This window comes from Falco cherrug, chromosome 16 (genome assembly GCF_023634085.1).
Source record: "Falco cherrug isolate bFalChe1 chromosome 16, bFalChe1.pri, whole genome shotgun sequence".
Lineage (NCBI taxonomy): Eukaryota > Metazoa > Chordata > Aves > Falconiformes > Falconidae > Falco > Falco cherrug.
Genome location: NC_073712.1, coordinates 10,467,285 through 10,590,485, shown reverse-complemented (window position 1 = coordinate 10,590,485; position 123,201 = coordinate 10,467,285). Strand labels below are relative to the sequence as shown.

General features: G+C 52.9%; 1 protein-coding gene and 1 pseudogene across 1 annotated transcript; both read left to right on the top strand.

Annotated features, from left to right (window-relative positions):
• Positions 1 to 2,169: 2,169 nt before the first annotated feature.
• LOC129737490 (hydrocephalus-inducing protein homolog) lies at positions 2,170 to 84,339 on the top strand. Its single transcript, XM_055728284.1, has 40 exons — positions 2,170 to 2,312; positions 3,942 to 4,061; positions 7,425 to 7,559; positions 14,230 to 14,429; positions 19,887 to 20,011; positions 22,600 to 22,801; positions 26,010 to 26,193; positions 30,835 to 30,934; positions 32,463 to 32,581; positions 34,633 to 34,856; positions 35,115 to 35,182; positions 37,151 to 37,386; positions 38,167 to 38,267; positions 39,515 to 39,650; positions 40,133 to 40,297; positions 43,599 to 43,751; positions 51,994 to 52,232; positions 54,595 to 54,850; positions 55,955 to 56,098; positions 57,850 to 57,993; positions 58,821 to 59,134; positions 64,956 to 65,148; positions 67,094 to 67,198; positions 67,866 to 68,075; positions 68,948 to 69,085; positions 70,764 to 70,941; positions 71,462 to 71,592; positions 72,311 to 72,444; positions 73,449 to 73,585; positions 74,425 to 74,552; positions 74,638 to 74,826; positions 75,228 to 75,377; positions 76,458 to 76,697; positions 76,973 to 77,141; positions 78,291 to 78,461; positions 79,086 to 79,259; positions 80,409 to 80,617; positions 81,038 to 81,190; positions 81,507 to 81,690; positions 84,095 to 84,339. The coding sequence occupies exons 1-40, from the start codon at positions 2,214 to 2,216 to the stop codon at positions 84,223 to 84,225; spliced, it is 6,588 nt and encodes a 2,195-aa protein (XP_055584259.1). The 5' UTR covers positions 2,170 to 2,213; the 3' UTR covers positions 84,226 to 84,339.
• LOC129737515 (hydrocephalus-inducing protein homolog) lies at positions 84,251 to 100,404 on the top strand (annotated as a pseudogene).
• The last annotated feature ends 22,797 nt before the right edge of the window (positions 100,405 to 123,201 follow it).

Sequence of the window (123,201 nt, the reverse complement as noted above, 5' to 3'; positions counted from 1 at the left end):
TGGAGAAGAGCTGCCGTGAGGATAGCCTTAAGTGGCCCTGCTTTCACTAACGTTGCGTTTATATTTGAGCTAATTGCTCATGCAGCTTGAATGGTTTCATGCTTTTCTTTCTGCTGTTACAGCTTCGAACGCCTGTAGGGAGCCTTGAGTTTGGGTGTTAATAAGTGAAAAAAGGGGCCCTCGTTCTCCATGGAGAAAGGCTCTTGGTCACTGTGGCAATTTCATGCCTGGAAGGAGTCCTGTTTGCTGGATCATTTTTGCAAGTTAACCAAATTAGCTTTGAGAAACCATAGTTGATAATCAGAGTACTGAGCTCTGTGCTCCATTAGTTAAAACCATCACCAACCTCCTTGCACAAAGGGTGGGCATTCGGTTTGCAAAGTAGGAGAGCGGTCTGATTTTGATGCTCGGGGCAGCAGCGATCCCCGGCTTTAAGGTTGTTCCTAATACTCTGAGCACTTAGTAGGGTCAGGCGCAGAGTCGCATCGGGTCAGCTGCTTTTGCAAAATGAAGCAGTGAAGTGACATTTCTCTTTTGTTCCCACCGAAAAACTTTTGAAGAGTAATAAAGGACAGTTTGGGTATTAATCGAGATTTGGATAAAAATTCCAGTAAATAGTTCCAAAATAGATGGAAGTTGGAGGGAGAAGGTGAGAAATGCCAGCAGGCTCTGATGTGTGCGTGTGGCTTGTGAAAGGCTGTTTTGGCTCAGGGAATGTTTGTTGTGGGGTTTTACTTCTATCAATCTTCACTCTTCTGCTTCAACATGGTCTAATTATGAGACAGGGTGGGGAGGCCGCAGTTATGAAGGATGCCACAACCCGGAGACACAGCTGTCTCCTTTGGGTCTGCCATGAAGGGCATTCTGGATTTTCAAAGTCCTGTTGTTGTTCCTTGCAGGTCAACTGAGGCATGGCCACTGGAAAGCCCTGCTGGTTCACGGGGTCCTCCAGGATGGCTGGTGGATTCCCGAGCCAAGTGGTAGTGCCTCGTAATCCGAAGCTAGTCAGAGAGACGGAGAAGCCTGCAGCTGTAAGTACCTGCTGCGGCCAGGTAGGAGCTGTGTAAGGCTGGAAACTGCCCCCACGTCCTTCCTCTACCTGCCCCTCCTGTTGTCTGGCCGCACTGTGAAGCTGGACACCACCTCCCCGTCTCTCTGCTGCCGTGCTTCTGTCGGAGGTGGCGATCATGGTGCAGTAGGGGATGGACTGTGTGCTGCTTCAGGGCAAGCCCAGAGTCTGTCTGGATGTGCCACCGGAGCCAATTTAAATGGACGTACCGGGCATTGCACCGGAATAGCTGAAGCATGAGCGTGTGCTTCGTTCTGTCCCCTTTGTGTGGGCAGCAATGTTTTGTCACGTCGGGATGCTTGCCAGCGCTGCTCTGACCATACCTGCCCTCCAGGCAGCTGGGCGCGTGGTGGGCTGCTCAAACTCTGCCTGAAGGTTTCGAGAGGTATGGCTGGTCCCAGATGGAACAGGTTCCAAAACAGTTGTTCTGTCCCGTATCCCCTGTGGAGCACAGACCCAGCGCTGCAGACAGCAGCAGAGTCAGGGCAGTTCCTCCTCCCCATCCTCAGATGTCCTTTGCTGACCAGAGCTCACCTGACTGAAGGCGACCTGGCGCTGAGGCTCTGTCGAGGAGATCTCTCTGCATACTTCTGTGGAGAGGTCTCGGAGGCCAGAACAGAGAAAACAAGTGCTAATTCAAAAGAGATAACTAAAACCTGGAGCCATTCCTCTCCACCTCAGTTTTGGCACAACACTGCTTCTCTGCTTTCCTCTGACTCACCCAGCAGTGACGTCTCCACACGTGTGGTGGTTGTAAGCGTTGTGCAAGGATGGAGTTAGGGGGTTGCTGGTAACTCCTCCCGACCTTCTTCAAAGGTCACTGGCTCAATCCAGCAAATCTGAAGAGGAAACAAATGCCTGAAGAGCCAAATCCCCCAACATGTCACATCAAATCACAAAGGAGAAGCTACTGGGACAGAGCCACTTGGTTGGAGCGTGTGTATTCCGCTCTCTATCATTAATTTACTGATGTTAAATATTTCAGCGGGTAATTATGGGACTTCCAGGACTATCCTAGTGGCTGTGATCACAAATTATTCATCAGTGGCTCTTGCACAAGAAAAGCCTTTCTGAATGAAGGCATTTCTGTAGCTCTTGCTGGTGTTTTGCATTTCAGCTGACTCCCTCTGCCTTCCTGAAGGAGATGACTCTTAGCACCAAGCAGAGGCTGGCCAGCACTCGGGAGATGCGGCGGCCCCAGATTACCCAGCTTCTCGACGTGAGCGAAGCCTCCCGTCATAAGGTAGCCTTTTCTTGCCCTTTTCCTTGCTGTTTGACGTGACATTTGAAGTGGGCCTATGCTTGTGACAGGCTTGCCTCCAGCTTATCTAAATACTTTGGTGGCAGTTTGTCGTTTCAAACTGCTGCTGGTGGTGGTGGCGTTCCTTCTGCTGGGGGAAAGGTGAAATGTTTTCCCCCAGTGAGCTGTTGAAGTCCTGGCCTGCACTAAGCCCATATAAATCACCTCTGCTGAAGTTGGTGGCTTTTGCTGGAGACGAGCTACTGTGGCTAAAGCATGATCCTGGAGAAAGGCTGGGGGGGGACACAAGAATGCAAGCTTGCAATTTCCCACCCTCCTGCTGAAATAGGCAGCCCTTGGTCTGGTGTAGTCTCTGTCAAACGCTTGGGGTCATCGGATGGCCTCAATGGTGGCAGCGTTGGTCTTTGAGGGCTGAGGGCCTACGGTAACTCTTCAAGGTGTAGCTCAAGCAATTGCATGAATGCTTTGGGTTGGAACGACGAGTGGGACCCTTACAGGGTGTTAGATTTTGCAGGCTGCCAGGTACACAGGGGAATGGCGCTGGGCAGAGGGGAGCGGGTGTGCTTTATCTGGATCAGTGTTTGCTTACATGTATGTTGAAAGCTGCTCTTCTTACACATCTGCTTAGTAGAACGCACGTTCCAAGTGGGTAGATGACTGAGGTAGGCTGTTGAGTGGAAAAGTGCCAGCAAGAGACCTGTAACAAATTGGTTGGGGATTGCCTTAGACAGCACGTGAGGTTGGGAACGCCTCGGACGAGCGCACACAGAACTGGCCGTGTGCTGTGGCTGCTGGCTTCAGCACGACCCTGACTCCTGTGCAGAAGCAGGAGACGTGCCTGTGTCTTGTGAGTGCGAAGAGTTCAGCTGGAAGGGGGGAGACAAAGCAGGGAGGGATTTTCTCCAAGTAATGCCTCTGCGCCGTAAGCGTTTGCTGTTTCTGTGTGTCGTCAGGCACGCTTCTGTAGTGGTATTAACTGACGTGGCAATAATGGACTGTAATGAAGCATCCGTTGAAAGCTCATGGGAAAAGGAGATGCCAAGTCCAGCCCTATTCAAGTTGCGCAGTAGTGCTGGGGAAGGAGCTGAACCTTATCACCTCATCTGTTGCTTTCTTAACGGCGGTGTTCCTTTTTGGCCTGTCTTCTCTTCCTCATGGTTTCTAGGCTGTGTATCAAAAAAGAGATTTGAGGATGGGTTGGACTTGGTGACTGTCTCAGGGTAAAGATAATCCCCAAACTGTTTCCCGTGGAGTCTCCTGTAAATGCTTGGCTTTCACTTGCTGCACGAGTGCTTACGGCTCTCGCAGTAAGTGCTCTGGAGCGGTGTGACCGTGTTAGCCCAGGGCTCTGCCGGAGGTAAGCGCTGCCTTGCCTTTTGGAGCAGGAAACCTGGAGAAACGGCCAGCAAAAGAGCTGCTCGCTTGAGCCTGCTCAGTGTGGCCCAGAAACATTTGATCTGCTCAGAGCACAGGTGGGTGAGCTGCCGTTCCCCTGGCGTGAGCTGGGCAGGCGTACTCACCGGGAGACTGTACTTCACTGGGGACCGATGTAGTATTCTCTGATTGATGAATCTTTCTCCCAGCGGCTGAAACTCTGTTTTGCATCTGCAGTTCTCGGCACCTTCCCCGAGACAGCGCTCGTTCCAGCCTTTCCCGTCAGAGGTGGTATTCCAGAGCTACGTCCCCTATGAGGTCTATGAAGTGCCACTGACTCTGAGGAACGAGGACAAGGTAAGTGCTGGGATGTGGAAGTTTAACCCTGTGCTGGAACTGGAGAGCAGTGTCATCCGCGCAGTGCACAGCACAGCCAGTCACCTGCTGCAGCACAGCACATCCGGAGTAAAATGTCTCGCCACCTTTATTTTGCAAGATGGTGGAAATCTTGCCATGCTGAGGTTTCTTGCCCTGGTTTTGGCTGTGTGTTGGTAGTCCCTAACCGAAAGGAGCTTTTCTAGTCAGCATCCTTCCCCCTGAAAGCCCTGGATGGCTGGGAATGTTGAGGGCTGTACAGTTCTTCCCTGCCCTCGTGCTTTCCCTCGAGTGTGCACCGCGTCCTGGTGGCTCCGTGGTTAATCTTGGTTTCCACAGGGCACCTCTGCCTCTGGGTGAGCTGCACAGAGAGCTGAACGGGCTGTCAGAGCGCAGGGGTTGAGTCTTCTCCGCTTTATGCTGGAGTAAGTTATAATTAGTGGTAACAGCGCTTCAGGAAAGGTGGTTTGAAACAGCAGTGGAAACAGACTGATGTAGCAGAAGCAGTGGGAGGCCTTTAGGTGCCGCTTCAGGCTCCTGCTAAGCTTAATTGGGTTCTGCTCAGGTTTTTCTGAGGCAATGTGACGCTCTGCTTCCCCTTTGGAGAGCCACAGCACGTTCAGAGTCAAGTGCCCTCGGAGGTCTCCACCTTTGCTTGAAAAACCTGATCATTTTGAGATTTCCGAAGAAAGCTGCAAATGGAAAAGTTGGAAAATGTCAGCAGTTTTGTTCCACTGTAAAGAGGGAAATTGAGACCTTTTGAATTTCAGTTGGGGAAACATTTGCTGGAATGAGGCATGTGCCAAGAGCAAGCTGGTGGGAAAAGGCAGAGGGAGGAAAGGAGCTGAGCTCAGTGTTCTCTCACTGCGCACTTTCCTACACGCAAGGGTTTCTCTTGATCTGTAGCAGTAAGTGCACTGGCAGCAGAGAAAGGTCAGGAAGAGAGGTGTAATTAAGGATACTCTTTTGTAATGAGGAATAAGAGGTATGTGTGAGGGGAGGGTGGGATGGGAAGATGGAAGTGTGCGCAAGAGCCGGTGAATTCCGCCCAGATTTCCAGATTTACCTGCTGGGGGGGACAAACAGGTGGACAACAAAAAAAAGCTGCCAAGGCAGCGAGTGGAAGGACAGCGGGAGAAGTCCAAGTATTTCCTGAGAGAACAGGTTTTGACAGGGATGTGGGTGAAAAGGGAAGACCCTTTGGCTGGGAAGGATGCGTGTGTGGTCCCTCAGTTATTCCTGGAGAGTACTGCACCATTCCTGGTCTGGCATTTAACTTGGGAACGTGGATAAGGTGTGGCATGGGTGCCTGCACCCAGGGAATGCCACTGGTGTGGTCTACACTGGGGTTTGGGCACCCCTTGCTGTAGGTATCTTCTTCCCAATTAAAATGTGCCTCAGTTTCTCTCTTCCTACTCTCTGCTTCGTTCCCACTGAGTCTTTTGGCTTCAGCTGCTCCATTATCCATGCAGCACCTCAAAATGGTTATCTTTGCCAAGTACCAGCCAACAGGCAAACAGTTGATTTGCTCTGTTCATGCTTCCTCAGGTGGAAAAGAACATCTGCATAACATTTCTGCCCTTCCCAGTAAGGAATAATAAACTTGTCCAGCTGCACCTTGGGGTTTACGTGCCCTGTAAAGGGGGAGGCAGTGTGTGAATGTGGGATTTTTCCAAACCGAACTAGTTTTGAAGCCGGTAAGACCTCAGCCATTGGAGAGCGTGGGTGTAAAAGTAGGATTAGCTCTAAGGAAAATCCTTGGTATGTTCTAAATACAGAAAGGTAGAGATGATAATCCTGAGAGGGTGTTCTATTCTAATTTTGTTGGCTTTTGGCAATGTCCTGGAGAAGAGCAGTGTTGTGCTCTGTCTCAGAGTTTTCGCGCTGGTTTCCCAGATTCTTCTGAATCTTATACTGCATGGCAGCCTGAAGTTGTTTGCCCCCTAAAAATCCAGCTGACAGCAAAATGTATTCCAAATAGAGGCTCTGTAATGGTGCAACTACAGAAGTGCTTCGCTATATACTTACTGCTCTCACCAGTGTTGTACAATTGCTTTTCTGTCTTCAGGCTGTTCCTCAGCACCCTCAGGTGTTCTGGGTGGCTTTTGCTGAAGGTCTTAGCCACACGTGCTCCTCTCCTAAGGGACTTGGTGACCAAACTGCTTGTGTGCGCTGTGAAACTGGCTCCTGGAACCCGCTGCCCCAGGACATTGCTGGGTTCCAAGGGCGTTTGGAGAGTTCAGGACTGCCTGGGCCATGGGTTACCAGGCTCGGGTGGGTGGTGCAGAACAAGCCTCCATTTTTTCCAGGCCTCCTGTGGGGTTGTTGTTTGTCAGTGAAGCTGCCCGTCAATCCAAATCACCTGCTTTAGACTTTGAGATTTGGTGCTCAGGGGTCGAGAAATGCCTGCGTGCTGTCTGTGTGCTGGTGGTGTCCCAGAGGGCAGAACCGTGCAGCAGGGTGCCTGCAGGGACTGCTGGGGGTGGGCAGGGATCCCCAGGGATCTGGCTTGCCTGCGCTGGCAGCTGCCTGGCTACGGTCACAGGCAGCAGGAGCCTCCGGAGAGCAGAGGTTGGCTTTTAAAACTGAGACTCCAGCGGCAGTCAGTGCCGGTCATGTATCTCGAGGCAGAAGATGCCTTTGGAGCCCATAGTTGATAGCCACAGCCTGGGGGGGGTCGCCTGGCTTTCCATCACTTTGCCAAGTTGCTGGCTCTCATCCTCTGCATCAGCCTTTCCTTGTAGCGTATTGTGCTTCTCCCTTGCTTCTTTACAGCTCCCTGTGAATTTTCCTAGCCATCCTCTGTTTGTGGGGTTGTCGCTTTGTCTTCCCATGTTCCTCCTTTTGCTCTTCAGGCTTGCTTTTATTACCAGTGAGGCCACAGTATGTGTGGTCTCCTCCTCTTGCTGGTCTGCATGCATGACTCTAGCCCTGCTCAAACCTAGCATGTTAAAGTGCATTTCTTCCTTCCCCCAGGATTAACACGTACTGTTTGGCTTTCAGACAACACAGTCCCCTTCTAGGGGCATGACTGCCTGGATGTGTATGGGCAGAAGCCGGCAGGTTCTTTGGGCCTGTTGAATACACGGGTGGCTTGATTCAGATATTATATCTCGGTGCTGCTGGTGTCTTCCCTGCTTGGCCCTTCCTTCATTGCCCTGCTGCCTCTGGCCTTGAGCTATTTTGCCCAGGCAGAAGGGATTAATGTTGACTCTTGTGTATTATGTGCACGTACCTCCAGAGCTAAAAGTGCTTTGGAAAGGTGGTTAAGGAAGGCTATTGGCAGGTCTCTTCTGCTCCTGTTTCCACAAGCTGCAAAATCATACTTTCTTACCTTTTCTGCAGGTTCCTCAGCTGCTGAAGGTCACCTTGGAGAGGTCACCTTATTTCAAGTTGATCAGCCACCATGCCGTGTGCCGCAAAGTACCGCCTGGCATGCTTGTGACTTTCCACATCGTTTTCACCCCCAATGAGAACAAGGTGAGACTGGAGGTCCCAAGAGACAGGTGCCTTCAGCGGGAGGCGAACCTGCGGGGCTGGGTTCAGAACAGGGCGTCTGCTGTGGGGTTTGCGGCACTGCTAATATCTGTCCGTTGCTGTATGGTTATGGGTTTGCTCTGATAATTATAAATACAAAAGCCTATTTAAAATTGACCTGTTGTTTGGAGGACGCGAAGTTGAGCCTGATCAGAGTGAGGACCACCACTTTTGAAAACTGGAGTCACTGGGATGCGTATCACGTTGGACACAGCAGTGAGACAGTGGAACGTTCTGTCTGAAGCCGGCACTTTCCTTGCGCACTGGTTATAGCCCGTGCCGTGCTGCAAGGTTTGCTCTAGGCTGTGGTCAGGCAGCCTGCGGCTGGTCACATCCTGGCTGGCAGCACCATGCGATGCCACCGCAGCAGGGACTGACGGGCTGTGCATTCCCTCCCCGTGTTTTCCTGGGCGTTTGCAGGGGAAGGTGCACGTGGGACAGTAGGAAGATGGCCGGGAGGAGTGTTGATGTTTAGCCATCCCACCTCTCTACTCAGTGTTAGGGGCTTAATTATGATAGAAAATACTAGAGGAGTGAATAGATGCAGAGAGCTTTCCTCTTTCCCATCTGGCAACCAGTTCCCTGCCTCACCCAGGGCTGGAGCGAAGGTGATGCTTTTTCATACCCTCTGTGTTCCAGCCTTGCCGCTGTGCTGCCCCTGAGGATACTTGCCTGCCTGTGCTCCAGCTGTGATTCTAGGGGAGAAGATGTGCTCGTGGCGGGGAGCCAGCCTGGCACAGCCGCACTGAGCTCTAGATGTCTTTAATCAGCAGGGGGCCGGTGTGCTGCAGATGACAGAGACATCTGGAGCACACCCAGGCATTGAAGGGGCAGGTAGAATCTGCAGGCAGACACTTACCCCGGAGCCTTTGGGCAGTCACGCTAGTGTGGCTGTGGCTGTGTGCATGTGGCTGTGGCTGCTGTGTCAGCTGGCACCTATTCCCTGCCCCATGTGCCATGCTTTTGCTTGGAGGTTGGAACATCGGTGCTGTGGCTCTGGCAAGCCTGGCACGGTGCCGTGATGTGAAGGGGTGACAGTGTTGTCTGGAGGCTTCTTAATGCAGAAGGGTTTAGCACACGGCATGGAAGGGAGGAAGCATCGCAGGGGCATACAGCCAGGCTGACTCTTTCCAGCAGCACTCTGCTGCCTCTTGGCAGGGTTCTTTGTGTGGCTGTGTGGGCAAGGCGAGGTTAGGGGATAGCTCTGAGCCAGCTGATGCTTCTGCGCCAGGCCAGAGGTGCAGGATCCCTTTGGGCACAGCTGTTCTCTCATCTTCTGTTTGCTGCTTAGATTTAGTTTAATGCCCTGTCCTATCCTCAAACAGCGTGGCTGTAGCAAACTAAAGAGGAAATGCCCTGCGGTCCCTGGCTCCCTGAGCTTGTGAAATGATCTGTTGCTTTGGGGAGGGACTGAGAAATGGTTTTACATCATTCGTATGGAAGGTTAAAATGACCTTGGCCTAGGGCAGTTCTCCATACTGCCCAAGTGACATAAGAGCTCAACCTCACCGAGGTAGGCTTTGCAGAGGACGCTGCTTCCTTTAAAATGTGATTTATTAGTATTCATGAGCATTCATTTTTGGGGTGGAAGTAAATTGGTTCCCATGAAGGGCAAATTGCTGCTCTTCAACTATAGAGAAGCAGCAGAGCAACACATGAACATCACCCCAAATAGAAGTAGGGTGAGACAACCCCCAGGAGCACTCATGTCCAGTACTTTGTCCCTTGTCTTGCCCTTGAACTGGTGAGTGTGTGGCATTAGGGAGCTGTGCCAGCGAGGTCCTCTGCACAGCTTCAGCAACACCCTGGCGGTTTCTGCTGACCTGGGTTTTGTGCTCCTTGCAGGGCATTGGGGGAGGGATGTGGGCTGCTTGGTGAGGAGCACAAGGGGATTGTACAGCAGAACCAGAATGTTGTACAAACGGAATGTTTTGGCTCATACTTGATGGAGCGTGAGTCAGCGGAGTGCCAGAGTGCTGTAGCTGAGCTAGAAATGCATCAGTAGCATGGTCAGGAGGTGCAGAGCACCTTGCAAAGCCCTTAGCCAAGAGGCAGGCTTTGGGAAATGGTTCCGTAAAGCCTCCTGCGCTGGGCTTGCAGTTGCTTGCCTGCAGAGTATCTGTGTGTTAATTGTGGAAGGCTCAGGAGTGCTGCCTTTGAACAACCTCTACATCCCTGATGCTGCACGATCCACAGGGACTGTGGGTAACCCAGTGAACTGGGATGCGGGTCTTCCTGATGGGGAGTTGGTTTGTATAATTCTCTTGCTTTGAATCTGTTCTTCCCTGGGGTAAGTCTGACTTCAGTGAAGTCACTCCTGAATCAAAGGAGTACAGTTGTGGCCAAGCCTTAAGTACTAGGGCCATGTGAGCTGTTGGTGGCTGAAATGCTGTGTGCCACGTAGCCCTTTCTTGGAAAATGAGCAGTTTCCTACTGTCTGGCAGTCATTTGGGAATGTGCCACGTGATTGGACTGTCAGAAAATAAATAAACAGCTGGTGTGCCTGTTGGTTTATTGGCACTTGTGTTATAAATGAACTGCTAATTTTTCTGCTGGGCAACATTTCCAATTTGTTACTCTTGCTGCTTCTGATTTGCACGTTTCTGTTTTATGGCTCCAGTTGTACAGCGTGGGTGTTCTCGTGCCAGCCCCTGTTCCCACATGTTCTTGCGTTATGGTCTGACGGCCTCTGCTGAATTGGAAACCATTGTGGCACTGACTGGCAGATAAACAACAGACAGAAATACTTCCATTTGTGCGTCCTACAGGCTTATTAATAGTTTATTGTGGAGGAAGAAGGAAGTAAGAAGCACATAAAAACATAGCACAGCTTATTCCGTGTTGTCGTCTTGCTCTTTTCACTGTAGCAGTGCACTGTTTTCAGGCAATGCAAGTTCAGTCTGTGAGGTTTGTGAAATTCATTACTGGTGCTCGGTGGAGACTGAATTAATGCACATTGATTACTATGAAATACGACAGGACAGCGAGTTACTGCATTACTGAAATGAAGTCCTTTACAATTCAGCGCAGCCCTGTTAGATGCTTTGTAGCGCCCAGAAGCTATTCCAAGTATACTTTCAAGATGACTCGTGTGGGGAGGAAAGGGGCAGAAGACCAAGGCAAATGGCCCGGTGATAAATGAACCTGGAGCTAAGCGACTCATTTCAGAGTGCTGCGACCCGGCAGCTGAGGGGGGCAGGTGCAGGGGCACCCCCTTCTCCTGCGACTGTATCTTCATCCTCCGGTCCCTCCTCTCTGGTCATGGCCCTTATTTTCCAGCCTTTGATATCAGGGTTTCAGCGGGAGCTTTCCCTGCTTGGCTTGCCGTGTGACCTCATGCTACAAGGATCTTTTCTGTGCAAGTCGTCTGCTGCAAGGAATTCAGTGCAGGATTTAGGATGGGTTATGCAGGAAATCTGACATCCGAGTGTGGTGTTGTGGGCAGCTAAGGTTGATATCACTGTGGCAGTATTACCGTTAGCCCCTGAGTTTGCAGAGAGCCTGAAACAGCATCAGAGATGAGCAGCTGCTTCAGTTCCAGCGGGTGCCAGTTCAGATGCCAGTGGCGATACCTGGAAGGCCAGAGCTTGTAATTTACTGCTTGTCAAAGGGGTGTGAGAGAAGGGGAACCATCGTACAACTGTCTGCCATCCTTGCAATGGAGAGGGGAGTTGTATGAAGGATGTAGTCATGTTTTCATGAAAATCTGTAGCCTGAAGCTGTGTCTAAACACAACAAACTTTAGAGCATAGATGGGATGCAACCCCTCTGTCATCCAGGCACATTTATTTAGAAACGTGGTCTTAAACAGTCTGCTAAGGGTTTGTACTTGCGAAGCAGAACAAGATTTTGAACTGGTCTCAACAGTTGCCCAGGCTGTAAGCAAGTGTGTAGCAGAGTTAGTGTCCAGGTAGCACGAGGCAGTGCTGCAGTGGAGACTGCAACCCGTTCCCCACCCAGGGGGGCAATTCAGCTTTCAAAAGCTTAAGGGACCATGGGTCCACAGCGACACAAACAGCCAGCTTCTGCCTAGCACCCCTCCTGCCTTGGGTTTCGCCCTGTTTGGGCTGACGCTGCATTCAGCCTGGTGCAAGGTCCCGCTTTGGTGGGGTGGTAGAGCGTGGCTGAAGGGTCAGCCTGCTCTGAAGTGCTGAGTCAAGCCTTGCATGGGATGCCATGTTCCACGGTGTCCCTGGAGAAGGGGCTTGGGACATGATGTGCATCTGCATGAATGGTGAGAGGCAGCTTTCTCTCCCAAGGTCGTGGTTGTCTCTGTGAAACCAAATCCTTGCTGCTTTAGCCTTGCCCTCAGGTCCCTGGAGAAAGAATTCCCTTTCCTTGTGCGTTGCTGTGCAGGTTGTCCCGGTGCCCCTCACCAGCAATGGAGCTGGGAAGGTTGCCTGTGCTTGCTTTTGGGGGAGGGGGGGATTTATTTCTTGGGCTCTTAATTACCTTGCTGTCATCCATTTGCTCCTTAGCAATGACAACGACTTGACAATTACTTCCTTTTACTTCCCTCAAATACCTCCAGTTGTTTTAAGTTCCTTTTTTTTTATCTCCCTGCTGATCTGAACTTGCATCCTCCTCTGTCTACCTGGCATCTGGAAGAGAGAGATAAGTAAATATGGCATGCCAAGACTAAGGCAGGTAGCTTTCAATTGGATTTGCCTTTGTTACAGTAATGTGGCCGAAATAACAACAACAGCAAAAGCAAATGGCACTCTCCATTTGCTAATGCAGTTTCTGAGCATCTGAACAGTCTGGGAGGTGAAGTACCCAGGAGGTAATGGGTGCTTTAAAGTCATATGGGCTGCCCGTAGCTTTTATTTTAGAGGGCTTGGGCTGCAAGATTGAGTACAAACTTGCTAATTCAGAAAGACTTGCTGAAGATGAAACCCTTGCCTGGAATATGATGTTAAATCCTGCAGGTTGCTTGCTGCAGTTCTCTTGCTAGTATTTTACCTTCCAAATAGGAAAAGCAAAAGCCCTTGTGCAGTTTGTAGGGTGACTGTTTGAGATGTCTAGAAGAAGAGATCCTTCTTTATTCTTTGTGCCTTGGATGGGGCAGCATCTGTTTTGTCAACCTTAGTGGTGGGTGAGGCGCTGGGTGGTGGGTGAGGCGCTGGGTGTCAGCTGTTGTGTTGGAGCACTGGGTACGTGTCTGTGCCACGGCTGGCTGCCTTAGGGCCCTTCCAGGAGGGGATGGGGATGGGAGCAGGAAATCCCAACCGCGGAGGAATCCGGATCAGTTCTGCTGAAGGGAGTTTGCTGCTGTGTGCGGTTCCTAAATCAAAGTGCTTGCTGCTTCAACAATTACAAGAATATCAAATGAGTTAAAAGCACCGGGGCAAAAATCAGGGCAGCGAGTGACTGATGAGAAGCAGAGCTTTGATCAGCTCATCAACAAGAGCGCTGCTGGGGGTAATGGCTCCTGGCCCTATGGCAGCAGCTTTACCACTGATTTCAGTGGGGGCAAGGTGATAGTTCCAGCGCAGCGACGCCATGCCATACATCTGGAGTCTGATCTGCTCATCCCTACAGTAAAATGCTTTTGGTAATTTGATTTGCCTTCCTGCTGCTAAACGCCAGGCAGCCGGGGCGCGGGGGGGATTGCCTGGCTCTGTTCTGAACGAGCCAGTGGCTGGGACTGCACAGCCGGCTTTGCTCTGGTGGGGTGTCTGAGTGTCCCCCGTGTGCAGCTCCCGATGCCGCCTGCCTGGGGTGGGTGTGCTAACCAGGCACGCCGTCACTTACTCCTCTAGAACAGACTTTACAGAGGGGTTCGATTAAGGCATCAGCCAGAGCTGTCTCTGTGTCCCCTGGGGCTGGGTGAGATGTAAAGGGAAACTGAGTTCAGACACAGCTAACACCCTTTAACTCTAGCACAGAGCTGGTGTAGGCTGCTGAGGGCAGGGGTGGAACTGTTAGTGCTTTGAAGTACTTGTGAAACCTCTTGCAAAAACAGTTTGGGTCTGGAGCTGAGCCGGCTCTGGTGTGGGGAGATGGGTCAGATGGCTTTTGAAGGGTGCGTGTCCCCAGCCTTGGCCCTGTAAGGCTGTGGGAGCGGGTGAGAAATACAGCTGTACCCTACACTCAGCTGGCATCGCAGCAATTACCGTGTCCAGCTTGTGAAGCATTTCCCCAGCGACTGACCGTTGATCACGTATGTGCTGAAGTCCTTTTGAAAACGTACCTGAGCATCCCCTGCCAAGCTTCAACGAGGTCGCCGCGTTGCTGGCTTTGAAGTTAGTGCTGTGGCACAGCTGGGTTCTCAGTGGTGCTTCCAACAGTCTGCGGTGGCGATCGAAGCAGGTTCCATTAGTGCTGTGATCCCTTGTGTGAAGCGACTCTGTTTTGGTGCCTCGGAATCAAAGCATCAGATAATTGTGGTGCTGCCAGCTTGCTGCGAAAGCGGGTGAATCAGTGGGCTTGTTTCTTCTTTGCAAGTTAACAACCCTGTGCAAGTCATGCTGGAATGAAAGGTCATGAAGGTAAAAGGTACTATTATTCCGTTATTGAACGCTACTGCAACAGTCCTAGAAAACAGCAATTTTCCTTCTGCCGTGGGAATGGTGCTAAATGCATTGTGCTGAGATTGTTTCTTTCCCTGCAGGATTATTTCCACGAGCTCATCTGCATCACAGAAAGGGAGAAGTTTGTTGTGCCAATCCGAGCTATAGGTGCCCGAGCTATCCTGGACTTCCCCGACCAGGTGAACTTCTCAGCCTGTCCAGTCAAGTACAGCACCCAGAAAACGCTGCTGGTTCGCAACGTTGGTAACCGGGAGGCCCGCTACTGCATCAGCACGCAGAGGTAGGGAGCTCATCTTTTTTTGTGCAAAACACTGTGGCGTGATAATATAGTTGGGAAACAGCGACAAAAAGGAACCGGAGCACCTGAGCTGCCGTGCTGCTGCCATGGCTGGAGATGGGCAGGGCACGTGGGTTTTGCTGTTGATTATAGTGTTTGAAGCATGGCGCAACCTCTGCTAAAACCCTGCAAGCTGCAGAGTGGAGTTTTATAGTGCAACGGTGTCTTCAGAGCACAGTCGTGCAAGACTGATTCTGTTAGACTGAAGGAGCAATTGTAAGAAGGCAGCTGGACTGCCCTCGGGCTGTGGAAGATCCTGCGGGGCAGACGACAGCTCTAGGAGCTCAGTTCCTGCAGACCAAGGGCAGTGTTAAGAAATGGGCAAGCTCTGAGCTGGTGGAAGAGACATTTAAGAATTTATCAGCAGTTTGTCTAGAGTAGCAAGTGCAATTGGAGATTGCAGATCAAAGCAATTGGTATCGAGACCCTGAGAAAAACAGGGTGTGGTCCAGGACCTGGTTTTCCAGTAGGTTTGATCTGGTCCCTGGGATCCAATATTCTTCAGCAGAATGAGCTTGTAAGTGGAGACGAGCTGGCAGTGGTTTCAAAGCTGCACTACAGCCCCAAAGAGGAATGCCTTACAGCGGGGCCACAGGCCAAAGATGCAGCAAATACCTGGTGCGTGGGTTGGGAGCCTTTTCTAGAGCTTTGTCTCTCTCGGATCTCCTGGAAAGTGCTCTAGCATGCTGTAGTAGCCACCACCAACCTCCTTAATCCTCAGCACCTTCTGAAATGGTTATGTGGCCCTGTTGGCCAAATATACCCATTCCCTGGGAGGCCACAAGCACGTGGTATTTGGGCAGTCTCCTGGTCAAGCGCCCGATGTGTGCTGTGTCGTGGACAGCCTGTACTGTTCCTGTTGGTCTGAGAAGACAGTCACTGTTTTTCCAGTTTGCTGAACTGGAGAAGGTAATGCATTTTGGACACTGCACCTGCAAGGAAACCAGTTCAGCTGGCTGGTAGTTAGCTCCGAGTTGCTTGGTCCCAGAGGTCTTGGTGCAGGAGCTGAGGTCCAGAACGCAGCAAAGACCTGCCATCTGCCTTAGTGCACCTGAGTTGCTTCAGTTTCTTCCCCAGGAAAACAGGGGTCAAGAGAAGGCTCTTTGCTCTTTCTCCTGGGAAACATGAGGGTCCAAGAGGCTCCTACCAAAGCCTGGCAAGGCTATGGAAGCTTCCAGGATGCTATTCAAGCAGGCTGCTGCTTTTCACTGTGGAAATACATAGGCAGGAACTTGTAAATCCCTGTACAGCTTCCCTCTGGGATTTCCAGATCTAGCCGTCACCACCAAAACAGATACCCAGTCGTGTCTGGCATCTCTTGGCAATGTCCTTGCCAACTCTTCTGTTGAGTGATCCAGCGTGTGTTGAATCCTGCTTGATACGGATTTTATGCTGAACTTCAGCAATTAAATTTTTCAGTCCTGATTTGCAACAGAGAGATGTGAAGTGTTGCAAAAGCTTTATTTCATACGACACACAAAAAAGTACAATTCTGAATAACTGGATTGTGTGTGTGCAGAGATCAAAAGCTGGTAAGATTTCCCATGTCAGCTGAAGGCATCAGTCATCTCTTCCATTTCATTACGAATTTTTGAAAGCCAGTTTGAAATTTCAAACTGATGATTTAAATCTTTGAGTATAAGCAGCGTTTTATTCTAATGAAGTCGCCTCCACTTTCATTCAGATTTCTTTTTAAATACTCTGAAGTTCCTGTGTTTCTGCTGTTTTTATTTTTTTTGCTTTAAGTGTTCAGCAAAATGTCATAATGGATTCTTCATTGGGAACTTTCTTAGAGGTTGAGTTCCTCCAATGCCTGTCTGTCTACCATCTGCTTGGATATATGCACAAATGTATAGGAAATATGAGAAATTTGGGGGCTATATGTGAAATGGAATTGGGCTGATGGAGAAGAGAAACTCAGAATAACTTTGGAAGGGACCTCTGGAGATCATCTGACCAAACACGGCGCTCAAAGCAAGACCAGTGTCAAAGTTCAGTCGGGTGTGCACACAACATGAGAAGTAAGATCGGGTAATACCAGCCTTGCTCTGTCCTCCTCCAGGCTGTGCAAAGCCCTTTATCCCAGCATCTCCCTGTATGTCCTGTGCTGCAGCCTCTAAGCTCCCTTTCCGTAGAAAGGCTTTTGTGCCCTCCAGCCTGTACTGCCAGGGATTCTTCCACCCCAAATACAGGTGGCTGCATTTCCCATCCCTCGGCTGCATGCAGTTCTGCTGTGTCCCAGTGAATGGCAGCCCAGCCCTCCAGTATCTGGACCGTAGTGCCCCAAGCTTGTATCCCCCACTCAGAATCCAAGTGTTCCCCCCTCTTGACCAGGTCAGCACATCCCCTTGCAGCCCGAGAGCAGAACCCCCACGTTCTTTCTCCCTGTGCGATGAGGCCATGGTGTGCCAGGAGCGGTTCTTCCAGCCAGTGCTGGGGACTGCACTGTGTGACAGTGGGTTCCCTGCTGCTTGTGCTGTGAGAAGTTGCTCAGGTACCTGCCCCGAGGTCCCAGGTGAGCTCAGTGGCTCCAGCAACCCCAGCAGAAAAGAAGTGGCCTCCCAGCTGGCGTGACAAGTAGGCTGGAGAGTCAGAGCAGTACTAGTGTAAATATAGAAAGTCTCTTCCTGTCATTCTCGTTGTTAAGGCTGGATAACGAGTTTCTTCTCCATGGCATTCAGGGAGATAAATGTCATTCCAGTACGTTTCAGTTGAAAATGGCATCTGGAAACAGATCTCAGCGCAGCACTGCCTTTTCCTGACGTTACAGACCTTGTGCTACGCTGTGCTATGGCGCCAGAGAGGATCCGTCTGAGAAGATACATTAAGGAATGGCCCATCAGGCTCTGAAAGCTCAGGAAATGATGCTACAAGGTGCAGTGCTAGGAGCCCCCTGTAGTACCCATATACGACATCGAGGTGTGGGATTGGAGAGTTACCACAGGATGTACAAGGACAGGACAACAGATGCCAGAACATATCCGTATGAAATTGCTTACTAGTCTGGTGTTGCTCCCTTTCTGCAGGGCAGTAACGGGCAAGATCTCAGCAGGTTCTGGCGGGAAGGTCTCCCTCAGGCTGGTGTGGCTAGAGGAGTTTATACAAGCTGGGGATTGCAAGGCACCGCTGGGAGATCTGGACCTGTGACAGTTTAGATGTTGTACAACAAAGCAAACATACAAATGGACATAGTTAAAAAGGATGTCAGAAAAGAAGCTGTTAAAAAACCTCCAAACCTTATGTTTCCTGTTTTTTCAGGAGCAGTAGTGATTCACTAACAGGGTAGATCTAACAGGACAAGAATTATCCTAAAGAACAGCTCACAATTAATGGAGAGAAGGCCAGAGTTTAGCCTGCCAGCTTCATCTCTTGGCAGTGGCTTTCATGTGGCTATTAGTGTGTCAGGGACGTTTCCTTAGCATCTCTTATCTGTAGGCTGCAGGGAACAGCTTAGTGATGTGGACTGAAATTCAGAGTTCAGGTTAAGCATGGACCTTGCATCCCTCTGGGTCTTGGAGAACCAGGTCTACGTGAGGGGTACCAAGCTCCCGCGACAGCAGTAACAAAGTTGTCCCGTGGGTACAGCGTGGGGTGGGAGGCAGGAGGTGCGGTGTCTGACTTGTGCTCTGTTTCTCAGTCCTGAGAATGAGTCCTGACCTTGGTGGGATCCTCTTCTTCTGATAATTTGAAGATGGGAAGATACCTTCCTTCTCGGGCATCCCCTGAAGTCATCCTCAGGAGTGTTATGCCCATCCCAGCTATCTGAGGGCAGGGGTATGCAGACAAGGGGATGGGATGGGAGGTGGTGCTGAAGTGTGGCCCTTAACCAGCAGCTTTTCTGTTCTGGCCATGTTTCGGGGGGGGGGGAGGAAAAAAAAAAAAAAAGTTGGGGGAATTTTTCTGTGCCTTTCCTCCAGCAGGCAGTGATGCTAGCCAAGCACCAGCAGAGCCCTGCCCAGTATAACCAAGCACAACCCCCAGTGCAGGTGCAGGGCCATGTAGAACAATCCAGTTCTGAGGCTGGCGGCGCCTTGGCTTTCCTCCTCCCTCCCAGGTGTCTCAGGTCCAGCACGTGAACATTGCAGGCCCAGTGCTTCCCCATTAGTCACTGCCAATGTTCTTGCTGTTGTCAGGGGAGCAGGTCAGGCCCCTAATTGCAGCAATATCTCCTTAATGAGCAGGAACTCCAGCAATGTCATCAGCTGTCACTACTTCCATGAATGAAGCTCAGCTCGTGCATGGCTCCAGATTTTCTCATTATTTTTGTGTGCTGCATTCCCTAATCACTGGGAAACTCTCTGGAAGGTGTTTTTGAGGTGACAAATTGACCACCAGCAAAGCACTAAAGCCAGTAACTTTTGCTTTCTAAGTGGGGCTGTACAGGAGCCACAAAGCCCAGCTGCTGTTGTGCAGGAGCATGTTGCACCTGACTTTTCCCTGAGCGTTAAAGAACTGAATTATGTGTCTGTCAGCCGAGAGCTGTTTACCTGGCCACAAATCATAATTGCTCGTGTTAAATCTAAAGTACACCAACACGTTTTCATAATTATTTCCAACACATTGCACAGAATTCCTCCAGCGGGCCAAGCAAAGTTACCAAGCTTGGATTACAACCCGGAGCCCCAGATTGCATTGCTTGTGAATACACCGAAAAGCTCCTGTTAAACTTGCCTCGATACGCTCCTGCTGATGGTGCTTCATTTAGCCAGAGATCTAATTGTTCAGGTTGTAAATGGGTACTCCTTTTGTGTCTTGTTCCCTTGTTATTGTATCACTCTAATGTGCCTTTGCACTCGTAGAGATTTTTCTTTGCTTAGAGCAGCTTTCACTGAAACACTGTTAAAATGTGCCCTTTCTTAGGCAAAACCAGGATGCTTTCAAGGTAAAAAAAAAAAAAAAAAGAGTTGAATTCTGCAAATTAAACTCCAGTTATTCTCTGGTCTTCAAGAAGAAATTCTCTTCTCCCTGTCTGATTTCCAGGCTGCAATCTCACTGCCTTGACATTTGTATCTCTTGAGGTGTATAGGTGGCAGGAAAAGACGGATTCCTGAGGAAGTCTGTGTCAAGCTGTGCATGCAAATAACCCTCACCATCTCCGTGCTCTTCAAAAACCCTCCTCCGATCGTATTGCTAGCAGTCAGACTCTTGAGCCTTGCTGCAGAGAACTGGATGCAGGGTATGGGGGAGACGAGGTCGTTTTATAGCATAGGATGTTCTGAGGGCTGGAGCTCTTCAGGAGTCGAGTTGGTGGCTCAGTTTCTGATACTGTCTGTTCTCTTTTTCTTCTGCTGACTGTGGTTTGTTTGCTTCTTGCTTGCGCAGGTGAGCTGGAGTGAACGAGACAGCCACATAGTCCCCAAATGTCCCACAGTAATCCTGATGTGCCTCTCTGTGTTGCAGCCCTTTCTCTGTCGATCCCTCTGCTGGGACTCTTGGGATTGGTGATGCCGTGCAAGTAACAGTGGACTTCCACCCACAGAAGACTGGTGATTATTCCGGGTCCCTGACAGTACACTACGACACAGGTAAGTGCGGGACACTGCATGGTGCCCACGCTCTGCGTCCTTCAAAGCAGAAGACTGTTAAACTTGCTTTGCAGACTCCTCTAAACCCTTTTCTTTCTAAACCCTTTTCTTTCAAAACCTCTGCATGTTTTGGTGCTTCAAGTGAGCAGGTAAGGGGCAAAGGCTGAGTGTGCCCTTGTTCTGTGTGGCTGCGTGCTGGTCTCTCCCTGGGGGACGCTGGTGTCAGCCGGGAGCGTAAGTGTGTCTGTGTCCCCGGCTCCTCTCCAGGAGAGCAGCAGTAGGGGATGCTCAGCAAAGCGTGTAGAAGCAGGCAGTGCATGTGCTTTCTGCCTCGTGGGCCCTGGAGTTAGCATTTTTCTGTGCTAGAGGCTTTATTCTCATCTTTGTTTAATCACTTCTGATGGTTTTACCTTCCAAGCCTTTGTCCAGTTGCTTTGTGGGTTTGTAGCTATGAGCGTCTGTAGGCTCCCATGGCAGTACGTTCCAAAGGAAGGAATATTCCTTGGGAAAGTGCTGGTACTACACTTCTGTAATTTCTGACTAATACTATTTCAGGCCCTTGGGTTCCTGTTTTACGACAAATGGTGACAAATTTTTCCTCCTTCGGATTTTCCCAGGCCGTTTGTGCTCTTACAAACCTACCTATCTCTTGTGTGATTTCTAGGTTAAGGAATCCTGTTCAGTCTTCATATAGAAGCTGCTCTGTACTTTGGAGAAGGGCAGAAAGAATGATTACATTTCAAAGGCTTCAGCTTGGCTTTGAAGATCAAAACTATACCCATTATTTCGAGACCCACGTGGCCATGGGTTTAGACAGTGAGACCATGATAGTTTTCGTGGAGTTTATTTTGCAGTAGTTAGTTGTCTTGTAGAGCATGAGGTCATGTTTCCATGAACCGGAGTTGTGCATGCTCGAAGCACTGTGCATGTCTCCCAGTTCTTGGGTCCTGCTTCCTCTGCTTGCCAACGTATGCCGAGGATTCAGCGGAGGGGGAAGGCAAGCTTATAAAGCACGCCTGCCTCTGTAACGCTTCTGAACCTCGGTTATTTTTGTACGCTGAGTTGTCTGTTACAGAAAGCAGGCTGTCCAGTCACTGGAGACGTTGCTGTTTCTCGCAACATAACTCGTGTCTGGCCACGAATCCCTCCCACTCCTCCTCGGCTCCCTTAAGAGCAGAGAAGTCGAGGTTATACAGGCACGAAGGCTGAACTCTCCATGTGTGGAGATGAATGAATGGCTGCAGAGATCTGCTTGAAGGGTGAGTCGTTCTCCAACCTCCCTCCAAGAGAGGGGGGGCTCTTTTTGCCGGCACGACTGTGATACTGCCGCATTGTGTCTGGCTTAGGGTTTAAGGAGTCCATCCAGTGGGCAGCCAGCTCTCCCCTTGTGCTTTTGTGTGGCAGCCTTGGAAAGGCAGGTCCATCCCCTGGCTGCCTTGCTGTAACCCGTGCAGCGAGGGGAAGGCTCTGCCTCGGCAGAGGGATGCTCTCCAGGGATGGCCGGGTCGCTGCCCTTCTCAGCTGGGGCTGGCTCTGAGGCTTTAAACACGCTCCACAGAAGTGCCATTTCGATGGAGAATGTCTCGTGTTTGGGGTTTGCTTCTCACCTGGGAGGCCCTCACCTGCAACAGGCAGAGTAGGCTCGGTGCTCAAGTTTGTGCTTAGTTGACTCCTGGGAGTTGCTTGGTAGGAAGAATGAAGGTTTGGAAGCTCTGGCAGTGAGGGACGCTTTGGTGGGGGTCTCTTCTGGAGGGTGAAGTGCTGGCAGGTGCTCCAGCAAGACTCCAGGCGTTAATCGGCTGCTGTGCGCAGCCAGGGACTCTCTCCTCTTCAGCTCGGTCTGAGGCGGAAAGCAAAGGTGTGCTCGCTCTGGTTGTGGGACAGCTTGGGAATACTCGGTGTAGACTTGCACGCTCAGGCATAGGCACCAGCAGGCTCCAGGCAGAAGAAATGGGCTTGCAGGGCTGTGATGGGCAGGTTGGTGTGGGCCGTGCCCCACCGGTCTCATTCTGACATATCTTCACAGACCCACAGCAAGTGAGGGCACTGCTGCTCCAACACGGTGAAGTTCTCATCTGCGTCCCATCCTGCCGTGGGCTGTCACTTTGCCTGTTTCTCTTCACCTCCCTCTTCTGCCTGCATGCCCCAGGCATCTTGTCATGTTGGCAACAAGGGATCAGGAGAGACACAACCCTGGTGGCGTGCTTGCAGGAGACTCTGGGCGAGCCGTGACCGAGGTGGGGCCTCCTCAGAGTCACCTGAATGACTTTGGATGCAGAATTCCCTGTGACCCAGGTGGGATGGCAACCCAAAGGCCACCTGGGCACACTGAAAACGTCTCCCTGTAGATAGTGTTGCCTTGGGGATAAATGTCTACAAGCCCACCCAGAAATAAGGTGCTTAAGGTGGTGCCCAGGACATCCTCATGCTGTACACCTGCAGCTCTTGGGGTGCAATAAATATATTGATCTGTGGAACTGCTCACACAGCTAAAAGCTGTGACACTTCTGTTCCCTGTGGTTTCCTCCGTTCCTTGTACTCCCATCAGCAAGGGCGATGAGCAATGTCTGCCTTTTGCTTCGTTCTAGGTGAAGATACGCACACAAGCCTTCATGGAGCCGCTGAAGATGTCAACATCAGGCTGGACAGAAACTCCTTGGCAGTTGGGAAGACCTACATCACGCTGTCAAATCACAGATGTGTGGTCATCCACAACCGGAGTAAAATCATAGCCCACTTCCAGTGGAAGGCTTTTCTTACTCAAGAGGAGGAGGATCAGGAGAAGCTGAGGTTCGTTGGAAAGATTCCTTTCAGTAAGACACACTGCCCAGGAGTGAAACTACCATACGGCCTCAGAGGGATGTTGGTGCTTTTTTGGATGGTGTAGGAGAAATAAAGCATCCACTGCATCCGGGTCTGTGTCCATGGGCTTCAGGGTAATGGAGCTCGGTGCTTCCCATTCTGGTTCCATCCATGTTCCAGCTGATGTTTTGGGGAGGAAAGGTTGATTGCAATGACTGCATTTCCTCGGAGAGCAAATTCCCGTCTATGGGAGCCCTAAATCAGTGAGGCCAGGTCCCTGGGCTCGCAGGGGGTCTGTGAGGCTGAGGAAAGTGTCGGCACTCCTTACCTGGGACGGCGTTGAGCGGTAGCACCTAACAGCTGCAGGCAGCGTACCTGCTGTGATATTCACTGCAGTTTCTTCCCCTTCCAGCTCTGGTAGGATGGCAACCTTCTTCAGCCTGCTTTTGCAGTAGTGCGCAGGGCAGGGTGCTTTGCTGGCCCCGAACGTTGAGGCCATCCGGCTGTAGGATGCTGAATTGCCTCACGCTGTCCCGGCTTCCAGCACAGCGAGGTATCCCTGCCCCTTCTCCGGGGCTGGGGAGAGTTCGGAGGTGGAGGGTTCTGCGGGGAAGGCAGGGACAGGACTTGGAAGTGCCTTTGGGCGTCAGCACCTGTGTCTTCGTGGTGCTGAGAGGTGGGGCAGGCTCTCCAAAGGGTGTCTCTGAAGCTTTGAAATTCCGTTTGGGGCAGGAAGGAAACGCTTCTAGCCCAGGGGGAGGCACTGGAAGTGACACTTCAAAGCTGGGGTGATGTAGGGGGGTCCTTGTGTGACTTTTCAGACTTGGATGGCTGTAGGTGTATAGGAGTTAGTCTGAACCCAGAGCTGATCAGGAAACTGCCTTCAACTGGAGCACTTTTTAAGGGCTTCTGAGCAAATAAAGTTCAATGTAATTAGGTCAGAAAAGCCTTGAAGGCCAAAACTAGTTTTCCAGTGTTCTCTGTTTTTAATTACACAGTGTGTGACTTTGGTGCAAGCGCAGTGTGCTAAAGGAAAAAATCTCATGACCTTCTCTTGCTACTTCCCTGCACCATTCTTTTCGCATCTCTCCCCAGCTGCCCATCACAGATGGGACCCTGAGCGATCCTCTCTCCCCTCAGAAGCGACCAGCTTTCGCCACAGTTAACGTGTTTCCCCAATTTTTTTGCAGTGACGCTTGATCTCGTGCCAGCCTGTGTTCTTTACTGTGACCAGGGCGCTTTGTTCTTCCTTACTTGCAGTCTTAGGGGTGGTCATGGCTCCGAGGCCACTGTGCTGCTGTCGGAGCAGCTTTTGAGATCTTTTGAGAGCAGAGAGGACTTTGACAATGGGAGGAGGCAGTGCAGCAGCCTGTGCTTGGCTGTCACCCAGAAAGACCTGGCTCTCACAAGGTCTACCCAGGGGTTTGCTCTGTCTCCCTCCTGCAGGACTTTCTGGGATGTAGCGGTGGGATTCTTGTCCGTTGCTGAAGGCTGAGTTGAGGGTTGCTCATGTCAGTGGCTGGAAGCCCTCCTCATGCACAGCGCTGTAGGTCAGCCATGGAGAAACATTTCCCACGACACTCCACTGGGAGCGAGCCAAAGAAAGTATTTTTGGCACCGGTGACAGCATCTGCCCGAGGCTCTGTCTATGTGCCGCTAGGAACGTCCGTGACTGTGTTTCCTTGCTGATTGTATTGGAATTCAGCTGGGTGGTGACTGCTGTCCTGTTTATAGCGTGTTGCCTCGATTTTCTGTGTACGGAGCCTTCCCCTCATCCCCCTCGAGTAGTCACCTGCTGGTTCTTGGTGGCCAGGGGACTGGAGCGTGAAGGGGGCACAGCAACGTGCCAGCTGGGAAGCAAGTGCTCTGCAGCAGTGCTCCCTTCTCACCTCTCGGTTGTGAGCTTTCAATGCTGCAATGATCGCTGCTACAACTACCAAGTAAGGGAGAGGTGACCTGTGTCAAAGCTCTGTGGAGAAGGCCCAAAAGAGGAAAAAGGTGAAGTGGTTCAAGGCTGGATGTAAGGGTTTGGATTCAGAGGTGCTGGTGCTGACTTCTTTATTGGCTAATGCTGATGCCAAAACGGCACAGAGTAACAGCTCAGAGACTAATTTTGTCTTTAAGCAGCAAAGGTATTTATTTCGTGCAACACTGGGGAGCTACCGATTTGCACCGGACAAACTAGCTCTGAAGTTTTCGGTGAAAAGTCGGGTAATTTATACAGTTTTTGTGAGAGGTTACAACATCTTTACATACATATTCATTTGATTTTGACATCTAATCATTCTATTCATAATAGGTGGGATCTAGGTGGAGTAAACCTTTCAACTTTCTTTGTTCAATGATCTTCTGACTCATGGTTTTCCTTTAACATCCTCAGTGGAACCTTTCCTAATTATTCAGAGTACACGCCTTTACCTTTTCTAATCATTCAGAGCACATTCCTCTACTTCAACGTGGTCAGTGGGAGGGAATAGGCCCTGCCATCTCTCTCTTACCTCAACACAAAGAGAGCATCACCCAGAGCACAGTACCAAACACATCCTGACTAATCTTTTTAAGACCTTGCTCTGTTTCAATGCCAGGCAAAGCTCTCAGGGCCTCTGTCTTCATGCACCTAAACCCATTAATTTCACTGAAGTGATGCGATGCCCGAATGCATTAGCTTGCTTTGCAAGTGCTCTGGGATCCTCTGCTGGATGGCAGTGTAGGCAACGGAGCAGCCAGTTTGCTTATCCCTGCCGGTGCAAAAGGGAAGATAAACAAGTGATGCTGGTAACCTGCAGCTGAAGCCCGGCTGCTTCTCCGCTTCCCAGCGAAGCACTGCAGTGGGTGCTCCTTCATCTCCATCCGTCTCCCCCGAGCACCTCTACGGGCAACAAAGCCATCTGAGGGTGTTGGTGGGGTTGTCCATTAGTCGTGGCTGTAGCTTTGAGCCAGGAGGCTCCCCTGAGGGCTGCTAGCTTTCAAACCCCTCTTCTTAGCTTGTGAGTGTGGCGTAAAAGTACCTGCCGTGCCAGTGCAGGAGTGATAACCTGATCTGCTTGGGACCCCGTGGCTTGGGGTCAGCCCCTTGCTGAGCTGCTGCTGCTCTTCCTCCCCCAGTGCATTGCTGCTCCTGCACTTACATGACAGTCTCTGCAAATATGTTGTTTGTTAAATGATCTGCTTGGTTTGTGTCTCCCCATGGCTGCAGGCGCTGTCGCAAGCTGCAGAAGCAGGAGGAGAATGAGAGGAATTCTTTTCTCAAGCAGCGCGCGGTGGACCCCACGCTCCAAGAACGCCTTGCCCTTCTCTCCCGTGCCTTCCAGAACCAGAGGGCAAAGGTGCAGGAAGACTCTATGCTTTTCTCTGATGATATTTTTGCCATTGAGCCAGTGGTAAGTGATAGCTGGGAACCTCCCTTCCTCCTCCTCCTCCTCCTCCTCCTCTTCCTCCTCCCTGAATGAGGTTGCTTGGCAGATCCCCACATCAGTGTCTTGATGTGCCGAGAGGGAAGACATGAGGTTTGTAGTGAGGCTGGGAGAGATTGTTGCAAAAAGCATTTCTAAACTGCGAGCTCCGGGCAGGCGCTGAGAGCCTGCCTAAAGCTGAGCTCTGCTGCAAGGGCTGTAAATTAAGGGCACTTCCTAAGTGTCCTGACAGTGTTCCGAGGTATCGATGATTATATATAAGGGCACTCCTTACACGTAGCGTATGGGGATTAACCATGAGTATTAGTTCACATACTGAAGAATGAAAAGGTCCTCTATGGAAAGGAGGGCAAGTTCAGCCCAAGATTAATTGCGGCAAGACCAATCCCTTCATATAATCTGGACTTAGACCGTGCCTGAATCTCCCTCCCAGCATCGTCTGTGACCTGCACGCAAGGCTGGCGGGTTTAAACAGACTTTTTTGAGTTCTATTGCATGCTTAGAGAAAACTTTTTGCTTTTGTATTTATGCAAACAAAACCTCATGTCCTTCAATTAACTAGAGCCCTGATTCTGAGTATTTGTGTGGTCTGAGATGACGAGTGCCTGCTGTCTGAGCAGTGTAAAATCCCTTCTCATCTTGGAGCAAACCCTAGAACAATCTTAGCCTCTTCTTTCTTGTAAAATAGGTGAAACTATTGTTTTATTATTTATTTTTAAGGAAGGGGATCGTGTTCTCTTCTTGGTTGCTCCTATAGCCCGTACAAGGCTGAGAGCCCCCCATGTCAGCACAGCTGCAGTTTCACACCGCCGCAGCTGAGAGCAGCGTGATGTGACCAAGAGCCTGTGTCGGAGCAGCAGGGCTGTAGCAGGGAGTGGGAGCTGATCAGCTGAACATGAAGAGCATCCTGCAGTGTGTCAGCTGGTTTTGGAGCGTGTCCCAGGGCTCCTGCTGCGGTACAGCCGACTATACCTCCATAACGAGCTTAACCTGCTCTTGGGCTCCTGAAGTGCATTAGGGTGAGGTCCAGCAGCCTGGCTGCCCACTGAGTCCTGGTGCTCCCTGTAGCGCTGTACGGACCCAGAGTGTAGCCTGGCCTCACGCCTTGAGTGGAAACCTTTCCTAAATGGCTGTGTTGATGTTATAGTTTGCTCTAGGACTGAGCGTAAGTGGGCTGCTGCAGGAGCCTCTCCCCTTCTGTCCTGTCCAGCATTATCAATCTTGTGATTCCCATTAATTCCATGATCTATGGAACAATGAGTTTCACATTCAGAGTTTTGCTCGTGTCTGTCTTCCCCCCCGGCATATGGGTGTCTTCACATCAAATGTTAGTATTTTTTCCTCTTTATCAAGTGTAAAATCTAAGAATGCACTGCCGCCGACTTCCACAACCTTCTCCCCGGTGACAGCCCCGTAACTTTTAGCTTGGGCAGGCCCCTTCTGGCAGCGCCGTGTAAATCTGCTGGAGGGGCCCCGCCAGAGCCTGGACCTTGCTGCCTCGGACCTTCTGGCCAAAAGCGGCTGCTGCTCTTCCCACCTATCACCCTGGGAGCACCCTATAGAAAGAATCAAACCCTTGGAAGAAGCGGCTGGAGGTTCCCAGAGGTTAGGAGGCCGCTGGAGGGACGATAGCCTTGGAAAGGCTCTCTGGGCAGGGTGGCTTTGCAGGGTTTGTGCAGCAGCTTTGCTGTGTAAGCGGGCCGGTAGCTGCCAGGTGTTGCTCTCTGTGGAAGCTGCAGCGGGTTATTTCAGCCTGTATGGGGTTAACTTGTGGATGAAAATAATAACAAAAAAGGAGGCAGTGATTTTGGAATTAGCATGTGACCATGAACATTCTGAGCAGCCATCCAAGCCTGTGGGAGACAAGCTGTTGTGTAAGTCTGGCTTTCTGAGCGTGTCTCCGATTTGATTTATCGGAGATGTCGGCTGTATTTCTGTCACAGATGTGCTGGCCTTGGAGTTCATCGAATCCCAAAGTCAGCTAAACTCACTCAGCTGGAAAAGCGCGCTGTTGTTAGCAGATACATATTCACCAGGCCAACGGTTCTTTTTAATTTTCTTCCTTTCCCGCTTAGCTTCGTTTTTGCTTATGAATTGTGTTACACTTGCTTCCATTAACGGGAGATGTATTGCCTCTGTCAGCCTCTGAGTAATAACCAAACTGCCCCGAAGCGTCCACAGGGCCAATATATCTGATGGCGGCACATAAAATAGACCAGTGAGTACCACTGGCTTGTGATCCAGCAGAGACGAGCAGCAAAAGAGTACTTTGTTAGATAGTTGACCTGAAAGACTGATACTGCTGCCTTAGGCTGCCAGAAGCTTGTTTTCTGGCCTCAGTGGAAGGAGAGATTTGGTTTGAAGGCTCAGGATGCGCTCTCCTTCCCCACTTGGTGCCCCTCTAAGATGAAGACCTCAAGCATCGTCACTACTCTCAGCATTTCATTAACGTCCTTCCTCAGCACAGCAGCAGCGATGGTTTGTGTGGCGGGTGGTGCTGGTAAGCCTGGCAAGGCACAGTTTGTCGCGCAGGAGCCGAGTGAGGGCTGTCAGCAGCTCTCTGGGCAGAGGGCCCCAGCAGCTGGAGGATCTAAGGGCACCACTGGGCAGCTCAGCCCACGCAGCGCCCTTTAAGGAGGAGCGCAGAACGCCGGTGAGCCGGGGTGTGTGTTCAGCCGCAGCTGTCAGGCTGGAAGCAAATGCAAGCAGCTGCCTAATGCACGCCCCCCCCCCCCCCGCCCCCCCAGGGACTGCCTGCCCAGGGTGAGACCACTGAATTCAGTCTGTTAAACATACAGCGAGCAGCTGGGTGAGGAGCGCTGGTGAGTTATTAGACTCTAATTAGCCAAGCCAGGGAAATCCGTCATCTGAGTGTTTCTTCTCAGTGGCTCGGCTTAGGCAAGCTCCAGGTGTCGTAGCAGGGCTTATGTTGTTCGGAGCAGCACCCCAAAGGCTTTTATTCCTGTAAATTCAAGATTACTCTCTGGACGCTTTTGAGTCTGTGCAGCATCCCAGCAGGACCCGAGGGATCTGCTATCTCGTACGCTGACTGTGGGTTGCAGGCTGGTGTCCCCAGTTTGCTTCCTCAAGCGAGTGTGTTATCATCTAGTAATGCTTTATCTTCCTCCAGTTGCTTGCTGGGTAGAAACACAAAGTCCGTTTGATCTGGCAAAGTGTTTTCTCTAGGTTTTGAGAAAAATCCAGGTGACTTTATTGTTTCTTCTGTGTTCTTACGCTTGGTTTGTTGGAGTTGGAAACGGTTCTCTCTACCTGTTCTTCCCTCTGAGCAGGCTGTGCATTAGGGAATCATTGTAGCTGCAGCCCAGTAACTCAGCATGTCATAGCTCTTTAATTTTTGTGGGGGCTGGCCTCTGAGCTCTATGTGCTGAGTTGATGGGAAGTATTATAGTTGTTTAATATTTATGCTGTGGCAGTGCTGGAGGCTCCAGTCAGTTCAAGATTCCCCTGGACAAAGCACGGAGAATACCCAGCAGCAAGCAGAATCAAACTTTGTGCATAGAAAAATAACTGTTCTTTTTGTGGTCTTCCCAATTTTTTTCATTGCTTTAAAATATTATTACGGTTGTCAGAGATGCATATATTTATGCCAACAAATGGATGAAGCAGCATTTGTAGTGCTGGGGACTGAGGGGAATATCAGTGGTGCCTTTGTTGAAACCGGTTGCAAGAAGCAAGAGCCTTTAGAAGCCAGGGATGTCTCTGAAAACACATGACGAGGCTCCCTGGGACTGAGCACCAGTGCCAGGACTCTGAGAGAGGGGGAGAGAATGAAGACGCTGAGGAAGCAGCGGTTGCGCACACACTGGTACCATGGGCCGGAGTTAAATCCCGGAGCAAGAGCCTGGCAAGGAAAAGAGCTTGCTGGTTGCAGTAGGTGTGGAGCTGTAAGCAAATGCCATCTCTTCTTGTTTGAGCCTGTGTTCAGGGAAACAGGGATGTACGCACCTTGCAGAGAGAACCGGGCTGCATGTGACTCTCAGCTCCCTTCTCGGGTCATCCATCAGCTGGAAGAGCCTGCGAGCTGGCTCAGTGCTGGCGGCACAGGGCAGGAGGAGCCTGGTCTTCACTGCTCCCCAGGAGGGCTTGTTCTGCTTGGTGCCGAGTGCCCTGACTCACCAGAATCCATTAAAGAGTTACATGCACGTACAGGTTGAGGGTATAAGAGGCAGCACGTTTGTAACGAAGAATGGAAAAATCCCTTTGACTTGCTGACTCTCTTCTGATCTGGGTAAAACATTCCCATGGCCATAGGGAGACAGGGATGCAAGGGAAGGATTGGAGGAAAAGGTGCCTTGTGCTTAGATCAGCTGGTACTTCTGAAGAAATGCTTGATTTGCTGAAGCCAGCCAGTTGGGTTCCTTTATTAGAACCCTAATTAAGAAAAAAAAAAAAAGCCTTTACCAGGTGCTAGTAAAGGTAAGGGACTGACATTTTTTGCAGCTGCTTCCAAAGTCTTACAAACCTGGATAAGTGCTGTTTGCTTCTTGCTCTTCATTGGTGCTCTAAATAAAGGCTTACAGGGCTGTGGTTGAAAACAAGAAATGTAGTGTTTGAGGATAAATGGTTTGTTGTCTGCTTCTGTTTTAGGAGGGAGATGTCTGGCCAAATTCTTCAATTGAAATTAAGGTGATCTTCAAACCCCGAGAAGCCCGAGTCTATCAACAAACAGCCTACTGCGACATCTCAGGTACGGCTCCTTTCTCCTCCTCCTGCCACCCACCGCAAAGGCAGGGCACAAATACTCTTCCAGCCCCCTTGGTCCCCGTGGACTTGCTAGGAAGGGCCGGTGGTCAGCAGGGCAGCGCCGGCACCTTCCTGCTGTCCCTGTGGCTTCCAGCTGGTCTGTGCAGAGCCAGGGCTTAGGATGCCTGGCTCTGACCACTGATGGCTCTAGAGCAGCCAAAGCAGCGAGGGGATAAGCCTTCCTACCAGGCATTTGCTCTGCTGCAAGGTGTTTGTAAAGGCCAGAGAGCTACACCGCAGAAGAGCTTTGGTGGACGAGCACTGAGCCCCTGTAGACCTGCAAGATGAGCCTTGGATCCATGGATGCACTGTCAGGCTCCTGAGGCGGTAGGAGCTGAGTGAAACGTGCCCCCTGCCCCTGGGTCACCTCCCGCTCTCCAGGCGCTGCCAGACCGTAGGTGGCTGAGCCCCGCTGAGCGCAGGGTGTCTGTGAAAGTACCAGGCGTGTGCCGCTCTCCCTGCGTGGGCCCAGTCACCTCGTGGCTCGAAGTCCGTGCTGCATCTGCGTAGTGTTGTACAGGGCTCGCTGCCCTCAGCAGGGTGAGCTCCCTGCCCAGGAAGCACAGTGCGAGCAGTCTGCTAGACAAGCTTTATGCTCCTCCTGGCTGACAGAAGTGCTGTCACGGCTTTTGCTGGGAGCGGTTATCACTGACCCACCGCGTTACGCTGCCTTTGCCCTTACAGAGGTGTGACGGCTTTGCTGTGCTGGCACGGGGCAGGGAATGCTTGCAGCAAGCTCCGTGGTTCAGGTTACCTTGTCCTTCCTCTCCGTCTGTGTGGTGCTGCTTGAGGTGGTTTTCAAGAGCGGGAGGTCCCTGTCAGATTTCCATCCAGGGAAATGATTTTCCCCATCTAAGAGGAAGGAGGTGCGAGGCCAGTGGTCCCCAGCAGCCAGGCTCCCGTTCTGGAGGGTGCTGAGATCACTAACCCAGCTGCTTTGATCCCGTCCTTACTGCTCCAAGCTGACGGATGCAAAGGCCATGAAACAGCTTTTTATTGATACGGTAACTGCGCAGGGTTCAGCAGGCTGCTGGGGTGCGGCTGTCAGCCGGCTGCTGGGCCTTGCTTGGGCTCTTCCTTCTCAGCTCCTGTGCGGTCATCTCTGATGGCAGCGATACAGACAGCAGGTTTTTATCTTTGGTTCTGTTTTGTGAGCTTTGTGCCTTCACTGAACGGATTTCAAAGCTTGTCTAAGTGCATGGGAAGGAATTCCGAAATTGTCTTTTATGCGCAGCATATCTTCTTCAGGGTGCAAAGTGATTGCTAAGATATAAAGCAGCCCGAGGGCTCAGTTAGAAATGAGAAGCCAGCCCCGAAGTATATCTCCTGAGGGAAGAGAGGGGTCCTGTATCTTCTCGCGGAGCACCTAGTGCTGGTGCCACCCAGCCCGGAGTCAGGGACTGCTCCGAGGCTGCCTGGAAAATCCAGGCGAACCGAAGGAATTCTGTACTGACATGGCAATCTCTCCCCAGGCCGTGAGACCAGGCTGCCCCTGCGCATCAAAGGGAGCGGCATAGGGCCCCAGCTGCGCTTCAGCTTTGACCAGCTGGACATCGGGAAGGTTTTTGTTGGATCAGCCCAGAGCTATGAGGTGAGCAGTGGGGTTTTCTGGGGTTGGGGTGGATCCTGATGGCTCCTGGGGCAGCGGTGAGCTTTGTGGGCCTGCGGGATTTCTGGCAATGCCGGCAGTTGTGAGCACGGAATATTTGACGTGAGTGAAATGTGGGAGTTTTTGCAGAATCTGGATAGTTTTGATGGGGTCTGAAGGGTGTGTCTGTTGTTCCCAAAGCCCCGATCCCTGCTTTTTGGCAACCTCCCTTTGAGACCAGCTGGGAGGCTTCATGCAGAAAAACCAGCCCTTGACACATGAAAGCACCACCGGGTCAAAAAGGTCAGGATCCAGAGGCTTTTGTTTCAGCCCTAGAATCACTGCACCCTGGTACCCTGGCGGTTAAAAAGCAGCTGGAACAAACGTGTTGTGTTCCAACTCGAGTCCGTTGCAAACACCTTTCAGTGAAGCGCATCCTCCTGGCTCCTGGCGCCGGAGGGAAGCCGGCCAGCCTCCCCGCGCAGAGCTGCCCGCGCAGGCACCGGGAGCGCTTTCCCTGCTGACCAGCCTCCTGCCACCCTTCAGACCTGGTGCACCTCTGGCTCTGTGAACAGAGCAGAGCAGTTCTGGAAATGAAGCAGAGGAGCTTTCTACATGTTTCCCTCCCCCCACCCATGATGGCAAGTTTTCTGTCAAAAAAAACAAACCACCAAAACCCACACAAAGAAAAAAAACCAACCCAAAAAAAACAAAACCCCCCCAAAAAACAAACCCCCAAAACCCCAAAAATCTAACCCCCCCAAAAAAATATAGCAACTGAAAGAGGTAGAAAATGAGGCAATACGTCGTGCCAGATGCTTTCAAAAGCTTGACTGTGGCAGGGAAGGACATGTTAAGGGGTTTTCTTACCAAAATCTTGTGCGCTCTATGCATTTTTAATGCTGATACTTTATGGAGTCTATTTATATAAATTATTTTTTTTCATTACTTGAGAAAATGTGAATAAGTAGATGATACTGTAGGTGCTGTATTGAGCAGCCAGACTGGAGGTGAACCTCAGCGCAGGATCCCTAAGTGCAATTTGTAACTAAGGTGTAAAACACATGAGTAGTTTTCCAGTTACCAGTGCAGAGTTGGAATAGGTGAATGTTTTCAACAGCAGCTGCAAAACTGGAAAATAAGGGCTGTATGTCTGCTTCTGTCTCAGTTTTTCTGACAGGTTTTGCGGGGACAGAAATTAGGGAAAAAACCTCCAGAGCAGGTAGTTGGGAGCGCAGAAATGGCAGGATGTCACCTGCAGCCATCGGAAACTGTAGAGCTTTGCTTTTGGGTAGGTCTGGTGACCAACAGCGTGCTGGTACTCACAGGCAGGTGTGGGCGCTCCTTGCTGAACGTGAAGAGAGCTGAATCTCACCAAGCGCCGCAGGATTGCGTCGCTTGTTGGAACAGTAAATAATGGTAAATTGGCAGATGATGGCTGTGAATATTTGTGAAAGAGAAATTCTTTAGACTAGGAGGAGCTGCTATGCACCTCACTCTCGCCCTTTCTTGACGTGTCTGGTTGAGCAAAGACAGAGAGACTCTCGGATGAAAGAAAAGAATAAAATGAGCCTCACTGACGTACCCTAGCAGAGTCGGGGAGTGCTGCTGAAGCTGGTTATAGGGCTGTCCCGAGGTATTTTCCACATCAGATGAGCTTGTTGGCGGCAATGGGAGCTGAATGTGTTTGCCCTTGGCGGGACTGGGCTCGTCTGGAGCAGAAGCAGTTAGGTGGCGATGCGCTAGTAATGCTGTGACCGCCCTTTGCTGCTCTTTGGGGCAGGTCTGCATCGCCTTGGTGATGCAAGTCCAAGCGGACTGCTCTGTGTCAGTGGAATAAGCCCAGGGTGACTCAGTTTCTGTGAAGTTATCGCTGTTCTGCATGCAAAAGCCCAAAGGCAGAACCTGTCCCGTTGTGTGTTCTTTAGCTTCAGCCAAGCAGCAACACGTGGCATCTTCTGCCTTTTATAGATGTCTAATTAGAGAAGAAATCAGCCTTCTGTAAGGAAGGAAGATTCCTCATGTATTTCCATTTTGATTTCTTGCTGCTGCAGGCGATCCTGTTTAACAAAGGAGTCATCGATGCCCCCTTCAGCTTGGTCCCTCCAGGGACGGCTCTGGGCTCCTGCTTCTCCTTCCACCCCCAGGAGGGCATCATTTCACCAGATGGCCTCCAAGTCCTCCGGATCTCCTTCAGTTCCACCATCCTGGGGCCATTCACAGAAGAATTCCGGTTCAGTGTGGGTGGGTCCCCTGAGCCTGTGACCTTGACTGTCAGGTGAGGAGGGTTCTAGGAGCCTGGTGGGCACATCTGTAGCCATCTCTGGGTAATCATCTCCCACCTACCTCATTTGGTGATGGAGCAGAGAAAAAAGGGTGTCGTCTAATGTCTTAGTCGAGCACGAGGGTGACGGGTTGGTTTGAAACCCACTGTGGTGCTGAGACCAGCTTTTCCCTGTCCCGGTGGTAACAAAAGCTGAATGCTTTGCAGTTCTTTTTAACCAAGCCAGTTCCTCCTCTGCCTTTGTCCTTACAGGGGCTGTGTCATTGGACCAACTCTCCATTTCAATGTACCTTCCCTCCACTTCGGTGATGTCTCCTTTGGTGAGTGTGCCCTGGGCTTGGACCGCAGGTCGGGAGGTCTGTGCCTTACTGAAATGAAGCACTTGAAGAGCGTCTGTCGCTTGTGTTCCTCCACAGCAGCCTTCAGGGTGTTAAAAGCAGGGCTGCCGCTTGCTCAGGTGGTGTTTTACTGTCGTGAGAGCAAATAGGGCCAAAGGAATAGCAAGCCAGTATTTTTCTGGTGCCCTCAGAGCCTGCTCAGCCCCAGCCTCCCATACCTTGGCGACAGAATGATGGTGAAAGCCTTTGTCCCAGAAGGGCCCAGGGGTTGGGGCTGCAGGAGAAGGGCGTTGGAGCCACACGCTAGCCTGTGGCTGCTCAGGGCGAACGCTCCTGCTGCAAGGCGAGGACACCACTTACCCACTTGACCTTTAGTGTGAGATGTTGATTTGTGCCGTGAGGGCTCCTGGTTATCTAAGCCCAGGCAGTAGCTCTGTGTTGGGCACTGATGTCCCCAGAGATGTGGGCTCCTTCTCCTTCCCCAGCTGAAGCGCTGACGGAGCGGGTGGCTGAGCCCCAGTGTCTCCATTGAAATGCAGATTCTGATTCTCCATCTCGAGTCTCACAAAAGGCTTTTTACTGAGATGATCTAAAGTTTAAATGTGAAATCAATTGTGGATTGATTGAAGGGCCATTACCATTCTGCACCCTGGATGCCTCTGTGTTTTCATGATGTTTGTGGGCTTTTTAAAGTAAACTCATTACCTTCCCCGAGCCGCTTCCCCCTCTCCCTGCATCACCGCTCTGCCACTGCTGTGTTTCCTTTTGAATAAATAAACCCACAAGAAACGCACCAGGCAGGAATACGGTTGTGTAATAGGAGATTCATCCTACTTAATCTGATTTCGTTAACAAGGCCTTTTCAGCTGAAGGCAGCTATTGTATTTTTGCTTCTTGTAACTGTGCTGCTGACTGTTGTCTGCCTCTGGCGACTTCGGTCCCATTTGGGGCTGTGCAGTCTGTGTGTGTCCTTTCTGTGCCCCCCCCACCCCCCGGCTGGAGTAATTGCTGGCGGTGGGCAATGCTCACTGCTGATGGGCACGGAGAAACATCTGCTGTGCCTGCAGGTGGTTTTCCTCCCTGTCTGTATGCAAATAGCGCTTGGTAAGCAGGGCATGGGAGGTGTCTCCTTCTGGCAGAGCTGGTGTCCGCTCCAGAGCAAGCTGCGGGCTGGTGTCCTGCCTCTGCAGCACATCCCCTGCCACCCAGTGTGGTTGTATCACTGGTTTTCCATTAGGGAAAGCAAGTGTCAGAGCTAAAGTGATGTCAGGTGTTGCGGGCAGTAATCAAAGGCAGCGAGGATGTGATGTCCCCATTTGTTAGGTAAGGCGAGACACGTTCCTGCTCGTTTCTAAGGAAGCGTCAGGTTTCCTGCAGTGGGGTGGGCTGAGTTGTCCTGTGCTCAGTCGTCCTGTGCTCAGTCTGGTTGCCCCGAAACAGGAGCTGCCTTAGGGATCCTGCCTAGGGAAGCTGCATCAGAGTGCTGTGCATCATGTTGTAGTGCCCAGTTTCGTCCTTCCTTGTTATTGAAGAGAAGCTACAGCAAGGAAAATCTGCTACTTTCATATATTGAAAACCAGGGGAATGTTCATGGAGTTAATGGGGAATTTTACAGGCTGAATTTTCAGGATAAATGGTCTGTCTGGATGCACGCTCGTCAGTGAGAAAGAGTTGGGGCTGGTTTGGGGGCAGGTGAGAGGGCTCCTCACAGTTAGAGGGAGACTTCTGCTCTTCAGCACCAACACCGCTGCCCATTGCCAAGGAAGCAAGCTTGGCCGTCGAGAGAAAAGGCAACTTCAGTCACAACTCGCTCCTCCCTGAGCTTCTCAGTTACCTGCCGTGCACATTGACAAGAGCTCAACTCCAAGCAGGGTTTTATCCTAACAGGAGAGTCGCAGCAGGAATCGCAGCGTAACTGGGGACTTAACTGGATTTGTCTCACCTTTCCAGGCTTTCCTCACACCCTGTCGTGTCGCCTCACTAACACCTCCTTGGTGCCTGTGACTTTCAACCTTCGCATTCCTGGCGATGGCTCAGGACAGCGCAGCATCACCAGTTTTACTCAGATTTCAGACAACGCTTGCCTGTCCTGGAGGAAGGGAGCCCAACATCACGTCGAGCCAATGGAATTTACCATAATGCCTTGCAAAGGCACCATCCGCTCCCAAGGAGCCCTGGATATCCAGGTATGGGATGAGCCCGGCTATACGTGCTTCAACAGGTGGAGCTGCAGCGCTGCTGGCTTTGGGCATAACCGAGTAAGAGATGGGCTTTTGTTAGCTGGGGGACTCTGGGATGGAGCAGCGTTTTGTTTCCAGAGTCGTAAGCCAAGGATCACGTATCGTGTGGTCAAGCACAGAAGCCGTGCGTGTGTTTCTGAGCTGCTTAGAGCGATTTGTTTGATTTGAAGGGGGCCGAGGAAGGGTGAGGACGGAAGGTGGCTGTTGAAAAGAGAGATGCCATTGCCTAAAGCAGTTTGCTTTTCTTCCCGGTCTTATTTTTCCTCTCCTGTTGAGCAGGATGAGTTGCATTCACTGCAGCGGGGGCTGAGAAAGCTCCAGCAGCCATGAACAAACTGCACAGCTTTTGCTGGGCCACGTTTTGCCCTCAGCTTCCCAGTGTAAAGCTGAACTCGTTCTGGGAAAGTCAACAGATCTCCCCTGGGTTCCCGCTATTGTAGTTGAGATGAAAAATTGGTCCCTTAATACAGTGGTGAGTAGACCATGAGTTGTGCTTTGATTTAGCTTACACGTGCCCTGGTGTGCAAGGTGTATTTCACAGGTGGGGTTTGTCAGCAGAGTTTTGTTACTGGGAAAGGCAGTGGTCCACACGTGGAGCAGCAGCAGAAGCAAGGCAAAACACTCCCTTTCCTTAGCGTGGAAGGAGAAGGGCAGGACACCACACGTGCGTGGCTGATGGCTTCTGGGAGTGCTGAAGTATTTGACGCCGCTCTTCTCCTCTACCAGGTCACCCTGTGTTCCAACACGGTGAGGCAATACGAGCTGGCGCTGGTGCTGGACGTGGATGGTGTTGGCCAGGAGGTGTTGGCGCTGCCTCTCACAGCCAGGTACCGGCGCTTTCCTTGCAGCTGGCCACCTTTCCCCGCGTAGCCAGGCCCAGCACGCTGCCTGGCGTGTGGTGTGCTGGCTGCCGCCCCAAAGGAGAAATGGTGCTTCATGAGCTGGTTCTGCCCAGCTCGCTGTGAGCACAGCCGTGCTTTGCCAGCGGCCCTGTTGAGAAGCACCTGTGCTCCGTGCTCAGGGCCATGCCTTTCTTGTTCTGTTTTGAAGGCAACAGTGCTTATATTCCTTGTTGGCCCGTCGTCTGGGACTTGAGGAGTAACGAATCTGCAAAGGGCTGCCCCTGCTTCTCCCTGCAAGCGGTGGGCTTGTGTTGGGTTGGCCCAAAATGCAGCATTTGTTTGGAAGGCGGCGAGCAGCCTGCTGAAAGCTGGGGTCTGGCTCAGTTAATGAAGGCGTGTGCAAATGGGAAAGGGGCTTACGGCAGGACTGGTGGGGGGAAACTAAAGGGGAAACTCGTCCTTGGTGTGGCAGGTGAGCTCAGCTCTCTCTGGTTCTCTTGAGCATGAACGTTCCCAGACTTAAGCCAAAAGCTGCTCTTGCTGCAGCCACGCTCAATGGCGTTGCGCCGCAGCGGGTGCCAGTTTAATGACGAGAGGGACACAGTTCGCTGGTGCTGTTCCCTCTCCCAGGCAGTCAGCCAGGCGGTGCCTGGGCTGCAATTTTGTAAAACGAGTGGGAATGGGAAGAGTCAGTGTGTGGGCTGGTGTGTGGAGGACCCAGGCAGCTGCAGGAGCTGGGAGAGGCTGGTCACCCACTGCGAGAGGCAGGCGGTGCCGGTGCCCTCCATCGCGGGGGCAAGCGGCTGAGGTTTCAGGCAGGGCGAGAGCGGTACGGGAGAGGAGGGAGTTGCTTTTACTGAGATGCTGGAGTCTTGTTTTTCTTGAGCTTTGGGGAGCGCTGGTCCTCAGCGGGAAGGCTCCCGCAGAGCTCGTGCCTTGCTGGGACTGTGGGAGGGTCCTTGCCGGCCTCCTGGGGCAAAGGAGGGGCAAAGCTTGATGAGAGAGCACTGGGGCAGGGCACTGGGCAGCCTCTGCCACGGGAGTCTGGGGCTGCCCCTCCTTTACAAGAGTCTGTTGATAAAAAAGAAGTTAGAGGTGATCGATTGCCGTAGAGGTAGGAAACGTCTATCTGGCAGAGACAAATGCCTTGTGTCTATTTCATGCTGTTTGGGGAGTGAACAACTTCTACATTCTCTGTGTCTCTAATTCCTTTTGGTCATCTCTTCACCCAGATGTGTGGTTCCTCCGCTGCACGTGCTCAGCCCTGTTCTGAGATTCGGACGGTGCTTTCTGAAATTCCCTTACGAGCGGACACTGACCCTTGTGAATGACAGTGATCTTCCAGGCTGCTATGGAGTCCTTCCTCAGGTTTGGCATTGCGTTCGCCTCCTGCCCTCCAACGTCGTTATCGAGGGGTTTATTAGGAAAAAAGGGGGTTTGGGGAAGACCTTGCTGTTTAGTGTTCAAACCTAAAGTTTTGCAGAGAACGGGAAGCTACCTGAATATGAACTTCAGGAGCAGTTTGAACTCTTTAGGAAGCAGTTTTGGTTCTAGTCTTTGGGGTGCTTTCATGCAGGAGAACTTTGAGGGTTGTGAAAAGCAGCTGCAAGGAGACCGCCGGCACCGGAGTGGGTGTTTGTGGGTGCAGCAGCTTTTGGACCCTGTGAGGATGCTACTTAGCCCCATATAAATCTTGCACCTTGTGTTGCGCCTTTCTGCTTTCTCCTAGGGATTTTTAAAAATGCGGGTGAATTTCCATTGTAGTAGATGTTAAGGAGCTTGAAGTTTCCTCAGATTCTGAGGTTCTGTCAAATTCTGACAATTGTCGTCTTTGATTCTGTCCTTTATAGGAGCACAAGGAGGATGCTGCTGTGTGGTACTCCAGCCCTGTGCCGTGTGGGATTATCCAGCCTCACAGCTCGGTGGAGATCCCGTTTACGCTGGAAGCCCAGGCGATGGGAAGGCAGGACACTATTGCTAGTGTCTCAGTGTTTGGGAATGAAAGATCCCCGCTGGTGAGTGCTAGGCGAGATGCGTGCCTTTGTGTGACTCATCTTGGTGGGGCATAAAGTGTGCTGGGGTTCTGCCAGGGAAAAGGAGAAGGTCATAATATGTGGCTGGTGTGGACAAGGAAAGAAGGGGTTCGTGGCATAAGTAACAGCTAATGCCTAGAGAAGGGTGGTGTCCTCGTAGGCGTCTGAGATGGTGTTTAATTATGGGCGTGTGAAGCGGGATAACAAGCCCAGCCTGAAACCCAGAACAATTCCTGGGTCTCTCGCTCTCCTGCATCATTAGATGAGCAGCAACTGCTGCTTCATTAGAACTTTTGTTCAGGAGCACACAGGGACATTGCTGCATGCCGCTAAAGCAAGGGCGGTGTAGGAGGCCGTGCTGAAATGATGATTTCTGTAAAGCTGGATTTAAGCTTTCGTGAAAGTCAGGTCCATCCCGCCTGAGAAATACCCATCATATCTCTTTGCCAAAAGCCCCATCCAAAGATGCATGAGACTCCACGCTGCTTGCATCTGGAGCACAGACTGGTTTGGTTTTTTTTTTTCCCTACCAAGCTTGGAAAGGGGTGAGGCGAAGCATTCCTGGACTAAAGCCTCCTACAAGGCATTGGCATTCAGGCATGTACAGCAGCAACAACAAAGTGTAGGCAAGAGAATGTTGTATGTGGTGTCCTGGCTTCCACTGGCTGAAACAGAGAACAAATTTAGTTAATAATTTAATTTTAGAACCTTTTTAATTTAAAAGGAGATTAACTTTTGAAGCAGCTGTTTTAAAATGTCTTGTCCTCTCTCTGAGCACAGAAGGGGATATCAGAGGATTCCTGAGAACCTGAAGCTTTCTGTAACGGAAAGGAAGGCTGACATTTTGAAAGCAAATGCAGGGCTATAAACTTTTTATAAAATGAATTGAAACGATGATGCCAAATCCCCTGGATGCCACTGATCATCTCAACCCCGGCTGCTGGGGATGTGCATGTAAACCAGTCAACAGCAAGGCCAGGCAATGCAGGCTTTGCAGGGAAGTCTCACGTTTGACAAAACAGTTGCTCGCAGATAGAAGGCATGCTTCCCTGGAAGAGGAGGGTTTCTCCCCACTGGAATAGCCAGTTGTTTAAATGTCACCTGGTTTTTGAGCTGCAGGTCCCTTGAAAAGCTTTTACCCTTGGGCTAACAATTTATAAATTGAAAGTTGACCTTACCTTAATCTTTTCTATTTGGCCGTGAAGGTGTCGATGTTTTGCCCAAAGGGCGAGCATTTCAGCTGGAGAATCGTAGCTGTCCCTAAAGAAAGGACTAGATGCATTGCGTTTTCTATAGGTCTGTCTTCTGGTTGCAGTGCAGTTCCAGTAGTTCCCTGGTAGCTGACGCACCCAAAGCTTTCTGGGCTGGCAGAAGAGCTGGCTGTCTTGTTACGTGTCCTGCGCTGGTGGCAGATCCTACCCGTACGGCTGCAAGTCTGACCTTGGGAATCGCTGCAGCGTGTTCCAATAGAACTTCAAAGCTCGTTCTTGCCTTCGGCTGGGGTGCCCAGTGTCGATGCCTGGTCTTTACCACCATTTCAGGCGGAACGTGGTACAGATCTTTCATCCAGGTTGTGCAGAGTCCCTCCACAGCTCTGTTGTCGGGTATTTTGTTTGCAGGTGACCGCGTGCCAGCTTCAGTCTGGTGTGTGTCATCTGCATGAAGGAGCTGGTAAATCCCAGCCCTGGCGTTACTGGTGGCAAGGCAGCCTCGTGTGCCGCGGGCAGGGGGTTTGGCAGCTGACCGCTGTCAGAATAAGCGGGCACTCGAGCACAGCTGTCCACCAGGGTCAGATGCTCTTCGTTCCTAAGTGATCAAATGTGACATGACCTACCTGTTGACAAAGCCAGAGGTGCTGGGGGGTGGGGTGGGGTGGGGCGGTGGCTGGTGGCTGTTTCTGTAGCTGTGGCAATATTGCTGATGGCAGAGCTGCCATCTCTTCTTGCTGCCTTTCCCTGTGCCATGTTGCCTGTAACGCTGTTGCATGGCATTTTTCTTGTCCCTTTTAAGAACCCTGTAGACGAAGGGGTTGGGGTTTTTGAAGCCCTCTCCTTGGTGGTGAGGATGCGTCGTGTTAGTACACAGGCTGACAGAAGCCAGCTTGCCTGGGCATCCTCCAGATGTTGTTCTGCTCATTCCCAAAGAGCTCTGCCCTGCCTTTGCTGCTGCTGTCCTGCTGTCACCAGGAAGCTGAGCTGGCTGGCGAGGCGCAGCTCTTCCCTGCAGCTCCTCCTTCCTGGGAGCTTTGGGCAGCATCGCCCAGACATGCATCGTCGTGCGTGGCTTCAGTTCCTTATTTTTGAGGCCCCAGCCTTGGTAGGTGATTTTTTTTGGTGCTTAGTTGCATGCATCAGTGGCCTGTCAAGGGATGAGCATTTCTGGATGCTGCTGCTTCTGGCTGAGTTGGGCTGGTGATTCTGACAGCTGTCAATGCCACTTCCTTGAGCCAGACATCATTTAAGGTTGTACACGGTGGAGGCTGGTTTCTTTTTCGGTTAAATCGTACTCTGTGCCCTCCAGTGAATCATACAGCATCTGGTCAGCATTGGGAGTTTTATGCATTCAGATCCTGTTGAAGTGTTGAGGTGTTTGGAACCAGTAAAATCCACAGCAAGACTGGACAAATTCTCCTTGTTTTTAATGATGTGGGAAGGTGGTTTAGCAAAGGGATCCGTGTTCCTCCTCCAGTAGTCTGTGCCAGTTCTGCAAGGAGAAAGCTTTTTGGGTCTGACTGTCAAGAGAAAAAACACCGCTTGAACGATGTAATGAATAATTAATGCCTGTTATTCATGTCATACCGGCAATGCACCTAGGCACACATCAGATGTGTGCAGTAACTTGCACGATCTCTGCTCTGAAGAGCCTGCTTCGCTTCTGGCTTGTGCTGGTTTTCAGAGGTGCATTTTTGGGAATGTCAGAGAAGTAACTGTCCAAGTGTCACTGTGCAGCAGCAGCGGTCAGGGAGGTTTGGGGCTCGGCTGAGCAGCAGAAGGAGCGGGAGCAGGCACAAGGCAGAGAAAGGAGAGCTAACTGTGGACGAGGTCTGGAAAGGAGAGCGTGGGACCCAGGGTTTCTCTGTCCCCTGAGAACGGGAGCTTGTGGCTTTCAGATGGGATCGCTCCCGAGCCTGCACTTGCCCCAGGCCTTCTGTTTCAGCCTTGCAACACTGAAAACTTCCAACAGCCGTACTTATCGCCCCGTCGAGGAGGAACCTTAGAGCTGTCTCATATTTTTTAACTTCCCCTGCTTTTCTTTTTTCTTTCCTACCTGCTTCCTGGAGCAGAATGTGTCTTTAGTGAGCGTTGGAGAAGGACCGGTTGTCTATGTGCATCCGAGGGAGATAAATTTCGGCAGTATTCAAGTTCTACAAGATGCGTCCAAAAGTCTCCACCTCTCCAATCAGGCTGTCATCCCTGCATCCTTCTGTGTAGAGATGGTAAGTATCTGTGGGGCTGTTTCCCAATGAAAACTGACTGGTCTGTAGCAGCCTGTGGCTTGATTTTTACATGCACCATTTCCATATTGCTGTCTCGGAGAGAAAGCAAGGCATTCCGTCCCAACGCAGCGAGAGAAGCCTGGCTCTGGGGGCAGTTTTAGCTGGGGCACCCCTCAGTAAAGTAGACAGCTTGCATAGACGCTTGTGCAGAAAGGAGTCTGGATCATCTTTACAAGTTTTCCCTTTGTTTTCTGGAGGGTATTTAACGGAGAGTCGTGTCTTTGGAACTCTGAGATCAAGAGGCCCCTGTGGCCCTTTGCTCCTGGAAGGGCATGGATTTCCCGACACTTTCCCCATTAGGTCTGCGTTTGCTTTGTGTCAGACTGCTGTTTGTGACAGTCTGGGGTGTGAAGTTTGTCCTCAGCCTGCTTGTGGTGAGGTGAGTTTCACACCTGCTGGGGGCCCAACCAGCTGTGGTGTTGCACAAACATGTAACGGTAAGGGTTGTGTAGCTACAGGGTCTGTGGGCTCCGTCGCGTTGCAGAGCATCTCCGGGGGCCAGCCGCAGGGAAAGGCCGTTGAACTGATGGAGGCCGCAGCTGACAAGCTGCGTGGCAGGTGGCAGGAGGCGGTTGGGTTGCTGCCCTTGCGGGGGGGGCAGGGCTGGTGCAGCCAGGGAGGGCTCTGTGCGGAGGCTGGGTGGGATGTGCCGCTCACTGGAGGTGGGATCTGTGAGGGGCTTAAAAACAGGGTTGGGGGGAGGTTTGTTCTGCTCCATGCTAGGTGGGCTGGATTTGTGGAGCTGGTTCACCCAGGCCTGGCTCTGTGGGCTTGGTTGGGTCTGCGGGTAAAGCATCAGGCAGCGTGCGAGAGGCCAGGCTCAGCCTCCTGGGCCAAGGAGGAGGGGGACGAATTTCCTCCTTGCTGCTTTTCCAGCTGTTTGGGGGACAAAGGTAACCTCCAAGTGGGGGAGGGATTCCCAGGGCAGCTTTCTCTGAATCCACCATGAAAACCCACTTTCCATCTGTGGCGAGAGCAAGCCACCAGGGATGGCTGGTACTGGTGTTGAAATGATGGGTTTGCATGCCTGTCGCAGGCAGTGACCCGCAGAGCTGTTCGGGTCCTGCTGCCCCGGTGCAATGCCTCCCTCCTCCCCGGGCAGCTCGCGGTGTAGCCGGGGGGCTTGCAGGGTACATCTGCCCCTCCGTTGCCTCAGGGCCCTAACCCATGGGACTGGGCAATAAAGCCTGTCGTGCTTCACCGCCATCTCTGCCAGTCCTGGGGCTGATCAGTCACTAGAGCAGTAACACGAGGCGGCTCAGGGACGGTTTCTTTGCCTGCAATAAAGACGGGCTCTGCTTGAGCAGTGGCTTGGACCAGATGATCTCCAGAGGTCTCGCCAGCCCCAGCCGCTCTGTGACTCTGTGTGTGTGATGATCCCCCCTGCTGACTCCGCGGGGCCGAGTTCCCCCATGGTGAGCATCTCTGCTTTTCAGGGCAGCTGCTGCTCTCATGGAGACGTGCCAGGAGGCAGGTCCTGGGAACCTGCTCCATCAGCCGCTTCACCAAGGGCTCTTCAGACAGACTCCGGGCACGGTGCTGCTGAGGCTGCCTGATGGGAGCAGCGCGGGCGTGGGCGAGATGTGCCCGAGCTGCGCCCTGGCCCTCAGCAGCTGCCTGCTCTGCTGCTCTTTTGCTGCCCCAGTTGAAGTTTTGCCCTTGGCTGCCTTACGCTGCCTGGCAGCTCCTTGACGGGAAGCAGAGGGGACTGAATAATTGTGGAGATAAAGCCTGGGATGCAGTCGGGCGTCAGGGTGACGCGCACGTGTCCACCTGAGAGCGGAGCAGGCTGGGCTGTGCCTTAGCCCAGCTGATGGGTGACACGGGCATCCTTCATTCCCCCGTGTCCCTGAACCCAAGCCTTGTGTCCTGTAAAGCGCCAAAGCCACTGCTTTGATTCCTGCTTGGAGGTTGCTGCAGGGGGGTGAGCCGTGATTTCCCTGTCTCCCATTTGTTGGCCAATCTGCAAACGGTGGCTGTGAGGCTCAGAGATCATGGTCTCCACTTGAAAGAGCGAGTTATTGACTGAAATTTTCACAGGAGCGTTGCATCGGGAATGTTATGCGCACTGACCGGCAGCTTGACGAACTGAATGAGGTTAATTTGAGGGGCAGCAACAGGGCAAACGAAAGGCTGGTGTCTTGTTTGAAACAGAAAAGGAAGATGCTGTAATGCAGATGGCCGTGCTGCCACCCCGATGGTACTCTTAACCGTCGAGTGAAAATTGCTCTTCCTGTTAAGGCAAGCTTGCTGCTCGCTTTGGGGGAGACAAGATCATTACCTGAGCAAGCCAGGATGATTTGTGGTGAACTTCACTTTGGGACAGTGACTTCAGGAATTACTTGCAGTTCCCCTCAGGCACCAGCTTCCCTGTACCCCTCTCCTCTCTGCTGGGTGAGTTGTGTCTGTTCTGTTCTCAGTTGCAGGGAGCAGCAGGGAGCATCTCTGCCACCAGAAGAAAATAAATAAAACCCCGCCAAATCTGTGTGTTGAGATGGGGCTTTTTGGGTGGGAAGAGGGTTGTAGGGACTGCATACCTGCGTCCTCGGTTGGCTTATCCCTGCTTGCCAGGGTGTCTGCAGATCTGCGACCCTTGGGACCAGTGTGTCATCCTGTGCTCACCCAGTGAATCCTGTGTCTGTCGGGTGTGCTTTTCCCTGTCAGATTGCTTTCCCAGCTGCCAGGCAGCCCAGCCTGCTAGGGAATCCTCTGGATCCAGCGAGGGGGGGATTTGTGTCTGTCTTGGGTAAAAAAAGACTGGAGCAATGGGTCAACATGAAGGAGCTGTTGCAGCTTAGCTGGGGGCTGATGTAACCTGCTGATAAAAGTGGCTGTTTCTCCTCCTTGCTCCGCTGTCATCTTCTTTTCCTGCCTCCCTAAGTGCCTGATTTTTGCCATATTGACAAGTGCCAAAGGCTTGTTATGGATAGATGGAAGTGTTTGCTCTCCCTGCAGAAAGGAAAAAGCATCGTTCTTAGATCATTTCCTACTTGTTCTTTGTCATGCTGTCTTCTCAGGGATCTTTTGTGTGACTGCTAAGGTTGACATCTCTTGGCATCACAGAAGGCAGCTGCGTATCACGTCTCTGTGATCAGGAAAGAAAAGACAGGCCTAGGGTGTAATTTTTCTTAATCAGTGGCAGCTTTCTTCTGCCTGCATAACCCCCGTGCTGGGTCTGTTATGTGCTACCGCAGGGTGGCAAATGGTTTCCCAGTGCCTTGTAACGAGGAGGAGACAGAAAAGCTTCCTTGGGGTTTCCTCTTCTCATGACAGTCGTAATGCGGGGTCCTGTCTCCTTCAGCCTGAGCCCTGAGCTCCCAGATCCAGAGCCCTGTGCTCCAGGTGAAGCTCGCTGCTGCCTGGTTTCCAGCAGTGCTTGTACAGCCAGCTGGGTTGTCTTCAGGAGGGTGCCTGGTGGCTCAGTGCAGATCCCCGTCTGCGTTCCCGGGGATGAGCTGCTGCCACATTCAACTGGAGCTGACCTTGCAGCATAGACCAAGATTTCGTTGGTTGGTTGGTTTTTTTTTTTAAAAAAAAAAAAAAAAAAAAAAAGCTGTACCTGGTTATCTTGTCACTGGGATTCGCTGTGGATAACTCCATGGATTTTTCAGGCAGCGTATAAAGGCTCTTGGTCAGGTGCGGTGTAAGCAAGGGCAGAACACGCAGTTCCTATACTCTGCTCCCCTGTAGTGCAGGATTTGTTTCATTTACTAATTTCATTGCTTATTCCCTCAAGCTTTTGATGACATTGCTTTTATTAATGAAATGGCCATATGGAAAGACCGCAAAACACGGAGATAAACTTCCAAACAGTGCTGATGCTGCTTTAGTGACTCTGTTTCTGGGTCTGGCTGATGGGTGATTCTGTTGCTCTCTGAGCAAACCGTGCAGGTTGCGGGCAGTGAAGGCTTTGAAGAGCACATCAGCATTGTCTGCAGTTCTCCCCAGCTACTCTCGCTGAAGTCGGAGCAGACTTCAATCAGCAAGAGGATGGTTTTCAAATCTACTGTAAATCACTCCCCCCGCCCCCAAAGCAGCTGAATAATTGGCCAGCCTGTCAGTGTTTGCTCATAGTGAGACAGAGGCAGACAGTGCTGCGCCCTTCTCATGATATCTGCAGTGCTGTTTAGAAATTAGGGTTAAATTAACTTTCCAGGGTACGGGCAGCACTAGCCCTGCATATGTGGCCTCTTCCAAGGTGAGCAGAAGTTTTGAAGATGGATAGGCTTAACTCTTTCCTGAGCTGTCCCACCAGAGCCTCATGGTGCTCCAAAAGCTCACCTTTAGAGTGAAACCCTTGGTTTGGCTTTAAAGGCTGTGTTTTGCTTATACACAGCGGTACCAGTTTGTGCATTTCCACCCAGTTTGGTTTTGCCGGAGCCCTTTGTTGTAGCTGACAGGGCCTGGAAACACACAGCATCAGTCGTGAACAGGGCTCGTGGCCAGGAGCGTCCAGTCTCATGCTGGTGAGGGGTTGTACCAAAAGCTGAGGAAGGTAGAAGGCTGTTTCCCTCCCAGTGTCACTCAGGCTTAGGTCCGGGGCACGTGGGCCTTAAAAGGGGGAGCAAAGGTTTGGAGGAGACCTTGGAAAAGGGCCTGAAACCTGGCCTCAGGGAAGAGTTTGGATTTTATGGCATCCGCTATCTTCTATGGGTTCATGGTCTTTCAAAATTGCTGTGTTTCAGTAATGGAAGAAATTGTTACTCTGCTCATCTAGGAGAAGGGAACTTGTCGCATTGTGCTGCACCCGCTGGCCAACAGGGTTCAAGAAGGGTAGAAGTCTTCAAGGCAGTTACGCTGCTACAGGCCAGAGTGACTCAGCTGTGCTCTCTTCCCAAGGGAAAAGCCGGAGGATTTTGGTTGTTCAATCCTGTGCTTGGCAGCAGCTGGCCAAGCCGTGTCCGTGTCCTGGCTGGAGAGCCCCGATGTGCAGAGTGGTGGCACTGGTCTCCCCAGCCCAGCGGGGAGGGCAGATGGGACCTGGAGGGCTGAGCAATGGCCAGGGGACACAAATGGAGACAAGCTTTGCTGGCTCACTCAGCAGCTGCTGTTAGCTGAAGCAAGTGTGACAAATTGGGCTCCGTTGTCGGTGGCAGTGAGTGCCACACTTTAATTCTTTTTTCTTTTCTTTTTTTTTTTCCACTGGCTTTAGAAGCTCTGCCTCGATTTCACAAAACTTCTCCTTGCTGGTGCTCTGGGGCAGAGGCTCAACCAAAGCGGTCCCCCTGCTTTTGCCGAGGAGATGCTGGTGCCGAGGTGCCAGGAGGAGGCTGGTGGCTGGTGGGAGCATCCGGCCAGCCTTGTGCTCTGATCCCCACCCTGTGGGCCTTAGGGTGCTTCTGGGCTCTTTCTGCCACTGGCAGTTTGTGCGGGTGAGGAGTCACTCTGCTATGAAGAGCACAGGCTCCCGCCCCTTAGGACAGCTAAAGCCCCTGGGACAAGGCTCCGTGCGCAGCTGATGTGGTGGGGGGTTATTTCCCCTTCGTGCGTGACCCCCACTGGGGGCGGTGGATCCGCCTGACGAGGTGTGAGCGCTCTCTCGCCAGAGCTATGGCTTGGTAAAGTACAGCTGCATTTTTTGTGTTGAGTTCTGCTGCTTCTTCCACTCGTGCAAGGCTGGAATGACCAGATGGCTTCAATTAACGGGCTCAAAGTAACTTGCAGAGGGCAGCGTGGTGGGTCCTCGGCCATCCCTTGGGGCAGCCATCCAGCCGTCCATCTCTGATGCGCGCTGATGCCCGCTAGAAGCAAACGTTGGCAGCTCTTATTCCCAATGAAATCTGTCCCAGGAGAAGCTAACGATCTCAGCGCTGAGCTTCTCGAAGCGGTTGATGCCAGCCCTTGCCTGGCGCTCTGGCTCTGGCGTCCAGTGGTGCAGGCTCCTGCAGGGACAGAAATAGCTGCTGTCTTTGTCTCCCCAGCACGTGCAGCTATTGCATCGTGTCCTGGAGCATTCACGCCTAAGCAAGGAGCAGGGATCTTGTCAGAAGTTAGATTTTGGCCTTCAGAGCAGGGGGATGGATGCTTTTAGCGTGTTCCCAAGGGATTTCTTGTCTCTGGGACACAACCTGGACCGGTGTAGGCAGAAGCTGACCTAAAAACCTGAGCGGAGCTGGTCCGGCAGAGCCTTTTGGTCCTGGCAGGTCTCCTGTTCAGCGGTGCACTGTGCTGCCCCTGGGACCCACACCAGATGCTAACGGAAAGGATGAGGATGCGATGCAAATCGTGCTCCTCCGGAGTGGGCTGTTGGCCTGGCAGGGCACGGTGGGTCTGCGCTGGGTCACCCTGGGACACTGCGAGTCTGGCTCCATCGAGACAGCCTGTCATTGTTCCTCAGTAATAGTTCCTTGGGTACAACTTACTGCGCGGCTTGTTGCCAAGCTGTGATAAATGAGCTTTGTCAGATAGCAGACTTGCAGATTCACCTCTGGAGCAGAGCTATCGGGTCTCCTTTTCAAGCAAGCTGCTCGGTGTCAGCGTGAATCGGAGGAGAAGTTGTACATTAACGTCAGTGAAAACCTAACGCCCACTGGCTCGGTGTGAATGAGCTGGCTGGGTAGCCCTTGGCTGGCGGCAGCGCAGCCGATGCCTCCGAGGCCGGCGACCAGCTGCAGGGACCACAGGGGAGGGTTGGTGGGAATCCTCCGTGGTCAGTGAGGTCCCAGTGTTTACCCCGTGGCAGCCACCTGCCTCCATCCCAGTCTCGTCTTGCTTTTTTAAAAATTTTTTTCAAGACTCTTTTTTTGAAGCCCTAGAGGACAAATTAAATGGAGCTGAGTGTATAAATGTTGCTGGTGCCTGGAATCGTTTTGATGCCTTTGGCACGCTCCGTTATGGGATGCAGGCATGCAGCCCTGACCTGCTCTACGTGGAGGGCACAGCCAGCCTAAGGAGTTAGCGTAGCGGGAGCACCTACGCTTGCTGCTGGGACCCTGAATGCTCAGCAAGTTACCGCTTCCCTGGCCTCCAGCTAGCCTTCACCTTGTCAGCAGAGGTCATTTTGGGGTGTTATTTTAAATGTTTCTGTGACTTCAAAGTGCTGCTTGGTTTTCTGCTGCTCTTCTCCCTTGGGCTGGCTGGTGTCCTGTTAGAGCTCAGAGCTGCCAGCCCGCCGGACAGAAACTCGAGCTAACTTCACCTGGATCGAGCACTTGCTTTTATCATGTCAGGCCTCTGAGCACACCGTTGTTTTCTATTTAAAGGAAAAAAAAAAAAAAAGAAAAGGAAAGTAACCCTCTCCTGGACAATACTGTAGAGTTTTGGATGAGTGGTGCCTGTCATCCCAAACACAGCGCTGAACTGTGATGCATGTAGCACTGATGCTGTGACGGACACTTGAAAGCCACGTGTCTGCATCCCAGTGCATTTCCTGCTGGCCCGGGAGCACTGCGTGCATTTCTCTTCTGCGAGCTTGCTCCTTGTGAATGTGGCTTTAGGTGGGCTGGAGGGGTCCAGCGCCTCTGTTGCCCCATCCGTAGAGGGAGGCCCGTGAGGACCCAGAGGAAAAGAGTGCTTGGGAAGCCCAGGCCATGCCCACAGGGCACATGTCTTGTGGTTTTCTTTCTGCTTCTTGTTTCGCTGCCCTGCTATAAACACTTAGAGCTGACTTTGCCAAAGCAGAGGGCCTTGGGGCACCTCACTGCAGGTGATGATCCGTGGGAACAGAGGGCTGCAGCCCTTGAGGGGCTGTTGAGAAGCCTGACTCTTGGGAAAGAAGACTTTGGGGTTTTATTAACCGCTTTTGCAAAGTTGTTCTTTGGGGTCTCAGCAGTATCCCCCAGCCGTGTGGCTGCGGCGGGGGGACTGGAGCAGTCCTGGCTTCCTCTGGCCTGGAGCCTTTATGGCAGAGCTGGCCACCGTTGTCGGGAAGCCAGGAGATATCAAGTGGCTTCCCTGGGTGTGCCCTCCAAGAGGGAGGCTGGAGGGACAGTAGCATTCTCCTGAGGGTGAGCATCCCTTGGGTCAGACAAAGCTGGGTTAACAAAGTGAGTCTGTTAAGGGAGGGTAAAACAGAGGTTGTATGAGCTCCTGCACGGGTGCTGTTTCCAGGCACTGTAGCTCAGAGTTGGGGAAACGAAGCCTTCATGGTTTTTACCCTCATGTCTTTAATCCTTTTCTGCATCCCGCAGGAGACCAGGGTCCATGGTTTCCATCCTAAGTTACTGTTTGGCTCATCTTACAGGCTGGCAAACGCTCGCGCTGGAGGATTGAACCCAGTAAAGGAGTGATCCCCCCCGAGAGCGAGGTGTCTGTGGCCATCATAGCAAACTTGGACGACACCGAGAGATTTGAGGATGAGGTGAAGGTGTCCATAGAGAACAGCCACACCTACGTCATCCCCGTCCAGGCTGTCGGCACGGGCACAACGATTGTCACCGACAAACCCATTGCTCCGGAGCTCAACTTGGGCCTCCGCTTCAGGTAGGGATCTCTCGGCTCCCACTTCCCACGTGGGCTCGGCAAGGAGTTTTGCTGTAGTCCTTCAGGCTAGTTGTTCTTCAGTGCTCGAGGTCCTGGCTCTGCTTCACCGAAGCCACAGGAACTCCTTTAGGAATGTTCTATGGCCATTTCAAAGTCGTTAGATACCCTCAGAAGCTACCAAAATGGAAACCAGTTGCTAGGTTGTCCCTGACTTGTCTTTAGTTGGAATATGTTTATTTCCATACTTTATCAAAGAATGAGCTGGAGGAAAACAGCAGGTCCCAGAAGCCTCCTGCTGGAAAATGCTACATTACAAGTATAAACATATTTCTGTTTGCAATAACGTTGCTTACCTTTCCAGTCGCTATGGTCTATTCTCTCGCAAGAGTGGAAAACCTTGGTGGTAGCTTGTTAGCAACTCCTCGACTGAATTAATGGTGCTGGTTTATTTCCCTTCTGCCTGGGAGTCCTGCAGGAGCTGCCGAGTTTCTTTGCCCTGTATCATCCATCAGTTTGCTCGTCTTCCCCGGTTCCCCGGCTGGGCCGCTCTTTAGAGGCGCTTGCTCTTCCCTCGTTTCCCCCGCCCGCTTTCCTTGCGGTCTGCCAGCACTGCGGCGGCGGCAGCCCGAGGCAGAAGCGAGCGAGGGTGCCTGCAGGAGCAGCTCTGAGCGGGAGAGGAGGAGAGGTTGGCTGAGGTTGGGTGGGATAAATTGCGTGTGCTGCCTGAAAGAGCTTAGCTCGGGAGGGGGCATTCGCGGATCCTAGTGCGTGTGTCTGAAACTGGCTACATTCTTATAAATGGGAGAGAAAATAAGCCTTTTCAAAGCGCTGTTGCTGTCGGAGTCCTCTTGAGACGAGAATAATACTCTTCTCCAAGTGCCTGTTCCTTTTGCTGGCTGCAAAGAGGCTCCACAGTGCTCTGATACCTAAATTTTGGGCTAGAAAGAGGAGGTTGATGCTGCCTTAAGCATTTAGGCTAGATTAGTGGGGTGGGGTGGGGTGTTGGGGTGTGTTAAATGTGCACCCACAAGCCCCCCAGGTAAGCAGGGACATTACAGGGAGATTGGCACTTGGCCAGCATGCCCTGTGCTCTGTGCAGCCACAGATGGGCTGCACAGCGGAGGGGAGAGTGTGGGTGGGATTGCTGTCGTCGTCCTCTGCCCCCCTTCGTGTCTTTGCCCGCAAGCTAGTTGGGAGCCGCCGTTGGCAGCGGGTGCAGAGCTGCCACCAGGTGAGCTGGGGGGACCCAGGTGACATCCCAGATGAGGTGGGCTTTCCCAGAGCCACAAATCAGGCATCTACCCAGAGCTTCCCCTAGCCTTCATCTGCCGCTGTCCACAACAGAAAACCGGTTCATACTAAGCCTTGTACACATCATTTGTAAAGTGTGTTTCAAAGACTCGTTTGTTCTAATCTGTCACTTCTGTGTTGGTGTTTAGCTGCTTGTGGCAGACGTGCATTTTGCAAGCCACGTGTTCTGTACCTTTCAAAAACCCAATAACTGTTGTAGGAACAATTCTGTTCCTGGTGGTGCTCAGATTTATAGAGGGTAGAATAATTATTCCACGCTGGCCTGCAGTTAGTGTTTCTTTACATAATGGAACCAATTTCCATGGAATATTCGTTTTGGTTTATATCTAGCTGTAGTGGTCAATCTCTTGTTGTCACTCCATTCCCTCAGCTGGTAGACCGGGTCTTGTTGCTGTGTTTGTCTTGGGCGAAGCTTATGCTGATCCTGCGTTCTCACAGTGCGTTTACCTTCCGAAGACACAAAACCATCTGCCCTGTTCAGCTGATGCGTTGGGGGCAGGGAGAGTTGGATGCTCCCTAAGAGATGGGGGAGTGAGGGGGGTAAGATGGGCCCCGACGGTGGGATAACTGGTGCCCAGATCTCCAGATGAGTCTCTGCACCCTGCCAGCTCCCCAGTAGCATCTTCAGAGGAAGCCACCTGAGGCAGCAGCTCCCCAGGGGCAGGTGAAATGGCAGCAGAGCTGTTCGTCCACCCACCTGCAGCCAGGGCAGACCAGCTTCGTGCCTGGTGCAGGGAGACCTGCAGGACGCACCTTGGGAAAACCCTCTGAGTGCTGAGCACCAAAGGGTGATGCTCTGCTCGCGAGTACCTGAGGTGATGGATCTTTGCGAAGCTTTTCCTTGCTGTACACAAACTGACCAGCTGCTGGATGCTGAACTTCGGGCCAGCCGAGGTCTGGCTTTGGCTGAAGCTTTGAGCTAGGTCAGCCTTTTCAGAGGTGGTTTTGTTGCTGGGCGTGTGGTCAGATAACGCCATCGGGGTGCTGAAGCTGGGTGACCGCTGGGAAATAGCAGCTCCCATAACGTTTTCCATCTCTGCTTGTCTTCTAGCTTTGATCGCTGCTGTTACCATTTCAAGATGACAAACAGAGGACGACGCACCCACCAGCTGTATTGGTCAACAGAAGGCTTCCCCACGTTCAGCCATCGTGACCGTCTCCGTGCCATCAGTAACACCAAGGGCACAGATTCCTCCCAGAGCCCCAAACTTGCCTGCCCTGTGTTTAAGCTTCAACCGCTGAGGACAGAGCTGATGCCGGGCAAGACTGTGGAGATGGTGCTGGAAGGCTCCTCCAGCACTCCCCAGGTGAGGTGCCCCACGAGGGCTGCGCCCTCCCCACCAGGTCACCTCCGCTGGGGCTTCTTCTGACCCCTTGACATTTGCCTTGGGAAGAGGAGCAAGCGCTTTCCAGAAACTGTTTTAATGCCACAAGTTGCCATGGCAGCACCGGCTGCTTTCCTTGCTGGCCGCCATCAGTGTTTCCATAGCCACCATAAACCCAGCTCGCTGGTACCAAAATGCGGGCTGAAGGGAATGTTGCTGCTTCAGAAGCAGAGGGCAGGTTACAGGGTGTCGTGTGCTGAGGCAGAAAGGAAGGGCGGAGAAAATAAGTTACGCTTAGGCTAGGAGCAGAGGCTGTAAATAAATGAAAACATGTGAGGTCATAGATCTGGTGAAAAGAGTGAGTTAAAAAAACCCAAGCACCAAACCTGTGAAGAGAGGGAGAGTCTGAGAGCAGCATCATTTTTCCTCTGTAGACAAACATGGGCAGAGGCTTGTCTAGCGCTGAGTCCTGGAGGAGAAAAAACAGTGCGTGCCAGCCCTGATGGTCAGAGTGACGTTCATCCACGTGGGAAAGTGTTCCCAGGGACCGTTATAATTGACAGCTTGACTTGTTGTCGGTATTTCCATACCAGCTCACCCCAGACTCTCAGCCAGCCTTGGTGTCCCAAGGGCAGCCGGGTCTGGCAGCACCCTTGGGTGGCAGCTCAGCAGGGTCACGGGGTGTTCTCCCCCCCCGGGCCCTTCTTTCCAGGCCAGGGGAAATCCAACTCTGCAGAGGAGCTGCCGGCTAACCCTGGTGTACATTCCTTGGCTCTGGGACCGCTGGGCCCAGGTGTTTAAGCAAATGTGGAATGAATCTTCATGAAGCTCCTGCTGTTCCTAATGATCTGAAAGGTGCTTGCAAGGGTTGCCTCAGTGGCAGCTTGCAGAAGGCTTGATCGCTCGCCTAGCTGAGTGCCCTCATAAATAGGATGCAGCATAACAAGAGGAGGGGGCTATTGAGGAGAGCAGTGGCTGTAAGTTGCGGCAGGAATAGGGTCCGTGGTTGGGTGGCTAGCAACTGCAGCGTGTTTTGTGGATGCCCTGCCAGCACCTGCTTGGGTGACGCGTGACTCTTGCATGCAGGTGGTGAAGGAGCGGCTGCTGTGTCACGCCGTGGTGGGGAGCAAGGCGGGGAAGGCACAGATAATGCAGATGGACGTCACGTGTGAGTTCGTTGATCCCGTTCTGCAAGTGTCTACCAGAGAAATCGCATTCCGGGTGGAGAAGGTAAGTCTCAGGATTGCATCCTGGCATTGAAGAGCGTGGCTGATGGCCGAAAGCCTGCGGGGTGTGCGTGCCTGTTAAACACGGGGGGACGGGGATGGTTAAACCGCTTCCCCAAGTCCACGGGGCTTCGGCTATCGATTCGAGCCAGAGCAAGCTTTGGCCGTTACCACGAGATGGTTCTACCACAGAGATGGTGATTTTGCTGCCCTGGGGTCGGGGACAGTCACAGCTCTGCCCTTCTCGAGGTGGAGGCAGGATCGAGCTGCTGCGCCAAGGGCACAGGTGAGGCAGTGGGACCCGCGAGCGCAGCGTGGCCGTTGCACAGCTGCCTTGTGCGCTGGGGCTGCTGGGGGAAGAGCCGATCGCTGCAGCTGAGCGATGCTAAACCCCTCCTCACCCTTCCTGAGGTGCTTTGTGAAGTAAGTGAGGGTATTCTTAGTGATGAGATGGTTTTCTGACTTCAGCGAAGTAAAGCTGAGATTGCAGCTGCTGCGCTGAGGGGGGATCGTAGCCGCTTGTAGAGAGACACGCATTTGTGTAGTCAGGATGAAGGGAGGTTTTTGAGGCTCCTCCAAGGCATGGGGATGTCTGAACACCGATCCTGCAGGGAAGCTGAGAAAAATGGAGCTTCCTGCCAATTCCTCAGGCTGGTGAAGGAAAACTGTCATCTTTTGTCTCTCTCTGCCTTCCCTGCTCTTGGCATGGATGCTCTTTGCGTTTCCCTCAGCCTCACCTCCTTCAAAGGACCTGCAGTCATCCCTCAGCTGCAGTGATGACAACACCGATGCAAAACAGGAGCCCTTTAGTCTCTGGGTCCTGACTCCTCCATCATCTTTCCCTCTCCAATGCGGTGTCTGAAACAGAGAAGATTGTCCATTATTTAGTTTCTGTATTTTCAGGCCTCTCCTCTGGTTCCCAGGCTTCCAGAGAAGCACAAAATCCTGTGAGCGGGCGGTTCACACTTAATGAGAAGCTTTTCAGCTGTTCCTGATGTCTGCCTGTGTTCTGCTTGATGCCCCGTGCTCTGGTTTATCGAGTGCTATGACACTGCAGCTGTTGGATATCGATACATCCAGAACTAGTTTCCCAACCGCTGCCTAGTTGATGTGAACCCTGCAGGAAGGCCAGAGCGATGCATAAGCAGGAAGAAATAGCTTAGGCTGAGCTTGACTGTGAGGCTACAGACACTTTGTCACTGGAGCAGGGACAGCAGGACACACGTTGCAACCAGACCGTTGAGGTTTCTAGCTGGCTGTTTGTGCGTGTAAATGTTCCAAGCTAACCTTAGGCTACTGCAGGCTCTCTCCTCCAGGCCAAATCCTGCTTGCTTTTCTCTTCTGACTAGCCATCCCTGCTTTTATGAGGCTCCTGGAGCCACTAAGGCTGTACGAAATGACTGGGGGTGAAAATCGTCTTGTGCCATTCTGCCCAAGAGAGGGTAAACTGGAGACAAGCGCTCTGGGTTCACTTTCTGCTTTTGACCTTGGTCAAGCAGCTGCCTCCTCTCGAGGTGCTGTTCCCTCGTCTGTATGTGAGACTGTTTCCCGGCCCCCTGGGGGATGCTGTGGTTTCTAAACGTGAAAAGCACCTGACGTTCTGAAAGAAAAACCTTGTAGAAGGGTAGAAACTAATACAGACAGTGAATAAGAGATGTGTGCAATTTTGGGGTTGAAAACTCTGAAATGCGTCGGAAGGGAAGGGAGGTGCGTGGCCACTTCAGGTTGTTTTTTTCTTGTCTCCTCTTTCTGTAGCTACCCAGTGACGTCCTCAGCCTACAGCATAAGCCTCTTTCTTTAAAAAACATGTCCTCCCTGCCGCTGGGCGTCGTCCTGGCCTTAGACCAACCCTTCCGAGTCTGTGATGCGGCCCGGCAGCCCCTCCCTGCAGATGTCCAGGTGAGCAGGACCTTCCCGTGGTGGGCTTTGAGGAGGAGGGATGTGGCGGTGCGTTCCTGTTGGGAGGTCCTCTGGCAGGGTCTCCTGTAGAGTCAGCAGTAGCCTGGCCCCAACTCAATCAGATCTGAAGCGAGCTGCTGGAAGAAACAAAAATACCCGAGTTGGGAAGATACTTCGTGGCTCAAAGCCATGAGGAGAAGGGAGCAGGCACCTAGGGCTGGGCAAGCCATGGAGTAGAGGTATCTCCTGGGACTTGCAGCAGCCGTCCTCAGCCAACCTCAAGAGCAGCTTGCTCTCTGTGAGGGCAGCTCTGCCTTCGGGAAGGCTGAGGATGCTCCTCCCACTGTCGCCTGGCACCTGCCCTGTCGGTGGTGGAAGGCGCTGGACATGGGCTCTGCTGGACACGCGCTGGTGGAGGTGCGGGCACCGTTCCTGTGCCGCGCCGGTGACTGGCCCCTGCGAGGCTGAGGCTGCCGTGCCGGTGCACTTGTGCTGTGAGGATAAAGGAGTTTCTCTGGAGTCAGGGCAGCAGCCCTGGCTTGCCGGAGTGCTGGTTCGGCTGTGTGTTTAGCCCAGAGCCTCTGTGGGTCCAGAATTCAGTAGGACAATATTTATTTCCCCCTGGTATCGATGCAAAGCGCAGAAACGTGAGCCTGCAATAGTCTGACGAGAGCGTGGTGCTTGCAGTCAGGCACTCGCTGTAAAGAACGTGCAGGGTGGGCTGAGAAGCCCACGCTGAGGTCATGCTTTAAGACATTGACGTGTTCCATGCTACCCAGCCTTGGACTTCATTACGCTGGTGTTTGATCTTTTTAATCTCCTTGCAGCCAATGAAGCTGGAGGTAGGGGAGGAACGTCATTTCTTCATCGGATTTAACCCTGCTCACGAGGAGCGTCTGAATAGCTGGGTGGCAGAGAAGGCTCTGAAGATACAGCTGCTCGAGCATCCTCACGAGGAGCAGGTCACTGTTCGGGGAGAAGTCTTCTTCCCAAATCTCCAGTTCCAGACCATGGCCGTGGACTTTGGGTGCATCTTGAATGACACTGAGGTGGAGCGTTACATTGAGATGACCAACTGCAGTCCGCTTCTCGTCCGGTACCACTGGTCATTCCTGACGGGCGGCCACGCGAGCCAGCTGAGGTATGTGCACCGTTGCCCTCTCCTTGAAGCTCCTCTTCCTAGTGTCCTGTCTGTACCTGGCAAAGACCCAGGCTTTTTGCCTGGGATCTGGCAAGCAGCTTTCAACTCTCCCTGGTGGGAATAACACCTGCCAGCCGTGGTCAGGCTAGATGCTCAGGGAAAAGGTGATCTCTGCCGGTTGGACGCTGCAGGGGAGAGCATGTTCTCCAGCCAAGCTGGGGCTGTATGACACTACTAACGCTTTTTGCTTAGCCCATACCCTGGAGTCCTGCTGTGCCTCTGGAGCTACAAAGCCACGCTTAGGCACGTGGACGGTAACATCACCGGTTTTCCATCCCTGCCGACCCTGTACGTTGTCATTTCATCCTAAGAGCCTACATAGGCGCTGCCACCAGAAGGACCTGCTGCTGCCCCGGTCCCTTGCTGCTGCTTTGCTGTAGCCCCCGTACTGGTTCCCCGGGAAGGAAAGCTGCTGTGGAGAGCTGTGCTCGCAGACCCTGGTGGCCTGAGGCAAACACCACCCTGGAGAAGGGAGTTTTTGTCTGTTAGCTGTTTTGTGAATGCGATGTGCAGTTGATTCAGCATTTTTCACCAAAACGGCAGGTTCTGCTGGGGCTGTAGGTCCAGCTGCAGGTGTCAGTGGGAGCGCTTGTCTGAGCATCCCTGGGAGGCAGGGCATCCAGCCCTGGTCAGTGGTTTCCAAGCCCAAGAGCACTCTTGCAGTGGTGCTGCAGCACGTCTATAAACACATTTCTAGCAGTTCCTCCCGCTGTGGCCTCTCTGCGTAGTACAGAAGTCTAGTCTGGGCGGTTTTAATGGCAGTAGCAACTGGTTTTTCCATAATGCCCTGGGAAACCAAGCAAAGTTAACCACTGCGCGTTGAAGTGCTGCTATTGCAAATAACAGAGATCATAAATAAACAGTTTTGTTTAGGGAGTTGGAATTTGGCTTAGAGGAGACCGGGCACTGGCATTAGCTATGGCGGTGAGGAGGGCTTGGGGGAGAAGCTGTGGACACTGGGGTAGCCCGTTCACAGCGGGGTCTTACCAGGGAACGGCCAGTCTGGTGTGGCCCTTCATGCGCGGCACCTTCAAGAACAGACCCTAAAATGCAGGGGAAAGTCTGCAAAAGCAGGTGCAAGGAGGTGGACAGGGAAAGAGTAACAGGGCTGTAAGCTTTGCTCGGAAGCCCCTGTCATCTCCTGGTAAATTAGATTAGGGTTTAATTACAAGCTAAGGGAAAAATCTAATGTTGATGGTAGAACAATGCATATATTTTATGGTAACAGAGAAACACACACATTGGAGCAAAGCCTGTGTGGAATTAATTTCCTCTGGGGCCACTTATTGGCCAGTTGCCTGTTTGGGTGGTTTTTTTTTTTTTGTTTTTTTTTTAGGGTTTTGGAAATGTGACTGCTGAATCAGTTTTCAGCTTTTAATTCCCCCATCTCCACTTAAACTAGCTTTGCTGGACCTGAGCCTGCAGGTTCTTCCGGCAGACGCTGAGTTACCCAGCTCTGAGTTGGTAGCAGCTGAGGGTCCTGAGCATCTGGCAGGATAGCTGAGCATCTGGCAGGATAGCAGCCCCTGCTCCAGAGGGTTTGGCATAGCCCCTTTGCTGGCTCGTTAGTGCTGTGGACGTTAGGACAGCTCCCTTTTCTGCTCTGCATGTTAATTCAGCAGTAATGTGCTCGCTCTGGGTCCCTCAGCAGACACCATGTGACTCTCCATGTCAGGGCTGGAAATGAAGATGGTCTCCAGGCTATTAACACCTCAGATGGCTCATTAAGAGCCCAGCAGAAGGGCAGCATGTCAGATATTATTTCTGGTCTACATTAAGCACTGTTGCTATTCTAAATTATCAGATCAAACTAACTTGGTCTGACATCGAGGGAATCAAACATCAGGTCTCGTGAAGGCGAGATCGATAGAATTGAAGCGTCCACACTTCTAACCTTGCTGGAGCTGATCGCCAGAGACTCCCAGCATCAATCAGACACACACATTTATTTTGGCCAGGAGAGAAAAATGTTGTTTCTCTGCCTGGACAAGACTATTTGTGCTTAAAGTGGGTTTGGTTTTTTTGTTTCTTCTAATTGTTCAACCCATTTTTTCCTCCTTACTCTTTAGTCACTGCTGCTACTTTGAGCAATCATGTCAGCAACACAGTCCAGCCATTGCTGTGCGGTTAGTCATTTCCAGGGCGCGCACAGTGACAGTTGGAGCTGTCGGATCTCACTGTAATGATGTTGCTTCTCTGTCTCCGCGCTGCCTGGTCTATATGTCAACGGGTGGCTCAGTAAATGCACAAATCTTAGCTCAGCAGAGGAATTTATCCTAGCAAAGAAATAGTCATCAGGGCATTGGGACAAAATGCAGTTTCTAGTTTTTGCTCTTGGCGAGGGCAGACCATCACCACCACCTTCCCCAGCTGCTGGCCATGTGGCCCAGCTCAAGCCGCGTGTTCCCACAGGGTGCACTGGGCAGGTTTTGAGTTTACTTCTGTATCACATTGTTTTGTTTTCAGTTGCAAACACCCTTGAGCTGTCTTGCTTGTTCCAAAGTCCCTTTTTAATCTGCGTCTGTTGGCCTGCAGGACAAATCAAAGTGCATCGTCGGGGTCCGTAAGCCTGTTTAGATGCCTCAGGGGCGCGTGGTCTCTGGTGCTTTGCCCTGTGACAGAGCTCGGGCTTTGTTGGGGGGCTTGTTTTCCCCCGGTGCTTTGGCTGTGCTGAAGGGATGCACCAGCGTGTGGTCCCTGGGGGCCTGGGCAAGGATGCTGGGCGTGTGGGTGCCACGCACCAGGGCAGCAGCCTCAGCGCTGTTAAAACTCCTGCATTTAATGCAAAGGGGTGGTGGCTCCTGGCACGTGTCCTTGGTGCTGGCAGGACCTGCAGGGACCTCGGGTCTTCAGATCACCGTTCTGGGGTGTCTGTCCTGCTGGTGGTGGCTCTCACACAGCCTGAGCTGGCAAGGTCACGTCATCCTGCCTGAATCTTCACGCGCAGTTTGCAGAAGCGTTGTGATTTCTAGCTCCTCTATTTTGGGAGGTGGGTGTGGGAAGTGGTGTGAAGCTGTGTCCTTAGGAGGCTCAGAAACCAAGAGACAGGCTGAGATGATTTTTTTCCTAATGTCTCAGCGGTTCGGATGGTGGGTGGCACAAGGCTGTCCTGGCCCTAGCAGGAAGGACTCTTCTCTCCCTGCTGTCAGTGTGCCTGTGCTGCCATTGAATCCCCCCTGTTAATACCTGGATCCATTTTGTCTCATCTGACGGGTGGTCAGGTTGGGTGAGATGGACACAGGGGGGTTAACACCTTGCTGTCAGCCCCTCCAGCCCCAGGCTGACCTGCTTATGTCAGGAGGCTCCTCATCTCTGCTCCAGCGTGCTGGTGGAGGCACTTCCGCAGCCCTTTGGCCCCTCTGCTTTGGGGCTGGTCCCTTCTGCAGGTGGAGGAGCCGCTCTCTGCTCCTTGCCTTCATCCCTGCGTTCACAGCCTTGCTCTGAAAGTGCTGGAGGCTGCCCAGAAGGTCCTGATTCTGAGAAAGGGTTACCTCAAGCCTGGGCTGATGCCAAACATCTCATCATCTTGCCCTTCTTTCCCAGGACCAACCCCCTTTCCTTCAGTGCCAGGAAGATGTCGTGTCATAGAGATCAGCTTTCTGTTGACACCTCGGGTTCCTCACTCCCTTCCTTTTCATGTGATGCTCATTGTTGTTCGTTTTGACTTTCCCCCACTGGAAAGAGTCCCTGGCTGTGCTGCTTCACGCTTCGCCGCAGCAGGACTTGCTAATCGCATCATCTCCCAGCGCTGGGTCCCAGAGGGCTTCTACTTTAGAGGGAAAAATACTGTTGTTGTCTAGGCACCACGGTCTGGTGAAGTTGCCTCAAACTGTTCTGTAGAACTAGAGGTACCTTAATAAATGATTATGGATTTTCCATCTCGGGGGTTTCCCTCTCCTCGGGAGCTGTTACTCAGCCGCAGTATTTATCACGAGCCACTCTAAGAGCTGCGGTTTCATTTCCTCACCATGTGCATCGTAGCGAGCGGTTCTGGGACAGCTGCCGCGATGACGGCCGGACCCAGGCACCCAACGGGTGCGTGGGCTGGTGCGTGGCTGGAGGGTGTTGAGGTGCTCCTCTTGGTGGCCTGACACTGCGGGCATCTCCCCTGCCGCCAGGGAAAGGTAGCGTGCAGCTGCAGGCTGCCCAAAAGCACCACTGTCCCAGCTGAGCTGGATTTATCTCATCCTTACAGAGCTGCCCAAGTCAGCGGCCACTGGAGGTGTCGGGCAGTTTGGTCGCCCATCAGGGCGCCCCAACATGCACCCGGGTGCCTGGGCTGAGAGGAGCAGAGGTTGCGTGGGTGGGACCGTAGGTGGGCGATGCGCTGCAGGGCTGAGCGAGCACCTTCATCCCCTCCAGCCCTGGTTTGTTCTTCCCCACGGACGGTGCCGAGCTGTTGCTCGGGGTCCCCGTGGCGTCCCAGCAGCAGGCGGAGGGAGGGCTGTCAGGGGCTCACCTGGGCCAAGCCGTGTTCTTGCATGTCGCTGTAGGGAGGGCAAGTCAGGCGGGATCTCTTCCGGGTTATGAAGAGCAGAGCCTGTAATCCAGAAATGAAAACCAGCCTTAGATACGAAAGACAAATCTTTGTTTGGAGCCCGTGGTTCAAGGCACTGAATTCCCAGCTGTAAAAAATGTGCCGTGTTTGACGGCGGGGGGAACGCTTACGACTAGGCACAGCGGCAGGTAGGCATGGCCTGAGCGCGTCCCTCCACGTGGCGTTGGAAATCCAAGCAGAGCTACTGTGAGCACCTGCTGCAATTTCATACAGGGACCATAGTCAGAGTCACTTGGGAATTCTGAAAACGTTAACTCATATGCTTTTTACTGGCTGCTGTTGCTCAAAGGATAAACTCGGCTCTGTTTGCAAAACGAGCGGTTGAACTGCTTTGCTGAACCATTTGCCAAATTTGTCCTCCAACAGTTTGTGTTTAGAAACTGCTGGGGAGGTAATGATGGCATCAGGACGTGCCACACCGGTTATAAGCTCGTTTCAGCAGAGCTGCAGCCTTTGTGGCGCGAGGTGCGGTTCGAGCTGCTGTTTTGCAGCCAAGGAGTACCTGTGGCACGGCAGGGAGCTGAATCTCGGTGTCGCGATTGGAATAGATTGATTAAAAATGACCAGCGTTTCCTTCCCCAAAGTACTAATCGCGGCTGCTTTGGTGCTCATCGGGGATCAATGGGCTGTTTAATTGCGAGTCTCTGCCTGGAGCCGCTTGACGTGTCTTCCCGTGTTCCTTGCGTGTGCGAAGGTGTCCCGTGCTGGGCTCGTGCCGGCTCTGTCGGGGTTCAGGCACAGCAGGCGGCGGGCTCCGTCCCTGCTCCTGCCATCGCCGCTGCTGGTCCTGACCCGCAGCTGTGCGTAACCGCCCAGGGGAGAATTCAGGGTAAATACCTAGAAGAGCTGAAAACCTCCTTGCGGCGCTGGGTCTGTGCTGGCGCATCGCCATCCAGATCTGCCCCTTTGTGTCTCAGTCCCACCTTTTTGTGCAGTTTGTCCTTTTGTCTCCCTGCAAGGTGTTCACCTCTGATATCTGCAGTTCCTCATGGCAAGCAGTTGCCACTGCTGGACCAGCGTTGTCCCTGGGCAGCCCCCAGCATTGACCTGCTGCATCCTGGTTCTGGAGCTGCCAGGTCGGATCCATTCCTGGGCTGGCGGCACCAGTGCCCACCCAGGGGCCACGTCCTGCCAAGGAGCTGCTTGTCCAGGTCTTCCTCCCTCCTACTGCAGCTTCATGATGGAAGTTACGGTTTCTTCCAGGTTCAGCCCTCCAGCACCTAAACTGTTCATCAAACCCCAGCCACCGAAGGAGGAGGGAGCCTGCTCGGAGCACTCAGCATCTGCAGAGAGCAGTGTCAGTGATGGATGCGTAGAGGAGCCAGCTGAAGCCCTGGGAGCAGTGGGGGATCCTGCCCAAGAGCCAGCAGATGCAGAGGACTCCCTGGAAGCAAAGGTAGATTTTCTTGTACGCTCACTGTTTTGCGTTGCCTCCCCCAGCTTGCCACCAAAAAGCCGTGCTGGTGCCAGCGTAGCGTCCCTTTTTTGCTGCCCTGCTGCCATGTGCCCTGAGAGTGGGCTGGGCAGCAGGGCCAGCAGCTGGACACGGGGCTTATGGGGAGGGACAAGTAGGGTAGTGTTGTTTGGAGAAGCCCATTCAGGTCCTCCTGACCTGTGGTGGGGTTGGGGTTTTTTGGCTGGGTTTTTTTTGCACTGTGAAAGGAGGGGTTTTACCTGCACCGTGATGTGGAGGCTTCCAGTTCCCTTCCTCTGTCAAGCCCTGCCCAGTACTGGTCTCCATGTACCACCTTCTCAGCCCCAGCTAGAGCCACCCGTTGTCACGTCTCTGCCTTCGCCCGAGCCCCGGTATTGCAGCGATGGCCACAGAGCTGCCTTTTTATAAATGGAGACTTGACAAAGTCGCTGTCTTTTCCTCTTAGTATGGGAAACAGCCTTTGGTCTGCTGACCTTCCTGGTGAGCCTCGGTGCTTTGGGGCTTGGCCTCGGTGCTAGTGGGAGCTGATGGCACCTTTTGCTTCGCGTGGGACAGAGGCTGCTCCTGGGGCAATAAAAAAGGATATAGGAGAGCACAGGAGGTTCTGAAAGTGCCGGAGTTGGTGTCAAGTTCAAGGAGGGGGGTCGCACCTGCTGACATCTAAATATCAGTGGTTTTAATGTTGTAGCTCTGCACGTGTTTTCTGAATCAGGAAAAAGGATACCTGGTAGGCATAAAGAATAGCGCGGCTGAATGTTTTCAGATAGAAGCATGAAATCATTTTTGTGCCCTGCTTTGTTGCCATGTATGCACAGATAAAGCAGGGAAATTCAAGGGGATATGGCTAGGTAGGATCCAAAATTGCTTCAAAGGATACATCTGGGTTGCAGTGTTGTCTTCTGCTTGTGTCACTGTATCAAGGCAATGTCCATGTAGCCTTCCTGGGGAGGTGGGAGACCATAAGCCTGGGAAAGATGTGGGTTAGCGTCTTTGGGCATATGCCCTTGGCAAAGCTTTGCAGGCTGGAAGATGTGGAGACAACAGAAAGAGCACTGAGATGTGAGAAGGCTCAGCCCTCCCCAGTGCTTTATCTCCTTGGAGAGATGTAGCCTCTGGTTAGGCCTGAGGATGTGCTGTACATACCCTGCCCATGTCAGAGCCCCAGCGCAAAGCCCTCCTTCATGTTACCGAAGCAGCAGGTATTCTTAAACTTCAAGAGCAATCACAAAGCCCTTGCTTATAAATAGGGGTCAGAAGCCCAGGGACGAGGTTCCATTTAAAGGATGGCACCTCTGAGGTTAAACACCAGCCCTCAGCTGCTGCAAGGCAGGAAAACATCTCAGCTGCCTTTTTCAGGATGGTGTTATTCAAGAGAAATGGCGATCCTCAGCCCTCCGGCACTGACGAGTGCACAAGGGGAAAGCTAAGCACCACCTGAAATGGGACAGCTGTGCCAAGGACTTCTGAAGTCCTTATTTCCCCTTTTTGACACTTCTCGCTTGCAGCTGCATTCCTATTGTTGTCATGGAGAGCCTGAGCTGTCCAGGGGTGGGGTGTTTGGTGCGTTTCTTGGGCAGGAGTGAGCAAAGCTGGGGTGTCATGAGGGTGCAACGTGCCCTCGAGGTCCCTGCCAGGACAGGGTGCTGGGAGCACCCCGCTTCCTCGTGCAAGCCGGTGGGTCCGAGCCCACCTGCCGGTGTGACACAGGCTCCACCTGCACCTCGTGTCTCATCCGCACGGGTCTTGGACCCACACTCGGCTAATGGCACAGGCGTCCCCGTACTTGGTGTGTGCCTGTGTCCCATCTTAGCTGCTCTTGGCTCGATGAGGCGGTGGAGCCTGCAGCACAGTGATCCCCCTCAGCCCAGCCAGCTGCCTCCTGTAGCCCATGGTGCTTGTTTTCCAGCTGCTGCCGTCCGCTGCTGTGGAGCTGGAAAGTCGGAGGCCGGTGAGGACCCAGGAAAGGATGCGGTTTGTGGAGGTGGAGCCCCTCCCCTCGGGAGCGGAGGAGGTAAGTGGGCATCTGTCTCACTTCCCCGTTCCCAGCGTGGCAAACAGTTACGTAGCCCCTGCTGCCACTGGTGGCCCTCGGTGCTGCTCACGGAGTGGCCTCGCATCCCTCCCAGCACGTTGCGCAGCGCTGCTGAAGCAACCGGCCATGTAGGGCTGACCGAGGGTCCTGCCTGTGCAGCGCCTGTGGAGGGTGTATTCATCTTGTTGCTCATCAGGTGCTCGGTAGGAAATTTTTGCAGTAGCTTTTGCAGTAGCTTTTGCGAGAGCAGTGTGTGGGTCGGAGAGAGAGTGAAAAGTGTCAGGAATCAGACGAGCTGGGCTGAAGTCCACCCCCAGCTCCAAGGGCTCTCATCTCCAAGTCTCGTGTTTTTCTGAAGGCAGTAAAAAGTGTTTTTAAAGGCAAGTTCTTCAGCTGAGAGAATGTCTTGCTGCCAGGAGACATCCCAAATTAATTTAGTGTATTAATACATTAATTAGTATGGGAGAAGATTTTTCCCAGGGTCTCTCCCACCGGTAAGTGGAATGGATGCAGAATGAGAGTAGGGTGATCTCGCCTGTGATGAAGAGGCCCCTCCAGCCACATCTGTACTTTGCTCCAAGCCACGGCTGCTCTTCTGCATCAATTTCCACGCTCGACATCTCTGTCTCTCCTCCCCTGCCTCCAGGTTTTTGATGTCCTGCCACTGTACGGCGTGCTGCCGCCGGGCAAGAGCCAGGGTGTCACATTCACCTTCGTTGGCCGCACAAACATTGCTGCCCGTGTCACGGCGCTGTGCAGTGTGGAGGGAGGCCCGACCTACGAGATTGCGCTGAGTGGGGAGGCTTCGCTCATCAACTACTTCCTTGACGTGACGGAGATCGACTGCGGGCTGCAGGTACCGCACGCTTCTCTTGGCAGAGGTCCTTGTCTTGGAACTGTCGCCGGCGCGTTGCTGCCCACCGAGGTCTAGGGCGCTCTTCCCTTCCCAGCTACTCTGTTGGCTCTGTCGCTTGGAAGTACTGCCTTTGGGTGATACATTCTGCATCAGAGTTGTTTTTTAATGGCCATCTCTACCCCCCCATATTTGGGATTTCCTCCTCTTCAAGGTAACGAGCGCTGCCTCCCGGGACAGGCAGGGACCCCGTGGTGATCTCCAAAGGGACATGTCCCCAGGACCCTCATCCGCCCATCCGTTCCTGAAGCCTGAGGTCCAAGGAGATGCTTTCTTTTAATGCTCTTGATTAATCAACAAAATAAACCAGGGAGGAAGTTAACTTGGGCTTCCAGTCACTGCAGCTGGCGAGAATGTCCCAGAACAGTTGGCACTCCTTTTCAGTTAAAATCCCTACAGACCCTTCCAGCTGTTGGCCCTGTTTGGCTGTTGCCCTGTCTGTCTCTACTTTTGCTTCTGTTTTGCCTGCAAATACTTGTATGCAGGTGCCTCTTGTTCTGAAATGCCTCGATGCCTCCTCTTTTGTTTCAGCTGGCTGTTAGGTGACACCTTAAAGAGCAGAGGGCTTGTATCCCCTGGTTTATTTATTACTGCACCTCTACGTGCTGCCGTCGATAGTGTTCCTGCGTAGGGCTAAGAGGTACCCTGTGGCTGGGGGTTGCCCAGGTTAACCCAGGACACCGCAGTGCCTGTACCTCCTCTGCGCTCCCTGCTTCTGCGCTGTGTTCATGTGCTTTCAAGCCAGGGAAAAGGGAAGGAGACTCCCAGCAGCAGACCTGCGTCTGTAACTTCCCGCTCCTCTGTCTTCTCTCCAGCTGTTTAACAAAGTCAGGGAAGCGGAGGTCACCCTGCAGAACAGAGGGAAGATGGGATTCACCTACGTGGTGCTCGGCTCCAGCGCAGCCGCTGCGGACAGCCCTCCGCTCGGCGTGCCCCTGGCCGTGCCCAGCACGGTGAGTAGCACGAGTGATTCACCCTGGCCAGGCTGCCCAGGAGAGGGTTATAGGGAAAAAAGGTGGTGGGGTGGGTGGAAAAAAAGAAAAGGAAGACAGAGCCACAAAACCAGCACGGAGAGCCAGGGCTGTAAGCAGCTGCTGCTGGGTGGCAGAGAAGGTCGAGCAAGCGCGGTCCTACTAGAGCCCCTTCATGGCCTTTGCTGGTGGGTGGCTCTGGCATCCTGCAGCAGCCGCCGGCGGGAGGCACGAGGGCTTCGGTAGCTCTTTGGACCCCGAGTGCTGAGCTCTGTGGTTGTGCCGACACTGGAGCCAGATGGTGCAGGCTCTTGTGAGGGTCACCTTCCCCAGGTTGTGTGGTCAAGCAGGGCGTACTCCCTGTCCCTGCCTGTAAGAAACCCCACCTGCCCCCTGCCAGCACTAAGCAGGACTGAAATACTGTCTTGCCTGGGCATGAAGCTGCTTTGCCAGAAATTTTAGCAGCCCCTGTATTGGTCCCTCCTCCAGCTTTGCTGCTTTGCAGCAGTTTTGTGGGGCAGCGAGGGGGTCAGGGAGGATCGGGGCTGGAACAGCCAGGAGAGGAGTTTGCAGCATCCCGGCGCCCCAGCTTCTTAGTCCCGCGTGGATGTCTTTGAGCTGAAGCAGCGTTCTTACCTTTGTCTCTTTTTGCAAGGGGAAGAGGAAGCCAAATGGCTTTCACATTGTTTTCGTGCCCGTCTCCTACAAGGGATGACACACTGATGCCCTCTTCCCGCGGGCTGCCGAAGACGCAGCTCTGCTTGGACCCGTGCAGCCAGCTGCTGCAGCAGCAGCGTGGGTGCTGGCAGCTTGGCAGGGCTCACCTTTGCTGCAGCTGTGCTGTGCGCTGGAGTACGGGCTCAGGGGACCAAGTGGCAGGAGCTGTCCCACTCAGCGGCTTCCCCTGCAGCGTGAAGGGGAGCCGAGGGTCCAGCCCAGCGTGCAGAGGGCGAGCCAAAGGCGTCTGCGTCTGTGCCCGGTCACCCAGAGCCATGCTGCTGTCTGCTTCCATTTGCTCTCGATGTGGCTGGCGTGAGCCCAGCCTGAGGCTTGGAGAGCCTTTCTGGAAGCCCAGAGAGGAGATGTCCTTCCCAGCAACACCTTCTTCCCTAGAATTTGTCCTAGTCTGCTCCTGCATTTCCAGAGATGTATGTTTGCAGGTCGCTGTGAGTCTGGATGGGCTCACGCACCCCTGGTGTAACCACGCAGGCAGGAGATGTTTGGTTGGGATGATGAATGAGTCAGGCCCTTCAGCAGCAGCCTGGGAACCACTGACGTGCAGTGTGAGGAGCTGCTGGCCCTGCTGAGGGCATGGGCTTTAGCTCGTCTTCCACAGCAGCTGGTAAAAGAGCTTTTCTTTATTCAGTCTGGCTCTTGCTAGCAGAGGGTAAGCGCTGTGAGCAGCAGAGCTGCGCTCCTGCTGAGCAAAGGGCGGTCTGTGCTGTGGGAATGCAGCCTTGCGAGCCCTCTGAAGGACGTACTGCACCCTGGTGTAGGAGACTCGAGCTTTTAGGATACGAGAAAGCCAGAAGGCCATGTTGTCTGACGTTTTCTTCCATAGGAGAAGCTGTTTTCTCTTCTCAGTGTGTCTGTCGCCTGAGCCGTCCCCCCACCAAACGCTCTTTGGTGCATTCCCTCTCTTGTCTCCCGTGCCCTGCAGGGTTACATTGGACCTGGCAAGGAGCAAGTGCTCAAAGTCTGTTACCTGCCAGGAGTGCCTGGAGTCTTCTGCAGGGCTTTGCAGATTCAAGTGGGTCACCTGGAACCAGCAAGCATCACCCTGAGAGGAGAAGGGACCCTTCCCAGGATCTGCTTGGACCTGCCCAGGAACATCAGCGGTGAGCACTGCCTCTCTGCTCCGCAGGAAGGTCCCCTGGCTTTTTCCCCATGTCATATGCCCACAGGGCAGCTCACCCCCACCCCCACTGAGCCTGGAGGTTTCAGGGCTGTCAGAGCAACACTCAACCCTCGGGTTGCTTCCTGAGTCTCTAGTAGGTGAGTCCATGTGGGCTTTGCCCCAGGAACCACCCTGCAGAGCTTGCCAGCATATCTGTCGGAGGCCTGGGAAGGTGGCGGCTGGGCAGAAAAGCTTGGGGAAGCTGTAACGCGGGCTGGCAGGGATGTTGGCAGGGTTGGATTTGCCATGGCGTTGCAGGGGATGGGATGCTCCTCTGTAGAGGGGAAGGTGGGTGGTAGTGAACGTCAGGATTCAGAGAGGAGCAGCAGCATCCACTTCCCATAGATTGCTCAAGGAGTTTGTTTCTGGGAGAGGCCAGCATCAGGGGAGTGGGGCTTCCCAGCTTAAGTGGGATTGGCACGGCGTCCACGCTTCTATTTGTGGATCTCTTCTTCCTCCAGGAAATGCAAAATATGAGAAGGTCCTCAAAGAGGCCAAAGAAAAGATGGCAAAGGACAGCCAGCGAGCTGAAGCAGTTGCTTTGGGGGAGGCTGCGGCCGCGGAGCCACCCAGGGACGATGCGGACACCGCGGTGAGAAGCCCCATTTGGCATGTGCCACCCTGCCCCTGTGTCACTCGAGCCCTGGGCACCCCGCAGCAGGCTTCCTGGGGCCCTGCTGGCACTTGGGACCTCCCTGCCCGCACCTGGCCACGACCATGTGTCAGCTCAGCGTTGCCCCAGGGGCTGCCCAGCTCTGGCTGTTGTCCCTCCAGCAGATGCACCAGCTCCCCGACTGCCTCAGGGAGAGCTCCTGAAGGCCGTGCTCAAGTGACTGAGTTCCTGGCACTTTGAAGGAGCTGCGGGTCGTGGCTGAGGGGTTTGTTGCTCACGACCCAGCTTACCAGCAGCAGCCTGACTGCGCCCTGGGGCTGTGCTGTCAGCGGTCATCTCCAAGAGGCGTCAGCTTTCTCGTGGTTCCCTTTCCAAGAGAGCTGCTGTCCAAGCTGCTCTGGCACTGGTTGGGGGCAGGCAAATACTCGGAGCTCTGGAAGGTTCCTGGCTTGTCTGTCTGTCTGTCTGGCCAGATCAGCTTTTGTGACAGTGACTGGGCAGGCGAAGGTGCTGGAGTTCGTTTCCCTTGAGATCAGGTCTTGCCTAAGGGAGCAGGAGGTGTCACAGACGCTGAGCAGCGAGGCAGAGGGACTCCATCGCCCCTCTCAACAAGATCAGGGTGGGATCCTCTCTCAGAGACAAGCCTGTGCCTTGGGCAGGACCTTTGCTAACCAGCCGCTCTCTTTCCTTTCCTCAGTGGGACACGCAGCTGCAGCTGCAGATGGAGCAGTTGCTGATAGAGGAACATGCCCTGGAGCAGCAGAAAGCTCTCAGCTCCGGTCCCCCAGAGGAAGTGGCCTTTGACCAGCGTGCTCGTCGGAGGCTTCTCAAGTTAGTAGAGACTCCAGGTGCCCCAAGGGTGACACCCAGCAGTGCACCCCTGCTCCCGAGAGCTCCTGGTGTCTGCAGAGCTGGCAGTAGCTGGGCACTGCAGAAAGGGTCTGACCCTGGTAGCTCTGACGTGCTCCCTGTGAGCAGCCGAGTGTCCTCACTTCATAGTGCCACCCTGGGGTGCTCAGCTCCCCACAGATGCTGGGTTCTGCTCTTAGTGCTGAGGGGGTGCAGTGCAGACCATCCAAGCCCCTCCAGACAGCACAGACACCGTCCCTGCTGACCAGCTCTGAAAGAGGCAGCTCAAAGCTGGCATCTTTGTTCCAACTGACAGGCCACGCTAAGCAAAGCCAGCAGGGAATCGCACGGGCTGAGAAACCCTAAAGCAGGGGGTGTAGATGCTGGTGGGACCGTAGGGCTTGCCTGGGTGCCTTGGTCCTTCCCTCTGCTCCTTCCTGATGAGGCAGGGGCACGGTAGGCTCCGGTTCAGGAAGAAAATGCTCTGCAAAACAGACCACTTATGCGCTTTCCCGAGTGGGATTGCTCTGGAAAAGGAGCTGCCCTTGAACGCTGTAGGTGTCGATTCCTGCCTTTCCCGGGGCTGCTCTGGGGACAGACCTGGCTGCAGAGCAGGGAAGATTGCCTGTGCAGGCAAATCTCATTGCAAGGTCCTGAAGCGATTTCAGGCTTGGGCTGTACACCAGGTTAGCAGTTCCACTGAGGCCAGTGGAGGTCTGGTGGACTTAGCCACAGTGGCTCTTTGTAGCCGAGGAGCTGCGACCAGTTAAACACAATTTTATGTTGAGGTCCCGTTGGTAGCTGATAAAACCTAGGACCTGCACCCTCCGTGACTTACCAAAGTGTTACTACCAGGTGGTCAGGCCTTGGCTTTCACAGGCTTGAGCTGGGTTTTTACAGCAGCAAATACCCACTTTATTTGTGTCTTCTGTCCACCTGGAAATGTAGCCGAGCTGTGGTTTAAGGAATGTCTCTATTCCTTTCAGAGTTCAGCTGCCTGAGTACATCCTGGACTTTGGCTGTGTCATTCCTGGTACCGTCCGCACACACCTTGTGAAGATCACCAACCCCGGGCGGTTGCCTGTGTCCTTCCTCGCCGATAGACGTGTCTTGTGTGGCACAGGTAACCAGTGCTGGAGGGACTTCCCGTGGGCTTGACAGATGAGCTTAAGTCACTGGGTGTGTGGGGGGGTTGAGTGCCTGTTTGTACAGCTTTTTTCTTCCTGACTGCCCCCTGCTCGGTGCTTTAGAGCCTGAATTCTCCTGGCCAGCAGTGCCCAGAGACCTGGTCTGCCTGGGACTGCCCTGACACCTCATTTCAGGGACTAGGTGGGCTGATCACCTTGGTCACCTCTCATCATCTTCTGCTCTTGGCTACCATGAGTGACAGCCGAGGTTTTGTGCTCTCTGTGGGCTCATGTTGCAAACGGACGGGACCCTTTGTGGTTTGGAAGTGCTTTGTTTAGACTTCATGATGTCATAGCCCTTCAGTTGAGCCTTTATTGAGAAAAGAGCCTGTGAGATCCTCTGGTGTATCAAAACAGGCTTCCACGACAGGCCCTGAGGCAAGGCTGTGTCCCATCAAACGGTGACTTGCTGTGTCTGAGGGGTGGTCAGGTGTCTTCTCTAAGTTGTTGTCCAGGGAACACCGCAGCATGGGGGAACCTTCGTTGGAAATTCTCCTTTGGGGAGGTCTGTGCCTCCTTCCCTGAGATGCCCAAGGAAGGAATTGCTGAAGCTCAGCTGATGGGTTTCATTTTTACCATGTGGACCTTGGATTCTGGCTGCAAAAACGCTTTCTCCTTGGGCGGTGACAAGGGAGAAAGAGCAGCAGGCTTCTCCGGGGATACAAGGGGGTCTTTCGCAGAGCTGCCAGCCAGGACACCCGCGTGGCCTTAACGTGCTTGTGACACACAAGCGGCATGAGATGTATCTCAGCTGCTTTATTTTCATCTGTTCAAGGTTTCAGCGTGGATCTGGACCATGTGAAGTGCCTGCCCTGCTGCAGGACTAAGACATTCAGAGTGCGCTTTGACCCACAAAGCGCCAACCTGCCACTGGGAGAGGTGGACGTGCTCCTGCCCATCAAGGTACCACCTTTTGGGGCAGGCAGCAGGCTGGACACAGCCGCAGATGTCACCTGGTCTCTCAGCTGGATGTTCTGTCCTTCACTAGGTAGCAGGTGGCCCCACGTTCCATGTCCGCCTCCGTGCCGACGTGACTGTGCCGTCCCTCTGCCTCTCCAGGGACAGGCTGGAGTTCTCCGCTGTCCAGTGTGGGCAGTGCCGGGAAGAAACTGTCCAGCTCCACAATCAGCTCCAGGTCCCCTGTCAATGGTTCGTCACCGTGCACGAGCCTGTTAAGGTAAAGCACAGACAACGTGTGACACGTAACTTCTTGGTTGGGTTTTCTTTGCCTCTCTTGCCCTTTCTGCCCCCGTGGCTGCCTGGGCGCTTGGACTACAGCTGGGCTGAGGAAGCTTCTGAGGGTACGGAGCAAGGCTGCTTCACCTGGACCTGTTCGTTAGCTGATGCTTCACTTCTCTGCCATCTTCACCCATTCCTCCTCCTCTGAGGACAGTGCCTCCCCATCTGCCTGCCCTGCCTACACATCTTTGCTCCCATTTATGGTGCCACCAGGTTATGGTGGCCACGTCTGGTTTGGACGTGGGTGCTCTCTGCACCGTAACAGTATCTCAGAGCACGGCAGGAACCAAGAGTCTGTCCCCACAAAGGCCACCTCACACGCCTGGTTTCTGTGCCCAGGTGGACAAATGCTTGTCAGCGAGCATGCGTCGGAAGCTGCTGCAGGAGTTGGAAGCCAAGCCCCGTGTCTTTGAGGCACTGCCCTCGGCCGGAACCCTCGCTCCCGGACAGCGATGCAACATGCGAGTCAGGTTTTCACCCGTGGAAGAGGTGAGATTGGCAGGTGTCACCCCGCGGAGGTCTGGCAGGGCAGTGTGGAAATGAGAGCCCAGCGCAGGGGATGAGGTCTGGCCTCCGCATGGAGCTTTCTGCCAGCCCCGTACCCACTGTGCCCCAGTTTCCCCTGTAGCGCGCACTTCTGAGAAGCGCTTTGGAATCCCCACGGGGAGTTGCACAGGGAGCATCCAGGCTCGGCGGTGTGGCTCCCTCTCGGCACGTGGAGGAGATCCACCTGTTTCCCCTCATCTTCCACCTGGTGTGGGCATATCTGCAGGCTGCAACGCCCCGGCGCAGAGCAGCTGGCATGCTCGCAGGGGACAACCCTGGAAGGGCCAACCTGGGCTAATCCTGCTGCCGGTACCGGCAGACAAAACAGCCGCCAGACACCTTCCTGGGCACGGCGGGACTGTCACCTGTAGCGGTACGCTGCCAGCAGTCCCTGTGGCTCTGGCCCAACCTGCCTGCGTGTTCCCACGCGGTCTGGGAGTCAGCTTAAGCGATGGAGCATTCCCAAAGGCAGTTTGCATGTGGCCACAGTGACTTGGAAGCTGGCAGTGTGTGACAGCATGGACACAAGTGCTTCCATGCCTGGGAACAGTCCCAGGGATGGTAGAATTGCTAGTAGGGATGCAACCAGCTTGTGTTGGGCTTTGGCCAGAGCCAAACGCTGAGCAGAGAAGATGACCCTTATTTCTAGCCAGCGGGAGCTCATCTGCCTCTTGCGTGGCTGGTGTTTGCCTGATGCAGCAGTGCCACAGCTGTGTCTGGGCAGCGTAACCCCGAGGACCTTTCTCACGAGCACTGCGCTCCCTCGTGACTGGGTGAAAACGTGTGACAGACTGTTTCAGATCTGACACCAAACAGCCAGGTGATCTGACACCTCACCCAGGATCCATCCCAGTTACCCGGAGCCAGCATGCAGGTGCTGCAGCCTCTGCTATAATTAAATACCTGTTTTCCATTCACCTTAGAGGTACTGATGACACCGCTGACCTTGGGGCAAGGGTTGAATTCCAGGCCCTTGTCACCTGGGACTTAGTGCAGGACCTTTCTGTGCTTCTCTCTTTTCAGAAGTCCTACAGAAGGAGGCTGAAGATTAACATTTGCCAGAGCAGCCAGCACCTCCAGCTGCAGGTCTCGGGACAAGGTCTGGAGCCGCAGCTGGAGTTCAGCCCCCCAGTGCTTGAGCTGGGACCGGTGCTGCCATACAGCCGTGGGGCGGAGGGGACAGTGGTGGTGAAGAACCCGTGTGAGTTTCCCATCGAGTTTTACTCGCTGGAGTTTGACCAGCAGTACCTTGAGGAGGAGCAGGTGAGCGGGAAGGTCTGGTCCCCGTGTGCGTGCTGCCGTAGCTTCACAGCGCTGTGGTGGCATTCCCGGGCTTGCGCCAGGGAGATGGAGGCAGTCCCCAGGGCACAGCCTGGCGGCACTTGAGGGGCAGCCAGCTCTGCTGGCAGGCGGAGGGGGGTGCTTGGGTAGTCCGTGTTGGGAGGAAGGCATGAGGGAGAAGACTGGTTGGCTGGGCAGTGTGTTCGTGTGGTCAAGAAACCCCTCCTGTACGTGGTTTCTCTTCCCTCCGCGCACAGGTCCTGCGCATGCTGAAGGACTACGACAGCCGCAACACCTTGTTGCTGCCTCTGCGTGGCCCGGGTGAGAAGCTGCCCCCAGAGGTGCTGGAGTACTCTCAGGACCAGAAGAGGCTGCAGGATGATCAAGCAAAGCCCAAGACCGGGGACCCAGCGGACCAGGACAAGGGTGAGGGTTTGGCATGGTCTGTCCTGAGTGTGGACACAGCAGGGAGTCCAGGCTGCGTACCCTGAGTTCTCCATGACCTCATTCTCCACGGAAAGCCCGTGCTTTTAGCAGCCGCCTGTTCCCCAGCTTGGTGGAGGAATTGCCAGGTGAAAACCTGTGGCTTGTGAGACGCATCCTCTCGCAGCCCTGAGTGCAGCTAAAGCAAGCTCATATCTTACTGCCACACACTGGGGAAATCATCAGGGTGTCCCCTTGTGTCCCTCAGCCGCAAAGAGCAGGCTCAGATGAGTTCTTCAGCCTGTAGGACCAAGTCTAATCTAACGAGCTGGTTTAGATTTGTTCCTTCGCGGCAACACAAGCACAAGCTCAGAATACCCCTGGACAGGCTCCTCGGTGCCTTGGGAGTCTCCCTCCTTAGGAGATTTTTGCTTTTGCTTGTGGCCCTGCAAAGTGGGAATGGCCAAGAGCAGGTTGCCATTCCTTCCCCACGTCCTTCCTCCTCGGCCAGCTCTGAAGGTGCCTGGCACCTGTCAGATGGGGGCAGAAAGCACTCCGCTGGGGTTGTTTGCAGCACCTCACCCCGTAGCTCGGTCGTTCCCCCCTCCCTTTTCGATGAAAGCCAGTCCAACAGGGTGAATTCAGAATCCGAATGTGGGGAAGAGGAGGAGGAAGGTGTTAAGGAAAGACGCGGGACGGCTGGTAACCCGAAGCTCTTCACCTATTTTGTCCATTGTAGCAAAAGAGCCCCAGTGGTGGACTTCAGTGCCACCTCCATTGCTTCACTGCAGCCTGGTGCCATCTCCCTCGGGACTGTTCCCAATGCCCAGTTGCACCTGTCACCCCCCTTAGGCACCAGGACCCGGGACCAAACTCCCATGAGGACCGTGGGGAGGGTTCATGGAAGATGTGGCCCGGGCCTCTTGGGTGTTGCCAGATGCTCTTTCCTCCTCCTGCCACCCCACTTACTGTGCTCTGAACAGGCCCCTTCACCAGCAGCTGGATCTGCGCGAGCCTCGAGGACAGGCACGATGAGATCTGGGCTGTGACATTGGTTTCAGCAGTCTCCTCTCGCAGGATCTGAGGGGATGGGGAGGGCGATCAGGGTCACAGGGAGGCAGGAGGCTGACTTTTCTACCTGGTTCTACACAGCAGAGCACCAGCAGAGCACCAGCAGCAGCAAGGAGGCTGCGGGAGAGCTGGCCGACAGCCCTGTCCATAGGGCCATCGCCCGCCACCTGGGCATCGATATCCCTGCAGAAGGGCGCACAGGCGGAAACCGCAGAGGGATCGTCATCATCGTCCATGGGGCACCTCGGACAGGTACGTGAGCTGTTGGCTGCAAGGAGAGCGGGAAGCAGGAGAGACTTATCCTGGTGGGCCGTGGTGCTTGGTCGGCCAGTTGAAGCGAAGCGAGGCAAGCCACAGCTCTGCTGGTCCGTGAAACAGTCCCAGGCCTTTGCCTAGCTGGTGCCAGTGGTGTGGCTCATCTTGTGTCCGTATAGCTAGGCTCTTGTCCCCCCAGACGGGGTGGCCACGTCCCTCTTGCTGCATGGGACCACATTGCCTAGTGCCCGTGTTTCCTCATGGGAGCAGCCCCTAGCCCGTGCTGACCCCCAGACTGTGCCCAGCTGGCACCCACCAGCACAGGGTAGCGAACGGTGGTGGTGGGACAGGGCTCGAAACAATGTCCTGGCCCAGGGCTGAGGTCACACCACAAGGGACAGAGTCCTGGGCTGAACCGGAGGTGGAGGCGATCCACCTGCCTCTGGAGTTCAGCGCTTCTGACCGTGCTGAAGCTGCCTCCCTCGTGGTGTCCCCTAAAGGGACATGTGCTTTCTGACTGTCCTTGAAACCTGCAAAGCCTCTGGGGGGGCTTTCCAGAGCCTGTCCCTGAGAATGCTTCACCTGCAAATGTCACCAAGCCGCCTTCCTCTCTCTCTCAAGGAAAGACAGCGGCAGCGGTCGCCCTGTCCAAATATTACGGCGCTGCCTGCTTGTCCATCGACGCCATGGTGACAGAAGCCATCTCTGACGGGAGCAGCGCGGCAGGGCTCCGTGCCCGGGAGCTGTGCGTCAGGGCTGCCGCTGAGCAGAGCCACAAGGAGACAGAGGATGAGGGTAAGGAGGAACACTGGGCGCAGAGCGGCGCTTTGGAAACCCACCACGGCCACCTGCTTCTGCTTGCTCCAGAGGAGTTTGGCAGCCCTTGGGTCTCTTGGGGAGCACGGGTGCAAGCGTGTAGAAATGCAGAGCCATTTCATAACACAGCTCGGGTGATTAAGCAGCTCTGTTTTGAGGGGTCAGACAAAGGCATTTTTACTGCCTCTGGGCTTCTTGACACACGTCCCTTTTTCTGGGAGTGGTGAAGCACACCCGTACCTTTCTCAGAGCTTTATAAAAACATTTTCTCAGAGCTGAATCCAGCTTGCTCCCTGTGGCCATCAGGCAGAACTGCTGCCCACTTGAACAAGGAATAACCCTCTGAAGTGGCTCATTAAGCTCTAGGTGACTGACTGTGAGTGTAGCTTCACAGACATGAGAGGAAGGGAAGAATAACCTCCTGGAGGAATTTTGGATGAGACTCACTGCAGATGAGCTCTTTTTCTCTGGAAATGTATTTTTTTTCCCCCTATACTGACACTGCCAGGTTGCGGAGCTGGCGCGTGCTGTGCTGTGCTCCATGTGAGACTGGAGACTTTGGGGAAACTTTCTTGGGCAGTTGTTGCCCTGAGCTCTGCAGGGTGAGGCCAGACGCTGGCCTTGGCGGGGGACGTTTTACATTGCTCAGCTGTGAACCTGGGTGGTTGGGAGCTGGTGGAAGGGAAAAGGCTCTGGGTGCCGGGTGGGGTTATCCCAGGCAGAGGGTTTAGCTTCCGTGGAGATGGGTGATGCCGCTGGGGCAGGGCTGCCCGTTACAGTCTCCACGGGAGAAGGCAGGATGGGTGCAAGGTAGGAAAATGATGGTGCTGGGGGACGAATCTTTGGCTTGATCCATAGGGGAGCTGCTGTGCAAAGTGTCACCTGTGTGCATGTTTATTAAGGAGGGACACGGGGCTGTGCACGACAAACTCTCTGGCTTTTCCGTCCTCTCTCAGCTTTATCGTGCTAGTAAGGGAAGCAGGGCAGGAGCTGCTTCTGGAGAGCAGCGCTGCTAGTGCCCAGCAGGCTGGGGGACAAGTGCTGTGTCCCTGCCAGGGGTGGAAGGTGCCCGCTTGCTCCCCGCAGCACCCATCGCCAGCCCCGCTGAGCCATCTGTCCCCTCTGCAGGTCACAATGCAGATGTCTCTCTCAGCGTGCAGTGCCACGCCAAGGCCGGGCACAGCTCAGTGCTGCGCCAGTCCAGCTCTGGGGAGGACGGCAGCCTGCAGTCCCCGAGTTCCCAAAGGCCGGTGAGCACTGCAGCAAGCAAGAGCAAGGCGGATGGCCGTGCATCCCAATCCCGGGAACAGCATCGAAGGGATTCGACAAGCTGCCAGGTGAAGCGTGATCTGCGCTGGTTAATGCCTGGGTCCTTTCTGTTGCCTCTGAGAAGCGAAGGGGCTGCTTAGAGTGGGGGCTGGTGTGTGGGTGTGTGGTGCAGAGCGCCAGCTGGGCATGCTTGGGGTGGGAACAAACCCCTGTGCTCTGGCAGAAATCTCGACTGGGCCTCAACAGTTTGTTGGCAAAGTGCAGTCCTGGCTAATGTGGCCGCAGGCAGTGGGCAAAGCTGCGGGATGCTGCGCTGGGGGCTTGCAAGCCACGGGATGTGTCCTCCAGGGTTGTCCCCTGGAGCTGCTGGCCTGCAGGGTTGGTTCGAGCCTCCCGCTAGTGGAAAACCCTGGCTGCAAGCCCAGCAGTTGGAACTGTTCAGGGGTTACCCAAGTGGTTTACTTTTCTTGTGGCGTTCAACATTGCAGGGCTCCTCCATTTCTCATCTCCACCCTCCCCTTCCCTGCGTCCCTGCGCAGCGACGGCTGAGCATCGGTGGCAGCACAGAGGGAGGGCTGGGCTGTCTGAGCTGCGTGCTGCCCGAGGACTTGCTGGTGGCCATCCTCTCCGAAAGGCTCCAGGTACGTGGGTGGGGTGGGGGCAGATGCTGCGTTCCTGCTCCAGAGAGACAGGCAGCGAGGCAGTTTGGAGAGGAGGTCTGTATCTGCTCTCAGAGGAGCCCCGAGCTGCACGCAGGGATCCTTGGGGGAAGCTGCAGATGCCCCAAGGTGGCAGAACGTGGGGAAAGATCAGAGCTCGTCTGGGCTGATGCGCTGGACACAACGATGGCTGGTGTCCTTTGACATCTGCTGACAGTGGACATTTACTGACTGGCTGAGAGCCCCGTGTGTGCCACAGCTGACTAGAAAAGCTGTTCCTTTTCAACTTTATTCGCAGCTGAGTGACTGCTACCAGGGCGTGGTGTTTGATGGCCTGGAAACCCTCTTTGCGCACAACATGGCATCTGCTCTCCTCTGCCTGCTCAAAGCTGTTGGAAATCGGCCTCACATCTACGTCGTGAACCTGTTCCAGGATTATGTGTCCTTTAAAGCCAGGGAGACAGCTGCAAAAGAGCAGGAAGGTGAGACTTTTCATCTCCGCACCTCTCAAATCTTCCCTGTCAAGCACTCAGCCTTATCTGTGTGTATCTGGGTTACCAGCAGAGCTTGTAAGAAGTGGTCTTATTAATCCTTCCACCTTCTGCCTGGGTGTAGCCAGCGCTCAGCTCACAGTCGCTTAAAATGCAGCAGAGCAGAGCTGAGGCTGGGAAGACTTCCCTTGGTCTCTACCGTGAAAGCCTGGGCACAAGTGCCAGCTGTTGTGGCTCAGTACCGAAGCAGCAGCAGCAGCTGCCTGCCACGCTGGTGCGCAGGAGCCAGGCAAGGCGCGGGAACTCGCCGTGAACTGTTGACAGTTCAGGGGCTGATCTGAATTTTGGAGCAGGGCTGTGAGCTCCCCAGCATCTCCTGGCAGGATGATCGGCTGGCTCGGGACACAGCTGTGAATCCTGGCAGCTCACCCCCAACAGCAAGCTCTGCTAATGGTTTCTCCTCTGGCCTTGGCTGAAGGACGGGAGCAGGAAGAAGCTGCCTGCAGGGAGAGAGAACGTCTCTGGGAGATGGACGAGGATGAGTATGATGCCCTCAGTGCGGAGCAGAAAATTCAGCTTCATAACAAGATACGCCAAGTCCAGCGCGAGAGGAGGCAGAGGTCTGTGCGCCTGTAACTCCCCAGGAGGGTGCCCCTGCAGGGTTTTCCTGCTCCGGAGACCTCGGTTGAGCTCAGAGGGGTCACGGGGCGAAGGCCCGAAAGTGTCTGTTCCAAGCGGGCAGTTCCACCCCCCAGGTTCCCAGCAGAGGAAGGCCCTTCCTCCCGGGAGAGAACATCTTCTCTCCAGCTGAGCGGAGAGCCCGCGGGTTTAGACGGTGGCTGCCGGGACCTGGGCTCTGGGCTTGCCTGACCGCTGCTCTTAGAAGTGTCTCTAAGTTAATTACGTTGGTTCTCATCTTCACCCCCCTTCTTCCCCACACCAGAGGGGTTGTGGTGTGGCTTGGTGTGAGGCGCAGCTGTGCTGGCTTGGTTTAGATGCCAGTCCTGCCGTAGGGGAAGTCCTTGCTGATCTCCTAGGTTTTTCCTTCCTGAGCGACACTGGCCATAGAAGCCGGTGGCTCTTGGGCTAACCCTCAGCTGCAGCAGCAGGTCAGCCTGGGAGAAGCTCTGATCCAGCAAAGCAGCCCAGGAGGGGAGGCCGCAGGGGTTGAGGAGGATGCACAGGCTAAGTCTGAAACTGGGAGGGGGACCTGTTTAAAGCGAGCGTGTGTTTCCGCACTTCGTTCAGCCCAGGCTGACCTTACGAAGCAAGGCTGAGGTTTGGCTGGCCCTGGAGGTCCCCTCCCACCTCTCCTCACATGGGATATTCCCAGCCTCCCCAGGCTGAGGGAGGTCCACAGAGATGGCCTAACGGTTCTGCCTGGCCTCAGGGTCAGGGAACGAAGTGCAGGACCAGCTGGGATGGCGGCAAGCCCAGGCTTCTGGTGGTGACTCTCGGGCATGTTTTCTGTTTGGCTTGCTGAAGGGAGATGGAGCAGCTAGCTCGAGAGCTGGAGGAAAAGCGTCGGCAGGAGCTGGAACGCTTGAAGGAGGAAGAGCTGAAGAATTCTGAGCAGGGGAAGAGAAAGGCTGGAAAAGACCAAGAGAATGCTTTGAGGAGGAAAAGCTGGCCTGGTGGCAAGCAGGTGCGTGGTTGTTTACAGAAATGACTGAAAGCCCTGGGGACCTTCCTACGGAGCTGCGCCGTGCCCCAGGGAGCCCCACGCAGTGCTGGGGACGAGCACCTGTCAGGAGCAACATGTGGGGCTGTGCTGGGAAACAACCACCGGGGTCTGATCGTGCTGCTGCTGCACCGGGGTGTCTTCCCATGGGTTTGCTGCTAGAGCTGCTCTACTAAGGTCATGCCGCCTTTGAGTCCTGGCTTCATGTAACTCCACATACTGACTACTGAAGCCCTAGGTAGTTTTAGTCCAGCGTTTCTTCCCACTCTGCCTGTGACTTACACCTGTGAGCCATGATCTGTCTGGGATGTGGGGTCTTTTCCTACATGTCTGGCAGGAGATGCCCCCAGGCCTTAGGTATTCATTAGCAGGCAGACTTTGCAAAGGATCAGCCAGCCACAGGGATGCTCAGCGCACCAGAAATGAACCCAGAGGACTGCACGGGAGTAAGGAGGTGTCTTAAGTTCTCTGCTTGGGTTGGGAACCTGTTCTGTTCCTCAGCTGGTTTGCAGGACTCCTCATCAGTCTGACACTGAAGAGTTTGGTTTGTTGAGCTAAACTGGGTACCAGCTATGTTCTGAACTGGGATTTGTAGGGTGCCTAGCACAGGTCTCGAGCGAGGTTTGGGGTGCTATTGTAAAGATCATTGCTGCCCTACAGCACCTGAGTCAGTGCTTTGAAATGCTCACTGCTTTTTTTGCTCTTCCTGCCCAGGGCATGAACAGTCCCACCAGCAACACCAACACATCCAACAGCCGGAGGTCGGAGGTCGCCAAGGGGGTGGTCAAGACACGATCTGTAAGGAAGCACCCGGGCTCTGTTGCACGTTGCACAAAGGAAGATGAGCAAAAGCAGAGCAAGGTCACCCTGATGGATGCCCACCTGGCAGCGGCTGCACACCCCACAGACCTGGAAGAGGGGGAAACCAAAAATGAGGCCCAGAGTGACAGCGAGAACTTAGCCCTGAGGTTTAATATCTACGAGACGTCGCAGAAGGATGTTGCGCATATTTTGTCATCCTGGGACAGGGTTCAGGGTATCCTGCTGTTCCCCCTGAACCACGAGGACGCACGGCACCCAGCAGAAGAGCAGCCCCAGCACACATCCAGCCCCAGGAGCCGGAGGGACAGAGAGAAGGAGCATCAGGGGAGGCTGGAGAAAGAGCATCTGGCAGAAATGAAGGCTCTTGAGGATGCCAGAATACCTCAGCTGGAAGGGGAAGGTGCAAAAGGGTCAGCCAGAGGCCAGGGTGTCGGGGTGCCCTGCTTGGACATCCAGGTGCTGGGCTCAGAAGATGTGACTAGGAAGATCCTGGAGAGCAGCGAGCTGCCAGCGGCAGAGCAGGTAAAGCCCTGTGAGGCTCGGAGGCTGAGCCTGCCGTGCTCCTGGGCCCCGGTGCATCGTGTCCCACCAGGTGACAATGGCACAGAGCCTTGTCCGGGCCACCGATGATGTTCTACAATGGCTCCGCAGCAGCCCCATGGCTGCGGGAGGTTCTCACCATCCCTCAGGTGGGTGGGAAGCAGGAGTGCTCTCTGTACAAGCATCCCGTCTGTTGAGAGAATTTCCCAGCCTGGAAATCATTGCAAATGGTCCCAGGGCAGGGCAGCTCAGGTTTCCTTCAGCTGAGTCACTGCAGGGAGAGGTTTCTCTCTAGGTCCCACTTGTAGGTCCTGGCACTGCTCTGGAGCCTGCCCACTCCACTGGGCATGAAGAAGCACGGTGCCCGATATAAATAAACCCCCACCACATTGCCGAAAGCTCCGTGCCTTTAAGGAGTGAGTGTGAGGATGAAGGTGACAGGAGTACAAACAGGGTTTTCTCTTACGCTTTAGGTCCTGGATAGCCTTGGACTGGGTCCCTCCGGGCTTCCCATCCCCCCTACTGCTTTCTACTCCGTGATCCACTACCCGGCAGAGCGGATGGCCCCTGCAGCAGAAGCCCTCAAGCACTTTGTCTTTGTTGTGCCAGAAGGCGCCACTGCAGAAGAAGACAAGAATGCTGCCGTAAGTCTCGTGGATGCCCCCGTTGTGCCCGAAGTGAAGGTGCCAGGGCAGGGGGGTGGGTGGGGAAGGATCACTGTGATGTCTGTAAGATGAGAATAACGGTTTAAAAAAACACCTCAAACCCTCGCCTTGCCTTCAGGTCCTGGGCAAGGAGAGTGTTGTAGGCAAAACTAGACCTGATGAGGAAGACCAAGTCCCTGGGCAGATGTGGTTGTTTATTTAGTGCTTCCCCTAATTGTTAACAAACCCACAGCTTGCTTTCCAGGAGGGGGATGTCTCGGGGCAGGTCTCACCTCTCTGTTTTCTCCCTCCCCTTGTGGCTCAGACCCCAGAGGAGCAGGTCGCCCCTGTGAGGAGCCAGTCGAGTGAGGAGAAAGCTGCGGGCAGCTGGGAGGCTGCGAGGGAGAAGCAGAGCTCCGGTCAGGGCAGGAGATGTCTCCAGGGGCTGGACAGGGAAGCACCCGTATCTTCTCCTGGGGCGCACCAAAGCGGCGAGGACATGGTCCCATCCCCGCCGAGACATGTCAGGTGAGCTGAGGGCTGAGGAGATCGCTCTGCTCCATGGCCACCCTGTCAAGTGAGGTCTGTCATCCCCAGCTCCTCAGGGCCCCTCTGTTGGTGCCTCCGTGGGATGGCGAGTCCACAGCCCTCCTCCTCGTCTTGTTTGCTCATTAGCCGTGTCTGAAGCCCTCTCTTTAACTGCCAGGCTGAGCAGCTGCCGGTGGATAGTGCCTGCCCGCGGTGAGGTGGAACTGAAGGTCCACTTCAGCTCCACGGTGCTGGGCCAGTTTGAGCAGACGCTGCGTTTCGAGATCCTGGGGACAAAGCGACTGTACCAGCTGCCCTGCAGGGGCACCTGCCTGTACCCCACCATCAGCCAAGACCCACGGTAAGGCTTGCCCCTGGGAGCCTCCCACGCTGCTCCCCCCTGGGCTCAGAGCCAGGGCTGCCCCTTGTACCCCGGTGACCTTCTGGCTCGGGCAGAGCGTGCTGCCTGAGCCGCCCAGCATCTTGTCCCATGCCTGGAGCTGGGAGTACTGGTACCGCAGCCACCAGTAAGGGTTACGGCTTTCTGACCAGGTTTTCTACTTGGAGCATCTCACAGCTCTTCATTCCCTGTTTTCTCTGCCCAGGCTGGTGTTTCCCCACCGAAGGAAGAGCAAGGCAGACGACGACATTGTCTTCAAGCAGTATGTCACGGAGACGGGTGTCTTCCACTTTGGACCGCTGCTGTGTGGGAAGTCAAGAAACTGGTACGTGCTTCCCGCCCTGAGCGAGCATCCTGATGCGCTGCCTGCGCAGCATGGGACGTTGGGATGGCACCTCCAGGGCCTCGTGCTGTCACGGACACGTCTGGGGACGAGCCGTCCCAGAGGCACAATTCAGGGCAGGCCCAGGTGGAGACCTGCCTGGGAGATGCAGGGGGCTGAAGGGCCACAGATGTGTGAACTTGAGCAGATGATGGGCAAGTGAGTCCTGGAGGAGCAGGGGAGAGACGGAGCTGATCTTCCTCCCTGGTGGGTGCCTTGGTGGCCAGAGCCATGTGCTGCTTCCAGCCTGAAGGTCACTTGGAGCAGCTTGTGTCTCCCCGCCACATCTCAGCTTCGCCACCTAAGAAATGAACTTTATGGTGTTTTTTAAAAGTGCTTTGAGCTCTACAGGTGGACTGAACAAGCAATTATTTTGCTGATGGTTTTATAAAACATTCATCCGTTTGTAATATTAGTAAGGCCTTATGATTCGACCTGCCGATATGGGGGCGTGGGGGATCTGCAGAGGAATGAAAATGGAAATTGTTTCCCCGTCCTCAATGCTGGACAAAGTCTGCCGGAAAAAGTTGCCATTGTAGCTGCTGGCGCATTTCTATTTTTAACATAGCTTTTTTTTTAAATATTAGAAATTAAGTTCTCCTCTTCATGGGAGCTCTGGAGAGCCAGTGGTATTTTGACAACCCAAGCAAATGAAATCAAAACAGTTCAAAACCCAAAAGAGGATCTTTAGCCAGGCTGCTGCATGGCCTTGGGTTTCTGTTTGTGCTTTTTAACCCTTTAACTCCCAAATCTGCTCCATACCCGAGGGAAGGGACGTTTTTTAAATTCAGCATTCCTCTTGGGAATGAATCCTCTCTATTTCCTTCCCTCAGACTTTGAGCTAACCTGTGAAATACAAGGCAATCTCGTGACTGTTTTGGAAGACAAAAGCTAAACTATTTTTAAAAGCTCTTTCCAAGAGCATTTCTTTGTACCCTGCAGGGAAGGAAACCCAACAAAGAAAGGGGGAGAACCCACGTGCCTGCAGTACCTCTGTTTTTCCAGGCATCTTTGAATTTCTAATTTGTAAAATGCTCTTTAAGTGGCCTGTGCATCATCACGCGTCTGGGCTGGAGGCACCAAGTACAGGGGTGGACATCAAAGTAACGCAAGGATGGACACACATAGCATCCAGTGTGCCCCTGAAAATGATGCTTTTTCTTGGCCTGCTTGTTGGTACATGGTCTTGCAGTGCAGCCTCCCGCTGCCAGGACATGGCGCTTTCCTTGGTGTGGGATGAAGGCGACGGTCTCCTCTGCAGCCTTTTCCCCTTTTGTGGACAGGTACAAGGCACTGGACTGTCCCAGCAACTGTGAGACGATAACCATCCTCAACGTCACCCCCTTGGAAGTAGAGGCGCGTTTCTCCTTTGAGCGCGATCTCAAGGCGGACACGTTCCTTGTAGAACCTCCCAGCCTGAGGCTGAAACCGAACGAGAAGCAGGTAGGGGACAGCAGGTAGGGCAGGCACTGGTGTAAGTGCCCAGGAGCCATTCCTCCTGCTCACTGAGTGCTCTTCTGTATTTCTTGTTTCGGGGACGGGGCTAGGAGCTGAGCATTTGGGCGTACCCCACTTCAGCTGGTCTGGTGGAAGACAAGCTCGTCTGCCGCGTTAAGGAGAACCCAGAGCCGGTGGTCTTCCCCCTGTGCTGCCAGGGGGTGAAGGTGGAGCTGAGGGTCAGCCCCAAGCACGTGCATTTCAACAGGCTGCTTCTGCACAGGTCAGTCATCTCACGGCCCCTCTGCTGGGGACGGGTGCTGTCGGTGAGCTCCCCTTCAGCCTCTCTGGCTGGCTGCATGGCCCTTCAGGCTGGATGTTGGGCTGGCGTCCCTCTTTCTGCCAGCAGTTCCCGGTCTCTTGCTCACCGTTCCTTGCTGGCTTGGTTCTCCCAGGACAGCCGCAAGCTCTGTAGCCCCCAGCAATGTGGTGCAATGGGCATCTTGATTCATTTGTATCTCGTCTGCTGGTTCGGAGAGCAGTGCAGTTGCTCCTCCTTATGTCCCTTCTGTTGGATACACCGTTAGCACCCAGCCCTTCCCCAGGACCTCACCTCTGAGACTTGTGACACAGAGAAAACATTTAACTAATGTTATGGATACTATAAATACTGGATGTGTATAGATAAAGATAGATATATAAACTAATGCATAGGGCTGCTCCAAGATGCATTCAGTTGCAAGGCCTATCCTGACCATCGAGCAGCTGGTGCAGGGTGTCTTTCTGCCTCTGCAGGGAGGACAGCAAGACCCTGGTCCTGCAAAACAGCACCCTGCTGCCTGTGGCCTGGCAGCTCTGCGGGCTGGAAAACCTGGGCGAGGACTTCTCCGTGTCACAACGCGAGGGCATCGTGGCTCCGTGCACGGAGTTTGACGTGCATCTGTATTTCAAGCCCACAAAGGCTCTCAACATTGAGAAGAAGATCCGACTGGAGGTGAGGGGGGGACTGTGCCCTCCCTGGCAGGGCAACGAGATCTTCGGGGTGGAGGCTGTGCTTGAAGGGTTCCCTGCAAAGAGGGGGACAAAGGATGAGCCTTCCTGAGGTTCCTTTCTACCCGCATCGCCGGGGGGGCAGGCCCTTAGCAGCAAGGAACTTGCTCTTATAGCTGAGCTTCAGGGGGCATGTGTGCTGCTGGGCCAGGAAGAGCTGCACCTGAGGGACACAAGGCTGCTGTGACCCCAACTTCTGCTGCCTCAGCCTGGGTTCACCAGAGCACATGGTGCATCCCTGAGCATCTGCGTCAGCCCAGACAACCAGGCGCTGTGTCCTGAGCGCACGTTACAGCCACCTTGCCGCTGTGCGTGGTTGAATGCTGCTGTTTGGTTGTCCAGACCTCGGCGTGCTCCCTGCGCCCATGCTGGAGCCTGCCCGGGGCTCTTAACGGAGAGCAACAAGCTGTCACCCTGGGGTTTTGTTCCCCGTGGTTTGGGGGCTGCACTTCAGTGAGGATGCTGGGTGATTGAAGAGGAGAGGGTTGACGGTCAATGCCACCTGCTCTGGGACACCTCACAATTCTTGAGGTTGTTTTTCCATCGCTGTGTCTCCCCGGGTGCTTCCGCGGCAGCACTCCCTGCTGAAGGAGTGCCGAGCTGGGCTGGTAGGGCTTCTTACTGCAGCAGCATCTCGCTGGGTCAGCCCGTGAGATGAGCAGGTTGGGAGAGTTTGGGAATCCACAAGTGCTTGTCAAGCAGGGGAGGCCATGGTGGAAGCAGCCAGCAGAGACAAGGACTCGTACGTTGTCTACCAAAAGAATTTAAGAGAACGGTCTAAGCAGTGTTCGTTTCTCGCTGCCTCAGGTTTCAGATGCAGAAAACATCCTGGGGATTGTCCAGACTGAAAATATCCTCATTTCTGCAGAGGGCTATGACGTTGCTCCAATCATCAGCATTCCTAAAGGTCAGTGGATGCCCCAAAACAAAGCAGTCTGGGTGTGTTGCCTTGCCTTGGCAGGTGAGCAACCAAAGCGCTTGGGATGGGGTAGCATGCAAGCGTGGCCCAGTCACATAAAGCGCGTATCCTGCAAGTTGAGTGGAGTGAAGGGCTGTCAGGGCACAGCCAGCCTCGAGTCTCTCGCCCCTGAGCTTTGCAGTGTGCAGGTTGGTCTGGGGGCTTAGAAACAACAGCGATGTGAGCGAGCAATTGGCAGCTCCTGAGGGCTCAGCAGGGCACACAAAGTTGTCGGATCAGTGCTTGGAAGCAAGAAGACAGAAACGCAGCTCCTCACCTGCTAAACCCTGCAGATACCCTCCGAGTAAGAAGAGCAAGGGCAGCAAAGTAGCTAAAGAAAATTTCCAAGAATGGAGACTTGCTGAGAAGGGTTTTGGGCTGCCTGAGAACTCCAAGTGTCATAGAACAGTTTGGGTTGGAAAGGACCTCAAAGATTGTCTTGTCCCAACCCCCCTGCCATGGGCAGGAACACCTTCCACTAGTCCAGGTTGCCCCAAGCCCCGTCCAACCTGGCCTTGAATGGGGCAGCCACAGCTGCTCGGGCAGCCTCTGCCAGTGCCTCGCCACCCTCACAGTGAAGAATTTCTTCCCAACAGCTAATGTAATTCTCCCCTCCAGTTCAAAGCCATTGCCCCCTGTCCTGTCACTACAGCCCCCCCCGGAAACACCTGTCCCCACCTTTCTTATAAGCCCCATTTCAGTATTGAGAGGCCAATTGAAATTGGCCTGGAAGTGTTGAAATATCTGTCTTGTCACTTGGTGTGGTCTGTAGCAGCTCACTAATACTCCCCGTTTCTTGCCTGGCTCTGCGGGTTTTCTGCAGGTGCAGGTGGCACCGTGGATTTTGGAGTCCTGAAAGTCCTGGATGATGCAAAGCAAGTGCTGACTCTGAGGAACAAGGGGAAGTACGAGATTGCGTACAGGTGGGTCCAGCTGCCTGGTCTGTGAACGCGTGGTGCCACCATCTGCCCAGGCCTGCCTTCTCCTCCTGCCCATGGCTAGAACCGCTTCCCGTGCTGGCTGCCTCGTGGTCTGGTTAAATAAAAAGCCCGGGCTCCCTAATCTCAAAGACTTTAAGGGAGAATGCAGCCCCACACCAGCAGTCCTTCACAGCTGAGCAGGAACCAGAAGGAGAGGCCCTGAAATTGAAGCCACTCACTGCTGAGATCCATTGCCTTCCTCTGAGGGGCAGCTCCTTTCTCTTTATGACTCTTTAAAGGAGGGGATGAGAAAATTGGGTGTCGAGGTTAGTTTGCAACACTCATGATGGTCTGCACTCTGTCAAGATCTGAGATTCCCCAAGCAGAGCTGGACTCATTCCCTTTTAATTTTTTTATGGTCTTATGTCAAGTCCTGGCTGTGCTGGTGGCACTTGTACTTTTAACTGCAGAGGTCTTTGTTCCTTCCCTTTCTCCCCAGTTTCCAGCTGAAAGCTGCAGGCACCACCATACCAGACCTGGCAAGCCACTTCACTATCCAGCCGCAGAAGGGCCTGCTGGCTGCCTCCGGGCGCCCTGTGCAGGTCCAGGTGTTCTTCCACCCCAAGACGGAAGTGAATATCGAGGACAAACCCATCCTGCACTACCAGGTGAGCTGCCCCAGCCAGGCAGTGGTGGCACAGCACGTCTTGGGAGCGTGAGCAGGACAGGTGCCTTCTGGAAGGAGGGCTTTAGCTGGGTAATTCTCGTAGGTGACAGCAATGTCTCAGAAAACATTTGTGATGCTTCCTAAGCGGAGCTGAAAGTCTGGCTCCGGAGGAGGCGTTGAAACAGGGAGGATGAGCTGGTGGGGACCTGGGGTGGGATCAGGGAACAGAGTCAGAGGCTGGCCTCTTTGCTGGTTTTACCAAGCCCTCCTCTGGCTGCAGGTGATGGAGCCCAGCATCTGCGGAGGAGGCGAGACCGTCGCCGTCATCCCAGTGAGGGTGTCGGCGAAAGCTGTGTTCAGCAAGTACAGCATTCACCCCGCCTCGCTCATCAGCTTCGGTGCCATGGTGAAGGGCAGCAGGAAAACCTGCACCTTCATGCTGGAGAACAAAGGCAGCCTTGACTTTAAATTCCTCATCTACCGAGCAGACCAGGACGCATCCCGATTGCAAGAGAAAAGGTGAGAGAAGACCTGCACCACCTGCCCTGCCTGAGGAGGCACGACAGCATGGCTGGTGTGTGACAGGCAGCCCAGACACCTGGGTTATTGTCCAGTTCACGTCACCTGCTTGTGAACAGGGAGTGGAAAAATGCCTCAGTGTCCCCGTGTGTCGGGCAAAGCTGGTGATACAGCTGAGCTGTCCGTAAGCTGCAGGAGGTGCCGCCGGGGGCTGCGAGGGGCAGGGAGGCTTTCCTCGGTGGGGAGGGGAAGGTCAGCTTTGGCTTCAGAGAAGACGGGGTGGGGGCTCAGCATGATGGATGTTTCTGCTTTCTCCTCTTAGTGGATGTCAAATGAAATCTGCCCACTCTGGCAAGAGTGAGAACTTACACCAAAGGACTTCCTCAGCCAAGAAAAGCAAGCGCTCGCTGCAGAAGGTTGCCAGCCCCTTCATGCAGGTGGGTGGCTCCCGCTCCCCAAGACACACTGCTGCGGGTGCTGTGGGAGGACGCTGATGGGGACTCATCACCGTGGGATGGGACATGGTCTGCACGATGGAGGTCCGTCATCTCCCAGCCACAAGCAGAGACAGGAGCTGTTCAGTTGCACTGACAGTCCCGTGCTCCGGCTCAGACTTGGAGTTGTGGGGTCAAGAGAGAGGAGCAGGTCCCGTGTTTGGTGGCTGCTAGCCAAAATAGGTCTGTGAATACCACAGATGTGGGCACGTTCCTGTTTGAAGTCCCACTCCATAGATACCAGCTGACCTTGTGTTTTCGTCTTCCCAGTCCCCTCTCTTCCCTCCCGTCACTTCTCACAGTTATTTCTGCTCTCCTGTTTTACCCTGAGGCTGGAGGATCCCAGCTAGCACCTTCACCTTTTACACCCAAACTCCTTCCTGTGTGCCAGCCAGGACAGGCCTGCAGCTCCTCCTGGCTTGTCCCTCTCCTCCTGGCTTGTCCCTCTCCTCCTGGCTTGCTTGTTCCTCTCCTCCTGGCTTGTCCCTCTCGTCCTGGGGCTGCCTCTGGGCCGTGCAGTCATCCCTCCCTGCCCTGGGACTGGGGGCTCGGCCTGGCTGGAGGTTGAGGAGTGGCGTACTCCTTGCTGGGGATGCTCAAGGCTGGGCTGCTGGACATCAGCCTTCTCCTGGGACTCTTTCTGCAGGCTCGCATCACTCTAGGCATGTTCACGGTGTACCCTGGCTTTGGTTCCATCCCTCCTGGGGGCCAGCAGATGATCACGGTGGATTGCTCTGCGGAATCACTGGGGACGTGCGAGGAGCACCTGCGCATCGATATCAGTGACAGAGACCCCCAGGACAATCCCCTCGGCATCCCCTATACCCTGCTGGCTGAGTCCTGCCTCCCAGGTACGCCCCGTCCACAGGTTCCCGCAGCCAGACCTGCTGCTGGTCAGCACCTGAACTTACTGCTTGGTTAGAGAGGCGCCCTGACCTTGAAGCTAAACCCTAAAATCCTCAGAGGTTCCAGTTCTTTTCAAGTCAGCCAGCGGGGAGAGGCTGGGAGGGATGCATGGAAGGATAAAAGGAAAGCAATACTCCTTGACTGGGACTGAGCTCCATCCTCGCAGCCGACTCCCTGCCCAAGGCTGGGTTTTGCAGTGACCTGGGCAAAAAGGGTTTATCAAGCCTTCCGAGAGGCCAGCAGGGTCCCGAGAAATTCATCAGGAATTCAGCATTCAGCCCTCCCTCTGCTCTGCTCGCAGCATTTGTGGTTGATGACATCGAGTCCATCTTTGAGGAGCACCGAATCTGCAGCAACATCAACCTCTGCCAGACCCCGCAGACGGTGCGAGACAAGGGTGTGTATGTCAGAGATGAGAACAAGTTTATCTTCACCGATGTTCGGGTTGGGCACCGGGCCACAGCTCGCTTCAAGATCCACAACGTCAACAAAGTCCCCTGCAATGTGGTCCTTTCCATCAAACCCATCGCCGGTGAGGTAAGAACAAGAGGCCAGGGTGACCGTTGCTCTTTACAGGCTGCGCTGCCTTGTTCTCCAGACTCGCTGCTTCCTCTTGCCCGCACTAGTCCAGCTCCGTGCAGGTCAGGCTGCAGGGGGGAGCAGCAGTGCCAGGGTGGCAGTTCTGAATTTGGCACGTCTCGAGCAAGGCTTTGGCTCGCCGCTCTGGGTCTTTGGTGGGAGACCCAAACCCTTCTGCACATCTCTTGGAAGCCCGCTCGGAGGGGGCCTTTACTGGCCTGACGTGCCTGGGCTCAAAGCAGACCATTCCCTCAGGCTCCCTGGCCTTTTCCTTCTCTTTAAAGGCCAGTTTGAGGTTAGTCGCGGGGTTTCCGTGCAGTGCCCCCCTCCCTTGTGTGCTGGGGTGGCTGCCCAGTGCTCAAAGCCAGCTTTTGCGCTCCTGGGCTCCCTGTGCAAGGTCAGCACCGCTTTGGAGTCACCCCCTGCGATGGAAGGAGCCTGCCCAGGGCAAGCAGGAAGGGAGACACGCTGTCTGGGGCTGTTCCCGCTGACGCATATAAGAATAAGACTGCGTAAGAAACACCGAAGGATGTTTCCTCCTAACAGGGCTCTGTGGGTTCCCCCAAGTTTCACAGCCCCATCAGGGACATTTTCAAGGTGGATCCCGTTCGGATGTGCGTGCCCAGCTGCTCCCACGCCTTTGCTACGGTGACCTTCACTCCACAGATGATGCGGAGCTACCAGTGCACTTTTGAGGCTTCCCTCGATGTCCTGGCGAGGTAACTCCCCCTGTGAAATCTGGGCGGGGGGACCTGCCTGATGGCTGCCCCTCCTCTGGGAGGACCCCGACCTCTTGTTAACCCTGATGCTCTCAGTAGCCTTAGGCAGAGTGCTTAGCATTAGAGAATAGAGGAGGCGGTAACTACTAGACAGAGTAGAAGGAGAAGGGGTTATAGCTTAGCCTCGAGTGACTGTGAAGACAGTGCAGCATTTGGCAGCCAACTGGGAGTTAGTGAATCTGAAAGAAATGGAGATGTGCAACAGTTGAGCTGGGGCTTTCCAAGGACAAAGGTTTAGATGAAGCCGTTTCTGTGCCAGCCAGCCAGCGTGCGTTATTTCCTCCTTGTTTCTGTTAAAATGAGATGATTGTATGTGATTACCTGGGGTATGTTAAGCTATTCTCTGTCAAAGGAGCGACTGGAGCCCTTCTAAAAGAGGAGCCCAGTTCCCCTGTCCTGGGACGTGTGTACCAGGGCCCTGACCGGCTCTTCCCCAGCCGTTTAGTGGCTGAGTCAGGACAAGTCAGCTTTCTGCTCTAGTACGCAATTCCTTTTTTAGCGTCCTTGGAAATAATCATTACTGATGGTGCTATTTATTTTTCCCTTCTTGCTTTTATACTATTTCCATGCTGCGCTCGTGCTTTTTGCATGTGTCTCATATCATCGCAGCCAGTGAATTTGCCATGTCTCACCTGTCGCCTCATTATTTACCTGCTGTGCTGCACGATTCGATTCAGTGACATGTTCTTTAACTGCTACTCTGGAAGGCTCTGGCTCTTCAGAGCTCTTGTGAATGGCCCTGATCGGACTGGGAGGAGGGGGGTGGAGGAGACCTGTGTCGTGGGGTACAGGAGCACCAGCCAGGGGAAATGCAGTGGGTGGCCCCTGCTTTGTTGCTTGCCAGGTGGGAAATTGGTTAGTGCCAGCCGTCATGATTTCTCCTCTGCCTTTCCTGCAGCCCTGCAGCAATTAAAGCGCAAAGCCTGACCTTCCGTGTCAGTGGAGATGGGACTCTGCCTCGGGTGACAGTCCTGCGCCCGGTACTTCACAGTAAGAGAGGGAACCCTCTGCTGGTCTTTAAGAAGCTGTTGCTGGGTGATTCACAAAAACTCCCTCTGGTCCTTCGTAATGGTGGCACCCTACCTGTCCAGGTGAGGACCTGCTCAGGAAATGCTCTGGTCTGGGAACAAGTGCTTGTCTCGTGGAGAAGAGGTCCCAGGAAGCATGGCAGACCTGGAAACAGCTCTCAAATTCTTTTTAAGCAAATGAATGACTTGTAATTTCCAGGAAGAGAGTTCCTCTTGGAAATGCGATTTTTCTGACTAGCCTATCCTTTTCAGTTAAATGCAACGCAAGAAAGTTGGTGGGGTGTTTTCCCCCCATCTCTCTTCTCACGCTTTGATTCTCGGGTGGGCACGTGTGATGTCCTAGTTGCATTAGATTGTATTTGATCCCATTTTACTACACTTTAATGAAAAATTCTGTTCATTACTTTTGTATCCCAGCGCCTCTGAACACTTCTTTTTTCTGTCTAGTTTTACTTGAACTTTGTAAGTTTAGCTACGAGCTGTGTTTGAAGCGGAGAAGCATGCTGGATGCCCCGTGCTGGACCAGCACCAGTACGGTGCCAAACCCACGTGTCACCCTGTACCCACACCAGTGTGGTTGTGCTCTGTGTTCCTTTTTCTCAGTTGACGATAGACCTGTTGGATGAAGCGGGAGTTTTCTTCTTGAAAGCCAGGCCCACCACACAGTGCGTCTACCAAGCTGGGGGCGTGAAGGAGGACTCTCCTGCAGGACGTAAATCCAGTAAGCGTGAAGCGCGGTCATCCACACAGGGGAGAAATGTGTGCCCTGCTCTTGGCTTGGCCAAGCAGCCGCCAAATGTTAGATGTTGTTTCTTTGCTGGGGCTCTCTGTACCCCCAGCTTCTCATGTGGACTCTGCGCAGGGCTTCCTCCTAGAAAGTGGTTGGAAGTTTTTTCTGTTCCTCTGGACATGGTGGGTTGAGTTGCGGGGGCCTATCACCACTTCAGCGGACTATCTGAGGTCTTTGCTGCGTGTGAGAGTAGCAGCCTGAATGGAGGCAGCCCCTGAGCCCACAGCCAGCCAACAGAAGCCAAACCCATTCTTTGGCTCAGCTTTACGTGTGCCAGGAGCTGACTGACTGCAGTTTGAGTGAGCGCTGGGTGTTAACCTGTGTTTAAGACACTTCAGCAGTGATACGCGTGGTGCTGTCGTAGCCTTGTGAACATAGGAGGAGGGTCTGGCACCATTGGTGGGAGAACCTGTGCTTGGAGGCAGCTGGGTTTCAGCCCCTTACGCCCCACGGAAATATTTCAGCGGTACAGCTGTATCACTTGTCGCTGATTCCATTGCTGTGCAGAGAGAAAGCCTCACACCGCTCTCCTGGTCCTGCTCCGTGGGGAATTAGCAGAGTTTGACGTGCTTTTCAAACCCACCCTGGCCCAACGTGTGGAAGGCAGGATCCACCTGTCAGTGGTGAACAACCCGTATGAGGAGACCGACATTCAGCTGGTGGGCGAAGGCTACGAGGATGACTTCACGCTAGATAACATCCACGGACTGGTGGCAGACAGTGAGGAGGAGGAGAATGCTGAGGGCAATCTAGAGGAAGACGTAATTGAGGGTAAGAGAGGAAAGGCTGCCCAGGTGGATCAAGGAACAGGAAAACAGACGTTTCTGCTCACCCTGTGCCGCGCACCTGCGGTCCAGCTTCAGCAGCCAGATCCTGCTGCCTTTTGTAGCCTGCAGAGGCTTAAGAGGCAGCTTGAGAGCAGAAGAGAAGATCTTCTGTCAAGGGAGAAGCTTGCAGGCTAGCAGGGAAGGGTCAGAGATACCCACGTTCAGCTGGGTATCTCCAAAAGGAGGGCTGCCAGCCCATGGTATGCTATGGAGATGAAGCCTGTGCCTAATGATTTGTGCCCTCGATATACGCAGCCTGTGCTGTCACCCCCTGACCTGGCGGTCTGGGAGCGTGCTGGCTCTGTGCAGAGGGGCAGTGCATGCTGTGCTGCGTGGCTCTGCACAGCCACAGCCACGGGTTTAGGCATGTGGCAGGGCGCTTCCATGGAAGCGGGAGGATGGGGAACTGCGTCTCCCCAGGGAGGAAGGCTCGGAGCAAGGAAGAGTTGGCCACGCCTGTCTCTGTGGATGTGAGGGGGGTGGATGGACCTCAGGCACACTGAGACCTCCTGCTCTCATTCCTAGCAGCTGCCAGAGTGAATCACATCCCGTTTGGGGACTGTCACATTGGGAAACCCTACAGCGTGACCTTCACCATCACCAACCGCAGCAGGACGGAGGCGATGCGGTTTGAGTGGCTGGCAGACACCCCATTTCACTTCTCCCCCAAGGTGAGTTTGGATGGCTCTGCCTTTTCCCATTGCTCCAGCCCTGCCCGGCGGGTTCCCAGGAGCTGGCAGGGAGTCACCATGTACTGGTGAGAGCCTGTTTCAGTGCCACAAAGGAGCTGCAATCCCTGGCTTAGCTGGCGCGGGGCTGTCAACCCCACAGAAAAGGCTCAGTGTTACGGGAGGTGGCATCTTTTGTATTTTCCTCTGTCAAACCTCAGATGAATACACGGTAAGAGGCAGATTCCTGGCACAGCTGCTCACCACATCGATCTCTTTGCTGTCAGTCCTGCCCTTGCTAGTGATTCCAGTTTGGTCTTGGCTCTCTGGTTCTCCCTAGGTGGGACACCTCCATGCTGGCTGTGCTAAGGCCATCACAGTGACCTTGAAATCGGATGTCGCGGTCACCTTCAAAATGCACCCTGTGAAGTGCAAGGTGGCTAGGATCACCTTCGCGCTGCCGCCGGAGCAGATTAAAGACTGGGATGACTGCCTGCGCACCATCAAGTGGGTGGATACCACCATGAGGGGCCCAGGAGCCACGTGGCCTGTGAAGAAGAAGGTAAGAAACGCAAACAGGAAAAGCTAACGGAGCTGCTACAAAAAAACCCTGGCAGGCCACCATCTCTGCTGGCTGAGCAGCTCCTGCATCCTCCTGACATTTAATCCATCCGTGAGGTTCACCCGCAGTGCGTTTTGGGGGAGAGGCAGATGCAGTGACCTGTGACACCAACACAAAATGGGGAGGTCTTTTGACAAGACACGTTTAGCCACATGCAAACTACCGGTCTCTGCCAAAAGCTGAAGTGTTGCAACCTGTTTGAACGGGAGGGCACATTTTACGATTTTATCACGTTTTGTGGTGTTAAAATTTCTTCATCAAATTCAGTGCCTTGTCACCAACAGGGAGTTTAAGACGCTGCACTCTGACTCTTGTTTTGGAGTGGAGAGCCACACTAGTGCTCTTGTGTGTGCGCTGGCCAGCCCACCGGCACATGGTGGGTGAGCTGTCAGCTCTGCCTACACCGATAGCAGAGATTTTGGTGGTGGTGCCCATGTTGTGTGGGATGTCTCATTGTGGAGCAGCCCGGGCGCTGCGTGGCAGTCGTGCAGCAGTCTGGAGAAGCATCGCTCCAGAAACTGCCACACACACATACCTGGAGTGACGGTTCCTCCCTAGTTTCTGAGCCTTTTTAAGACCTGTAAACCACACTTCTTCCCCGTCAGCAGCAGCACTCGGAGGCTTTCCTAGTGAGTTCGTCCCCATTCCAAAATGCCCATCCCCAGCCCTCACCAGCGTGGCTGTTGCCCCACACATGGTGTCTGGAAAGCACCTCCCGCTAAGACAAGAGGGAAAAGGTGCTTTCTGGTTTTGTTCAGTCTTGGGGTTCTCCATCCACAGACCTCCCACAGGGGAACTTAATCCTAATTTAGAGGCCTGCTGGATCTGTAGCGGGCCATGAAAAAGGTCTGACACTCTACAGGGTTGAAACACAGGGACAGGTACCTATGACCCGGTCATTGTCCCCATGGGTGTACTCTCAGTCGTGGTGGTGATTATGGTGTTCAGTCGGTAGAAACAAACACTGTAATGGAAGGGTTAAATTTTATCACCTTCCCGGGGAAATAAATGGGAATGGTCCTTTCTAGCCCCTGTACGTGGCTGATCTTGGAGGCCAAAAGCCTCCTCTTGCTCAGCCGGGCTTTCTAGGCTCTGCTCAGTGATTCTTCCCTTTCCTGTTTGGAGGTGATCGAGACAGACCCAGAACCAGCTCACACTGTCCTGGAGGAGAGCAGCCGTGAGGTGGAGCTTTGCCTCAGTGCTGTTGTCGACTACGCTGAGCTCAAGCTGGATACGGACACGATTCAAGGAAGTTCAAGGAGACCTTGCTCTTCCAGATGAGGACATTCACGTGAGAGCCAGAGGCCAGGCAGGGACCCGTGCGTGGGAGCTGCCTTTGCCCAGGGCTGACCTGGTGCCTGCTTCGCCGGAGCCGTGCCGTGCTCTCTGGTGGCCTCTGCTTCTCCTTCTACTCGTGGTCTGGCGAAAATAAAGGCAATAAAGTGCCAATAAAGGCAAAAAAAACCCCACTGACGTGTTTATTGCTTGGCCACTTAATAAACCTCTTCTAATTTCTAACTGGGTGATTAGGCCTGGCGGGGGGTGGGGGCAGGGGGGTGTGTGCTGCTGCCTGCTGGTTCTGAGGTTTCAGCTTCCACACATCCTGGGCGCCTGGAGATGCCTCACATGTGGACTCGAGTCCCTTCTAGGGCTTTGTGTTCAGTCTCACCTGCTGTTCTTCTCTTTAAACAAGTCATGTATTGTTTCATCCTGTCCAAGTCCTGGCAGGGTGCTGGGGCCTGCGTATCTGCACGTAAAGCCAAGCAGGAGATGGTGGCCACCATCCTGCCAAGACGTGCCAGGAAAGGTTCGATTCTGCCATGCCTTTCTGCTGACAACAACCATGGGTTTGCTTCCATTGCGTGTTGCCTGTCCTCATCTGCTCGAGGGCAAGTTTGCAGTCAAAATAATGTCAAACTGAATAAGACCCTTGGATTAAGTCTCCTGGGCACCATGCCTGCCCTTTCCTCTTTAACCTCCAAACTTTGAAACACTTTGTCTCGGGGCAGCCCAGGGCAGTGGTCTAGACGTGGCAGAGTTGCCTGGGGACAAAGATACTCCTGAGCATCAAGGAAGGGGTACCAGAAGCTCACCATACAGTGTTACTTTTCTACTTGCTTTGTATTTATTGGTCATTGTCTTTTCACTCCTCCTTCTTGCTTTTCAGTTCCATACTGTCCAACACGGGCAATGTGGCCCTGGAATACAACCGGATGGCGGCTGTGGAGGACGAAAGGGCACTGAGCCACACTGGGGAGCTGCTTCCACCCAGTCTGGATGGTAAGGTGCTGCAGCAAATGAAGAGACGGGACACAGCTTGATGCAAGCAAGTTGTCCATTTATTAGTGATTTTCTTACAATTACATATGTTTCTACCTTCTACATATTACACACTGATTGGTTAAATCTTAGTGTAAAAAACACGGATTGGTTGATATTTAAGGCACACCGTTAGAACAATAGGAACTTATTAGTTTACCTTGACATAGCAACAATTTCTATACCCAAATTAGGGGGTTTCTTTCTACGCGGCTTTCTTGATTAACAAAGTTACATATCGGCGCCATCCGTTCCCTTCTCTGGCTACTTGTTTCTCTGTCCGTCTGGTTGCCTCCTCAACTGTGACGGCTCAAGGGTCTGCAGTTAGCTTGTTCCTTGGTTCCCAGGGCTTGTGCCCTACAAGTTCTAACAAGTCTCTACTCATCAGGCTATCAGTACTTGGACTCTTGTCCTTGAGGCCTTGTCCTACATCTCCCCCTTCCTGTTGCACAAAAAGAACCCTGAAATCGAATGAGTTATTAATTTTTGTAAGCATTGTAAAAGACAAGGTGTAAGTAATAAAACAAACAAAAACGCAACTAAAGCATATATAATCATCTTCACTAAACTTAACCATTCTGAAATGCCCCAACCACTAATATCTAACCAATCCCAAGTATCACTTTGTTGAAGATGAGAAACTCCATCCTTCAATCTTTGGATGCTAGCATGAATTGATTCCGAATGATCTGAAAGGTTCATGCAACACATCCCTTCAAACTCTTCACAACCGTGACCTTGTGCCAGAAGCAAAAAATCTGTTGTTGCAGCTCTATTTTGTAATGTCGCGTGGCGAACACTATCAACATCTAATAAAAGACCAGACAGGGCACTGCTTGTGGCATTAGTTTGTTTGGCAAGCCAACAGCCAAGCTTATCTAATGTCGCTAGAGCCTTTCCTGCAGCAGCTCCAGGCAACAGAAGAGATGCAATAAAGCGTTGGCCAAAGGACCAAAATTGCATGTTATCATCACAATCGGAGGCAAATGCATGAACGCCACGCTTTGTCCTTCGAGAGTAGCGATGTTGTAAAATCATAGATGTGTTAGGAGTCAGGACGGAAAGTCACCCTAAGCTACACGGACCTCCTTTTATATGAGAAGGAATGACAGGCCATGCTCGATCACCACAAGTAAAAAATACTCCAGTAGGTAGTAAGAGCGGAGCATTGCTAGATTTAGACAAGTTGTTAGCAGTGTAATTACACCAGATACTTGCATTTCTAAAAACAGGATGAATAGGGGAAACGTCCCATTCCCTAGATTGATTCTTTCCCATGTAGTTAAATTTTATGCAAAAATCCATTTTTACAGAACCAAGGAGTTCAATTTCTTGTGGTTCCAAAGTGGCCAGTGGGAGATGGGGTATCCATACATCCTAATTGTCTGTCACATTTTTTGATACGTTTTTGGGTGGAAAAAGACTTTGAAGGTCCCTAGTATAGGCCATTCATCTAATGGTAAGCCCACAAGACAGGTGGAAAAAGGCTGATCCGGAGAGGCCATAGCAAGACACAGAGTATCCTGTCCAGTCAAGTTCGCCAATGTGACCCAAACATTTACCTTTGGTAGAAAAGGGGGATAAGAGCTACCTTCAATAGGCCAAGGTCCAGGTATGAACATCATTATCCATATTACTGACAATGCTTGTTTCTCTTTTTCTTTTTCCATTGTCGTTTTACAACCAGCCATTCTTCTGGTCGTACTGTCCACGACCGAGGCACTGCAATTGATTGTCCACACTCTAATCCTACAATAATGTTCTTGTTAATAATATAAATTCTGCTTGTTAATGCAATATATTGAAACAACAACCGTGCAATAGCCCGTACTTCTAGGCTTTCAATCAATGATAAAAAATTTGCAAAAACTAAGTTTGGCAAAATCTCAGAACCTAACCCTGTAACTCCCTCTAATTCCAAAAGAGGTTTTCCCATAAAACATTCAGCCCACTGTATCTGATTAAACCTTAATATTTGATTATTACACTCAGAACACATCCAATGACCCCATCTGTCCCTTAGTCTTACAACTCGCCAGCGATCGTGATCACAGAGTTCACAATGGATCTTGATCCACGGTCGACAAGATGGTCCGTGTTCATAGCAACATAACTGTAGAAATCGAGACGCTGTCCAATCTGGTTCATGACGGTGTCGTTGAAAGTCGATGTAAGGGAAGATAATATCTGCTAGTGGTGCCGTCAGTGCGCTGGGGATCTGGTCTGGTCCAAACGTATTACCTTTGTTAAGTGGTTTAATCCAGGGTGATATTGTCCGTTCCAAGCGCTGTAAAAAGCGAAACCTAGATGCTATATCCTGAATTTGTTTACCTGACATTAATGCAAAACAGAAATCCTCACGCAGTTTTTATTTCATTCTGTAGGGTCGGTGTCGGTATCAGTTGTCTGCGGTAAAGGTTCACGGAAAGGTCGTACATTCTTTGCTGGGATCCATCTGGGTCCTTTTTCTGTGGAGACACAAGCATAACCTTTTCCCCATGTAACAAGAGGATATGGTCCCATAATTTTACCTGTTTCTGGATCTCGGACCAACACTGGGGCTTTAACCTGTGCCTCAAAAGAGGTATTTGCAGTGAAATGTCGAACTATCGGTGGGTTGTTATCTATTAAAGAACAATTTAAAAAATTAAAAACATACAACGCTTTCTGTAACCGTTCCTCTGGAATAGCCATTCCCATTCCCCCTTTTTGTTGTTGTAATAGACGTTTTAGAGACTGATGAGACCCTTCAATGAGAGATTGACCGGTGGGGGAATGAGGAATGCCAGTAATATGAGTTATACCCCATAGGGCAAAAAAGGTTTTTATAGTTGTTGAAACATAAGCTGGACCATTATCTGTCTTGATCTCTGAGGGAATACCCAAAGTAGCAAAAGCACGCATTAAATGTCTACGAACAGCTCGTGCCTTTTCTCCTGTGTGACACGAGGCAAACAAGGCACCTGAAAATGTATCAATGGAGGAGTGGATATATTTAAGGTTACCAAATTCAGAATACTGTGTGACATCTGTTTGCCATAACGGTAGGCTTTGTAATCCTCTAGGATTAACTCCTGCAGCAACTGATGGGAAAGAATGTTTTTGACAATCAGGACAGACAGCAATAATATTTGATGCTTGTTGAGAAGGAAGGTCAAACTGTCGTTTAAGAGCTCCAGCATTTTGATGGAAAAAAGAGTGACTTCGTTTAGCTTGTGCAATACGGTCTGGCAGTACTTGAACTGGTAACGTCAATAGATCAGCTCGTCGATTGCCTTCTGCAAGAAAACCAGGTAGTGAGGTGTGAGACCTAATATGCATAACAAGGTGCAGATCGAGCGTCCAAAAGGAAAACAAGTTCCTGTAACAGGGTAAAGAGTTGTGAATGTGAAACATTCCGCAGCACAGAAGCTCCAGCTCGTCTAACAATACCTGCAACATAAGCGGAATCAGTAACAAGGTTGAGTGGTACGTTCCATTTTCGGAAAACACGAACAACTGCATTCAGTTCTCCTGTTTGAGGTGAACCGGAGACTGTCTCTATGTCCGAGTCCCATCGTCTCCGTTGATCATCCCACCATAGGAGAACAGATTTATGTGATTTGCCTGATCCATCTGTAAACACAGTAAGTGCCTGTAGGGGTTGCTCGCTTCTTCTGGGTTTTAACATCAGACGAAAGTCAATGTTAAACAGTTTGTGTGAAGGTGGATGGGAAGTTATTTGGCCTGTATAGTCGGCAAGTGCCATAACAAAGGTGTCTGATTGCTGATAAAGCCATTGTAAGTATACTGTTGTTATTGGTAGACAAATACAGACAAAATCCTTCCCTGATAAGGTTAACAGGCGTGATCTAGCTTTAACAATCAGGGAGGCAAGCATTTCATGTTGTGTCAAAATAGTTTTTGTAGGCTGGTTAGGTAAAAAGATCCATTCAATAATTAACAAGGGGTCTGAGTTCTGAAGGTCCCATTGAAATATCAGGGCATGAGGCTGTCGAGCAGGGTTTAAAATAATCAAGTAAAAAGGTAGTTCAGGAGCCCATCGGTGGGCCTGTCGAGAAGCGATAGCTGAGGCAACCTTTTGTAAAGATGTATCTGCTTCAGGGTTAAGATTACGTGGAGAACAAAGATTAGTGTCCCCTTTTAGTAGTTCAAACAGAGGACCCAAGTCTGTATTAGAAATTCCCAATAGTGGTCGAACCCAATTTATTGTTCCCAGTAATTTTTGTGCATCATGCAGGTTTCTTACATTGGTATTGATCTGCAATGGTTGAGGAACAATAGTTTGTGCTCTTATTCGCCAGCCCAGATATTTCCAAGGGGGAAACTTCTGGACCTTTTCTGTTGCTATACAGAGACCTGCCGAATTCACGGCATCTGTGACAAGGGCTACAGCTTTCTCCATGACTTCGTGATGTTGTGCTGCCACTAAAAGGTCATCCATATAATGATACAATAACACAGTAGGCATAGCATTTTGGACAGGACTGAGTATTTTTGCAACGTACCATTGACACATTGTAGGGCTATTTTTCATACCTTGTGGCAGTACAACCCACTGATATCTCTGCAACGGAGCTTGCATGGTGATGCTTGGAAATGAAAAGGCAAATTTCGGGGCATCATCTGGATGTAACGGGATACTGAAAAAGCAATCTTTAAGATCTATGACAGTCAGATGCCAATGTCGAGGGATCATAGCTGGGGACGGGAGCCCGGGTTGGAGGGCTCCCATATCTTCCATAGCATCATTAATTTTTCTGAGATCATGGAGCAAGCGCCACTTGCCAGTTTGTTTTTTAATAACAAAAACAGGTCAATTCCATGGGCTAGTAGAAGGTACAATGTGTCCTTGGGACAGTTGTTCTGAGACTAAGTTTTGAAGTGCGCGAAGTTTTTCCAAAGGAAGGGGCCATTGATCCACCCAAATAGGAACATCAGATTTCCAGGTTATTTTTAGGGTGTCGTGCACTTCAGTGACCCCATCTAAAAATGTGTGCAGATAGACATTCCCCATTGTGACAATACATCACGTCCCCACAAAACCATAGGGACAGGCAGCACAAAAGGTTTAACAGAAGCCACATGTCCCTCTGGTCCTTGAATTCAAATTAGTTCCAAACTCTGACGACTATTACCGGTCCCCCCTATCCCAGCCAGTGCCTGAGAGACATTAGTCAGCGGCCATTGCGGAGGCCATTTGGCTTGAGAAATTACGGTGACATCAGCTCCAGTGTCAATGATCCCATTTAGTGCTATTTGTTGGTCATTGTAAATAAGGGTACACTGATACATAGGTCGCTGTGGAGAAATGGATTGTACCCACAAAATGTGAGGTAACCCTGTAGATCCAAAACCTCCCCTCCTCTGCGGAGGATGATCAGTGATAAGAGAGTTTACCGTTGCTGGAATCAGAATCAATTGCGCTATTCTACTACCCTGAGCTATCGTACAAGGTGGAAATGGAGTCCGTGCCATAATTTTGCTTTCGTCCACACTGTCATAGTCAATAACACCTGGTAAAACAAATAGACCAAAAAATGTTGTGGAAGATCTACCAATTAACAGAGCTTGTGTATCAGGGGGTAATGGTCCTTTGACATTTGTTGATAATAAATGAACCGAGGAATCGAGCAGTGTTACTGTGTGTGAGGTTGCCAGGTCCAATCCGGCGCTGCCTGAGGTTGCTGGACAGAGACTTGAGGTGTCGGTACTTCTCTCCGAGCTTGTTGAAATGTCAGCTGTGGCACTTGTGTCTGCGCGCATCGCTGCCCCGCGCTCCGCGGTCGGTTTCCCTGTGTCGGTTGTCCCTGGAAGTCATACTTAGATCGACATCGATTAGCATAATGACGCCCTTTCTGACATTTCGGACAAAATCCAGGACCAGGAGGTTGTTGTTTATTCCCCACAGCCCGAGCAAGACAATTTCTTTTTAGATGACCAGGCTTACCACAACCATAGCAATTCCCCACACCATGCATCGTTGCAAAAGCAGCAGCCATAGCTTCAAACTTGTGGTCAACCGTACCGATTCGGTTACATGCTTCCACCATTTCCACCAGAGTGGGGTTCGGGTTGGGAAGAGACTTCAGTAGCCTTTTACAATCGGCATTAGCATTTTCAACAGCTAGTTTTGTTAGCAATATATCCCAATCTTCCGCATTATCTACTTGATGTTCCAAAGCCTGTTTTAGTCTATCAATAAACTGCATATAAGGTTCTCGAGACTCCTGAGTGATGTTAGTAAAAGCTTTTTGTGGCTTTTGTACATCAGGAACCTGGAAAAAAGCCTTTTTCGCCTCTTCTCTAATTGCCTCGAGAGCCGCACGGGGGCAGTGTTGAGCCCGCGCTACCGGATCAGCACGTGCCCCGGTGCCCGTACGATGCTCTATTGTCAGTGCAGCTAATGCAGCATCATTACGGTTAACGTACGTGAGCAGGAGTGCTTGCAGTCCCCCTCTCCAGTGCGACTCCCACAACGTATACTGAGTCGGGGTTAGCAGCAATCGTGCTAAAGGTTTCAAATCATGAGGAGCATGATATAAGTATCAAACACAGAAGATAACAGGCTTATAAAATAGGGAGAAGAAATGCCGTGTTCCGTAACAGTGCGGCACAGTTCTTTAACAACCAAAAAGGAAAGAGCCTCCCATCGTGCTCCCCCTGCCCGACCCTGAGAATACAAGACCGGAGCAACTATAGTTTTAGCCATTTCTAGATCCCCCTCCTTTAAGGCTTGTTTCTTTATTTTTGCCCACACATCACGCAGATCAGGAGGGTATAAATCAGGCTCTTGTTCAGGGTCTACCGGTCCCGGGTCAAAGGGGTCGTCTTCTGGCGGATACCCCACTGCATTGACACCCAGGGGTTTAGAGCACTGTGATTTAGAGGCTGATAAGGACAGGGCTATATGAGCTTGCGACTCCTCCTCTCCTTCCTCTGCCTTTTCTTTTTGTGCTTTCATAGTCTCAAAAATAACTCTCCACGAAGAGAGCAGATGGTGGGACTCAGTATCGCCTTTTGTCGCAGAATCCCACAATTTCACCCCTGTGTCGTCCCAAAGTTCCCGCGTGAAAATTGTAGTTGCAGTCACTGCAGGCATATTTACTTGCACCCACTTAAGCATTGCTTTAAGGTCATGCCCAGAAATACTTTTCTCATGTTTGTTAGGGAGACCTTTCATAAGCTCATAAACGTCTCCTTCTGGGGACGAAGCCTGATTCCCCATTACGGATTTCCCACAGCTCACCTCTCAACTCCGGAGGGATTTCTGGTCGGCTCCCGCTTCCTTTCAGCAGATCATTCAAAGTTCTGTGGGATTCGCTGCATGTCGCTCAGTTAGGCAATTCGAGAGCCCTTCACGTCAGATCCTTCACTGGATCACGTCAGGGTCACCAATTTGCGGCGAATGAAGAGACGGGACACAGCTTGATGCAAGCAAGTTGTTGGTTTATTAGTGATTTTCTTACAATTATACGTTTCTACCTTCTACATATTACACACTGATTGGTTAAATCTTAAGCGTAAAAACACTGATCGGTTGATACTTAAGGCACACCGTTAGAACAATAGGAACTTATTAGTTTACCTTGACATAGCAACAATTTCTATTCCCAAATTAGGGGGTTTCTTTCTACGCGGCTTTCTTGATTAACAAAGTTACATATCGGCGCCATCCGTTCCCTTCTCTGGCTACTTGTTTCTCTGTCCGTCTGGTTGCCTCCTCAACTGTGACGGCTCAGGGGTCTGCAGTTAGCTTGTTCCTTGGTTCCCAGGGCTTGTGCCCTGCAAGTTCTAACAAGTGTCTATTCATCAGGCGATCAGTACTTGGACTCTTGTCCTTGAGGCCTTGTCCTACAGGGGAACACAGACAGACAGGCTGATTCTTTGCACCAGCACTCTGCTGCCTCTTGGCAGGGTTCTTTGTGTGGCTGTGTGGGCGAGGCGAGGTTAGGGGATAGCTCTGAGCCAGCTGATGCTTCTGCGCCAGGCCAGAGGCGCAGGATCCCTTTGGGCACAGCTGTTCTCTCATCTTCTGTTTGCTGCTTAGATTTAGTTTAATGCCCTGTCCTATCCTCAAACAGCGTGGCTGTAGCAAAGTAAAGAGGAAATGCCCTGCGGTCCCTGGCTCCCTGAGCTTGTGAAATGATCTGTTGCTTTGGGGAGGGACTGAGAAATGGTTTTACATCATTCGTATGGAAGGTTAAAATGACCTTGGCCTAGGGCAGTTCTCCATACTGCCCAAGTGACATAAGAGCTTAACCTCACCGAGGTAGGCTTTGCAGGGGACGCTGCTTCCTTTAAAATGTGATTTATTAGTATTCATGAGCATTCATTTTTGGGGTGGAAGTAAATCGGTTCCCATGAAGGGCAAATTGCTGCTCTTCAGCTAGAGAGAAGCAGCAGAGCAACACATGAACATCACCCCAAATAGAAGTAGGGTGAGAGAACCCCCAGGAGCACTCATGTCCAGTACTTTGTCCCTTGTCTTGCCCTTGAACTGGTGAGTGTGTGGCATTAGGGAGCTGTGCCAGCGAGGTCCTCTGCACAGCTTCAGCGACACCCTGGCGGTTTCTGCTGACCTGGGTTTTGTGCTCCTTGCAGGGCATTGGGGGAGGGATGTGGGCTGCTTGGTGAGGAGCACAAGGGGATTGTACAGCAGAACCAGAATGTTGTACAAACGGAATGTTTTGGCTCATACTTGATGGAGCGTGAGTCAGCGGAGTGCCAGAGTGCTGTAGCTGAGCTAGAAATGCATCAGTAGCATGGTCAGGATGTGCAGAGCACCTTGCAAAGCCCTTAGCCAAGAGGCAGGCTTTGGGAAATGGTTCCGTAAAGCCACCTGTGCTGGGCTTGCAGTTGCTTGCCTGCAGAGTATCTGTGTGTTAATTGTGGAAGGCTCAGGAGTGCTGCCTTTGAACAACCTCTACATCCCTGATGCTGCACGATCCACAGGGACTGTGGGTAACCCAGTGAACTGGGATGCGGGTCTTCCTGATGGGGAGTTGGTTTGTATAATTCTCTTGCTTTGAATCTGTTCTTCCCTGGGGTAAGTCTGACTTCAGTGAAGTCACTCCTGAATCAAAGGAGTACAGTTGTGGCCAAGCCTTAAGTACTAGGGCCATGTGAGCTGTTGGTGGCTGAAATGCTGTGTGCCACGTAGCCCTTTCTTGGAAAATGAGCAGTTCCCTGCTGTCTGGCAGTCATTTGGGAATGTGCCATGTGATTGGACTGTCAGAAAATAAATAAACAGCTGGTGTGCCTCTTGGTTTATTGACACTTGTGTTATAAATGAACTGCTAATTTTTCTGCTGGGCAACATTTCCAATTTGTTACTCTTGCTGCTTCTGATTTGCACGTTTTCTGTTTTATGGCTCCAGTTGTACAGCGTGGGTGTTCTTGTGCCAGCCCCTGTTCCCACGTGTTCTTGCATTACGGTCTGATGGCCTCTGCTGAACTGGAAACCATTGTGGCACTGACTGGCAGATAAACAACAGACAGAAATACTTCCATTTGTGCGTCCTACAGGCTTATTAATAGTTTATTGTAAAGGAAGAAGGAAGTAAGAAGCACATAAAAACATAGCACAGCTTATTCCGTGTTGTCGTCTTGCTCTTTTCACTGTAGCAGTGCACTGTTTTCAGGCAATGCAAGTTCAGTCTGTGAGGTTTGTGAAATTCATTACTGATGCTCAGTGGAGACTGAATTAATGCACATTGATTACTATGAAATACGACAGGACAGCGAGTTACTGCATTACTGAAATGAAGTCCTTTACAATTCAGCGCAGCCCTGTTAGATGCTTTGTAGCGCCCAGAAGCTATTCCAAGTATACTTTCAAGATGACTCGTGTGGGGAGGAAAGGGGCAGAAGACCAAGGCAAATGGCCCGGTGCCACATGAACGTGAAGCCAAGTGACTCATTTCAAAGACTCCTGCGAACCGGCGGCTGAGGGGGGCAGGCGCAGGGGCACCCCCTCTGCTGCGACTGTATCTTCATCCTCCGGTCTCTCCTCTGTTGTCACGGCCCTTATTTTCCAGACTTTCTGGTATCAGGGTTTCAGCGGGAGCTTTCCCTGCTTGGCTTGCCGTGTGACCTCATGCTACAAGGATCTTTTCTGTGCAAGTTGGCTGCTGCAAGGAATTCAGTGAAGCATTTGGGATAGGTTATGCAGGGAAACTGACATCTGAGTTTGGGGTTCTGGGCAGTTAGGGTTAATATTGGTGTGACAGTAATTACTGTTAGCCTGAGTTTACAAAGAGCCTGAAACAACACCCAAGATGAGCAGCTGCTTCAGTCTCAGTGGGTGCCAGTTCAGCTGCCAGTGGTGAAACCTGGAAGGCCAGAGCTTGTAATTTACTGCTTGTCACAGGGGAGCACGAGAAGGGGAACCATCGTACAACTGTCTGTATCTTCCTTGAAACTGAGAGGGGAGTTGTATGCAGGATGAAGTCATATTTGCATGAAAACCTATAGCCTGAAGCTGTGTCTAAACACAACAAACTTTAGAGCATAGATGGGATGCAACCCCTCTGTCATCCAGGCACGTTTATTTAGAAACCTGGTCTTAAACAGTCTGCTAAGGGTTTGCAGTTGCGAAGCAGAACAACATTTTGCACTGGTCCCAACTGTGCCCCTAGGCTGCAAGCAAGTGTGTAGCAGGGTTAGTGCCCTCGCAGCACGAGGCAGTGCTGCAGTAGAGACTTTGCAACCTGTTGCCCCCAAGGGAGGGCAATTCAGCTTTCAAAAGCTTAAGGGACCATGGGTCCACAGCGACACAAACAGCCAGCTTCTGCCTAGCACCCCTCCTGCCTTGGGTTTCGCCCTGTTTGGGCTGACGCTGCATTCAGCCTGGTGCAAGGTCCCGCTTTGGTGGGGTGGTAGAGCGTGGCTGAAGGGTCAGCCTGCTCTGAAGTGCTGAGTCAAGCCTTGCACGGGATGCCATGTCCCACGGTGTCCCTGGAGAGGGGGCTTGGGACATGATGTGCATCTGCATGAATGGTGAGAGGCAGCTTTCTCTCCCAAGGTCGTGGTTGTCTCTGTGAAACCAAATCCTTGCTGCTTTAGCCTTGCCCTCAGGTCCCTGGAGAAATCCCTTGTGCATTGCTGTGCAGGTGGTCCCAGTGCCCCTCACCAGCAATGGAGCTGGGAAGGCTGCCTGTGCTTGCTTTTGGGGGAGGGGGGGATTTATTTCTTGGGCTCTTAATTGCATTGCTGTTGATCCGTTTGCTCCTTAGCAATGACAACGACTTGACAATTACTTCCTTTTACTTCCTTCAAGTAGCTCCAGTTGTTGAAGTTCCTTTTTTCTTTATCCTCCTGCTGATCTGAACTTGCATCCTCCCCTGCCTACCTGGCACCTGGAAGAGGGAGCTAAGTAAATATGGCATGCCAAGACTTAATAAGGCAGGTAGCTTTCAATTGGCTTTGCAATGCCTTTGTTACAGTAGTGTGGCCAAAAGAACAACAACAAAAGCAAATAACATTCTTCATTTGCTAATGAGTTTCTGAGGATCTAAACAGTGCAGGACGTGAAGTACCCAGATAACAGGTGCTTTAAATTCATATGGGCTGCCCATAGCTTTTATTTTAGAGGGCTTAGCTGCAAGATTGAGTACAAACTTGCTAATTCAGAACGACTTGCTGAAGATGAAACGCTTTCCTGAAATGCGGTATTAAATCATGCAGGTTGCTTGCTGCAGTTCCCTTCCTAGTATTTTACCTTCCAAATAGGAAAAGCAAAAGCCCTTCTGCAGTTTCTAGGGTGAATATTTGAGATGTCTAGAAAAAGAGATTATTCTTTTTGTCTTGGATGGGGCAGCATCTGTGTTGACAACCTTAAACCCCAGCTGAGCAGGTGGTAGGCGAGGTGCTGGGTGGTGGGTGAGGCGCTGGCTGTCAGCGCTTGCGTTAGAGCAATAGGTACGTGTCTGTGCCTGGGCTGGCTGCCTTAGGGCCCTTCCAGGAGGGGATGGGGATGGGAGCGGAAATCCCAGCCGTGGAGGAGTCTGGATCAGTTCTGCTGAAGGGAGTTTGCTGCTGTGTGCAATTCCTAAATCAAAGCACCTGCTGCTTCAACAATGATGAAAATATCAAATTAATTAAAAGCACTGAGGAAAAAACCAGGGCAGCCAGTGAGTGATGAGAAGCAGAGCTTTGATCAGCTCATCAACAAGAGCGCTGCTGGGGGTAATGGCTCCTGGCCCTGTGGCAGCAGCTTTACCACTGATTTCAGTGGGGGCAAGGTGATAGTTCCAGCGCAGCGACGCCATGCCATACATCTGGAGTCTGATCTGCTCATCCCTACAGTAAAATGCTTTTGGTAATTTGATTTGCCTTCCTGCTGCTAAACGCCAGGCAGCCGGGGCGCGGGGGGGATTGCCTGGCTCTGTTCTGAACGAGCCAGTGGCTGGGAATGCACAGCCGGCTTTGCTCTGGTGGGGTGTCTGAGTGTCCCCCGTGTGCAGCTCCCGATGCCGCCTGCCTGGGGTGGGTGTGCTAACCAGGCACCCCGTCACTTACTCCTCTAGAACAGACCTTACAGAGGGGTTCGATTACGGCATCAGCCAGAGCTGTCTCTGTGTCCCCTGGGGCTGGGTGAGATGTAAAGGGAAACTGAGATGAGGCAGAGGAAGAACTCTCTTGAATTGCAGTGCAGAGCTGGCGTAGGCTGCTGAGGGCAGGGGTGGAACTGTTAGTGCTTTGAAGTACCTGTGAAACCTCTTGCAAAAACAGTTTGGGTCTGGAGCTGAGCCGGCTCTGGTGTGGGGAGATAGATCAGGTGGCTTTTGAAGGGTGCATGTCCCCAGCCTTGGCCCTATAACGCTGTGAGAAGGGGCAGGAAATACAGCCGTACCCTGCACTGCCCTGACGCTGCCGCAATTACCGTGTCCAGCTTGTGAAGCATTTCCCCAGCGACTGACCGTTGATCACGTATGTGCTGAAGTCCTTTTGAAAGTGTACCTGAGCATCCCCTGCCAAGCTTCAACGAGGTCGCCGCGTTGCTGGCATTGGAGTTAGTGCTGTGGCACAGCTGGGTTCTCAGTGGTGCTTCCAACAGTCTGCGGTGGCGATCGAAGCAGGTTCCATTAGTGCTGTGATCCCTTGCGTGAAGCGACTCTGTTTTGGTGCCTCGGAATCAAAGCATCAGATAATTGTGGTGCTGCCAGCTTGCTGCGAAAGCGGGTGAATCAGTGGGCTTGTTTCTTCTTTGCAAGTTAACAACCCTGTGCAAGTCATGCTACTGGAATGAAAGGTCATGAAGGTAAAAAGTACTGTTGCGTTACTGAATGATACTGCTACAGTCCTAGAAAACAGCAGTTTTTCTTCTGCCGTGGGAATGGTGCTAAATGCATTGTGCTGAGATTGTTTCTTTCCCTGCAGGATTATTTGCACGAGCTCATCTGCATCACAGAAAGGGGAGAAGTTTGTTGTGCCTCTCCGAGCTATAGGTGCCCGAGCTATCCTGGACTTCCCCGACCAGGTGAACTTCTCAGCCTGTCCAGTCAAGTACAGCACCCAGAAAACGCTGCTGGTTCGCAATGTTGGTAACCGGGAGGCCCGCTACTGCATCAGCACGCAGAGGTAGGGAGCTCATCTTTTTTTGTGCAAAACACTGTGGCGTGATAATATAGTTGGGAAACAGCGACAAAAAGGAACCGGAGCACCTGAGCTGCCGTGCTGCTGCCATGGCTGGAAATGGGCAGGGCACGTGGGTTTTGCTGTTGATTATAGTGTTTGAAGCATGGCGCAACCTCTGCTAAAACCCTGCAAGCTGCAGAGTGGAGTTTTATAGTGCAACGGTGTCTTCAGAGCACAGTCGTGCAAGACTGATTCTGTTAGACTGAAGGAGCAATTGTAAGAAGGCAGCTGGACTGCCCTCGGGCTGTGGAAGATCCTGCGGGGCAGACGACAGCTCTAGGAGCTCAGTTCCTGCAGACCAAGGGCAGTGTTAAGAAATGGGCAAGCTCTGAGCTGGTGGAAGAGACATTTAAGAATTTATCAGCAGCTTTATCAGCAGTTTGTCTAGAGTAGCAAGTGCAATCAGAGATTGTAGATCAAAGCAATTGGTATCGAGACCCTGAGAAAAACAGGGTGTGGTCCAGGACCTGGTTCTCCAGTAGGTTTGATCTGGTCCCTGGGATCAAATATTCTTCATTAGAATGAGCTCTTAAGTGGAGATGAGCTGGCAGCGGCTTCAAAACTACACTTTAGCCCCAAACCAGAATGCCAATGGGCGCACCGGCAAAAGATGTAGCAAATACCTGGTGCGTGGGTTGGGAGCCTTTTCTAGAGCTTTGTCTCTCTCAGATCTCCTGGAAAGTGCTCTAGCATGCTGTAGTAGCTACCAGCAACCTCCTTAATCCTCAGCACCTTCTGAAATGGTTATGTGGCCCTGTTGGCCAAATATACCCATTCCCTGGGAGGCCACAAGCACGTGGTATTTGGGCAGTCTCCTGGTCAAGCGCCCGATGTGTGCTGTGTCGTGGACAGCCTGTACTGTTCCTGTTGGTCTGAGAAGACAGTCACTGTTTTTCCAGTTTGCTGAACTGGAGAAGGTAATGCATTTTGGACACTGCACCTGCAAGGAAACCAGTTCAGCTGGCTGGTAGTTAGCTCGGAGTTGCTTGGTCCCAGAGGTCTTGGTGCAGGAGCTGAGGTCCAGAACGCAGCAAAGACCTGCCATCTGCCTTAGTGCACCTGAGTTGCTTCAGTTTCTTCCCCAGGAAAACAGGGGTCAAGAGAAGGCTCTTTGCTCTTTCTCCTGGGAAGCGTGAAGGTCCAAGAGGCTCCTACCAAAGCCTGGCAAGGCTATGGAAGCTTCCAGGATGCTATTCAAGCAGGCTGCTGCTTTTCACTGTGGAAATACGTAGGCAGGACCTTGTAAATCCCTGTACAGCTTCCCTCTGGGATTTCCAGATCTAGTCGTCACCACCAAAACAGATACCCAGTCGTGTCTGGCATCTCTTGGCAATGTCCTTGCCAACTCTTCTGTTGAGTGATCCAGCGTGTGTTGAATCCTGCTTGATACGGATTTTATGCTGAACTTCAGCAATTGAATGTTCGGGCGCCATTTGTCGCGACGGAGGGAAGACACAGTCACTCAATATGAGTGATCAGCAGACTTCGTTTATTGTTTCTCACAGTCACCTTTTATACCTTGCTATAATTAGCTTATACATATTACAAAAGTTAAGCTCATTATTGGTTAGTTGCCTAAATACCAAGCCCGCCCCTTGTTTCTCTTCTGTAGTTTTCTGTTCCCACCTGCAACATTCTTTTCCCACCGCAATCTTCCTGTTATTGTGTAACAAGAACAGCCAAGGACAGTGTATTTTTGCTTTACTTCAGATAAGCTGAGAGCCATGTGCATTTTTGTCCAGCCAGCTGGACTATGTCTATGTGACCCTTTTCAGCTAGCCAGTTATCCACATTCCAGCTGATGTTTTGGGGAGGAAAGGTTGATTGCAATGACTGCATTTCCTCGGAGAGCAAATTCCCGTCCGTGGGAGCCCTAAATCAGTGAGGCCAGGTCCCTGGGCTCGCAGGGGGTCTGTGAGGCTGAGGAAAGTGTCGGCACTCCTTACCTGGGACGGCGTTGAGCGGTAGCACCTAACAGCTGCAGGCAGCGTACCTGCTGTGATATTCACTGCAGTTTCTTCCCCTCCAGCTCTGGTAGGATGGCAACCTTCTTCAGCCTGCTTTTGCAGTAGTGCGCAGGGCAGGGTGCTTTGCTGGCCCCGAACGTTGAGGCCATCCGGCTGTAGGATGCTGAATTGCCTCGCGCTGTCCCGGCTTCCAGCACAGCGAGGTATCCCTGCCCCTTCTCCGGGGCTGGGGAGAGTTCGGAGGTGGAGGGTTCTGCGGGGAAGGCAGGGACAGGACTTGGAAGTGCCTTTGGGCGTCAGCACCTGTGTCTTCGTGGTGCTGAGAGGTGGGGCAGGCTCTCCAAAGGGTGTCTCTGAAGCTTTGAAATTCCGTTTGGGGCAGCAAGGAAATGCTTCTAGCCCAGGGGGAGGCACTGGAAGTGACACTTCAAAGCTGGGGTGATGTAGGGGGGTCCTTGTGTGACTTTTCAGAGTTGGACGGCTGTAGGTGTATAGGAGTTAGTCTGAACCCAGAGCTGATCAGGAAACTGCCTTCAACTGGAGCACTTTTTAAGGGCTTCTGAGCAAATAAAGTTCAATGTAATTAGGTCAGAAATGCCTTGAAGGCCAAAACTAGTTTCGCACTGTTCTCTGTTTTTAATTGCACAGTGCATGACTTCTCTGCAAGATCAGTGTGTTAACAGAAAAAGTCTGTAGTTACAGAAAAAGTCTGTAGTCCCTGCATGCACAGGCTATCTGCCCTGGCTGAAACCTGACAGGATAACAAACGGTGATTGCTTCAGGCAGCTTCCCTATGCAGATGTCCCAGGAACCCCTTTGGAAGAGTAACCCAGAGAGGGTGCTTCAGGGAAACCGCAGGCATGTCCAAGGCGCGGAACCAATGTGCAGGACATGCACGGGAGAGTCTGTGTTCAGTAGCCACCTTATAGCTTGAAGTGAGCTTTCCATTTTCCTCCTGCCTAACCCAATTGGAAGAGTGAGTTCCACCGCATTTTTTTGTGATGTACTGAATGTATTCTTTTTAAAATCAGGTGCCACCTTCTTGGCTCTGCTTCACGCTTTGTGCTGTCCCCTTTTTCTATGTACAAGAAACTGCACTGAAGACAGAGCGTTGATGGTTCTACTCAGCTGCAGGGGAACTGCCATGGAGGCTGTAAGAGAGGGGCAGGGCCGGGCGCAGGCCGGGGGGTTTATCCGTTCTGAGCCCCTTGACCCCTGCTGTGCATATCTGACAGCCCTGCCTCGCTCACAGCCGCTGTCCCAGAGGGAACAGAGCCCAGGAGAGAAAGTTCTCTGTCGGCTCAGGGGAAGCACACATGCATGGGTGCAGCACGCTCGTGTTGCAGCCAAAGTGATAAACCAGCCTTGCTTAGCGCAGCTCTCCGTGCAAAAACCTCCGTGGCTGCAAGGATCTCAAGCCTCGACTCTGAGCGCTCGATGGAGCTCCCTCCCAGCCAGCCGAGATTGCCGACCGTCCTGACGTGGCGCTTTCCCTCCCAGCAGCGCCCATGCCCATTGAGTGCCTTTCGCTTGCAGCCGGCTGTAATGCCGGCATCACCCCTGCACTCCAGTTTTTGGCCTCTCTGAGTGTTGCTCACTAGAATAGCCCCGAGAGTGACACACCCCCCCCCTGCCCCGTGCCGGCTGCCCCCATTGTGTCCGTAGGGATAGCGGTTTGCCTGCGGGCATGGTGGGATGGTGTTTCTTCCAGGAACCACATGGATGGCAGGGTGAGCCCTGGGGGGGCTTGCGCCGCCCGGGCTCAAAGCTGGGGAGGCGGATTCCCCGCTCGCAGGGACTGGGGGCGAGGGGAAGTGTTTTAGGGATGGATCGTGGGGGCCGGAGGGAGGGATTTGAGGGACGGACGCCGAGGAAGGCCTCCTGCCTGCAGCGATGGCTCAGGCCCAGGGCAGGGCCCTTCTCTGGGTGCCACGGGGTCGATTGCAAAGGACCAGGCCGCCCCACGCAGGGAGCAGGTGCGTGCCGGGGTGCCAGGGGCCCTGCCTGGCTGTTCCCAGCCCAGCCCCGGCTGGGGCCAGCCCTGCGCTGCAGCCCTGGGGCCGAGGCGCAAGGAGCCGGGCATTGCTGAGGGTGCTGCACCCTGCCGGGCCCCGCCGCCGGCTGCCGGCTGCCCTGGGCTGCCCCTCGCTCCCCCAGCTCTGCCTGCTGCCAGCGCCGGGGGCACCGCCACGGGGCTTGCCCCCTGCCCACAGCTGCCCTGACCCACAGCTGCAGCTGCACGTGTGCCCACATCACACAGCTGGGGCGGGGGTGGCAGGTCTCTCTGGTGGCAGCCTGGGACTGGGGGCAAAGCCAAGCCCATCCCTCACTTGTGATCTTTGTCCCCAGGGAGAGCCAGTGCAGACGTGTGCTGCGCTGGAGAGTGTCCCGCGGGGAGGTGACGGCCGACTGCAGAGCAGCACTGAGACCCGCGCGACAGCAACGGCAGCCGGTGGCCGCAGAGCAGCCCAGGGGAGCTGGTTCCCTCGACGGGCCCCAAAGCAGCCTTCCTCAGCCCCTGCTTTTGGTGACGTGTGGAGCAGCGCAGGGATGTCTCTCAGGCTTCCAGGCCTGAGGAGGCTTTCCTCCTCAGGGGCACTGTTACAAATCCTGCTCCCAGGATTAAAGCACCCCTCCCCCCATGGATCCGAGGCTGTGTGTCCAGCCCCCTGGAGCTGGGTACAGGTGCCCTGAGCGGTCTCTCTGGGAGGATGGGGCCACCTGCCTGGTGGCTCTGACACAGAAATGATGAGCTCAAGCCCTGTGACTGTGGCCAGCCGGTTCAAAGCCTCCGAGTGCCTCAGTCTTTCTGCCCAGGAGCGTTTATCCCAGGCACTGTTTCAGGGTGTGAAGATGGGTGCCGGTGATGTTCTGGTGCCTCCACCTGGCTCCCACTTCAAGGTTGCGATGCCTGAGGTCAGGGACCATTTGAAGGCCCTGACAGAGATCTCCAGGGACTTTGTGTTCCATTTTGTGTTGCCTTAGGGCTACAGCGTGTTGGGGTTTGGGGGCGACAAGGTTGTGGTATGCCAGAGGTTAAGCGAGTGAAGCGTTAAAGCGTGTTATTGTTATGGACAGAATCTGGGTTTGTTGGCTCTGAGTTCCTGGGGTTATGGTAGTGTGATCTTATTATGTGTTCTTTGTGTGGTTTTGGTTTGGTTTTTTTATGTGGAGAGTGCCTTTTTTCATGTTTTTGGCCTTTGCAGGGTTTGGATGGGGGCCTTTGGTTTGTATACAATGTTTCTTCTGGTTGTTTTTCTGCTGTCTGGTGGATGGTGGTGTTTTTTCTGTCTTGTCGACCAGTAATGATGGTTTCTATATCTCCTGCAGGTCAGGCAGTGTCACTTCTGGTGTGGTCTGACTCATTTCTGGTGAGTTGGTAGGTAGGTGTGGAGGACTTGTGGTCCCTCCATGGAGGATGACTGCTAGAGGACTAAGAGGCAGATCTGTGGAGGGGTGAGAGGACTGCTGGCCCATAAGTAGTGACTGTCAGAGGACTAAGTGTACTTGAATTTACGTGGGCTTCCAAATTCATGGTTGTTTCTCCTGCCTTGAGGAATAGCCATGGGAAGTCACCAGCCACGCAGAAGAACAAGAGGATTCCCAAGCCTGTGTGGCTTTCTGGTTTTGCTTTCGAGTAAGAAAAGTCTTGTCTCTGCATGAGTACAACTAAACCGGTCAATTTCATTCACCACAGAAAGCAGGGAGCAGAATTTTTGTGCTGTGCCTCACATGGCTGCCAGGGCATGGTGAGAAGCAGCAAGAGAATTCCTCCCTGTCACCTTCTCCAGGGGAGCAGTGCTGCACTTTCACCGGGTGAGCTCTGGTTCTGCATGAGTGCAAAAGGTTCGAGTCAATTTTCTCACCACAGAAAGCAGGGAGAAGAACTTTTGTGCTTCTCCCCACATGGTTGCAAGGGCAGGGAGAGAAACAGCAAGAGGATTCCTTCCTGGCACCTTCTCCAGGGAGCACTGCTGCACTTTGTCAAGGTGAGTTTCTTTGGGCTGTGCATGATTGCCAATGAAAAGAGGCCAATTTTGCTCACCACAGAAATCAGGGAGCAGAATTTATGCTCTGTGCCTGACAGGGCTACCAGGGCAGGGTGAAAAGCAGCAGGAGAATTCCTTCCTGGCACCTTCTCCAGGGGAGCAGCGCTGCACGTTCCCAAGGTGGCTTCTTTTGGAATGTGAATGATTCCAGGTATGAGAGGTCAATTTTCTTTTTCTCAGAGCAGAAAGCAGGGAGCAGCACTTTTGTGCTGTTCCTTACATGGCTGCAAGGGGAGGGTGAGAAACAGCAAGAGAACTCCTTCCTTGCACCTTCTCCAGGGGAGCAGTGTTGCGCTTTTACTTTTCCAAGGTGACTTCTTGGGTCTGTGTATTATTGCAAATGTGCCGTGTCAATTTTGCTCACCACAGAAATCAGGGAGCAGAACTTTTGTGCTGTGCCTCACACGTCTGCCAGGGCAGGTTGAGAAGCAGCAAGAGAATTCCTTCCTGGCACCTTCTCCAGGGGAGCTGTGCTGCACTTTCCCAAGATGATTTTTTGGGGCTCTTAATGATTGCAACTCTAAAGGGTCAATTTTGCTCACCACAGAAATCAGGGAGCAGAATTTTTGTGCTGTGCTGTTCCTCACATGGGTGCCAGGGCAGGTTGAGAAGCAGCAAGAGAATTCCTTCCTGCCACCTTCTCCAGGGGAGCAGTGCTGCCCTTTCCTAAAATGTATCTTTTTGGCTCTGCATGAGCGCAAAAGGTTTTGGTCAATTTTTCACCACAGAAAGCAGGGAGCAGAACTTTTATGATGTGCGTCATATGTCTGCCAGGGCAGATTGAGAAGCAGCAAGAGGATTCCTTTCTGGCACCTTCTCCAGGGGAAGTTCCCAGGTCCCGAGAGACTGCTGGTGCCGGCTGCAAGGGCGCTCCCAGATAAAGGGTGGTCCTGTGTGATGTTGGGGTTGGAATTGGTGATGTCTCCTTTCCTTAGTCACGTTAAGGCTTTGCAGTGACAATTTGGTGCTTCGCTCCTATTGCTCTTTTGTCATATCGCTCACAATAGCTACTGCTGTTTCCTTTTATCATATTGCATGCTATTTTCCTGTATTATAATACAAGAAACTGCCTTGGATATGTTTCAATGATTGATATGTTTGATCGATTTGATGTGGAGTTCATCTTTGCTGGGTATCCAGTCAGTCAGCAAGACATAATTTGGCATAGTGGGCAGCATATGAAGCAAAAATGTCTTTATTTAGGAAAAAAAAATGTTCCTCGACTGGCTATTGGCAGGTGGGAACCATTGCCTTATGGTGTTTGGGCCAGAGTGGTCTGGTGGTGCTGGGCAGTTGGGCCATGCCAGGGACAGAGGGACGGGAGTAGGGGAGGGGGCGGGGGAAGGGGTTTAGGGAGGGACGGGTGGGGATGGACCAGGGTGTGTGGGGGTGGGGGGTGGGGCAAGGATGTGTGTTTGTGGGAGTGGGTGTATGGGGGGTGGGGGAGGTGGAGGCAGGTGGGGGGGTGTGTATTGATAAATCGGGGTGGGGTAGGGTGGGGGTGTGTGTGTTATTTAGAGAACAGAGTGGGGAGTCTGGGGGAAGGGTTTTAGGGATGGTTTGATGGAGGCCTTTAGGGAAGGACCGGGGGGTTGGGGGAAGGACTTTAGGGCTGGACGGAGGTTGGGGGAGGGACTTTAGGGCTGGACCAGGGTCTGGGGGAAATGTTTTAGGGCCAGGGCGGGGAGGTGGAGGTGGGGGATGATTTCAGGAACAGCCTGGGGTGGAGGAGGGGGTCAAGGGAAGTCTTTCAGGGTTGTTTGGGGGGAAGGATTTTAGGGACGGATGTGGTGTCTGGCGGGACGTTTGATGCCACTGTATAGATTCCACCGTATATACATTTATGTCCAGGGATTCTGTTAAGGGAAGGCTGCTGGCTCGGCAAAGGGACAAGATGTCTGAGCTCCCCAGTTACCACGCTCTGATTTGCTGTGTAGCTCTACGTTAAACACACCTGCGCACAAAGGTTAGGCCAAGCTGACTCTCTAAAGCTGTTAGAAGTGACGAATTAAGGGACCTCTCATCCAGGGAGTCAGCCTTGGGAAGGATGGGGAACAAAGAATGGATGGGGAAAAGATCGGCGTTCTCTTCAGTGATGCAGAAAGAGCCTCTGGGTGAGGACGTTGTGGTCGCAGGAGGAGACAAGCCGATAAGAGTGCTGCGATCCGCAGAATGTTGGTTGGAATTCGGACAAAGGTAATTGTTGTGGGGGGAGATCGTGACCTCTGACTCAGATAGCCCCCCGAGAGAGGGCAAGGCCCCGCTTGGGGAGCACGGGGAGCTAG

Coding starts and splice junctions, on each gene's coding strand:
- LOC129737490 (XM_055728284.1), top strand. CDS start 2,214: ATGACTCTTAGCACCAAGCAGAGGCTGGCCAGCACTCGGGAGATGCGG. Junction 2,313..3,941: donor GCGAAGCCTCCCGTCATAAG/GTAGCCTTTTCT, acceptor TTGCATCTGCAG/TTCTCGGCACCTTCCCCGAG. Junction 81,191..81,506: donor TCCTCTCCGAAAGGCTCCAG/GTACGTGGGTGG, acceptor CTTTATTCGCAG/CTGAGTGACTGCTACCAGGG.